The sequence below is a fragment of the Gopherus flavomarginatus genome, chromosome 4 (genome assembly GCF_025201925.1).
Source record: "Gopherus flavomarginatus isolate rGopFla2 chromosome 4, rGopFla2.mat.asm, whole genome shotgun sequence".
NCBI classification, from domain to species: Eukaryota; Metazoa; Chordata; order Testudines; family Testudinidae; genus Gopherus; species Gopherus flavomarginatus.
The window spans coordinates 10,921,607-11,065,785 of NC_066620.1; the positions used below are offsets into that span (position 1 = coordinate 10,921,607).

General features: G+C 43.5%; 1 protein-coding gene and 1 pseudogene across 2 annotated transcripts; one reads left to right on the forward strand and one right to left on the reverse strand.

Annotated features, from left to right (window-relative positions):
* Nucleotides 1-7,611: 7,611 nt before the first annotated feature.
* Nucleotides 7,612-107,497, forward strand: SNAP25 (synaptosome associated protein 25). Of its 2 annotated transcripts, none has more exons than XM_050952246.1 (8): nucleotides 7,612-7,661; nucleotides 68,009-68,144; nucleotides 70,582-70,623; nucleotides 82,667-82,715; nucleotides 93,124-93,241; nucleotides 97,577-97,702; nucleotides 100,249-100,393; nucleotides 106,193-107,497. In XM_050952246.1, exons 2-8 carry the CDS (start codon nucleotides 68,073-68,075, stop codon nucleotides 106,259-106,261), a joined length of 621 nt encoding a protein of 206 aa, XP_050808203.1. In that variant the 5' UTR covers nucleotides 7,612-7,661; nucleotides 68,009-68,072; the 3' UTR covers nucleotides 106,262-107,497. The 2 variants fall into 2 exon arrangements, with proteins under 2 accessions (XP_050808203.1, XP_050808202.1); XM_050952245.1 differs by lacking the exon at nucleotides 93,124-93,241 and adding an exon at nucleotides 93,380-93,497.
* Nucleotides 24,958-25,632, reverse strand: LOC127049479 (recombining binding protein suppressor of hairless-like; annotated as a pseudogene).
* Nucleotides 107,498-144,179: the final 36,682 nt, after the last annotated feature.

The following is a 144,179-nucleotide window of genomic DNA, read 5'->3' on the forward strand; positions in this document are numbered from 1 at the left end:
ACGTTCACTCAGATTCCTCTGTGAAAAGAAAACAGCAAGGAAAAGAAGCAGGAGCAAATGCAGCAACAGTAGCACTTTTTCATGCTACTAACTCATTTCTTGTGGTCAAAGATGGCAAATGGCAAGCACCACAGTGGAACAGGTTGCCTATCCCACTGGCTTGCTGCTTACCAGCATGCATGAGGCGATGAGGGCAGACCGCAGGCCTGGGTGCACAATGCAGCTGAATACCAAGGCAGAGGTGGGTAAAAATGAGGGCCAGATCCTCAGCTGGGGTAATTGGGTACAGATCTATTGAAGTCAGTGGCTTTAAGCCAGTTTTTACCAGCAGAGGGCCTGTTTCTCTGCCATTTTAGTGGAAGCCTCTGAGGGCTTCTGCTCCTTCTGTCCCGTAATCTCACAATGAGGAGCAAAGAGAAGATAATGCTTTTTCTAGGCTGCCTGTGGTCAACTTGTGGAATTCACTGCTGGGAGATGTTACTGAGGCTAAGAACTTGGCAGGCTGTCCAAACAGTTCAATATTTCCATCAACAACAACTATACCAGCTCAGTCCAGAGGTATTTAGGAGGAGCCAGGGCAGTTCCTCAGTTGTTGTTTAGCTCCATTCTGATCTCAGTTAGAGTAGTGCAGATGCAAAATAACTCTACTGAAGTCAATTGAGTCAGAATCTGACCTTCTATGTGAATGAATGTCATCATCAGCTTTTTAAAAATTAGTACTCCCAAGGGGAAATGAGTCTAGAGGTATGGAAAATGATTATTTACTTTGGATAAGCCAATCAGAAAGTAAGGATTTGCATATTCAGTCAGATTAATCACAGAATAAATCCAAGGGACAGTTTTATCTGCTGCTGAGGCATGAATCAGGATACAGTCATTGGACAAGTAGTCTCATTAGTTAGCATTGTGCTAGAATACATATTTAACTATTTTCAAACCAGCATGAGGCAAGATTTTATTTTCACCTATGTAAAAATGCAAGTTGGCAGACTCTATGACATCAGCTCTAGGAATATCTTTTTATTCGGTCATGTTAAACATCTGCTGCCTCCAGAAATTCACCTTTCCTGTAGATACATGAGATCAAATTCAGATATGACCTCAGGTGATACAAGTTCCACTGAAGTCAATAGGACTTGCATTCACTTATTCCATAGATAAATTTGACCCATCTTATTTTGAGTGAGTACCCAAAGACACTCCAAGAGCTAGCAGTTATAGTGAGATGAAAAGTTCTATATAGGAGCTGGGTGGTTTTGTTATTTATTCGTGCATGAGAGGTACAATTCCCATTGAAGTCAACGGAAGTCAAGTCAACACAGAATGCTTTTGTTAATCCCAGTTTAAGGGGCTATCACAATCCAGAAATGTTCAGGTCTTGCACACTTCCATATTGTTTTACAAATCACAGCTGGTTTTAATTGGTATTTATATTAAAGTTGCTTCCTCTGGGATACAGCACTGTCTCTTATGGAAAGCACTAAAATATTACGGTTCTGCAGTAGAAGTAGATTATTATTTATTACTAAGTTAATTTATGATGCCTTTGAAAAAGCATGGAAGGACGTGGCCTCTTTCCCAGGCAGCTCACAATCTACTTTCTAGTTCTGACACAGCCAGCCAGGGTGACTGTTACTGGAGTGCTGTATGTTTGTATATATGTAAATAGTTAATTTAGAGAGAACATTCCAGTAGATGGCAGCCAAGAATACGTAATATAGTTCCTGGGGCTTGTAAGGCCAGTAAACATTATTGTCCAAATGCAAATGGCTCCCTTTGTGCAACCTTTTCATTAGTTCTTAACAGTGACAAATGGTAAAGAAGCGGTGTGAGGACAGGCAAGGTTTACCGTCACATGGCCACGTGATTATTCAGTTTAGGCATGTGAAATAAGATTTTTGTTTCATTGCCCGTTTTATATTCCCTAGGAAACCCATGATGAAATTGATTCACAATAATAGCCCACTACACCACTCTAGGTTTTTGCTTATCGGAATTTCCAGCCTTTGAAAGTCTGTTTGTTAAGCTTGGGGCCTTCCTGCTCCATCACCGAAAGTTGAAAACTGATTATGGGTAAGCATTTTTAAAGCACCTATGGACTTAGGAGCCTAAATCTTGTTGACTGTCAATGGGACTTAAGTGCCTAAGTCACTTGAGTGTTTTGGAAAATGTTGTTCCATGTTAAATCCCCATACATAAAAGGAGAAGAATTTATAACAAAAATATTATTTCTTTTATCGTAAATGGTAGATTTTTAAACCTCTCTCTCACACACACACATACCCGCACACACACACCTCTTTCCACAACTTCTTAAATAAAACAGAGAGAAATAGAGAGCAATGTTGCCTTTCCTCATCTATCAGTGTATATCATTCCCTTAATAGCTAGTGGGATTTGTCACAAGCCCACTTTTGATGTTAGTAATGAATGGTTTATTATTTGTCTTGATGGTGTGCCGGCATTGCTTTGATTGCATTAGGGTCATTTCTCCTTTATGTGTTTATTTGCATTTAAGAAATATTGAATAACCAGTGCTGAAGTTTAACATCATTGGAAAGCTCTAAGTTAGATCTACCACTATGCACTAATTTCGTTGGTAAATATTCGACCAGCAATCCTTCATTACAAAGGTTTACTGTCTGAGTGAAAGTCACTCCAGTCTGCACTGAGCCCATGTATCCAGACCCTGTGCAGGGTAAGTTCAGAGTAATTGGGGGCATGAAATCCATTCCCAACCCAGGGCTGCCACACAGCACCCTCCCACCCCCCACAGCTGCTATTCATGCTAGTTGGACAGGTTACTTGGGCCATGGGCTCGGTGTAATTGCCCCTGCCAAGGGAACCCCCATGGAGCAGCTTTGTGAGGCCTGGGAGCTGAGGAGTTTGTGCTGACCTTCCCTCCACACCACAAGCAAATTTTGCCATTTATGAACTAATACTACTCTCGCTTATAATAAAAGATACTGCTTCACCCACCTTGTCACTCTTGTCTATAGTCTTCCATATTGAAATTATCTTAGCAATGATATGGTAGGTAAGGTCCTCATCCTACAGTTCATTTGAGCACATATCTCCCATGGAAGTCTTTGGAAGCTTTGCCTGAGTAGGGATAGCGAGACTAGGGACCAGAACCAGCTGTCTATTTTAGGGATTCATGTAGTCCTCATTACCATAGTATCTGAACTGCTCACAATCTTTAATGTACTTTCACAACACCCCTGGGAAGGAGGACAGTGCATTTTACAGATTGTGGTCTGAGGCACCAAGAGGCTAAGTAACTTGCCCAAGGTCACACAAGAAGTCCATGGTAGAGCAGGGACTTGAATCAGGGTCTCCCAAGTCCTAAGCTAGTGCCCTAGTTACTAGAGTGCCCTTCCTCTCTCTAGCTAGCGTCTAGCGAAGTCAATGGAAATCTCTTCACTGATTTCATTGGGCATTAGATCACACCGTACATTAGAATTTTCATTTTAAATCTCTTTCATTTTAAATCTTCACCAAATAAAGTTGAATTGGATCTTGGGTATGCAAATAAGCTGGGTAGAATTACAGATTCACTCTTTAAAAATATGGTTTTACTATGTTGGTCTATATCTGTAAATCCTGAAGGTGTGAAAACAATGCAGCTCAGATCTAGTCAGGGCTGAAAATTTAATCAAATGCAGCCTGTTATAGGTAGTTGCTGCTCTCATTTATGTCTCTCTGACAAATTCAGTGTAAGATACAAAGCGGCTATAAATTGGACGTAAAGGTCTTGATCCTGAGATGTCCTGATCACTCACATCTCCCATGGTAATGCTCAGCTCCTCTAATAATCAGGCACAAATCAAATGTAAGTGGTTCATCATATTGACGAGACAGTTAAAAATAAGGGGAGTTGAATGGCTATTCTTTCACAGACATTACTCGCTATAGGCAAAATGTTCAAATTTGGATGTATAAAGTTAAACACCTAAGGCAGTATCTGAGTACCTTAATAAAAATAGCGCAGTTTTCAGAGCACTGACAGCTCCTATTGCTTAGCAGCTCTGAAAAGTCAGCCACTTCCATCTAGGTGCCAAAATATGTATTTAGATGCATAATTTTATGCACCCAGGTTTGGAAACTGGTAGCCCATGTGTCTTCAAACATTCAAATCCTCTGTGAAAATTCACATTCCAAAGGAGAAAAACTGTCTCTCTATTTTGGCAAGTAAGTCAGGAGAATCTATTACCAGCCTATATATTTTCAAGCACAAATCAATCAATCAATCAATCAACAGGATATTTGTTTAAGGCATTTCAAAAATTCCTAGGCTTGGAAAATGTGGGCATATATCAGTGGGCTCTGGATCAGGTCTTAAGGGCACTGGTGTGTGTGTGTGTGTGTGTGTGTGTGTGTGTGTGTGTGTGTGTGTGTGTGTGTGTGTGTGTATCACAAAATATATATATCACAAAATATAAAACCTCCTTGTTAAAAATTCTACCCAGCATACCCTTGCAGCACACAGGCATTTTTGGAGGCTGCAGATGAAGAGAGAGATTATTTGTTTTGAGTTTTTTTAACCAGCTGGATAACTTCCACTATTTAAACCCAGAAATCTTTCTGATTTCTTGAGTGATGTATGAAAGCTTTGTGTCATGTATGAAACAAAAGTGGTTTTCACACTATCAATTTGCTACAGGTTCTACATTCAATATCCTCAGTAGACTCGCTGACAATAACGTAGGAATCCTATTAATATAATGTACATTTGCATCCAGCAAAGCATGTTCATTTTCTCATTACTCATGGATTGTGCCTGCATGTTCTAGCTGTTCAGCTTGTTGAATATTTTCCTGAATAACAATGAGGGAGCTGAATCATTCTTCGACCAAATTTCGGTTCTTATCTTCTGTCTCTCCTGCTACCTTGTTTTTAGGCTTTGTTTCTATCCATTCTCATACTTACTATGAAATGAATGTTTAAGTATTATCATAAAGAGGTGATAAACTGGCATGCATCCCACTTGTTCATTTTTTTGAAAACCAAGTATCAGACGAGTGCTCCTGAATCAGCTAAAATTTGCTTAGTAGCATTTCTTTCAATAGAATTCTTAGTGCTTGGCTGCAAAAGGCTGCCTCCTTGTATCTCTCAGAACAGATTATTCCACCTTTGAGAACAACATATAATGTATCCCTTACCCATATAACTTTAGACATAAACACAAGACAGTTACTCTCATTAGGACCACTGGTCATTGCTCATGGTCTAGTTAATTATTTGGTCTCACTTTGTTTTATTAAAATATGTGTGTGGTTCAGTGGGTCTTGAAAGCTCATTTTATATCCCAATCCAATGTTCTTACAGTTGACCTTGTAGTAACGCTTTTGTCTGCATAATGATACTCCCCATCTGTGACATCTCACTTTTTGCACATTTTGTATGGATTTCCCCTTCCTTTCCCCTGGGTCACAAAGGCTGCTGTTGGACATTTTTAGTTTTTCTAAAACTGAATTTTATGTTGCTATCAGCACTGTTTCCATGTCCCCTCCCCCTACTTTTGTTATAATAGACCAAATTCATCCAGGGTTTAATTCTAATGGACTGTAATGCTCCTCAAAGGCATTCTTTGGAATGAATCCAAAACCAACCAGGATTTTGCAGTGCTACTGACCTAAGCAAAGCAGCAGTTTATAATTTGCCTTTTGTTCCACCTCTTTAATCTTAATTATTGCATATTATTCATAATGATTAGCATTGCTCTATTGGAAATCAAATTTCATTTCAAAAAGCCTAATAGACTGTTTAATTTTTTTTTTACTTTAGATTTGTATTGATAATTTACAAACCATAATAAATGTATCTGCAGACTCTGGATTTTTGACATTCTGGATTTTATCTAGACATCTGGAATCTTTACCTACTCAAAACAATAGATAATGTTAATACAAACACAAACTGGATGGAAAATGGCTTGCTTTTCAAAATTGGCATTGATGTTAATAAATCTTCTTATTAATTAGTTTTAAAGGGGATATTTGTCAAAATGTCTTCACTGGATTCATGAGATCTACACAGTCATAATATATTTATATGATAGTCTTACAAACCTTAAACCTGACCGGTTGTTTTTCGTGTGCATAGACTACTGGATACTGTCATGTATTAGAGAGCCCTTCTTGGCTGAGAAATTATTTGTGGTATAATTAGCAAACTTTTGATGTCTTATTTAAACGAGGACATATTTTTGTGGGAGGGGGTATGAGCTGCTGTGATTGCCAGGCACGATCGATAATCACGCTTTTCTGTGCGGCACAACAGAGCATGGGAGGAGAAATCACCCGCATTTCTCTGTTCTCTCCCACTCACTCCAGCAGACAACCATAACAGGAGATGCAAATACAGCTGCATAGCATTTAATCTCTCTCCGGGTTTTCCCTGCCATGCCAGATGAATTTGATTAGGCTAGAATTATCCCTAATCTGGGAATTGCATTTTGACTCAATATTATCCACACTTTATTAAAAAAGCCTGTGAATTGAGTGTCAGGATTTAATGTGTGCACTGAGCAGTTACCAAATGGTTTCTGGTTACAAGAATGTCTGAGACTGGGAAATTAATGAAGCCTCTTGTCTTATATTTGTTTTAATTTTAGGTCTGTCTGGTTCCATAAGAAATCATATAAATCTGTATAGAATAAGATGGGTGCTATAGTCGATGGCAAGAGGGAGACCCTACTACTTTATTTAAAAACAGCCAGAATTTTGTATGAAACCAAAGGACTCTTCTCTGCATTTTGTTTTCCACTTTTAAAATTCATATTAAATAAGAGAGTTGTTCCAAATAGGATGTGCTCTGAAATGATCGTTCCATTAATTAATAATAAATAATACCTTGTTTCTCTTGGAAGGGATTAACCATTTTTATCCCTGCTGGGGGTGGGTTTGTTTTAACTGATGATGCTTTCCCCCAAATGATCAACTATGTCGTGTGTCTTTAAATCTAGTTATTTGGTTGGTTTTGCTTTCAGGGGGGAAATGATCAGATTAATACATAGAGACCCCCCTGACATGATGCTCTGAAAAAAAAAGAAGAAGAAGAAATCACATACAAAAATAGCAGCCCACGTAGACTGGCCATATATGGAGTACCAGAGACTTCACAGGGATACCCTCTTCGGACCTCCCCTTTGGCGAAAACAAACCACTACTGCATTCTCTCTCTGCCCTCCCCCTCCAAACAAATGATTAAAGCAAAGCTTCGCTCAGCAGCCCCCCCTTCCCCCTGGCACACACAAACACACACACCCCAGAACAGCAGCGGCTGCCTGCTGCACATGGATGATCACCGCCCATCACATGGCTGCGGAGCTAATTCTGGGGCCAGTTTTCTCTGTTATGAACCGGAGGGGCAATGCAAAGGATTGCAGTGCAAGCAGCAGCCTCCGACGACTCAGGCTCCCACAGACCACTCTCACCCCTCCTCCCCCTGCTTTCTCTCCTCCCCCCACCCCCTGATAGATGTCTATTAAAAGCTGCTGACGTGGGAAGGGACGGCCATCTTTGATGAGGGCACAGCTCCGGTTCCATTGAAGAAGGAGGCTTGGGGAGGTCAGGAGCGACTGTCCTTCCCTCCCAGCCGCAGCCGGAGCGGAGAACCCGCCGCCGGGCTGCGTGCCGCCGGACTCCGCAGAAGCCAAGGTAAGGGAGCGCCCCCGGACAGAGCCCTTTGTCTCCTGCCTAGAGCCCCGGGCACGGGGCAGGCAAGGCTGCTGCAGGCTGGGAGGAGAGCGGTAACCTCCGCATCTGGTTATTTCTGCCCGCGGAAGGGGGCGAAGCTATTTATAAAGCCCTATTTTCCTGGGATTGATTGTGGCGCCTTTCCACCCATGGAGCTGGCTCTTCTGCACTGGGGGGACAGGAGAACAGAGAGAGGTTGCATTAGCCTCCCTCCTCCCATTTGGGAATAAGGAGGAGGTTGCGCCTCTGTTTCCCTGGGGTCAGCAGCCTCCATCCCCGGTCAGCCGCCCTGTGCCCATTGCAGCGGCGGCTGGGTGAGCAGCTTGGACAGCGGCGCTCGGCCGCAGAGGCAGAGCCCCGGTTCAGCACCTCGGAGAGCGGCAGAGTCCGGTCTGTGCAGCTCAGCACCTGGGACAGCGACGCTGGCGGGGACCACCGGTGCAGAGCGGGGGGGTGCAAAGGGGGCAGCGTCCCTGTGACATGCGCTGCAAAGTGCTGGGGGCGTCCCCCTGCCTCGCTCGCCCTTCCACACCCACCTCTACAGCAGCAGGCTTGCAAGGGGGGGGGGGGAGGCGCCGGGGGATGCGCCCGCCCTGGTCTTATTTATACCTTCCTCTGCCGCCGGCATCCCGGCAACTGAGCCGTTTGCCCAAATCAAATTGCTCGCCAGTTCCCTTCCTCCACCCCCTTCGCCACCCCACGCCCCTTTTCTGAGTCCAGCAGTACCTGCCTTCCTCCCCACACAGGGGCATGCACGCCGAGCCGTGCTGGGGGGCCCCATAACACGAGTGTGCGCGCCCACGCGTGTGACCCCGGGCTGCTCGTTTGTCCTTGGTGCAATCTCGCACCGAACTGCGTTAATTGCTAATCCGGGGCTCGAACCAGGGACCGGGAAGTAGTTGTGGTTCGCGGATGTGTCCTGGGCCCCCTGTGTGTCCTGAGGCAGAGCCCTTGTCTTGTTCGAAACACAACCCAGGCGAGGGCGCCCTTTGAAATATGAATTAACCCCCCCCCGCAGGAGGGGGAAGGGGGAGTCCAAGCCTGCAGCCTGTGCCCCGGTGCCTGTGCACTGCAGAGCTCTGCTAGCAGAGCGTGCCAGCTTATGTAACCTATCCGCTGGACTGCCCGGGCTGCAGCCCAAGCCCTGCCATTTCCTGGGAGCAGAGCCCCAGGCCCGTTGCAAGGGAAGTGGGTAACTTTGCGGTGGGGGGGTCAGCAAGGGGGCGTCCCCGCAGGCTAGGAGAAGGGACCGGGCGTGCAGCGCCGGTTCGGCTTCCTAGGGCGGCTCTCCCGCGGCACGTCCCGCCCGCTCTCTCGCGTGGCTGCGTCCCAGGAGCGCTGCTGGCGCGCGGCTGCCCCGGTTCCGGGCCGCTTCCCGGGGCTGGAGCGCAGCGCGTGGGCGGGGGGCGAGCGGGCTCTGCAGTGCGCCCGAGGCAGGGGGCGGGGGCGGTCACGGTTTTAAGGGCTCGTTCCCGGGAACGTCTCTCTCTGGGCTGCTCGGAAACCCCGGGCGAGTTGATTCACGTCACGTTGCCTTGACTCCTGCAGAGGTGGAGGCAATCTCCTGGGGGGGGGGGCTGGAGGAGCGCCAGAGACTGGCTGAGAGGGGGGAGGGCCCCCAGGGGAACGCCACCAGCCCATGCACAGGTGCTGGAACTAGGGGAGCTGCCGCACCCCCTGGCTTGAAGGGGTTTCCATCATAGACAGGGTTTGCAGTTTGGTTCAATGGCTCTCAGCACCCACCCCCCCATCCCATGTTCACTCTGCATCACCCTGACCAACCCCTTTAGGGTCAGTTGCATCTGCCAGGCAGGCTCAGGGCCGGATTAACCTTTTGTGGGCCTGGCACGGAACATATTTGTGAGCCCCCCTGGGGGCAATGGAGCATGGCATGGGGGGTTGGTCCCCGGAGTGAGGGGCTGGCCGGGGGCATGGCATGGCAGGGGTGGCCCTGCTCTTCCAAGCCCAGTGCAAGGGCACTATTTACAAACCAGCAGTTGCCAGATGCACAATGGCCTGCCTGGCTCTGTGCTGCCAGCATGTCCCTTCCCCTCTCGGGTGGGCCAATGTTGCCCAACACCGGAACACCCCCGCCCCCAATTCCCTAGGACCAGAGCCCCCATAGACTCACTATGCCCAGCGCCCCCCCCGACTGTGCCACAAATGCACAGCGCCCTGCCCATCACCACTGCTGCCCAACACCCCACACAGAGCCCCCACTAACAGAGATCTTTCCCATCCCCTCACAGCCCAGCACACAGAGACCCACTCTGCATGCCCTGTCTCCCGGCCGGCAGACCAACCAGGGCTGGACCAAGGGCGGGGAATCGCTCTGGCCCCTCAGGACTGGTGTGATCAGCCAGGCCAGGGCTGCCTCAGCTGGGCTTTTTCAGAACCCAGTTGCCGTTAGGGGTCCAGCCAAGCCCTCCACACTGCCCTTCCCCAATTGGTTGAGACTGCCTAGGCTTCTGCACCAGTTCCAGGCAGCTCAGCTCCAGGAAGACAGGTGGGGCCCCCCAGGTGGTGGAAAGTGGAGACTGCCTGGAGTTGGAGGGGCACTGAGGTCCGGCTGGGAGGCAGAGAGAAGCCGGCAGGTGGGGCCAGGGGGTGAAGATGAGCCCTTGGCCAGTGGACAGGCCAAGAGGAGCAATTGGAGGGGGACCCAGTAGGCTGGTGGGGTCTTGGGGTGTAGTGGAAGCAGAGAAGGCCAGGGCCTCTTCTGAGCATGGGCCTGGCTCCATGGTGTCACTGTCGCTATTGTAAACCCAGCACTGGGCAGCTACGCTGGAGATGTGGGAGATCAAAGAGCGCTGCTAGGAGGCAGGGAGAGCCCCCTGCCCCTCTTACCTTGGGTTTGCTCCAGCCTTTGGACAAACCCAGGATCTGGCAGGAAATTGCCCATGTCCTGGCTGGGTTCTGTCTGCTGCCTGCACTGGGTGGGTGACACTGGCATTGACAGAACGGGTTTGCTGTCCCTTCCAGGCTGGAGATGCTCCAGCTTGGTTTTACGCAGAGCAGGCAGGGCTTGGAAATGTACCTACCAAAGGGGTAGGGGGAGAGCTCTGCTTTGCCAGTGCCTTGCAGGGAAGGTAATTTTCCAGGGTTTAATTTGTGCTAGCAGGGCTGAGCCCTGGCACCTCTGGGCTTGGCAGTTCATAGCTCCCCTCCACCCCTAGCACCTCTGGGTGGCAGTTCATAGCCCCTCCATCACTGAGCTTGCCAGCTCAGTTATAAAAGTGAAAACATTGCTTGAGCCCCTGAACCTAATTGAGCCTGGGCACCTCTTTCGTTACAAATTAAGCACTGTAATTTTTCCCTGCTGGCCAGTGCCAGAGGCAAAAAATGTGGCTCAAACTTCAGTGCTGACGTGAGGGCAGTTTCATCCTTCACTGGCACTGTGACTCTGGCCGGGAGCTGTGGTTGGCAGGGTAGAATGATATGACTGAAGCCCCTTCCTGGCAAGAGCTGGGAGTCCAGCAAGTCTGTTCAGGGGCCATGAGATATGTGTGACTGCCAAGGAGGGGAGGATGAGACCGCAGTGTGCTTAGCAGGGAACACACCACTCCAGGGAGAGAAACGGAGTGAAAACGAGCAAAAGAAGAACAGGAAAGGCAAAAGGAGTTAGGAGAGAGAGGAAAAGGGGAAGGGAGAAACGAAAGTGTTGCCTCTCTGAAGAGAGTCAGGAATCTGGTCTCGGGCTGAGTTATTTTTGAAGTCCACAAACATTCTGACACCCTTTCTCAGTCTCCCACCAGCTGCTTTTACTGTCTTTTGGTGCCCGAATCGTATTTGAAAATACTTTGCCAGATGCTAGAAAAACATGGCTGGGAAATCTTTCAGGAGCACTGCGTGGCTTTAAAGAAACCCCAGACTCCTAAGTTCAATTGCATTAGCTGAGAAGGAAGAAGATGCTGCAGTAGAAGTGTGCGTGGCCAGGGGGAAATCTCGCCCCCTGCCTGCCTGGTCCCAAATATTTGGCAACCTCTTTGTAACATTAGGGGAAGGAATTTCTTCAGAACACAAAACACCAGCATCAATGCAAATCTAAACCAAATGATGGGGGGAGGATAAAATATGAGAGTAACTATGCAGACAGATGGTCTTATTATTTATTCAGAGACAAGGGAGCATCATTTCTGGAGTTTCAAGGGACTCTTGTATTCCACCTTTAAAACACACAGCTGCCAAAATAGAGTTCCACAATGTCCCATCCCATTGCCAAGAGATGCAGGCTGTGAAAACTAGAATGAAGCATTTTTTTAAAAAAAAATGTGTTGGTACTTCTGCATAGTGCAGACAGAGGTCAGCCAGGAGGACAGTCCGTGCGTGTTCAATGACTGAGATGACTCAGGAGACTCAGTTTGTAAAGGGATGACGGACACACATCCAAAAAAAAAAAGAAAGAAAGAAAGAAAGAAAAGGAAAAAAAATAGATGGCCAGATTTTTCAAAGGTGCTGAACTCTGTTTGCAGCTCCCTTCGAACTCAATGAGAACTATAGGGGCCTAGCACCTTGAAGAAATCAGATCAATATTATTTAACTTACTGTGTCAGTTGGAGCGAATAGAAGGGTAGGTTTTTCAAAAGTGCTTAGTATTAGCCTAGGGCTGTTGCCACTGAACTCCTTGGGAGTTTTACCATTAATTTCAGTGGGGGCAAAGCTAGTCTGATGCTGAGTCCTCTCGAAAATATCACCCTGAGGACTTTCTCTTTAGTGAGAAAAAGAACTGATTTTTTTTTTCAGAGCGGCTTCCCTAAAACTGAGAGTAAACATGCAGCTGTAGGTTTAAGCAGTAAGGACTTGATCCAAAGCTTTTCGAAGTCAATGGAAAATCTCCCACTGACTTAAATTAGCTTTGGATCCAGCCGTAACACTGTATTGTTAAGGCAAATTAAGCCTGGTCTGCATGCAGCTTTTGTGCTGCTTTAACTATATCTAAATTTAGGGGAATTCGCTATGTCAATATAAGCACCTTTATACTAGTATAACTGCATACACACTAAGGGGTTGTACCTCTTTAAGTGTTTCTTCACCAATATAGGTAAAGTGACACAAAAGCTGTGCATAGACCAGCCTTTAGAAAATAAAATCTCTCTCTATTAAAAAAAAAGACAATTTTTAATAGACTCTTTTATTTGTACTGATAAGGTGCAGCCAATGCATAGTAACTAGTACTGTGGCTCCTTTTTAATTAAAACATCATTTAGGGTCGGATCTTGCGCCATGGAGGTCCATGGGAAGTTTGCCATTCATTTCAGTGGGAGCAGGGTCAGATTCTTATACAACCAAATTCGAACTGGGAATTTGTTTTTACAATTTGTTAGTCGTTTCTTTTGCAGTTGAGCCCAGGAACATAAGGTATTTCAGAGAAAGAAGAAGCTGTGCAGCTAATTAGTTTAGCCACATCTCTTATTTAGCAATGGTACCCCACTAAATATTATCTGTTGAATTTCTCCCTTGCTTCTCTGTAATATTATTTGAAATAGTTGCGCCTTGATCATTTAATCTCAGATTTAGCAAAACACTTAAGCTCCTTATTAACTTCAAGCATGTCTTTAAATTCTGTGAGCTAAGAGTATGCTAAAATTAAGCCTGTGCTTAAGTGCTTTGCTGTGCTGGGGCCTTATTTCTGTATTTTGTAACTGATTCCCTTTGGGCCCAATGCTGCAGTATTTGCCTGGGCACAAGTCCCATTCAGATCAGTGAACTGTTGGCCACACAGGAGTGTACGACTAGATGCTTCATTCGCTAGAGAGATCACCAACATTCTTTTAGTGTCTGTCTCTATTTTATCTTAAACAAAAACTTTTTTAAAGGAACACCTTACCAGCAGTGTAACACAAGTGATGATACCAATATTACTTTCATAAAACATCTTTCATCTTAAAGATTTATGAGCTGCTCTAAAGACAGTGGACTAGACACCTCCCACTCAGTCCCTCCAGTTTCTCATTGGTGTAACTCCACAGTTGTCAATAGAGTGACTCTGGATCTACGCTAAGAATAGAACTTTATGTACAAGACTCATTGCTTCACCATGGCTGAAATGCAAACCCCGCTGGGGACACTAGAGCTGGCAGACCTACTCTTGAGCAAAGTCAGATGTGAGCTTCCCTGGCCATAAATTGTCAAAAATGTAGCTCAGCAAAGCACTCGCCCATCTAGCCACCAACCTTTCATCCCTAACTATCGCCCCAAAGCACCCCCAAGTTTGATAACCATCTGTTTCTTACTTACTGGCCTTGCAGATGAGGCTGCTGCATTGCACTGCAGTAAGAGTTTTCCTGAAGTCCACATACATTATATTCATAGTGTTATCCTGTCAACTCCTGCTTGTTCCTTCATTCCAAAGTATTTACTCATGTTCTTCTTTTTGTGAAGTCTATACTTAATTGGACCACAACTTTCCATACCTTGCCCTGTCCTGTCTCATTGTTGTTTCTAACATTTTCCTCCATAGTTGAAGGCAGATTTATAGGACTGGAAGTTACTGGCCCTCTCCTGATCTTGGATGATGATAGTCATTCTCCATAGCTAAAATGGCAGGGCCCCTTGCATTATCAGTGCTATTTTTGTCTCCTTTCTTATCCTAAAGCATTTTTAAATGTCTGTTTTTTAGGTTTTCCTTTGTCTTTTGCCACTTTTCTTTAGCATTTTGGAATGGAACTCCATTTTGACCTGAAGAATGTAATTATATTAATTTCCTAATCACCTTTTCAGTCATGAGCATGGCTGTCTGCAACCATAATCAAATAGGAATCAGCGGACGTTATAATGAAATGTCAACTATGAGGTCAAATGTCACGGGAGTGTTAAGTCGATGGTCTAAAGAGAGAAATGCTTTTGCAGTGTACTAGGGGCCTGATCCAAGGGCACCTCCCATTGACTTCAGTAGACTTTGGATGAGGTCCTAAATGATAAGGCCATCAATATTTTAACTTCTTAATGATGAGAGTAGGGGATGGACAGGTAACGAAAAGATACCATTCCCCAGTGCAACATTTACTGATTGAATACATTACCCGAATGGAAACTGTGCACACTATTCATCTTTACAACAGGGCTTTGTTGCACATTTTAGCAATTTAAATTTTAAAAGGGCCAACAGAATGATCTGTGTATGCCTCATCTGAAATGTATTGTTATGCTGTAGTCCTAAAAAGAATAGCATTTATTAAAGTTTTATAGCTTTTCTTCAGTGCTAATGATAGATATGGTATCTCATCTTCTGCAAGAAAGGAGGTCGGATTCTAATCCAAATGAAAAAAAGAGGGACAAAGTAATTAAGGGAGAGGGAGAGCTCAGTGGCTTGAGCATTGGCCTGTTAAACCCAGGGTTGTGAGTTCAATCCTTGAGGGGGCCACTTAGGGATCTGGGGCAAAAATTGGTCCTGCTAGTGAAGGCAGGGGGCTGGACTCAATGACCTGGTCCCTTCCACTTCTAGGAGGTTGGTATATCTTCAATTATTACCTATAATTAATCATGGATGTTTCACTGTTCCTTTGGAAGCTGAATGCTCTTCTGGCATTGACCAAACTGACTATTCTGGCTGTGTACTTGGGGAACACTTAGGTTTTCAGTTATTCTTTTATTATTGTTTCAAGCGATGGTTAGTTATTGGGCCAGATCCTCAGCTAGTGTAACTTAACAGAGCTCAAATTGATCAACAGTCTGGCCACAACATTCTTTTTCAGTCAATAGCTGCTCAAGAGTTTTAAATGCATTGGTAGTTTAGTCATAGGCTCGGAGGCCCAGACTTTTCAAGGTATTTCCTTGGGAGTTGGACCCCTAAATACCTTTAAAAATCTGGTCCTAAAATCCTACTCTTTTTGCATTAACATTTTCGTGAAGTTGAAGTTTCAAATATTATTCTTTAACAGAAAGGTTTGGAAAAGTTTATATTTCTTATAAATGGTGGTGATGATGATGATGGTAGGAAGAAAATGACGGTGAAGAAATATACACACCTGTACCGATTAATAAGATTATAATTCAGTTTGGGGTTCTACTGCAGTCTTGTGGTATATGATATCAGCCGAATGTTTTTAATGAGGTTAATGGCGATGAGCCAGATTCAGTTCTCAGTTACTGATGTGAATCCATCTGAGTTTCAGCTGATGCCGCTGGATTTACCCAAGTGTTCAGAAGGTCAAATCAGAGAGAAGAATCTGACCCTAGGACTCTATAAATACATGCATACACAAGTAAATCTGTTCCTCTAGAAAGGGTAATGCATTTTGATTCCTTGTGTTGACTTTCCATGTCAGTTTTAGTCCTGTCTAATTCTTCAGTTTTGCCATTTTTCGTTATCAAGGAGATTTGACAAATATCTTCTAAATGACCATCTGTATCACTGCCACATTACCAGATCTTAAAAAAAAAAATACATTTAACCCTTTAACTCCCACCATTTCTCATTATACCAGCAGCGTGAGTCAGCTGTCGGAGGGCTGAAGTAGAAAAAATGTATCATTGAATACATTTCTAACAGGAAGCAAGGGAACTGATATTTTATATGTATTTTTTTATAATTATAGTTTTCCTTCTGTTTTTAATATGGCAAAATTATGGTGCCCTAAATATACTAGTAGAGGCAATATTATAATTATCATAGTTGTGTGTAATTGCTAATAACAAAAATGTGTTTGCTGGCCCATGATTACAGAAGGATGTTTCACATATGTGATTTTTGACATTAATGCACGATTTGCCATTTCTTGCTCCAAAACCTACCAATTAACAGGGAGGTGCATATTACCGCTAAAAACACTACAGAAGCACTGCATATATTTTACCAGTATGCTACAGAGCATTTGCTAGGGCATATTTGTAATTCTATGCTGATTGCTTTAACCTAATACCATAATAGCCTGATTCTGCAAAGTGTGGAGTGTTTCGTGAGGGATGGTGTACATCTTCAGTTCTCGCAGAGTCTGATCCAAAGCCTACAGAAGTCAACAGAAACACACCCATGGGCTTCAGTGGGCTTTGGATCAGGCACATAGATATCAGAGTGGGGTGTATTCTAAAGGCTCTCAGTACTATATAGCTTAAGCTGCCGCCGTTCTTTATAATGTTTGTGGATCTGAAATACTTTTAAATTAGAAGAAATTCTGGGGAATGTTTCTCTGGGTTGTGATATGAGTGCAGCCCAAACAGGTCATTTCATTTGTTCTCATACAAATAAATCAATCATTTGTAAAATAGGTGAATTGCTTGTATTAATTTTTTCCCCCAAGGAAATCACATTTTATAATGACACCAGTACACATGCCAATTTATCACTCTGCTTATGAGTTTGCTTGACCTACAGTAGAAAGCTATTTGAACAACAGAACTGATCTGTCAAAAGGGGAATGACTATTCATAGATGGATGTTTTAAAACAAAAACAAATGAACATTATGGATTTCTACTGTAAATTAAACAAATACATGCCTTTTTACTTGCTATATACCATGTGTATCCCAACAGACTCAAGGGTTAAGATACATCATATGCAAATGTTGCTCATATACTTAACCTTTTTTAAAGGAAAGCTATTGCAAACTGATTCCTGAAAAAAATGTTTTAGTTTCATCTACAGGATTAATTTGCACTCTGCTTTGCCTTGTTTTTTGTCAGTATTAATATTTTAGGTCCAATCCTGCCTTCATTCCTATCGGTAGGAATTTTGCCCATTATTTCAAAGGCAAATAGGAGAAGTTCCTTTCTTCAGAAAGCAGGGAATTGCTATTGATCAGCTGCTTAGAGTGCTTCAGAAATATACCCTACATCTCTCAAAGCTCAGAGTTTGGTTCTTGGACTATCCAATATATTACAAATCATGTGAACAGTGAAATTTTATTCTTAATTTATAAGACACAAACATCTCTGTTTGCAATAGTTTGTCCTTGAAGGAAATGCAAGCAACAAAATTGCTGTTAAAATAAATTTGGGCCCGTGTGTACCAACTATTTTGTTATAGGAACTCTAGTCTAGTAATTAAAGCATAAGACTGGCAATCAGGAAATCTAAATTCAGATCTGGGTCTGTCACATGCTAATTGTGTGTGACCTTGGACAAGTTACTTTGACTCTCTGAGCCTCATTTCCTTCATCTGTAAAAATGAGAATAATGGCCTACATCGGGGTCGGAAACCTTTCAGAAGCAATGTGCCGAGGCTTGATTTATTCTCTCTAATTTAAGGTTTCGCGTGCTAATAATACATTTTAATGTTTTTTAGCAGGTCTCTCTCTATAAGTCTATATATTATATAACTAAACTAGTGTTGTATTGTAAAATAAACAGGGTTTTCAAAATGTTTAAGAAGCTTCATTTAAAATGAAATCAAAATGTTGATCTTACGCTGCCGGCCCACTCAGCCCGCTGCTGGTCTGGGGTTCTGTTCACCTAGGCCAGCACCCAGACCCCCGGGACTGCCATGCCTATCCAACCACTCCCTGCCCCTTGACAGGACCCCCAGAACTCCCGATCCATCCAACCTCCCCAACTCCCTGCCTGCCCCAACCCCTTGCCACACCCCTGCCTCCTGACAGGACCCCCAGAACTCCCAACTCATACAACCCCCCCACTTCTTGTCCCCTGACCACCCCCTTCAGAGACCCCCCCACCCTAACTTCCCCCCCAGGACCCTCCTTGCTGCCGGTCCCCTGACTGCCCTGACCCCTATTCACCCCCTGCCCCATCACAAACCCTGGGACTCCCATGCCCCATCCAACCCCCCCACCTCTAACTCCCCCCTCATCAAACCCACCCTGCTCCCTGTCCCCTAACTGCCCCCACCGCTTATCCGACCCCCCCAGCCCTGGGCCCCTTACCATGAGGCTCCACACAGAGCTAGATACGCTGCTCTGCGGGAGCACACAGCCCCGCCCCTCCGGTTGAGTGGGGAGCGTGTCTGCCTCCCTGCGGAGCCAAACGCTGCCCGCGGGAGCACGCAGCCCCGACCCCCAGAGTGCTGCACGCGGCGGCAGGACTCCGGGGGGGGGAGAAGGCGGGGAAGGGGCCAGTAGCTTTCTGTGCTCAGCCCCGCGCTCCAGCCTGGGAGCGCGGACCCAGCGGCTTGCCGTGCTGGGAGAGTGGGGCCATTTGCCCACCCCGTGCACATGGCTATGCTTCTGCTCCCTGCCCCCGCAGGGGAAGTGGAGGGCAGAGGAGAGCGCGCCGGGCTTGGCAGGATTTTTAGTGGCACGCTGGAGTCCTGGAAGGCTCCAGCGTGCCATTAAAAATTGGCTCACTTGCCGTCTTTGGCACGTGTGCCATAGGTTGCCGACCCCTGGCCTACATGTTCAAAAAGTGATTTTGTTTTCTCTGCCTCACTTTTTGGCACCCTGAGACATTTTAAAGGGGATGGATTTTCAGAAAGTGCAGCATACATGTGCTCTTAAAATCTGGCCCCTTTAAATTGTCTCAAGTTGGGCACCCAAAAGTTGAGACACCCAGAATATTTAGCCACTTTTGAAAATGTCAGAAGGAAGGTGCAATAGCAAGACAAAGTACTTCTTTAAACATTGCTAGGAATGTATTATATTCATGGTTGCATAAGGAAAAACTAATGGGGGAAGGGAAAAATAGGATGAAACATGTATAGGTCTGATTCTGATCTCACTCTGGTATATTTCAGGAGTTAATGCCACAATTTAAATGGAGTTACAGTGGTGTTAAACCCATTTGTATAAGAAAGAATCAGGACCTACGGATCCAGCCCTGACTAACTGACACAGTGCAAATTCCAAATTGAGAACACTGCAGTTGAATATACAAGTTGAAATTTTCTTTCTGTGAGCATTTGAGCTTAACATTTGCTTTTTGCAAGTATTCATACACGTGACACGCCAATGCTTGAAGGCTCTCAGAAAGCAAACCTAAAAGGTGTGTGAACACAAATCAAAATCCACTGTTGAATTGCAGCAGATATCCACCAGAAAACATTCCCAGTATTTGCTCATTTGTATGAAAATGAGTGAAATATACACATTGTCTCTGCACAGCCTTTTCATGGATTTCTTTAAAATCTTTAGCATTAAGATGTAGGTCTGATGAAAGATATCACCTCACCCATCTTGCCTCTTTAGCATTAAGAAATGTTTTCTTGGGTTCTGCCACCCTCTTCTGCCCTGGCTGAAAAACATTTCTGTCTCCTACCATAAGAGGGTGTTTTAAAGCCAGATTGGATGGTTCTCAGATGTGGTAGCTTTTGTTGTGGAGGCCTGTCAGTTTAGTACATTTTTGAGATGAGTACATCACGGAAAAGACAGTGTGAAAAAAATCTCTTAAGGCTTTGAGAATGTGCTGAGTATAATTTAAAATGCTATATAGACAACTTCATTAATGTAACACAGTAGGGACAGCTCGGTGCCTCTTTAAAGTTATTTTCTTTATTAGCAGGGGATTTTGCAGTCATCAGATCTTCTAGTCATTCGTTTCTCAATGATTGACTGTTCTTAATACTATGAGGCTGTTGTTCTGGGAGCAGGTAGCTAACTTTCACAGGTCGTGTTCTAAGAATCATTTGCTGAATGTGATAATGCTACTATTTAACAGGTTAATGACTAAGAATGAAAAAGGACTGCATGGACAGTGAAGTGGATGTTCATTACTGTAGTGTCCAAATGGCCAGATTAGCCCCTGCGGCATTTAATGCTGGTATATCAAGCAGTCTGGCAGATGGTTATAGAACAGGCTAGTGGCACTTCAGATTCTCAGAGGGCATCAGCTGTGTAGCCTTTTTGTTTCTCGAAAATGTAAGGCAAAAAGTGACCCTCTCTTCCACAGTGCTTTACCCCTATTGATGTCAGTGAGGGAGCCACACACGTAAGAAGAGAAGGACTCATGGATCCAAGGGGAGAAATTTAAATAATAATACACTGTGTTTTTATATGATCAAAGCACTGTACAGACATTAACCAACTAATCCTTCCAGCAGCCCTGTGAGGTGGGTAAGTTACTAGGATTGCCTCTATTTTACAGATAGGGAAACTGAGACAGAGAGGTGAAGTAACTTGCCAAGGCCATACGGTGTTTAAGTGGCAGAACCAGTAGTACAACTCAGGACTGCCTGAATCTCAATCCTGTTCTCATTTCTCCAGACCACATCACTGTGATAGTAGTAAACACTGATGTTGTGTTAGCACCCCACAGTTTACCATGTATTGGTATTCAGAGATGCTGTACCCAAGACAGGCTCTTTCAAAATTTTCTAAGAAAGCCTCAGTGTCATTACCTGCCTTGTAGGTGGGAAATTTCTTGGGATGTGGAACCATAATTGGCGAAGGGTTGTTAGGATTGGCTGGAGCATGCTGCCCAGCCTGCGCTAACTCCAGTTCATGTTTTCTCTGTTTTTCCCTCTCTTCACTTTCTTTTTGTTGTTTTTCCATTTCTCGGCAGTAGGCTGCTTCTTCTTCTGCTAGTTTTATTTTGTGGGCCACCTCTTCTTCTTGTAGTTTTCTGTGGTGGGCTGCATTTTTGGCGTCTTGTTCTCTTTTATGGGCTGCCTGTTTGATCTGTTCTTGTCTTTCTTTCAGCTCCACCTCTTTTCTCTTTTTTCCATTTGTCGCCTGTGGTCTGCTCCTTTGATTTGTGCCTCCGCCTCCCTTTTTGCCTTGGAAGGCATGGTTCTTGTTTTCTTGTGTTGGGGTGCCCTCCGGTGTTTATTCTCTGAACTGCAGGCTCTCTGTTGTCTCCTGGGGTTTGCCTGGCAACAGTGCCTTTTTTTCTTGCTCTAGCTAATCTTTTAAATGTAAATTAAACCAGAAATACCACTTTATTTGCATGTGTGTTTTGCTGGGTACTTGACTCACAATCGGAGTGCTATTGTTTACAAAAGACCCTTTGTCACAGCTTGATAGTTCCTTGCTTAATATGCAAGCTACTGCCAGGAGAGAACAGAAAAAAAATTTTCTCTCTGGTTCGTTTTAAAACCAAACCCTCTCTGCTTTAAAGCCCCTAGCAGAGAAAAGAAAAATATAATATTCCTACTGGCTTCTGGATTCTATCTTTCCCACAACGCTGCACACCATGTCATAACATTTCTTCCCAGATCTGGACCTTAGCGTCCAAAATGTGGGTGTTAGCATGAAAACCTCCAAGCTTAATTACCAGCTTAGATCTGATATCACTGCCACCAGCCAGGAATTATACAGTGCCTAGCTCACTGTGGTCTCCCCAAAACCTTCCCTGGGGGACCCCCAGACTCAGATTCCTTGAGTCTCACAACAAAGGGGAATAAACCACTTCCCTTCTCCCTCTTCCCCTCCAGGTGTTCCCTCCCTGGGTTCCTGGAGAGATATACAGATTCAAGCTCTGTGAATCTAAACAAAGGGATTCCACCCTCCCTGCTTCAAGTCCTTGAAACACAAGTACCGAGAGATCTAACCTCTCTCCCCCCTCACCCAGAGGGTATGCAAAGTCAGGCTTAGTAAATCTAACACAAAGAGACTTTCCCCTTCCCTTCGTTTCTTAGCCTTAACCAGTGAAAAACACTCAAACAGGTCTTAAAAAGAAAGCTTTATATAAAAAGAAAGAAAAAGGACATAAAATGGTCTCTGTATTAAGGTGACAATATACAGGATCAATTGCTTAAAGAAAAAAAAATGAATAAACAGCCTTATCCAAAAAGAATACAATTTAACACATTCCAGCAACTACACACATGTAAATACAAAAAAAAAAACAATATAAACCTATTGTCTTACTATCCTTGTACTTACAACTTGGAAACAGAAGATTAGACAGCCTGGAGATAGAAAAATCACTCTCAGAGCTGAGAGGGTCACCGAACCAAGACAAAGAACAAAGAACTCACACCTAAAACTTCCCTCCACCCAGATTTGAAAAAGTCTTGTTTCCTGATTGGTCCTCTGGTCAGGTGTTTCAGGTTACTGTTTGTTAACCCTTTTATAGGTGAAAGAGACGTTAACCCTTAGCTATCTGTTTATGACAGGGCCCCATTGTGTTTGGTGCGTTCTAGAAAAGACAATCCCTACCTTGAGGGCCTTACAGTGTAAAGACACAAGCAGATGAAGGGTAGCAAATGGGGGGACACTGTACAACCAAATGAGTTGGTGACAAATTGACTCAACTTTGTGAGTTCTATGAATTGCAGTCATTTTTGGGGTTGGTTTGGTTTGATTGGCTATGACCCCTGCCTTCCTGTTTTATCCATAGATTTAAAAGTCCATAAAAATGTCATCATGGCTTACGGTTAGTTGTGTTACATTATACATGCCATGATATTACTTGTAATTTTAATAAACTTGTTACCTATGTTGGAGGATCTTGCATCTTGGACATTGACTGTGGGAGGTGGAAATGGTGTTTGGTAGTCTAGATTTTTTTAAAAAAAAAATTACCTCTGGAGGAGGAAATGAAGCTGGTTTTTTGATGCTGCTCCTTTTCAGATGGTTAGAAAAAGTATTCTCCTGATCTTTTCAAAATACACTCCTTATGCCAAGTCACACCTTCCACCTCAACTGGTAGATGGTAGACTTGCATGTCCTGTTTGAGAGCCAGCTACTGGACTTTCCTTCTCTCTTGGCTAGATATTTGAAGTACTAGCTTTCTCCTCTAACTTACTGGACCTCAGCAATTCATTCCCCCTTCTGTCTTGATTACTCTATTTCTCTCTGACATCCTCTCTGCTCATTTCTCACATACAGAAGATCCTTTTGTCCTGGTACCTTTGTTCCATGGATTAGGCACTGACCTCTGTGGCTGCACCAGGATTCATTCTTCCATGTTACCTTCCATTTCTGCTTCAGATCCACTCCTATGCTCTACTGAACCCCACTGCTCTTCTCTGCACCCTCCATTAACTTGATCATTACATTCTTCCTTATCAAGTTGATTCTAGAGTCCTATTATTCTTTGCTGTTTCTCAAAATGTCCTCCTGAGGCTTTTCTTGTATTGCACAGTTCTCCTACAAAAAAAAGTAGCTCTCAGAAGCTATCTTTTTAACCGAGAGAAACAGCCAGAAGACATCTCACTGCACAGCACCATGGGACTGAGAGAAAGAACATGGGCAGAATGTTTCTGCTATAGTGATTAAAGGCAAGATTTTCAAAGCACTCAGTATTGGTCTAACTCCACTTCCATTACAATCAAATTCCCATTGGCTTTAACAGGAGCAGTTAGGCCAGCACTTCTTAGGGTATGCACAATGTGTCTCAAGTGGCATGTGACCAGGATTCATCACCAAATTTGGTCTGCTGGCTGGATCATTAGCTTCTCCACCCCAGACAGTGTACTGATGGTGAGTACGATGTCAATGCTGATCCATACCACCCAGGCTAGTACTGAGAAATTCTGAAAATCCCACCTCAAAATCTTATTGTACATCTCCCAATTATCTAGCAAGGCATCCAGATTGTAAACAGCAAGAGACAAGGACAAAGAAATCTTCTTGTGTTGACTGTATCTTTACATGCTGATTGCTCCCACTACATACAATGCATGTGCAATGACAATTACTAGTTGTGTGTTATTTATATCGTTTCTAAATGGTTAGTGTTTCATTTGTTGCTAGCAACCTGGTTTTGTTGTGGCTAAACTACTCTTGGACCTATGTTTAAATAAGGAGTAGTGTTTGGGTTACAAACTTCCTAGATTACTGTGGTTAAATTGTGTACATTGTTTTGCTCAGTAGGTTTTATTATTATTCATTCTGGCCTCTTTCCCTTCTAGACTAATTTACCATATATCCCGAGTAAAAAAATGGAGTCAAAATTTTAGGCAACACCAACCCACCTCTGAATGGGTTTGCCCATTGCTTTGCATGCAGAATTAGACATGCATCTGATTTGGAGCCACAACAGCTGGATCTGGACATGCAGAATGAGCAGCTGGAAGCCCACCTATCTAGTTTGCTTTTGCATGTGACTATGTGCAGACTCAAATTGGCGCATGCCCATTTTGGCAGATGCAATCAGTTGGATCCACACATTTGGAGGCTGGGGCTATCCTGCTGTTTGGTGTGTGCATGTTCCATTTGTAGCAAAAATATTCCAGGGACATTTTCCTAAACCTCCTTTTTTGGACCTAAGTATGTAATCTGTCTGCCACTCAGACCTTTCATGGACTTCACAGGGAGTTCTGTAAGGAGGATGTTTGCAGGAATCGATACTTAATGTCTGATAAGGTAGATATATAAACTGTTGATTTTTATAGGCAACCCCTGCTTGCTTGGAGAGGCACTCTGTCACCCCCTAGAAACTGATTAGCCTGCTACAGCTTGGCTAAGAGAGATGTGCCATTTAGATCAGAGGTCCCAGGTTTGATCCCCATTCCCAAAGTCACTGTGAAACTGGATTATTCTCTCCTGGGAAAGGCACAAGTACATTCTTGCTGTATCTTTAAGGTAGAATACACATTTATGGAGTTGCGATGCTGGATCATTTGCCTCCAGTAATGCTGTCTCTTTATCCATTTTTCAAATAATCAGTCTTGAGAATGCCATGCCAGTATCTGAACACTCAAGTTTGACAGTCTGTCCATAATGAATGGAGCCATCACTCCCTGCAAATTCCTCTCCCTCTATGTGCAAGTATCTGGTGCTACCTGTTTGGGATTGAAGTCTATTAAATAGTGCCACTTTTGTCCCTGATGCAATACATAAATCTGCATTTTTCAGTTATTGTTTCTTTTTAGAAGGTTTGGAGATCACTTTGATCCATTCACTGAGGAACACACTGATGTCACTATTGCCAGAGAATGTTTTTACTGATAACATGAAGTGCTTTCTCTTGTCTGAGTCAGAGATGTCCAATGTTTTAGCCATGCACTCGTTCTTTCCTTCCAAATTCAGCTGTTGCATTCCTTGGTCATGGTGTCCTATTCCAATGAACGCAGATGGTTGTGACTCTTGTTCAGCGCAACCATCACATTCCCTTTGTTCTTTTTTTTTTTTTTTCTGCTTCTTCCATCCACTGCCCATACAATCATCTCCTCGTTTCCTGGTTTTGGTACATGTCCTGAGTGCCTTGTTCAGGGAGATTCCAGGGCACTAGATTACCATAATCCAGCCTGTTCACTGATGTTGCAACACTATACCCTACAGTTAATATTATTCTAATAGGGCCCAGGATAATTTGCTTTAGGAAACTGATATTGTTCCAAAAAATTAGGTGCTATGTATGCTTAGTAAAAATCTTTAGTACTTGAATTTCTGGCAATGGAGCCTCTAAAGGGTATTCATCTATTAGGGTATACAGGGCTCTCTCCCATTGGGTCTGATTTTAGCTTCAATTCTGGCTTAATCAGAGTCCTCTACTTTAGCTCAGCATCATAATCTGGGGTCACCATTATTCAGCCAGATTCCTAGAAATATCTGTTCTCTCATCACAGGGGTGTGGGCCAACTCCCACTGATGTCAACAGAAGGATTCCCGCTGAGTTCACTGAGTATTGTTTTGGGCATTAGGCAATTAGCTCTGCAAAACATTTTTATGGCCTGGTAGGATGAAGCTGACATCCCTTGAGACTGCTTCCTAAACTGGCCAGTGCATTGACCAACAAAGAGACCTAACTGGACAGATGCTTGTAAACGTCCAGAATTTCTCTTCCTTAGCCCTAAACTGTACAGAACCTACAAGGCAGAGTCCCAAGGCCTTTCTGCTAAACATGATCTCCACAGAGCTATGCATCCTGTCAACACAAAGATTCCCCGCTGCTCTGCTAGTGATGGTAATATAGCATTTGGGCCTGTATATTTGCCTGAAGTAGAATTTGGGGTTTTGCTTGCCTGTTTGACTTTTGATATTCTTATAACACTATGTGTTGCTCCTACCCAACCAGATGGGTTTGTTAGTATAATGAGAAGACTCTGATGGGTGTCTACAAAGCACTATGCAGTGTGTAGATCACCCCTTGCTCAGGACTATGCCTACAGGCATAAACTACAGCATAGTTGGCAGATTTAAACAAAATCCAGCTACATGTCTGCATGACATCAAGTTTCCCATCTGTGAATTAGTCCCTTGTGCCATTAGTTTTTGGCACAGCTGGAACCAACTTACATATACATGGATGTCTGCAGGAAGCCAATGTTTGCAGAGTACAACCTTTGTATAATAGCAGTGTAGTTGTTTCTTAAACAGAGAGAGAGACCAGTGAGTGAAGTGGTAAATATTGCCATCTACTCCTTGGAAATGCACATTTCCTATACAACTCTCAGTCAGGAAATCAAAGCAAGTCACCATGTGTAAGTGTCACAAGGGAAAAATTGGACTTTTTCTTTAACTGAAAAAGCAAATGAGATGGAAAAAGAATTATATTTCAAAGGCTGCAAACATAGATATCTGTACAGAATCCTGGATGTGTTTTGGGAAAAGGCTTTGAATTAAAGTGTTGCTTCAGTGGAAACCATGATACAAAATGAAAAAGAGACTAAAAAGTGCATATAATAGAGGTGATCACATAAAGCTGCTCTGGTAAGCAGTCACTCACAGTGTAGTTCCATTAGAGAAGATGATAGCTATTTGGAAGATTATGTTTAGTAGCGACCTTGTGACTCTGACTTCCAGGCTGTTAAAAACTATTTGTGTGACTAACTGCACAGCAGTGTTCCTCCCCGCCACCCCTACCTCCTCTGTAACCCAAACCACGAACCTCCCTGGAACACCCATACCACAAACCAGCCCCACACCTAGTGCCCCAGTGCCACATGGCTGAAGTAAGCAAGGCAGCGACCCGCAAGCAAAAGGAAAAATCAAACCCAAAGCAGGCTTTTAAGCTTTTTATTGGCAGTGTGCTCTTGCGCAGAGAAGAGGATTGCACAGCCGAGAGCCAATCCACTCTCCGGAGGGAAATTAAAAAAAAAAAGCGGAAGACCCTCCCCTCCCCGGGAAATGCCCTCCAAAAATCAACAAGCAAATATATGCACAATAAAGCAATTACACAAAGAAAGAAGCCAAAATCCGCTTACTGTGAGCGGGCTTTGCAACATTCCAAGTCGGAAGGGATTGACAGTATGGTCCTTAATCTCTAGCTGTAAACAATCTTCCAGTGCAGGTGTCTTTGCAGCCTTTAAGTTCCAGTGAGCTGTGATAAAGAAGATGGGCCTGGGATGCTTGCAGTTTGTTCCAAACCTGTTAGTAAGTTGTCTCATTAAGAATTAATCTCACAGCAGCGCAGAGAATCAAGAGCAATTGATTAGCAGTAATTAGAGTTGACTGGAAAAAGGTAAATATTTCATGACAAATTTAAAACAAAATTCATTCAGTTTTTTTTCATGAAATTGTTCATTTTCCAATGCAAAATGCAAAAAGATTTTTTCTTTTTTTTCCTCAAAAATTCCAAAACATTTCATTTCAGCAGGAAAAACAATATTTTCTCTCTCCTTTTTTACTTGTTTGTCTTGTTTTCAGTGGAAAAAAATAAATAAAAGTGAGAGAAAGTGGGGAAATGGGAGAACTGTTATTTATTTTGCACTGAAAAAAGTGGAAACAAAAATACTTTTTTTTTCATTTTGTATTTTTATCAAAATGGAAACATTTTGAAGAAACAAATAGTTTGGCAAAACATTTTGATTGTTGTCAAGGCAATATTTTCAATAATTTAGTTGAATTTTAAAATGTTGACCTGCTCTAATAGTAACTAGATGGCTCACCATAATCATTATGGGTCAGATTATGATGACTTTATTCACATTGCATAGTATCTCCATTGAGTAGTGTGACAGACCCAGGCCAGTGGGGTACAGGAGTCTGGAAAAGGGCAAATATACTGGTCACTGGATGAGTAGTTTTCTGTTCCCTGAGTGACCAGAGCAGGGGCTGCACTAGAGTAATCAGGAACCTGCTAGAACCAATTAAGGCAGACAGGCTGATTAAAACACCTGCAGCCAATCAAGGCAGGCTCATCAGGGCACCTGGGTTTAAAAAGGAGCTCACTCCAGTTTGTGGTGAGTGTGTGAGGAGCTGGGAGCAAGAGGTGCACGGAGCTGAAAGTGAGAGGTTGTGCTGCTGGAGGACTAAGGAGTACAAGCGTTATTAGACACCAGGAGGTCCTGTGGTGAGGATAAAGAAGGAGGTTGGAGGAGGCCATGGGGAAGTAGCCCAGGGAGTTGTAGCTGTCATGCAGCTGTTACAGGAGGCACTATAGACAGCTGCAATCCATAGGGCCCTGGGCTGGAACCCGGAGTAGAGGGCGGGCCTGGGTTCCCCCCAAACCTCCCAACTCCTGATCAGATACAGGAGGAGTTGACCCAGACTGTGGGTTCCACCAGAGAGGAAGATCACTAAGGTGTGCAAATCTGCCAATAAGCAGAGGACCCACCAAGGTAGAGGAGGAATTTTGTCACAGTAGTTAATGAGTGGTGTTACCTTGGAGTTAAATGCCACCTAATATGAGTAAGGGAATTAGAATTAGTAACAACCAGGATTGAAGTACTATATTTTACTTCTAATGAAATGGATGATATTTGTATAATAGGTTTACTCCTATCTATAAGAGATAATGGATGTTTTGTTCCCCCTCCATGGTGACACCCAGCATCATATACCTTGTCTCAGTCCAAAATATCTATGCACATGTGCCAAGAGCACTTGCATTTTGCTCAAGCATTGGGCTTTGATGGTTGGAAGACTAGGAACAAATTGTACCCATTTCCCATCAGCCAGAGGTATATTTCCAAGTCTGATCTCGCAGCCAGGTGACCTCCTCCAAATATTAGTGAGATATGTTGCTGGGCTGTCAGAACACACACACACAATTTAAAAAAGTGGTAGATATTTTGTCATTATGACTAGGTATTTAGGGCCAGCTCCTCAGGTGGTGTAATTCAGTGTAGTTATATTGCAGTCAAAGAAGCTATGTCAATTTATACCAGATGAGGATCTGGCCCATTTAGTTTACAAAAAACCTGACAGAAGAAAAGGAAAAATGTGCAGTTTTAGCTCAAGATGCAAGAACAAAAAACGGGCTGTGGAATTGCTCTTCCTTTTTAAAGAAAGCTCAGTATGTACCTGGGATGTGTACTGTAAAAGGAGTAATTACAAGTGCATGGAGAATAATTCTACACATATACTCACAATCACCAGCAAAGGGCCAGATCCTCAGTATCAGCACACATCAGTGCAAAACCACTGAGGTCAATGGAGCTATCCTGGTTAACACCAGCTGAGGAGCTGGCCCCTCTAAAATGCATAAATATGTACATATATTGGCCTGAAGGAGGCAGAAAAAAAAGTTTGATTACACACTTCAGGTGAAACCCTGACTCTGTTGCAATCAATTGGGGGGAGGTTGCCATTGACTTCAGTGAAGCCAGGATTCCTGCCTTCATGTCAGTGAGAATTTGCTCAGGATATCATTCTGAAATGGCTGAATATGAATGAATCACTCCTGATTAATAGCTGTTAAGAAGAAGTATTAAGCAGGGGCTGGGTTAGCCAATTTGCTTATCAGCAACACAGTAATCACATGACCATCTGAAGAGAGATACTTAAAGCATGACTCAGCTGTTGAAGTGGGAGAGTGATTAGCGCTGAAACATTTATGTGGTGAGTTTTCCCCTCTATTCTGGTTCATGAATTGCCTGCCACTGGATCATGATTTTCTCAGGTTTACTTGTTAGTCAAAGTTATTTGCTGAGTAATTTCTGCAAATAATTTTAGGTCCTCAGATTGTTCATTGCACATATTCAAAATTCGAGCTGCGTTGCCTACTTTTAATAGTACATGAAAGTCACATGACATGTTTCAGTTCCCTGATTGGATGATAGTAACTCTTAGAATCAGATTGTTGGTGCAAAAGCTCCTTGTTACTGTGACAGAGTGGCCTGCCCCTTTTAGGGGCCAGGGGCCTGGGGCTACCCTAGCACAGTTCAATTAGCCCCACTGGTACCATAATTAACTGTATCCTTGCCTGATGAGGAGGGACAAAGGAGGTCAGGTGTTAGTATGGTGAGCACCTGGGCCTCTTAAGAAAAAGGGTTTATGAGAACACAGAAGAAAGCCGAGGAGGAACCACAGGGAGGTGCCTGGATTCCTGTGGACAAACCTGGAGTAGGATGTGGAAGTGGGGCTGAGACAGTGACGGACTCCAGGGAAGGAGCCTAGAAGTCAGGGTCTATCCCAAAGCCCAGAAGGGGCTGGGAACTGAGCCCATAGAGCGGGCTGAAGAGGAGCCCAAGGCGGTGAAAGACCCTTTTATTTGTGTGAACTTTTGGTTGGACTTCTGTTACCTGGAAGGGGGTTAGAACTAGACATAACTTAGCTGAAGGGCTAACTCATGGACAGAAATAGGCCATCAGAGGCCAAAGAAGCAATCAGCAGGGAGTGTTAGGGGCAACCCCCCCCTGCAATGCCATGCACTAATGCCAGGGGGCATTAAGATCATGACTGGAATTGTTTACCATTACAAATTCCAAATTTGCTTTCCAGGAATATCCTCCAATGGTCACTTATAATTTGCTGTTTCTACAAACATACCTGCCAGCAAACTTATTCACTAGAACTTTCATTGGAAGCAAAAAAAACACAAGGCATGTGAATCTAGCATTATTTAGAGTCATCTGATGATGCCATTAAAAATAATATTGCAATTTCAGGAAGGTATTTTGGTCACATTCTCCCATATGAGGATACCAAGTCCTATTCTGCAAAAATAGCAATAGACACTTGAGATGCAGTCACCAGAGTACCATCCAGAGCAAGAAAAGATATTGAGGGTGATGATTTCCCTGTTGAGATTATACCATGTCTTGCAGGAGTTTTAGCATCACTAAGATCTCTGAAAGGAAGATCACAGCACACCAAGGTCTGGTCTGCACTTAAAATTTAGGTTGATTGGAATAATATCTGATTAAAATTTGCTAATAGCTCAGAAACCACCTGGCTAACCAAGGGCATGTTAAACATTAAAGATATTATTGAACAGTTTTAGCCTCCTTCACATATCTTCATGATAAATACCAGCTGCCAACAGATCAAGGTCCTTTCTACAATAAGCTTTGACTCAAAATTATGAAGGAGCTGAGGAATTGTTGGCAGGCCACAAATAACACCCAACGTGAAATGCAACTTAAAATGTATGCTAGCCAGAAACATTTTGTGGGTAACGTATACAAATGGCTGAACTCCTTGATTTAGCTTATTGACTATCCCATAAAATAAAAATGGGAGAAGAAGCTAACCATCTCCATTTCCTCTGATGGGTGGGACAATGTCTGACGCAATGTATACAGGTTTCAGAGGGGTAGCCGTGTTAGTCTGTGGCACCTGAGAGACTAACACATTTATTTGGGCATATGCTTTCATGGGCTATAACCCACTTCATCAGATGCATAGAGTGAATTAGGCCTGAATAAAGACTGGGAGTGGCTAGGTCACTACAATTTTTTTTCACTCTATTGATATTCACTCCTTATTGTCAACTGTTGGGAATAGGCCACATCCACTCTGATTGAATTGGCCTCGTTAGCACTGACCCCCAACTTGGTAAGGCAATGCCCATCTTTTCATGAGCTATATATTTGTACCTGCCTACTGTATTTTTCACTCCATGCATCTGATGAAGTGTGTTAGCCCATGAAAGCTTATGCCCAAATACATTTATTAGTCTCTAAGGTGCCACAAGGACTCCTCATCATTTTTACAATATCTACAGAAAATCCTGTTCTGTTTTTGCGTTTCTTTCAGAACAAAATTCTAAATAGATATTACTGGACCCCTGAGTGTTCACATACAGCTGGACTCACCCGGCATAGAAACTGTTAGAGATATGACAGCCCCAGTGCAAACCTGTCTCATATAATCTTTGAATGTCAAAGTATATCCACATTTGGGAAGGAAGTATTTGATGCTTTATCTAAGGAGACTGGGGTCAGGATTTCCCCAATGTTTGTGTTTTGGGCATTCTAAAATTTACCCTGTTTGAGTCATGCCAGGAAATGGATTGCTGCAGGACTTATAGTGGCCAAAAGAGTCATTTTATGAAAACGGTAATCTGCTATCCCTCCTCCCTCCCTCCCTCGCCCTCCACACACACACGTTGTTTGATTGGCTAACTGTGCTGACCAACACCGCTTTCATGGAAAAACTGACGTTAATCTGTAGAAGCACAAGATCCAGCGACGAAGACACTTGGTCTTTCATGAAAGCATTACAAACTGACTCCAGGTAGACTGGGCTTCTGATGTGTCTCTCCTTTTTCTTTTGGTGGGCATTGGTAGGGAATTACTTTTCATAATGTGCAGGAGTATTTATATATGAATATTTGGTACTGTGTTATTCTAACAGCTGTACTCCTGTTGTGTTTTCTTTGTCATTATATTTGAATCTGTTGGTATGGATATGTTAAAACTTCTGAAAAATAAAATGTAAAATCTTTGTCACCATAGCTATGTCATTCACAGGTGGGAAAAATCCACACCCCCACGCAATGGAAGACTGCTTCCTCACTTGGTGTTTCTACAGCCGCAGAACTACCCTTTCTGTCAGTGTAGGCTCCTTCTATGCTATAGAGTCATGTTGGCATAGCTATGGTGCAGGTCCATTGCTATAGAGGTTGAACCTCTCTACTCTGGCACCCTCAGCACCTGATCAGTGCCAAACCAGAGAATTTGCCGAACCATGGAAGGTCAATATGTATCGAGCAAGTCTCTTTATTTTTATCTCGCTGAGGCAAATAAATGAAACAATGCTTGCAACTCCACCTAGCCAAGGCTTACCAGCTCTCTTCATAACAAAGTATTAGTATTGTTACACAATTTTACTGTATTGGCACAAGGAAATAAGTAGATAAAGTATAAAAAACATAAAATAAAATCATGCTGGACCATAGATGTTGCCGGACCAGAGCATTTCAACCTGTACTACGATGTAAACAGAGCTGGACAAAAATTGAAAAACCAATGAAAAAAATTAAAATTCTGAAGTTCTTTTTATTTTGGAAGGTTCATAGAAGATATTTATGAATCTTTTTTTAGCATTTTTTCAATATCTTTTCATAATTTTAATTGACAACATTGGAATTTAGAATAAGTGGTGTGGGAGCGAGGATTTTTGGCAAACAAAGTCAAATGCTATATAGCATTTTTTAATTTACAAAATTATGAAAAAATATTGGGTAAAAAACAAGTATATTTTGTTAAAAATAATTGATAATGCTGATTTTGGGCTCTCATTTTGGAAAATGAGGCCATTTTTCAATGATCAAACTTTTTGATTGAAAAATTTCTACCAGTTCAGATGGATGCATCCCATCTAGGACTTAGGGTGGGAGGTGCACTGCAAAAAGAGAAGCCAGTGGTTCATGTGTCCAAGTCACTATGCATAAATCGCAAAAGAGATGTCCAGCTGTGCATACTTTTCTCAATATGTGGGGAGGGGGGCTTACACAGGAGTCTGACCATATTATCTTTGGTGGCAATCATGCGAAAATAAATTGTGGCAGTTCCCACAAAGCTAAAAAGAGTGATGGAGAAATGCAATGCTGTAATTAAACACAGACCAGGAAAGGATTATCAGTTGCTGATATCTTAAGTAGATTGTCTCGAGCAGGGCAGGACAATATGGAGGACTCATTTGAGGAACTAATTAATTTGTCTAACAGGATACTTGTGTTGGACCAGAAACTGACAGAACTACGGGGTGCCACTAAGCAAGACCCCGTTTGTCCACATTGCTGGAAAATATCCTGGTTGGTCAAAAGGAAAACATTAATAAATGCCATGGCTTTTGAACCTGGTGGTTGTAGGCAAGTTCAGGGGGGTTACCACCACCTTTCATATCTCTGAGGCTAAATATGGGGGGAACCTCAAAGCTTGTTTCTTTTGTAACATGAAAAGGGGATAGTATGGAAAAGGCTGAGAACTGTTATGATTTCCACGGTAACATCCTATAGGTAGAAAATTGTTATGGAGGATTTGATTTTTAAAGGTCCAAAGTTCGTGGGTTCGTGATCACCGAGACTGAACATGACAGAGAGACATGTGGGATTAGAAAAGTACACGTAGAGGGCCAGAGATGTGTTGATAGCGGCAGTGTGAATGCAGGAATTAAAGATGAGATCCACCAATTCAAGCACTGTAATAGGAATGCTGCTGGGCCTTCTCTCTCCCCCGAGAAGGAGAGAGAGGGTATGCATGCAGAATGCTAATAGTCACTGACACTGTTGCAGCCAAATTACGTATGCTGAATTCCTATCTGGTACAGATGGACACTGGGGGAATGTTCAGATGGAACTGTGGACATTTGCTCACCTCACAGGAACTCAATCCTTTTCCTTTGTGATTATAACTCAAGAAGCTGTGTTTCCAGAACCAGATGTCAGTTTTCTTAACCATTTTACAAACACCTTGGACCATGCCTGAAGTTTTGCAGCCCAAAATTCACAAAGAAACCAAAGGACACACAAGCATGGTTGTGTGCTACCTGAGATGATTGTATTGTAAAAGCACAGGAGAGCTTCAGTCTATGAACATTTTGTAATGAGATTAATAATCGAATAATATAAGATGTTAAATGGTGATGTTCTGAAATACTCAATAGAGAGAAATATCAAGTCTATGGAAACTAGATATACAACATGTTTCCTTGTTCTTTCTCTGAGAAAAGGGAGTAATATTATTCTCACCAGATGGCGTTATTACAAATCGTTTTGCTAGTTCTGTTTGTGTGCCGGAGTAAGAGCTAGCTCTTGGAGGAATGTTTATTCCCAAGCAAGTGAACAAAATGAGGTGAACTCTCTGCTCATCTTAATTTCTGTCTTGCTTCTGCTTGACCTGGGATTTCTTCGGTAAAGGAGATTCTAATCTCATTGGCCCCTCCAAGCACAAGAAATTCTTAGTGGTTTGATTTTAAAGAACCATAATGACACCAGAAACCTCATATACATTTTTGGAGGGGTTGGGGGGATTCTCAATGGATGTCCATAAAACCAGGGAAGTGTGTGCTGTGTTTTCAGGACACTTCTATTTAGGGAGATTGAAGGCTTCATCTCGTAAAGGGGACTGATAGGCTGCATAGCATTTTTAAAGGAGATTTAAAAAAAAAAATCCTTGTATAGTTTGTCATCAGTCTGTAATAAAATAAAACAGGGCTGCTTGCTTTCACGGCAGCAAATTATAGACAGGTCTCTGTATCCTTTAGTACCTTACGCCACAAAAAGTCAGGCTTACAGCGGGTTCTGGGATCAGTGGGAACGACTTGCAGAGTAAAGTACTGATCAGTGTGAGTATGTGGGGTGGAATTCCACCCTCCTTCAGTTGTACAACAGGACGGTCTGTGCAGTTATTTTGCATTACACTACCTTCCTCTGCTGCTCTCAATCTACATGCGGCTCTTCGCTCCTAAGGAAAGCTTGCCAGTCCAGCATGTTTGTATCTCTGGAGTGGTAACAGCAAGGGGCAGTATTTAGAGCACAATGGACTAGATGGGAAGGATGGCCTTGTGGCTATGGCCCTGGATTGATGCTCAGGAGCTGTGGATTCAATCCCTCGCTTTGTTACTGAGCTCCTGGGGTGAGTCAAAAGATCAAAAGCAAAGTCACCACGAGAGAGAGTATGGTGTATGTGTCTCATCTGCAACCTGCTATATCACACCGCCGCACAAAATGGCAGTCCTAGAAATGCGTCATGTATGGGAATAGAGTAGTATCCCTTTAAAGCATTTGTGAATTACCTAGTAGTAGCACTCACTGTGTTCTATCTTTTAGAAGCTGCCAGAAACTAGTCACAGCCGGAGGATGGATGCAGTTAGGCCTGGCATGTTTGTGTATATTTGGTAAACATAGTGATTTGGGTGCCAGCTGGACCATTGTGGTTTCTTCATTTTGCTTCTGGTATATAAAGAGCAAAAACACAACCCAGTGTAACGATGCAGTGTGCAGAAAAGTAATTGCTAACAGCTATGCAGCTTCACACTCCCTAATGGGAAGGGCAAGAGTGAGTAGATTGTACCGCTTCCCCCATAAGGAGCCCAATCTGCATCCCTTTCCCTCCCAGCTGCCACACGCTCCCAGACTGTCCCCAGGAGTGTGAAGCAAGGCACTCGAATTTCTCCAGCACTCAATCCTGCAGCAAACTACAAATTCTGCTGTAGCTAAGAACAAAGTCCAGAGCAAAATGTTTTGCTGCATTAAATATCTAATGGCTACCACTATATGCCCTGTATGGCTATGCTTATCAGATTTAATACAACAGACACCTCTCCTTCTGCATCTGTTCCCTGCCGCCACAGAAATTACAGTCACTACCGCAGAAGTTAGCATGGGCGCCCTAACAGTGGGTCATAACTGCAGAATTTAGACCCAGACTGACACCCACAAATCAGTCCTTGAATATTTAACTAGCAATTATACTCATGGGTTCGTAGCCGCTCAGACCCAGCCCATCTTCTCCAATGACAAAAACCCCTTAGAGGCTGTTCTGGGGAAGGAAATCTCCTTGAGGATTGACTGAAGCCAGGTTGACAGAACTCCACCTCACAGCAGCTGCCCCCTGAGCCCTACAGGAGGGTTCCAATGAAATATCCATAGAGAAGGGGTTGTTTCCCCGACAAGCCTCTCTCACTTCCTCCACAGCTCCTTTAAGTCTCTGCCCCCTCCCCGGCGCAGCACCCAGACTCACAGAGGGACCTCCCGGGAATCTGCAGGAGGCTGGAGAAGATGTTTTGAAGGCAGCTGCCCCTCCTCCCACTCCATTTTCCAGGTCAGGTAGGAGGTCATGCTGGGCGGATAGTCTCTGTGTTGGAACTGACAGAGGAGCTGATTGCAAGCGAGAATCAGGGAAGGCAGCAGGAGAGAGAGGCAATATATTGTATTCAGTACTGTGTATTGAATCTGACCTGACACTGAGGAGAGATACTGCTGAGTTCTCAGGCTCCTCTGAGAGGAGGGCTGAGAGGAACGATGATGGTTTGCAATAAACTTATATTTACAGGAAGGAGATGTGCCATTTTCCCTGGCAAATACTCTAGTTCCCTCACTGCAATAAATTCACGAACAGGATTATTTTATTTAAAAGTCGAGCATTCACTCCCACCTTCATCCCCTCTGATTCCTTACGATAAATCACACGCCTCTACTCTGTTCCGCTCGAGGTCATCTGGCAGTGCCGCTTCTTCGTCTCCAGATATTTCATGATCCCATTGGACAAGACTCGAGAGGCCTATAATTACAAGCACACTTGTTTTGTTTGCATTATTGCATAAAGTGACTGGTTTAGGCTGGGATGTTCCAGAATATGGTCCTGCCTTCATACTTGTAGTGGGCTGTGAAAATACATGTCAAGCCACTGACCCTTGGCTGTGTGAAGCCTGTAATGACTTTAATTGACATAAATATTTTTATTTTTCCAGCAATGACAATTTGTATATGCTTAAAACGAGAGGTTTGTAATCTACCAGATGCTCCCTAGGTCAAATGTCCTTGAGAATGCCCTATAGATGTATTTGTAAAGCTTAAGAGAGTAGCATCCCTTAAAGCTGCAGTCCTCAATTCACCATACGGTCAAGTGTGGAGGAGGCTGCTGTACTGAAAGATCTTTAACATCGCTTGGATTTTCTGCAGCATGCCACCAGGGACTCTGATCTCAAAGGGGGGAGGTAATCATTGCTTTTTTTTCCTAGTAAAAAATAGATGTCATCATTATGAAAACAGTCCAGCCTAAAACATCTGAACTAAACAATACTATGTGGCGAGAGCATGTTCTATCTGAAGTATGGAATTGTTCTTGTCATTCAGATTGTTCTATTGAAGAACCAGAGACTCTCTGATTCTTTCCACAGGAATCTAGATTATGTAACATATGAGGAAAAGGGATGTCTGCTTTAGATTTCCATTGCTGCAATAGAAGTTTAGGGTCTGATTCTGCTACTTTGCACATGTGAGTTCAACAGAAGTCAGTAGCACAGCTGATCAATATTGTTTGGTCAGAAATTTTTTTAATCAAACAGGGCTTTGTTTGTGGGAAAAATTGTTATTTCTTCTAAAATTTTCCAGTTTTTTGACCAAAACCAAAACCCTCAAATATTTTTTGGTTTTCAAAAACCGAAAACAAAGGAAAATTAAAGTATTTCTTGCTATTGTTGAAAAGCCTGAAAATTTTTGCTAAAAGTACTGAAAACACTTACAGTTTTTTACTAGCTCTAGTCAATTGGCAGTCAATCAGATTTTTTGTGTAAATAAGGATTATGGTGTTAAGTGCTAAGGAGTCATGGGTTTGGGTCTGTACGCTGGAATTTTCAAGGAGTATAAGGGAGTTTGCTACCCAGATCCCATTGATTTCCCTTTGAAAATCCCAGCTATTATTTGTAAGCCTTGCACAGTGCTTGTATAACTTCACCAGACAATGTATCAACATGCTGCATTTCATCTATGCACAATTCCTAATGCATTGCCATTATCTTTGCAACCCAACAAAATATGTATCTATCTATTACTTAGAGACAATAGTGTGGATTTACATGGAGAGTTGCAAAAAGGAAGACAAAAGAAAATAATATGCAAAATATGAAATAAATGAAGTTTGAGATTTTAATCCCACAAAAGTAAGGAAATTCAGAGGGAAGGTCCCCACTGCTATCTTTTATCTCTGCCCCTTTGTGTGCATGGATTACAAACAAGGTCTTTCATCGCATGACATATGTTCAGCAACATGCTACACAGAACATATGTGCAGCCGTTCATCTTATCCCTACCCACACCAGCTTATGAATGTCAAAATTAAATTAAGTAATTGCATTCAAAAAACTAAAATCAAAGCAATATCAAGGGTAAAGAGTGAAGAGACTTGGCACTTAGCCATGTTGCAAGATTGGGCACTAAGATTGCTGAGTCAATGTTAATTTGGCTGCATTGCACATTCTGTATATTTCAGTGGTTCTCAGACTTCTGTACTGGTGACCCATTTATAGACTCAGACTCAGACTCTAGGACTGGAAGGGACCTCGAGAGGTCATCGAGTCCAGTCCCCTGCCCTCATGGCAGGACCAAATACTGTCTAGACCATCCCTGATAGACATTTATCTAACCTACTCTTAAATATCTCCAGAGATGGAGATTCCACAACTTCCCTAGGCAATCTATTCCAGTGTTTAACTACCCTGACAGTTAGGAACTTTTTCCTAATGTCCAACCTAAATCTCCCTTGCTGCAGTTTAAGCCCATTGCTTCTTGTTCTATCATTGGAGGCTAAGGTGAACAAGTTTTCTCCCTCCTCCTGATGACACCCTTTTAGATACCTGAAAACTGCTATCATGTCCCCTCTCAGTCTTCTCTTTTCCAAACTAAACAAACCCAATTCCTTCAGCCTTCCTTCATAGGTCATGTTCTCAAGACCTTTAATCATTCTTGTTGCTCTTCTCTGGACCCTCTCCAATTTCTCCACATCTTTCTTGAAATGCGGTGCCCAGAACTGGACACAATACTCCAGTTGAGGCCTAACCAGCACAGAGTAAAGCGGAAGAATGACTTCTCGTGTCTTGTTTACAACACACCTGTTAATGCATCCCAGAATCACGTTTGCTTTTTTTGCAACAGTATCACACTGTTGACTCATATTAAGCTTGTGGTCCACTATGACCCCTAGATCTCTTTCTGCCATACTCCTTCCTAGACAGTCTCTTCCCATTCTGTATGTGTGAAACTGATTGTTCCTTCCTAAGTGGAGCACTTTGCATTTATCTTTATTGAACTTCATCCTGTTTACCTCAGACCATTTCTCCAACTTGTCCAGATCATTTTGAATTTTGACCCTGTCCTCCAAAGCAGTTGCAATCCCTCCCAGTTTGGTATCGTCCGCAAACTTAATAAGCGTACTTTCTATGCCAACATCTAAATCGTTGATGAAGATATTGAACAGAACCGGTCCCAAAACAGAACCCTGCGGAACCCCACTTGTTATACCTTTCCAGCAGGATTGGGAGCCATTAACAACTACTCTCTGAGTACGGTTATCCAGCCAGTTATGCACCCACCTTATAGTAGCCCCATCTAAATTGTACTTTCCTAGCTTATCTATAAGAATATCATGCGAGACTGTATCAAATGCCTTACTGAAGTCTAGATATATCACATCCACCGCTTCTCCCTTATCCACAAGGCTCGTTATCCTATCAAAGAATGTTATCAGATTAGTTTGACACGATTTGTTCTTTACAAATCCATGCTGGCTATTCCCTATCACCTTACCACCTTCCAAGTGTTTGCAGATGATTTCTTTGATTACCTGCTCCATTATCTTCCCTGGCACAGAAGTTAAACTAACTGGTCTGTAGTTTCCTGGGTTGTTTTTATTTCCCTTTTTATAGATGGGCACTATATTTGCCCCCTTCCAGTCTTCTGGAATCTCCCTCGTCTCCCATGATTTCCCAAAGATAATAGCTAGAGGCTCAGATACCTCCTCTATTAACTCCTTGAGTATTCTAGGATGCATTTCATCAGGCCCTGGTGACTTGCAGGCATCTAACTTTTCTAAGTGATTTTTTACTTGCTCTTTCCTTATTTTCTCTTCTAAATCTACCCTCTTCCCGTAAGCATTCACTATACTAGACATTCCTTCAGACTTCTCAGTGAAGACCGAAACAAAGAAGTCATTAAGCATCTCTGCCATTTCCAAGTCTCCCGTTACTGTTACCCCCTCCTCATTGAGCAGTGGGCCTACCCTGTCCTTAGTCTTCCTCTTGCTTCTAATGTATTGATAAAAAGTCTTCTTGTTTCCCTTTATTCCCATAGCTAGTTTGAGCTCATTTTGTGCCTTTGCTTTTCTAATCTTGCCTCTGCATTCCTGTGTTATTTGCCTATATTCATCCTTCGTGATCTGACCTAGTTTCCATTTTTTATATGATGCCTTTTTATTTTGTAGGTCACGCAAGATCTCAAGGGTAAGCCAAGGTGGTCTTTTGCCACATTTTCTGTCTTTCCTAACCATTGGAATAACTTGCTTTTGGGCCCTTAATAGCGTCCCTTTGAAAAACTGCCAACTTTCCTCAGTTGTTTTTCCCCTCAGTCTTAATTCCCATGGGACCTTGCCTATCAGCTCTCTGAGCTTACCAAAATCCGCCTTCCTGAAATCCATTGTCTCTATTCTGCTGTACTCCCTTCTACCCTTCCTTAGAATTGCAAATTCTATGATTTCATGATCACTTTCACCCAAGCTTCCTTCTACTTTCAAATTCTCAACAAGTTCCTCCCTATTTGTTAAAATCAAGTCTAGAACAGCTTCCCCCCTAGTAGCTTTTTCAACTTTCTGAAATAAAAAGTTGTCTGCAATGCAGTCTAGGAAGTTATTGGATAGTCTGTGCCCCGCGGTGTTATTGTCCCAACATATATCTGGATAGTTGAAGTCCCCCATCACCACCAAATCTTGGGCTTTGGATGATTTTGTTAGTTGTTTGAAAAAAGCCTCATCCACCTCTTCCGCCTGATTAGGTGGCCTGTAGTAGACTCCCAGCACGACATCACCTGTGTTTTTCACCCCTTTTAGCCTAACCCAGAGACTCTCCACCCTTCCGTCTCCTATGTCCATCTCCACCTCAGTCCAAGTGTGTACATTTTTAATATATAAGGCAACACCTCCTCCCTTTTTCCCCTGTCTATCCTTCCTGAGCAAACTATACCCATCCACACCAACATTCCAGTCGTGTGTATTATCCCACCAAGTTTCAGTAATGCCAATAATGTCATAGTTGTATTTATTTATTAGCACTTCCAGTTCTTCCTGCTTATTACCCATACTTCTTGCATTTGTATAAAGGCATCTAAGATACTGGTTTGATTTTGCCTCCCAGCTTTGCCCTGACCCTCCTTCCTCTCTGCCATTATAGCCCGTGCTCCCTCCTGTTTCCAACCCATCTCCCAGGTCTTGTTCCCCACTTACCTGTGGGCTTTGCTCACCTGTCCCCGTCGAACCTAGTTTAAAGCCCTCCTTACCAGGTTAGCCAGTCTGTGCGCAAATAAGGCCTTTCCCCTCTTCGAAAGGTGAACGCCATCTGTTCCTAGCAGTCCTTCCTCAAGTAGCATCCCGTGGTCGAGGAAGCCAAAGCCCTCCTGGCGACACCATCTTCGCAGCCAGGCATTCACCTCCACGATGCATCTGTCTCTGCCCGGATCCCTACCTTCAACAGGAAGAATCGAAGAGAATACCACCTGCGCTCCAAACTCCTTAACCCGTACTCCCAGAGCCCTGTAGTCACTCTTGATCTGCTCAGCGTCACACCTCGCAGTATCATTTGTGCCCACATGGATGAGTAGCATGGGATAGTAGTCAGAAGGCCGGATAATCCTCGACAAAGCCTCTGTAACATCTCGGATACGGGCCCCTGGCAGGCAGCATACCTCCCAGGATGACCTAGAAAGTCTTGAGTGTGACCCCTGCTTATAAATTAAAACACTTTTTATATATTTAACACCATTGTTAAATGGTGGAGACTGACAGTTTGCGACCCCCCCATGTAAGAACCTTCTGACTCCCTGGGGGGGTCCCAACCCCCAGTTTGAGAACCCCTGGAATATTTTATGATACTGTATTCATTGATAGCCTAACACTAGTCTGTTCCGCAACGCTGGTTGCCAGGAGAACATCACCTCATTGCTCCACTTTCTGCACTGGTTCCCTAATGAATACAGAGTCCAATTCAAAGTCTCTTTCCTGATATTCAAAACCTTCGATGGGACTGGCCTTAGCCACATTAGAGGTTGCTCTTCCTCAGCAACCGTAACTTCCCACAACAATTATGCTCCACTGGAACAATGAAACTATTAGCCAACTGGGAGAGACTTGGGAGCATAGGAGACAAAACTTTCCCAGGAACAGGACCTACGCTATGGATCTCACTCCCACAAGAGATAAGAACCTCCCCAGTTTTGGAACATTTCTTTGACTCAGCTTTCCATGCTCACCTACACCCAATATAAAACAGCCAATCAAAGAGAAAGGAACCTCTTAACTACTTCTTCAGTGTGAGGAGAGAGAGAAAGAGTTATTGTAATGACTAATATTAGTTACTTGTTAGGAACTCAAACTTCTGTGGTAATGGGGGCTGATGAGGCTATTTACATAGCTAACTAGCTAGCTAACTAGATCAAAGAGTAATATGCTAGGGTTTAAGTTTTGCAAATGAAGGAGGATTGAAAAATACCATATATGTGCTACTTAGCCAGTTTACTGGTACTGGAGCAAGCTTACCTTTTAGAACTTCCTTTCTATTGAGTGCTTGAAGTCACAGCTTTAACATTACACTGATTCTCTTTCTTTCATTAATACATAAAATGTGTGCTTGATAGCAATATCTCCTATTGCTTTTCTGTTCCCACCCTATTTATTGATTGGCACATGTATCCATTATCATTCCTATACCTACACATTTGCAGTCAGTGGTGTCGTCATATTGTTTTCCTGGCCAGACATGCTGTATGATAGAAGCTGGGCACGCTCAGCTCTGCTTTGTCATGGAGTTTGCCCTGTGGTCTCTATCTGTAGCTTTGTAAGCAAGGATGCCTGTTAATCCCAGTAGAGGACTCATGTTTTATGCCACTCTGGAGACAGTTTTATTGATAGCCTTCTGTCCTTGGGCCAAATTCTGCTCTCATTTATACTTAGGCTACATTTTTATCGGTAAATGTCAGTAAACATCAATTTCACCGAACATACAAACCGATGCAAAAATATTTCCGTTGATAATCAAAATTTACAGATAGGCAAAATAAGAAAAATGTTAGTTGAGAACTTATTGGAGTTTAATTTAAGAATATTTACTTTGTATATTTTGAAAATAGACTGTATATTGTTGACAATTTGTGTTTTGGTTATGAAGTTTTATATTTTTAAATCTCGGTGTCTATTGTCATTAAATAATTATTGTCTGATCATCCATAATTTCGCACAACTGTGAAAATTTAAATCGATGAACATTTTAAAATGCTTATAATTAAACATCAGTTTTGTCCATCAAAAATATTTTTTTAAATCTAATTCTGCGAAGTCTATTTATACTTTTGTAAATCCAGAATAACTCCATTGAAATCCAGACTGACTCTGGATTTACATCAGTGGAAAGAGAACAAATTTGGCATAATAAGTATGAATCTGGATGTCTTTTAGGGGTCTATGGGCTTGTAAAACAAGCACTGTTCCATAGCTTAAAAAAGTCAAAACAGCTGTTACTATTAATCTAACGTAAGAAATGCTTTATTCCTTCATGTTAGCATCACTCCTTATAATGCCTCTGGTCTTAAAGGCCCAAATTCTGACACTGCTTACATCCATGTAGCTCCCACTGACATCAGTGAGATTTTTAAGGGTTTAAATGAGTGAAGAATTTGATCTTTCTTTTATAGTCAGTGAAGCAAACTTTCTTTGCCCTCAGATATACAATGCACATTTTGCTCCCCAGGCTGAAAACACTAGCACTGACACAGTCTCTTCATTGGCTAACTTATAGGGACAGCTAAGCAAAGAGTTCACTGGTATTCATTTACTTGACGGATTTCAGCATTTTTTGCAAATTGTCCAGAGCTGGTCAAATTTTTTTCAGACTTAACTGAAACTCTTTGCTGAATTAGTTCTTGGAATAATTCTGTAGATTGTTCATGAGCCACTTCACTGCTGTCATTCACCATCCAACATCTGAGGTGAGTTGGTTAGTTTTGATTGGACAAATGCTGTAAGTCACATGGTATTTTATCTGTTCTCTGACTGGGCAAGTGTATTGCTTACAATGAAGTTTCCTGCCATTTTCACATCCCCACCTTTTCTTCTCAGCCAGAGGAGACATTTGGTCATACCATGGCCATTCCTTTCTGCATGTCCTCTTCTGAGTAACTCCCTTGCTTGGGGATGCTTCTCTCTGCACCACTTAGACATGGTGAGTATTGTTTTTTGTGAAACTCCTCATTTTCTTTGGTTGATAAGAAAGCTTGGTGCTCTATAAAAATGAATTAAACGAAGATCCCCTTTGGATGTCAACAACAGTTGTACCTGCATTTCTCAGGGCAGACTTAGGCACTGAGCGTTTATCAGGTTTTATGGGGATTCCTGCTTCATCTTTTCCCTTTGAAGTACTTTGCCATCTGCTTTTGTCACACTGCTGAGACATTGGACTCGTCTACACTTACATGGGGATCAACGAGTGGCAATCGATGCATTGGCTGCTGATTCAGCAAGTCTAGTGAAGACCCGCAAAATTGACCACAGGTCGTTCTCCCACCGACTCCTGTACTCCACTTGATCGAGAAGAGGGCATCTCTCATTGACATCGCGTAGTGTGGAGCCCACAGTAAGTAGGTCTAAGCTATGTCGATTTGAGTTACGCTATTCACCTAACTCAAATTGCATTGCTTAGATTGACTTTCTCCTGTAATGTAGAAGAGGCATAAGAGTCAGTTCTTATTTACTGTATTTACATGATCTAAATTAATCCCATAGCCAACTGTTAAACTGAACCTGATAGAGCATGAGCAGCCCTTCTCAGTACAGTCCATGTGCGCCTGGGTTTTCCACTGAAGATTGCATCATTGCCTCGTTTAATCTTTTCATCTCAGTAATTAATGAATATAGACTTTGTCAGGGAAAGAAAAGCAGCTGCAGTAACTTTTACTCTTTTTCTTTCAGGGCAACTTCTGCGGTTTGATTAGGCCTCAGTGCAAGGTATCACTTGTAATGCAATCACAAAGGTTAACAAAGGGGCAAAATTCCCAGGAAAAATTTGGCAAACATTAAACTAACAAATAAACCCATTAGGCTGCTTTACTGAGAGAGGATAGCACCGTTCTGGATCATTGTGCATGCCTTTGAGGGTCTTAATTCCCACAAGAACATGTGCAAAATGGAATGAAAGCAACTAAATAAAATCTTACATGCAAAAGGAAAGATTTTGATCCTCTGTTAAAACAATTTGAGCAGAAATGAATCTGCAGCCTCTCAGTTAATCTGCCGATCACGTGATTGAAAGTGATGGCCTTGAGGCACAATCCAGCCTGTTGTTATTTAGCTGATTAGTTTTCTGAAAAATGCCACCGACAAACACCCCAAACCCCAGAGTAGATGTTGTGCTTTTATATTAATACAGCATAAATCTTCTCATGCAAGGCAGAGGAATCTTTGGCATACTAAAGCTTGTGCATGGGACTCTCCATCAGCCTATGAAGGCTGAAAATGTAGTTCAGTGGAAGAGGAGGTTTCTAAATCAACCTCAGAAGCAGTAATAAAAAATGACAAGTTCTCCTATGCTGCAGCAGGGAAAACCAGTGTGCGTGTGTTTGGCCTATTCATATTTATACTACTGAGTGCTGAGAAGTGAGAGGCAGCTAGGTATTCGTCACAAGTATGAATCAGAGAGCAGCAGTGTGCCTTGGAAATGATTTGAGTAAGTATCACAAGGCTGTGAGGCACTATTAAATATTCCTGTGGCTAATATAATTTTTTACTCAGCCTGGAAATGCCAGATGCTTTCAGTATTCGACTTATGTATGTATATGGAAATCTACGTTTTTAAACAGTCATCAACCTGGGGTCTAATGATCCAAAAGCAATACTTATCCCCACAATTAACTGTGCTTCTGTATTTACACCTGAAATTAAGTGTGAGGGTAAGTGCTAGGAGGCAGCCATCTAATAACCAGATCATGTCCCCCCAGTGAGACAGCTGGGCAGCTAAAGCCTGTCCCTTGCTCCTATAATCAACTGAGCTAAAATCAGAGGCTATATTTCAGAATGAGCTCCAGCATGCTCAGGGGCCAGATTGTGAACCTCTCACTCACAGTGGTAAACAATGACTCACATGTGTAGTGCCACTGACTTCGATGGAGCTAAGTTGATTGACAGCAGCTGGAGATCTGACCTGGAATTTTTTGTGCTTTGTGGCTCTGTAGTGAGGTTTGAAATAAACAAAGTCAGAGCTGAAAAACTATTAGAATAAGGAAGGGGTGCTCAAACTTCTTAACAGGATAGGCCACACTTTAATACAGAGATTTTCTTGCGTGCTTTCTCCCTTCTAATATGTCTGTCTGTCTGTCATCTGTCTGTGCAAACAAATGAATATATAGAGAGACAGAATCCCTGGAGGTCTGACTGATGAAGGCAGCAGATCATCTCAAATGCACAAATAATGGTCAATTAATCCTTTATATCTTTACACCTCTGTGTAGCCTATATAGACCCATCCACAGCCCGATGAAATCAAGGGGAAGCTTGCCATTAATTTCAGTGGGCTTTGGATTAGGCCCGGTAAAAAGCTATTTCAGAAATGCTGGAGATATTTTTCCAGGGTTTTTTTTAGTTTTGTTTTTGAAGGAGAGGGCCTGTTTGTCATTTCCCAAAGCCTCCCTGCAGCTTTAACGTGCATTTCTGATGTAAGTTCCCTGAGCAACCGTAGGCCACTGGAGAATCAGGCATAGCAGAATCCAGCTCTGTCATGTCCCCCATATTCCTTTCCCTTGACAGGCCCCTTCCCTCCCTTCATGCCAGTGGGAAGGGTTCCATGGCAGGAGGCAGCAGAACCGGTTGCTTAGTTGGTCCATAGGTAGCACAAAGTGACTTTCAGATGGGAGAAGCCAGACCTAAAGTCTTCTAACAGGAAAGACATTTAATGGGGCACATTGGAATGTTCTGGAGTGGAGCCTCTTAGATTGCCCCACTGTTGTTTGCTTTTCTATCAACACACATTCGCCATCTTGGGAGAAACTAGTGGGCAGCACCAGGGATGTGCCCCTAGACTGGAGACAAAGTCAGGTGCTTCTGTTTGGGCCTGCTTAGGGACATGAACCTCTTGTGGATACATTTAGAAAGGGCTTATGTTGGCTTAAATGGGCTTCATCTCTTGTGCCCATTCTCTTTCCTGTGTTGCACTCCATTACCGCAAGATGGTGCACTGCACCATCAGCTTGGCTAACCCTACACTGCCCCTGGGAGGTGTAACTCCCAGCTCAGGTCGATGTACATAGATTCATAGATTCTAGGACTGGAAGGAACCTCGAGAGGTCATTGAGTCCAGTCCCCTGCCCCATGTCCTAGGTCTAATTGAGTGAGCACCTAAAAATAGTGGCGTGGCCATAGCAACATGGGTGGCAACCTGGGCTAGCCTACCATGTACGATCCCATCTGACATCCTAGGGCAGTGATTCAGCCACCATCCACACTGCCACCGTATTGTAGTATGTTCACTTCAGCAGAGCAACCGCATGTCTATATACCTGAGCTGGGAATTACGCCTCCCAGCTGCAGTGTAGACAGGGGCGGCTCCAGGCTCCAGCACGCCAAGCGCGTGCTTGGGGCGGCATGCCGCTTGGGGCGCTCTGCCGGTTGCCAGGAGGGCGGCAGGTGGCTCCAGTGGACCTCCCGCAGGCGTGCCGTGGGACCAGGCTCCGGTGGATCTACCGCAGGCGTGTAGTTTTCTTTTTAGGAGAAAAGCCTGAGCACAGAGATGTCTTTGCCTTGTGACCTAAAAGTGATCTTATTTGTGGTGGTAGAAGGGACCGCCACAGTGGTCACTTCTGACATAACTGTTGGAGCAGAGGCCCTATGGAAAGGGGAAATAAGGGAGTGGGGTGGAGGCAGTCTGGCCTAGCAGTCACAGCCGGGCTGAGGTCCACACAGTGGGGGTGGCAGTCACTGAACAGGAGTTGGAGGAATTGCAAGAGCCAGGTCCCGTAAGCAAGAGGTAGGGTCAGGTTGAAGTCAGAGACCGGAGTTCAGAGATAGAACCAGGAGGCAGGGATCAGGGGCAGAATTAGGCTGGAGTCAGAAGCTGGAGATCAAGGAAAGTCTGGCACTGCAGCAGTCCAAAGTCTGTGTGGTTTCCCAGGCAACTTCCTTGGCCAATCAGAGGGCTGCAGGGTACTGTCACTCTGGGCCTTTTGGGCGGCACTTCCTGTGGTGCCTACTCTCTATAGTGCTCCCTGGTTCTGCGTCTCTAGCCTCCTGGCGGCACTGTAAGAACACCAGCCATCCCAGGCTCTGGAAACTTGGCTTCTAATGCCCAGATCCTCACAGGAGATCTCTGAGATACCCTGTGCATAGCCCATAAAGAGAGTTGAAGACTGGGGCCCCCACCTTGGAAGAGATCCAGATCTGGTTAGGAACCCAGTGAAGTGCCCATAGCATTGTTCTGTCTTTGGTCCATCTCATTAAGGAATGTGGGATGTTGTCTATTGTATGGACAGTTTCAGTCACTGTCAAACCCCATGGAGAGCATCTTTCAATACGGCAGCGGGCTGTGCTGGAAGCATGGATCATTGTGGCTGTGACTTCACCCAACAGGATAGAGAGAGAAAAGGAATTTCGGGCCACTGTTGCTTATTTAGGTGTTCAGGGTCAGAAAATCCCTGAGGAGTCACACAGGTGACCATCAGAAGCAGATATCTGCAGTAAAAGGTGAGATCCTAGCTCACACCAATTCACCAAAATAGTTTCTCTTCCTATTAACATCACCTCCATCTTTCCTAGAGTTAGACTGAGCCTAGATTCCTTTCACCAGCTTCCAATTTCCCTCAGACACTGTGACAGCTGGGAATTACCATTATGTCTGCTGAATAGAAAAACATGATTTGCTTGGGATTGTCAGCATATTGACAGTGCATCTCATGATCTCCCCTGCCAATTTAACATAAATGCTGGGCAAGAGAGGTGAAAGGACCGGGCTTATTAATCACTTATTCCAACAAATACATGGTTATCAAATTGTGACCGCGCCTCTGTAGATCACAATGAGAATACTAAATTCAGGACAAGCTGCTAAGGAAAAGGGCAGACACACCCCAAAGCTGGTGGTTATTCTCCTGTGAAATATACCAAACCAGCAACAAAAGTAAACTTCTGTCTCACCACACTGGCTAACAAGAAGTCAAAAATGCAGTCTCCTTAGGTGTTCCAGTCCTGGATCACCACCAAAAACACTGAACTTAATGATGAGTGGTTATATAAAACCAATTTAATTAAACAAAAGGGTTATTCTGATCCCAAAGGACCAGCCACATACCCAGGTCAATATATAACTCTGATTTTACCCAATAATCACACTGTTTCCAATCCTCTAGTATCTAATATCTAAATATTTAAAAGAAAGAAAGAAAGAAAGAAGAGAGTTAAAACAGGTTAAAGGAATCAAATACATAAAGTAATTGCAAAGTTCTCGGTTCAGGCTTATAGCAATGATGGAATAAACTGCTGGCTTAAGTCAAGTCTCTGGTTGCTTCCAAATCATTGGAAGGTGCTCAGTCCCTTGGTTAGAATGCTCCATTAGTATAAGTTCATAGTCCAGAGGTTTGAGCAGGAAAGAGACAAATGGAGATGTTTCCAGGGCCTTTTATAGCTTCTACCAAGGGACAGGAAACCCATTGTTCTTACTGTGGAAAATTACAGGTAACAAGATGGTGTTTGGAATCACATGAGCAAGTCACATGTCCATGCATGATTCGTTTAGTCATAGCAGAAGCCATTACCCATACTCCAGTTAGAACATTCACAAGAAAGTTCATTAAGTGTAGATAGGCATCTTCCATTGTGAGTTAAGTGTTCTTTGATGGGCCATTCCACTTGAATAGATCCTTCACAGCGTGCTGGCTAAACACCTTGTTGGCGTTTCCACATGAGCAAAGATTTGTTGCAGTTATACAATAGTGGTAGCAACAATGCTCTACATGGTCACATTTTAGTCAGATAATGATACACAACATTCCAAACATGCATAGCCAGGCTCTTAGAAGTGTCTATTTGTGCCATACTGCTGAGTGTGTGTTTTGAGCCCTTTTTGTTGCAAAGAAAACATTGTAAATGTGAACCAAGTATAAACCAATGCATTTTTGTCTTCCTGACGCCATAAAGAGTCTGAAACAATGTCTTGGAGAGGTGTGGTTTGCCATATTTACCTCCGTGACCCTGAAATCTAAGACATGATCAATTAAATGTCAGCATAGTTAACCATCTTACTGCCAATCATTTTAGCACAAATATCTAGCTATTATGTGATACGCACAACTCCAAACGTCTTCCAATGCTTCCCTATATACCAAAATCCCCAGCTACCCCTTAGCCAGCTCCCGACAACACTAGATTCATCCTGACAGCTTCTCTGATGCAATAATGCATCATCAGGATAGAAAATGAAGGGACAGAACAAAATTAAGTGACTTTAATATCAAAATACAGAACACAGGGCTACTTTACTGACTGTATTACTGTGACATTACCCAGGGTACAATCTGGACTGTTGAACACCTGTGTCCCCTCAGTTCTCCAACTTGGGGTGACTTTTACACTGCTTTGCTGAGAGAGCAACCACTCCTGGTCTGTTCACACACAGCCACCAGCATGGAAATTATTCCCAGCTATACTGTATGAGGACAGTGGCCAGCCCCTCTTGAATTACACTACAAAGCAACACCAGCAAACTCCCAGTCCCAGAGTTTCCCCCAGAAATGTATGTCTTGTTTGGCCCAGCCCTTTCCTGTGCAACACAAACTCATATAAAGTCTGTCATTTTATCAATAGAAATCTTGCACAAATCCTGTTATCTCAAACGGAGTTTCCCAAACACTTCAGTCCAAGCACACTGGTTTAGAGAAAACAATAAAACAAGTTTATTAACAACAGAAAGATAGAGTTTAAATGATTACAAGTAAGGAGGCATAAAAGTCAGAATTGCTTACAAGAAAATAAAAGTAAATGCAATTAATACCTAACTTAACAAGCTAAGTGAATTCAAAGCAAAAGTCTCTCTCACCACATGTTCTAGCAGTCTGACTGGCTGAATTCCTTTCCCTAATCCAGTGAGGATTATTTTGTCCTTCAAGTTTGTTGTTGTCATGAGTAGCGATGAAGGGAGAGTTGATTTGGGGTGCCTGTTCCCCATTCTTTCTACTTTTTCTTCTTCTTTGAGAATTGTCTCCAGCTGGGCTTCAGAAGACAGAAAGTCAGTGGGGACAGGAACCTATAGCTGTTTCTTTGCCAAAATGTAAATTTCTCACTCGTACCCTTTTACCTGCCAGAGAATGGCCGCTTAACCAGGTGATAGTCTATTTGATTTCATTGACACCTGGCTGAGGCATCAGTTTGCCTTTTGTCTCTGAGGAACTGGTTTGTTGTTGTGTCCCCAGATTTAGAATATGTCTTGGTAACATCATAATCATATAACTTTAAATAAAATGTTGCCCCACACATTTTACCTGGGCAGTAATGATCAGCAAATGTTTTGCAAATGATACCTCACACAAGGCATGCTTTGTACAAAATTTATCATAGTCCTGTAAAAGGGGTGGACATAGGGATACAGAGTGTCACAATTACTCATTTTCCTATTTAATTAATTAAAAACCTTACCTGTTAATTAAAATGGAACTGCCACAGAATGTCCATTTGGACTCATCAAAGGATTCTAGAACACAGAAACTGCAGTAATTAGGTCTAGCCTGCCACAGAGTTTAATGCAAACAAATGCTCTGGCTTCCCTGTAACATTGTTTGGTTTCTCTTTATATCGGCCATACTGTTGGCTGATGTCGTACAGAATCTTACTCTACTTTCATGCATGTCTTGGACCCCACTAAAAGATTTGGGGTTTGATTGGTCATTGCCTGGCATTTGGTATCATTGTTTACAGCTGGCAGAGATAAAATGCTACCTTTCTGCTCTGATAGTGTTTTGCACCAACTTTGCACAAGCATGATGACTGTGCAAGGGTAGGGCAATGGAGACTCAGGCTCCTGGATTTCCTTTGAACAACTGCTGCTATCTAATGTCTTTCTGTCGAAGCACAATTTTCTTCTGACTCATCAGTTGCCAGTGGACCTTCTCTTCTTGTTTTACGAAGATCCAGAACGGGGACCTTAACCTGAGAGGGTAGAGTAACATCAGCAACTCTGGCTCTTAGGGCACTGGGCTTCAAGGCATCCAGACTGGCAGCATTAAGAGCAAAAGAATGAGCCGACTTTGTTGAGATACTGCAGTTCTCTCATCTGATGTTATATGATATGTATCCAAAGTGCTCTTGACTCAGAGACACTGCCAGAAGTGCCTTTGGGGATCTGAGTAGTCATTGGCACCGTTAATGTGGGGTATTATACAATTATCTTCTGAGGTCAAATCAAGGAATTCCTTCTGCTTGCATTTGAGAAATCTGCCTCAATAGGCTGTTGGGTGTATTCTACCTGCTCCTCCATTACCTGACTTTCTTGTTGACTGCCACCGTGCATATCACACTGAGTGCCTTAAACAGTGAAGATAACATGACATAGCTTAACCAGTTATAAAAAGAGCATGGTCTGATGCTAACAGGTGCTGAGCCCTTTCTGGGCTGGGACAGGTCCCTCAGCACCTTGCAGAATAGTCTTTTTCTGTTCAAGTTGCATGACATAAATGAAGACTGTCAGACTCTTTGAGGTGCGCTGTCCTTCACATGGGACTGGCTCAGACATGTGTACAGTGCACTGACTGGAAACAATACCACTCTCTCATTCGTCTTCCTCACCCGTTGTTTACATTCTGCTCTGTCATTTATTTTCATTTTCTCACAACCAGAAGAGATCCGTTGCATTATGCAAAAGAAAGGTGATCCAAATGTTTTGCATAATGATTAATAAAGATGTAGAAGACATGAGAATATTTGGATTTCAGCACATCTCCTCCATGCAGGAGCCAGCTAGGAGAACTCACAGATGAACTCCAGAACCACATCAGCCACAGGAACAGTTGTGTATAAAGGACTTGACTGGGCCTGTTTGAGCACAGTCCCATGTTGGGGTGCAGAAGACAGATGCATTGCCCTAGTGGGCACTCCAGGAGATTTTATGTCTTCTGGAACTTCCAGAAATTTGATGGAACTTGGCTGCTGCTTCATCTTCTGGCAGAATGCAGAGTTTGCTCCCATTTGCACCCAGCCAGAGCTGGGTCACCTCCACTGACCAACGTGGAGGTGGTCAGTCACATGATCTTTGGAGCATCAGGCAGATACTTTTGAGGCCCTTTGAAGGAGGCAAGGTCATGACTTTTGCCTCATGGACCACAGTCCTACCAGTGGCACCCAGTGAGGGTAAGAACCTCCATTCACACACACACACACACACACACACACACACACTCATGACTGTCCTGCATATATTGGCACCAGAATGTTGCCATCCAACAACTAGAGTGAAATCCTTGCCCCCTGACATCATAAGAATGGCCATACTGGGTCAGAACAAAGGTCCGTCTAGCCCAGTATCTTGTCTTCTGACAGTGGCCAATGACAGGTGCCCCAGAGGGAAGAAACAGAACAGGTAATCATCAAGTAATCCATTCCGTGTCACCCATTCCCAGCTTCTGGCAAACAAAGACTAGGGACACCATCTCTGCCCATCCTGGCTAATAGCCATTGATGGACCTATCCTCCATGAAGTTATCTAGTTCTTTTTCTAACCCTGTTATTGTTTTGACCTTCACAACGTCCTCTGGCAAGGAGTTCCACAGGTTGATTGTGCATTGTGTGAATAAATACTTCCTTTTGTTTGTTTTAAACCTGCTGCCTATTAATTTCATTTGGTGACCCCTAGTTCTTGTGTTATGAGAAGGAGTAAATAATACTACTTTATTTACTTTCTCCACACCCATCATGATTTTATAGACCTCAATCATATCCCCCCTTAGTCGTCTCTTTTCCAAGCTGAAAAGTTCCAGTTTTATTAATCTCTCCAGTGACTTCCAGACTTGAACTCCCAGTGACTTCAATGTAGCATGGATTTTATCCCTTGTTACTAGTGCTCTCTATAATAAGGTTTAATGACTCAGCAGTAGAAGTGTGACTAAGCCATGACTTCTCCTAGAGGAAATATAATCAAAAGGAGAGAAAGAGTCTTCCTGAGGCCAGACATGTTTCCTTTTGTTTGCTCTAGCAGTTAGGGGGAAGAGTTTTTCAAAAGCACCTATGTGATTTAGGAACACAAATCCCATACGTCAAGGGGACTTGTATTTCTACATCACTTAAGGCACTTTTGAAAATCTCATCCTCTAGCTGAGGAAATTTCATTTGCTTCCAGGTTAAATTCTGGGTAAGGAAAGCAAACAAACTTTGTTCATTGGAAGGATGGGTCAAGACATTTTCTTTAATTTTATCCGCTGTCTGGAAATAAACTGCACCTATGACCATTTGAATGCCCCACACCCTGTGGTGGTTCTTTTGTTTACCTTCCACCACTGTGGTAGGTCTGTCACTTTCAGCACATGTTTCATTTGTGATATTGTTTTGTTGCTGACAGAAAAAAAATGAGTGGGTAAACAGTTGTGAGAAATGACTGTGAAGAGGTAAAATGTTGAAAGGTTTATTTTCAAAAGATTTTGATTAACAGAAAAATGTACAGAAAGCAAATCAATTCTTTGAGGTGAAAGAATGACAAAATGGCTGCCCTCAGCTTTCTTATCTTCCACATAGAAGCCAGCTAAAGAAAACTAGTGTGTGAATTGCAGCACATCACCCACCTGCACTGTTGTTTAATCCTTATAAAACACAAGTGTTATCAGCCCACTGGCAGAACAACAATGAATTGCTTTGTCATGTGGGGGACATGGCTCTGGGTGTACATTTTAGGTCCTATTGTTAAGCTCCGAGATGTCAAAAGCAACTTTTTTTCAGCTGTCACTTCTATCCTATTTCAGTGCCTGGGGGAAAAAGCCGTGGGATGTGTTATTCATTGGCCCCTCTATTTGCAAGTCCCAGGAGCTAAGAGCATTTGTGTCAACACTACTTGCATATTCCGCAGCAACCACGCATTTATAAAATAGTGATCTGGGGTAGGTGATGATCCTTCTTATGCCTTGCATATCTCAAGTTTCAGCTTCACGGAGGGTTTCAGTCTGAGGTAATACTGAGTGATCATGACATATCATCTATTATATTTAGCTCCAGAGAACCCCTAGACAGGCCTAACTTCACTACAGGTTACAGCACCTTCATGATTTTGGAGACTTCCAGTGCCAATGACATCCCTTTCCCCTCTCTCTTGCTCCCTGCAGAACCCAATATAAAAAGTCTCTCTTTTGGTGTGGGGAAGTATTTGTTGTTGTTATATATTATTTGTGTTACTGTAGCACCTAGGAGCCCTAATCATGGATCAGGACCTCATTGTGCTAGGACCTGTACAAACAATGGAATAAAAAGACGGTCTGTGCTCAAAAGTGCTTAGAATCTAAGTATAAAGCAAGAGGCATAGATGGATACAGAGGGTCTGGGAAGTATAAGGAAACATCAGCATGATAGAAAAGTGGTCGCGGCACCACAGCAGCCTAACCATTGTCAGTTTTTTGTAGGTATCATGTTGTTCTTTCCCTTAGATTTTGGGAGAACTCTTGCCACAATATTTGGTGCTACATTTTCACAGAGGGCTGCACATTTTTTTGTATAACTGTCAGATAGTTAAAGTGGTACAACCCTCTACTGCAGATGCAGTTATACCAGTACAAAGGTGCATACCTGTATGAGAATAAGCTATACCAATAGACGTACATTTATACCAGTATAAGTATGTCTACACTAGGGTTGGACCACTTTAACTTTATCTGTTTTGATATAGTTATGGCATTAACTGCACAAAAACTGTGTAGACACCAACCCCATAGGAAAATTCATTTTGAATTTATTTTTCCAACATATTGGGTACGGTGTCATTATTCCATCTATTTATGCTTCAGCAAACATCTTTGTTTTGGCCTTTGAAGGAAGAGTGCTCTTTCCAGTTAGGTTTGTGCTCCCTTGTGCTCCTCTGGCAATAACTGGGGGAAAGATGCAGCATGGGGGTCATATCACACCCAAGCTATTATTTAAAATGTCTATTACAGTAGCATCTAGATGCCTCAACTGAGATTAGGCCCACCTTGTGCTAGGTTCAGTGCTTACACCTAGGCAGAGATCGACTCTGAGCCAAAGCGCTTCCCAGTTAAATAGACAAGACAGATGAAGGATGAGAGAAAAGGAGTATTATTATCCCCATGTTACAGAGGGGGTACTGAGGCACAAAGAGATCGAGTGACTTACTCAAGGCTACACAGGACGATTGTGGCCAAACTGGGAATTACACCCAGGTCTCCTGAATTCCTGTCTGCGAGATCATTCTTCCAATCTTTTCTAATATGCTCCTTTTCGAGGCTTTCCTCATAGTGGTTGTTACTTTTTACTATTTTCTAAGGCAGACGGAGATTAATTAGTCACATACTTTGTTGACCTGTGCAGGTCCAGACAGGGTCCCAAGTGTTTACATTAGCACAAATTTGCTAAAATGTAGATGCTGCAGCTTTGAATTAAGCAGAAATGTATCCATGGCAAACGCACTTTCTTTGGAATTGCTGGATAATAGCAATTTCCCTAAAAAAACTGCAGGATCCTAGACAATCCAGGCAATGAGCATGGCACAGTTTTTATATAACACAATTTTTACTCAAAATCTTGAATCACATATTATATCTATTTATTTAAATATAATATCTAAACAGCCTGTCTGTTAATAATGCTTCATAGCAAAAGCATAAATCTTTAGATAGGATTTTTCATTACAGAACAGACTGGATAGTTTTTAAAAGTGCTTTCAGAGCAGTTAAAACACATCAAGGGCCTATCTGGTCAATGGTTTTCCTGATGTGTTACAGAATCTAAATTCCTGTGGAAAGAATCAGAGAGTCTCTGGCTCTTCAGTAGAACAATCTGAATAGCAAGAACAATTCCATACCTCAGATAGAACATGCTCTCGCCACATAGTATTGTTTAGTTCAGATGTTTTAGGCTGGACTGTTTTCATGATGATGACATTTATTTTTTACTAGGAAAAAAAAGCAATGATTACCTCCACCTTTGAGATCAGAGTCCCTAGTGGCACGCTGCAGAAAATCCAAGCTATGTTAAAGATCTTTCAGTACAGCAGCCTCCTCCACATTTGACCGTGCGGTGAATTGAGGACTGCAGCTTTAAGGGATGCTACTCTCTTAAGCTTTACAAATACATCTAAAGGGCGTTCTCAAGGACATTTGACCTGAGGAGCATCTGGTAGATTACAAACCTCTCGTTTTAAGCATATGCAAATTGTAATTGCCAGAAAAATAAAAACATTTATGTCGATTAAAGTCATTACAGGCTTCACACAGCCAAGGGTCAGTGGCTTGACACGTATTTCACAGCCTGCTACCAGTATGAAGGCAGGACTATATTCTGGAACATCCCAGCCTAAACCAGTCACTTTATGCAATAAAACAAACAAAACAAGAGTGCTTCTAATTATAAGCCTCTCAAGTCTTGTCCAATGGGATCATGAAATATCTGGACACAAAGAGGTTAAAGGACAGAAAGGGGCCCAGGTAGCTCTGCCCTTCCAGGCGTGCAAAGCATGCTCCAGCTGGAGAGGAAGCTTAAAAGGAAGCCACTCAGCTCAGAGCAAGGAAGATCGACCAACCTATCTACCTATCCTGAGGGCTCCTGAACAAGGACACCAAAGAAGCCTCTCTGTGAGGTTGAACCCATTTGGGGATGAAGGTGTAACTGTTTTTCTTTCCTTTTGGTATCTTATATTGGACTGGGAGACGTTGGGGGAGATGGATGGTAGGAAGTGACCCAGGGAGGCAGCTCTGGGGTACACTGTTGTATCTCAAAGGACCCTGGGCTGGAGCTCAATGGAGTGGGAAGGCCTGGCTCCCCTACCAACTTCGCTGTTGTGGGAGGGCATAAATCTCTAGTAAGGGGTGGGTAAGGGATGTTGAAAACTCTGAGGAAAGGATAAGCCACATACAAGGGATAGGATTTGGACTAAAGGCCCTGCCTGTTGGGAGGTGAGAGACTGGAAACCAGGTGCACTAACCACTAGGCACCCTGGCCTTCTGAGGACTCTTCTACAAGTAGACAGATGTTAAAACCTGGTGAAGAATTATAAACTGTGGGGAGAATTTCAAGAGCACCCACTAGTTGTAATAGCACGTGTTTTCATGGCATGTGTTTTCAGGCATAACGTTCTCAAGACACTATCTGAGCTGGAATTCAGATGGGCAGGGCTCTGAGGACAAGGAATGGCAGGTCTACAAGGTGAAGCCTGATGCAGTAGCATTATTCTTCCTTAACTCAATGGGGTCTCCTTGACATAAGAAAAGGTGGGTTGGGGAATGCTCATTCTCAGCAGCTACTGGAGTCCAAAGGACTTTTCCCAACAGCTTCATATTCCTGAAGTCTCAAAACAGTCTTTCACTGCAAGGGATTGGTGGACAGTCTCTGGGCTAGATTTTAGTCCCAAGTTTATGCTGGCTTCTTCTAGTATAACCCAGCACTCACAGTAGAAAGTCTGCCTTGAGAGGGATGGCAGTGGTACAAAGTATTCCCCACCTGCCAGCCAGCAGAGCTCCAAAAGTAGGCAGCGCTAGCTGAAGAGGAGACAATAATTGCATAGTAGGTAGGTGGATGTGCTAATTCCACATGTCACTGGAGCAGCCCCCACAGATGAGGCTCCTGTGAAGCAACATACAGTGGCCTTGTTCCAAGGATAGAAACCCTTCATGTGCAGTTATGCGGGAATGGGAGAGGAAAAAATCCCTCTGATTTATAGTTTCACTTCTCTACAGTTTCTCTTTCTTATCTGGCATTCTTCAATCAGCCTGTGTGTCGCCCTGTGACTGAGTGCAGAGAGCAAAAGGGTGTGCCTGCACTCTGATCACCCAGATGTTTATCAGTTCCCCTGGAGGAAGCTGACAGAGGTCATTAGGCAACTAAGCTGGCCGGCTGAATGGAATAAGGAGCCAATTAGCCCATCAGCCCAAGGCAGATAAAGAGGCAGGAAGGAAGTCCCAAAAGGGGAGAGAGGGGTTTAGGGCTAGTTAAGCCCTGTAACACAGAGGTCTCATGGAAGAGAGATGTCTGTTCCCCTCAGGTACTGGGGGAGAGGGCCAGAAAGCACTGTTGGTGCTGTAAATAGACTGTTGCATAGAGGTTGTTGTGGAAATGGAGGAGGGAATTTAAAATAAAAGGATACGGTGAAGGTACAACCATAGGAGTCTGTGTAATTTCTGCGGGGAGAAGGCAGGAGAGGAGCCATGCCCCGTGACATGCTGAGGCTTGTCCGGCAGCTGGACTGCTCTGGTGGTGGCCTCAGAGAGTACTGGGTGCCCGGATGATGGAGCAGACTCTGCAGCGGTTGGTGGGCCAGCAGAAGGAGCTGCAAGAGAGCATGCAATCTTTCCAACAGTCACACCAGCTGGAGAGAGACTCCCTGCTGGCCCAGCAAACAGCGCAAGAGAGGAGCTTGCAGGAATTTATCAGGGAGCAAGCACAAGTGCAGCAATTACCTCTGGTGAGTCCCAGTATGGGAAATGGTAATCGGAACCCTGTGTAAAATGGGGCCTGCTGATGACTCTGATGCTTTTCTAGTGACATTTGAAAAGGTAGCAATGAGAGCTGGCTGGGACGGAGAAATATGAGCGCTCTGGTTTGAACCCTATTTTTGCAACGGTTCTATTCTGGGCTTCTCCATTGGCTTGCTCTGTAACTTTGGACAAGTCAGTCAATCTCTTTGTCCTTCAGTTTTCCTCTCTGTAAAATAGGCATAATAATGCTTGGCCACCTTTGCAAGACTCTTCCAACACTACAGAAGAAAAGTCTCTATATAAAGAATTGTTATTGGCAGTCTTCCCTTTTTTTAATATATATATAGAAGTGTGTGTTCTTTGTAGAGTATGCCAATGCAGTCATCTTCTAGCTAAGAATATCCAGGGGAAAAAATAGATCTACACTTTAATGCAGTGAGCGTGCTTGAAAAGAAACAGTTGCTTTATTGCGATGTTGACTTTGCCATGGTAAATTGCTGCATTTTCATTTTCCTATATTTATTGTGTTGAAGAGTTTACATCCCAGTAAAGTAAATATTTCCTTTTAAAGGTCACCCATTGTATTTCTCCCGCTTCAGGGATATATAATGGTTCCCTTAGAGCTTCAGAATAACCCCACATAGATAAAACATTCTAGCTACCTGATTCTATATGGCATCTGAACTTTACCTGTAATATAATAAATGCAGCGTTCAAACTGAAGTAGACAATGTGTTCGCCTCAGTCAGTTTCTTCATTACTTTCTCTTTAACCCTCGGTTTCCTACTGTTTTATATCGGAAATACAGCATCTGGTATCAAGGGGGAAAATATTAATCTAAATTGTAGGAGAATAATTGCTTCCATAAATCAAATCTGCAATGTCTAATGAAGCTGAAGGGATTTTACCTGGCATCAGTGTTTAGTTTAGCTTAAACTGGGATAAGCACCCGACTCCCTTTGAATTTCAGTGGGTGTTGGGTATCTAACTAAAGAATCCCATCCCCAATGTATAGTATCCCTTGTGCTTAAGGAAGATTATTGCAAAGATATGGCCAGTAACCAGTATCAGCTTCAAAATCTACACAATTTCAGCCTGCATCTAGACAAATTACGTACCATATTGTGTGGCTTTGAGTAACCTGTATTGATTACTGGGCATGGTTTTCTGTAAATGAAGTTGAATCAGCACCGCAGTAGGGCACTCATGTTTATGACTAAAACATGATGTAAAATGGCTTGTCTGTAAGAGGGCTTTGTGGTGTTTCTCAATCCATTCTAAGTGCTTTCCAAAAAACCACCCAGTTTCAATCAACCTGTCAAGTTTCATCATTTGCAACAAAACACCTCTGAAGTTATAACCTCTGACATTTTCTAGGCTGATGTAAAATGGGATGAATCTATTCCTAAATGTAAACATGGTGGGATTTATTAATCAGAAACTATCATTCTAAGGGTAAGTCACAAGGGCTCCATATCTTTCTACTTCTCATCACCGTCCAAACTTACTGCTCATTCGTGATCATTAAGTGCTGTAATCAAAAGCCAGGTTGGGGGGAGAGATGTCTGCTGGAGAACTAATTTACCTGTGCAATGTTTAGAAATTATGGTGATTCATAAATAGAATAATTATTTTTTATTAATTGCCCAAGAACTCAGCTCAGCATCAGTCTGCTCAGGCTTCCTTTACCACCTAGTTTACACTGGGTATGCTCAGAGGTTTAAAACTGGTCCCATATTAGCATTGCAGCATCTTATTTATCTAGCATCTCCCATGCTAGGAACACAATGCCAATCATAGCAATGTAGCACTGGAAGGGATCTCGATAGGTCATTTAGTCCACTCCCCCCATGCTGAGACAGGACTAAGTATTACCTAGACCGTCCCTTATCTCCTTGCACCAAATAGGTTGAAAGCAGATTCTAGTTTCTTCTTCACCACTCATATGAATGTTTAAATCATATCACTTCCTAGGCTGTGTCCAGATTAACCTTTCCCCCCTTAAAATTCACTCTTGCAACTCCACCAATGCTAGTGTAGACCAAGGTGCAGGCAGCTGCGAGAATTTTAAGCACTGGATCACTTAAGAGCAGGTATAGACAACATGGTGGCTAGAATTCTCAGCTCCTTGTCTCCACTAGTGCTCCCCCCAGGGCTAACACTGTTAGCAATGATGAGAAATTCTAGAGGAGAAATCCTAGAGTAAGCAAAGCTCTGAGATCCAGTGCCCTTCACTGAAAAAGCACAGGAGCCCACTGATGTTCACATATCATGGGATAACGATTCCCCAAAGCTGATTGGCAGCAAGCCAGCTGGAGACAAGCCACAAAGAGCTGTAAAGAACAGTATATGTCTCGAAAGTAATATGCATTGAGGGTGCACTGCCCTTACTCAGAAGGGAAGGCTCTCCCTGCATTACCTAACTTCTTGCTCCAACAGGGTGAGGTATTTGAAAATGCTGAAACAAACCGTGGGGCAGATAGTCAGCTAATGTAAATTTGCATAGCTCCACTGAAATCAATGGAACTAGGGCTGATGGGATCAGTGGGGGGGGGGGAAGGAGTAGGATACAGTTCTACTAAGGGACCCTAAAACATCTGTGTAAATAAAGTAAAATGGGAGGAGCGGGGCGCCAGGACCATGACATACCAAGGCCCCACATTTTTCCTCACCAAGCACAGAACCAAGCCAGCTTACACCAGCTGAGGACCTGGCCCCAAGTTTGTAAAGAATGTTACACAGCTGTATAGCAGCTGAGTAAATCAGGCAGAAAAAATAATGAGAGGCAGTAAGTGAGAACTGATTCTTCCCCAAGTTCTCCTATTGCATCGACCCAGACTGAGACCCTCACATAATGGAGAGAGAAGCTTCCAGTCCATGTTCAGATCATTACTAGGGCCAACAGGTCAGGCAGAGAAACCCTATCCCAAGCCCTTTATGGCACTGAAAATCCAGAAACACTTTCTGGCTTTTGCACCCTTGACTGTTTTACATGTGTTTGGGCCTGATCTCATGGTCCATTGACTTCAGTGGCTTTAGGTCAGATCTTTGGTGTTAAGTAGAGGTTGTTGGAAATTTTTGACGGAAGAGTTTTCCACTAGAAAATGCAGTTTCATCACAATCTAAATATTTAGCAGGAACCTTGATTTCAATGAAACTGTCTATGGGAAGACTACAAATGAATCACTCTAACTTTCTCATTTCATTCCTGTAATGCTGAAACATTTCATTTTGTCTGTCATTTTGATTCATTTTTTTTATATCATATAATACAGTTGTAAAATTAATATTTTATATTTGAATATATTGAATATGTATAGCATTTAATATTTTACATTATATTACAGCGTTTCCATGTGATGTGTTCACCATTTCAAAACACAACAAATTAAATTGTTCTGAATTGGAATGTTCATTCCATGGAAAATTTCAGAATTTTGGCTGCTTTTTCTGATTTGGGACAAAAACAAATTTTGATATGTTGGAATTTCCCTTGGAACGGAAGTTTCATTCTCTGACCAGCTTTCATGCCAAGCCAAACAGTGAGCTGTGCCCCAGGTACATGGTGAGAAAGGAGTCAAGGGGCAGGTCTATACTACAGCCGGGATCAACGCTCTGAGATTGAGCCACCAGCGGTGAATTTAGCGGGTCTAGTAAAGATCCGCCAAATCGACCGCAGATTGCTCTCCAGTCGACCCCTGTACTCTATCCCTGACAAGAAGAGTAAGGTAACTTGATAGGAGAGTTTTTCCTGTCGACCCCCTGCTGTGCAGACCCCGCGGTAAGTCAACCTAAGATACGTCGACCCCAGCTATATTATTCATGTAGCTGGAGTTGCGTAGCATAGGTTGACTTACCGTGATACTGTAGACATAGACAAGGAGTCCTCTACTTGGGCTACAGAGCAGATGTTTTATGGAGGATACTTCAACTTCCTCTGACCACTTGCCTGTCTTCCTCACTCCCGCATAACGCCTGGGCAGGAAGTGACTCCTCAGGGCACTGCACTGTAGGCACACAGCCCATCTAAATCCAGTGCAGTGGAACCACAGTGGTTCTGCCTCCAGGAGAACCTGTGTGGGCTGGAGCCTGATTGGCCCCAACAAGAACACCAGGATTGCTTTAATCACTCTCACAGAGTTCTTCTTTGGAAGCAGAAGGATCCCCGATGTGTCTCTGCCATGGAGCTCCTAATCCCTAATGTGCTCCCTATTTTTTTTGATGAAACCTGTTTACTGCTGACAATGAGCATCCCAAAAGTGTCTGCTGTCAAACTGAATATTCACCATGCCATTAAGCCAGGCATTTGCATCTGCTGGGCCCATGGATGAATTTCTTGCAGTCGACCCTTAATGCTGGTGAAAATTGCCCAGTCATCCAAAACGCCAAGTGGCACTGCTCACCCAGCCGCTACTCCGGGATATATTGGAAATGTCTAAATTTTATGTGACCCATTGCAGGATGTTAGCCTCCCTCAGGCAGGGATGTTGCGATGTGTTCACTGTTTGAGATTGATGTAAACAGAATGCTGTGCCAGTTGCTTGGGGGCTGGCTTTTCAGTTTCCTCTTTGAGATGGATTTCTTCCTGCCTTAGAATGAAAAAAAGCAAGAGAACCTCAAGTGAGAGCATAGCTAATGTAAAAGCATGAAGGTCATATGTTTCCCCCCTTATATAACAACAATCCTTTGTAGAAGCTGCAGAGGATACATAAGCAGCTGGCTGATTTTCTTACATATTCGTAAGCAGATAGAGCTTGATTCAGCAGCAAATATCCTTAGCCTTCTGATCCCTGGAAGCAGGGGCAACTCTAGCTTTTTTGCCGCCCCAAGCACGGCAGGCAGGCTGCCTTCGGTGGCTTGCCTGCAGGAGGTCGCCGGTCCCGCAGATTTGGTGGCACTCCTGTGGGAGGTCCACCGGTCCCACGGCTTCAGCGTTCACCCTCCAAATTGCCACCAGATCCGCAGGACCGGCAACCTCCTGCAGGCGTGCCACTGAAGGCTGCCTGACTGCCGCCCTCCTAAGGACTGGCAGACCGTCCCCTGTAGCTTGCCGCCCCAGGCACACGCTTGGAGTGCTGGTGCCTGGAGCCGCCGCTGCCTGGAAAGCTATGGCTTCTGGCTCAGTAGAAGTTGATTTATGCAGAGGAAAAGTTGTCTCATTGCAGAAGTGTCGCTGGGAAAGAAGCAGGAGGGAGAGGGAATGACTAGATAGATTAACATGAAAGGACGTCTAATCCAAACCAGAGTTTAACTCACTGCCATATATTGGCTGATTGCTACTTAAACAGTTTTGGGTGGTTGGTTTGTTGCCTTCTGCTGAAATGGGAGCCAGCAGTTGTGTCGGCATCCAGCCAATGGCCTTTCATTCGGCTTTCATTAATTGACATGTGTTAGCAAAGCAAACACCAGCCTTGCCATCCGTGGGGCACTGCTATTGTTGTGCAGAGCTCCCTCCACCCAATGCTAGTTCGTACACCTGCCTGGCTGTTGTCTCTGATAGATAAAGCAAATGCTGGCCCTCTCCATTCAGTGCAGAGGAAGTGGTGTGGTTCTTCTGAGTGGGGGGCAGCAGGCAGGGAGCCCCCAAGGGGAGGCTTTTGTGCCCCTATGTGCACTGCAGAGGCTCAGTCTGTGTGAGCTTGGAGGAGTTTACACTGGGGGACCTACCAATGACTCTGTGAATCAAGCAGGCACGTTTCCTTTCCTCAGCAGCTTTAAAGGTGCATTTATAGCACGGGCTCATGGCCTGAGAGGGGGGTGAGTATCCCATCCGCTCCTGCCTCTCTGGAGCATCCCTGTTTGCAGATATTGTGATCTGGGGCCTTATGGCCCTCTCCTGCTGTCCTTAGTCCGTACCCCTATTGGCTTCAGTGAGAGTATTGTCTGAGCGAGGACTGAGCCCATCATAAATATATAATGGCTAGTTTTTATAGACAGATGCTATCGTTTATTGGCTGTCAAACTCTTAGGGCCAAAGGCTGCCCTGACTCATCTTTTCCATTTGAGTGGCACAGGGTATAAAACCAGGGCAGAAATTGGTCCCCACGGTGATTCTTGCTTGACACGGTTTACTTAAAGGAGCTGTTCTGAAAGGAGCAGAGGAACAGCAAACAAGGGGTTGGCCAGGGAGTTCTGCAGGTGAAGGTGTGAAGGTCTGACCTTTGGGGTGAGTTTGTGGTCTGCTGTTGTGTGCTTGTTGCTTGCCATGTGCCTGCTTGATTGAAGTTTGGAGTGTGGGCTGCTTGCTGTATGTTGAGCCTAGCGGAGCCTTCCTAACCAGGCTCCAGCCTTCAATCCTTTGATCCCGGATCCCTTGACAAGGGGATGGGGCTTACTCAGGAGAACAGAGTTGGAAAAGCCAGCTTGCAAGCCGGTGAACTTTACAAGGGAGCGAGAGAGCAGGACACACCTAATAATGGTCCCGAGGCTTCGGTGGCTTGCCTGCAGGAGGTCTGCCGGTCCCGCGGCTTTGGCAGCTTGCCTGTGGGAGGTCCGCCGGTCCAGCGGCTTCGGCATACCTGCCACCAAATTGCCGCTGAATCCGTGGGACTGGAGGACCTCCCACAGGCATGCCACCGAAGGCTGCCTGACTGCCTCCCTCACAGGGACTAGCAGGCCACCCCCTGCAGCTTGCCACACCAGGCACACGCTTGGAGCGCTGGTGCCTGGAGCCACCACTGGCTAAACCCTTTCAACTTCAGAGAAGTTTGAATGCAGCTTGAGCCCATGTCTAGTTACAAATCATCCCTTCTGATTCTGCATTTTATAAGTGTTTGGTGCTTAATGGCTGCTGAAGTGTGCCAGGTAGAAAATACAAATGAATTCATTTCTCTGTAGGGAATGCTGCGAGGATCCACCTGTGCTCCTATACAAGAGAGTGACTAATAGCCTAGGAATAGAACATCACCTTGAACAATCCACGAGCACTCTTTTGTTTGTAAGACTCATCAGCCCTGATGAAAGATTGCTGGCAAGAGCACTAATATAAAGCATTTGAGGGGATGGACATTTAAGCACAAATCTGCAGAGAGCAGCAAGTTTAACCCCAGTATTTGTTCCCTATTTGCTGTCTTGCAGGCTCACGGGCAGAACAAACACAAATTCTTGATCTGAAGCCTCGACAGACACACTCGCAGCTAAAATGGCAGAAGAACTTGATATGCGCAATGAGTTGGAAGAAATGCAGCGGCGTGCTGACCAGCTGGCGGATGAGGTAAAACTAATGGCAAACAAGGAGGGAGGAAACACTTGAGGTTCTTCTTTCTGTCCACAGGCTACATCCAGAAATGTGCACAGCTGTAGCAAAGTGCTTCAGCAGCTGATTCTGCTTTACACGCGTGTAATTTGACTGGACTGAATTCTGCTGTCACCAATACTAGTATCAATACACTGAAATCAATGGAATTACTGTGGATTTACTCTGTGTCAGTGACAGCAGAATTAGGTCCATTTTCTTAGACATTTTGGGCTGAGACCTCTGTGGAAAGGAGAGGAAAGGGCTAACTTGGAATAAAAAATGAGTCATGGTGATTCTGGAGTAGATAGGTACAAGGACCATGGGCCTTGGTATCAAACTCCCACCCTATCTGTCCAAGAGTCATTTAGACCATTAGATATCATTAGAGGCCAGTTGTGGCAGATGTGTGTTGATCTGTGTGAGTCTTTGCCCATCATAATGATCATCTTTGGATGAGTTTGTCTCTGATATTAGGATCAATATCAGATAAAAGGATCCTAGGGAGACAAGTTGCCATTTAATTTCTCTGGAGGCTCATCTAATTTGCCAAACCTAAGTGTAAGCAAAAACTATCAAATCAGGTAGTTTGGACATTTTAATTGGAAACCACAGAAGTGATTTTTATAATAGTGTAGCAGTGAATGGAACCAGTGGAGAGGACTATGTGGAAGGTCCATAACTGAGTGTTGAGGATGTCCCAGGCCCATTGCACCGGGGATGAATTTGAGGAGGAGCAGATACTGAAACAGCGTTAACCTGAATGGCTCTGTTAACTTCAGGGTTTGCACTTCCACCTTTAACTCTTTTCTGTGGAATCTGCCATATTGTTGAGGAGGAGAAAAAAGATTGATTGGGGGGAAGGGGAACTCAATGAAAACCAAAAATATTAAGGGTGAGGTTTCTAAAGCGCTTTAAGTTGACCTATCTCTTCTCCCGCTGATGTCAGCGGAAAAGCTCTCACCAACTTCAGAGGGAGCAGAGTTAAGCTAGGTCTACACCACAGCCTATGTCAGCATAACCGACGTAAGCGTTCTTGTGCGCAGCACTATCTCGGCAGGAGAGCTTCTCCCACTGACACAGCTTCTGCCACTGCCGGAGGTCGTTTTATTAGGCTGACATTGGCATGCAGCATCATCACCAGACGCGCTGCATTGGTGCTGCTGCAGCGCCGTACGTACAGACATGGCCTTAGACTAGTGCTGAGCCACTGATGTCAGTGGGTTTTGGATTAGACTCTTAGGGGAGCCCAGTTCTGCACTTGCTTATTTCTGTTTTTATTTATTTAGACTGATCAAAATGCAATGAAATAACAAAATCCACCCCCCTACCCGGGCTAAGAACTCTGCCCACTCCAGCCTAAGCCTTTTTCAGATGCTTGGGGAAACATACGTCTAGCACCATACCTTGTAGGTCAACAGGCTCAGAATACTGGAATACAAAAAAAATCCCAGCATCAAGGTTCCCTCTTTGAAAATGCCCTGCCACCAATCTGCCCTTGTTTAAACCAAGAGTCGGTTAGCTCAAGTGCTCCAGCTGATCTCAACTGCCAGGGTATTGGTGGTGGAAAAAATGGGAGCGATACTTGAGTGAGTTAAGGAGGAGTTAGGATTGAAGGGTATGGCTACACTGAAAAGAAAAACCTGCAGGACCGGACTCAGGGCCCAGGTCAACTGACTCAGACTTGCAGAGCTAAAAATAGCATTGTAGACCAGGGTTTCTCAAACAGGGGTCGCCGGATGTGTAGGGAAAGCCCCTGGTGGGCCGGGCCGGTGAGTTTACCTGCCCCGTCTGCAGGTTCGGCCGATCACGGCTCCCACTGGCTGCAGATCGCTGCTGTGGACCAATGGAAGCTGCTGGAAGTAGTGCGGGCTGAGGAACTTACTGGCCGCCGCTTCCAGCAGCCCCCATTGGCCTGCAGCAGTGAACCGCAGCCAGTGGGAGCCACAATCGGCTGGACCTGTGGACGGGGCAGGTAAACGTATCGGCCTGGCCCGCCAAGGGCTTTCCCCACATAAACAGCGATCCCTGTTTGAGAAACCCTGGTGTAGACGTTAGGCCTTGGGCTGAAGCCCAAGCTTTGAAACCTGGCAAGGGCGGAAGGTTTCAGAGCTCAGGCCCCACCTTTAGATGGAGAAGGAGGGCAAAGCTAGGACTATACTCTTCTGGGAGCATTCATCACTGTTAGCAGTGCTACTGCTAGAGAGTGCTAGCTGCAGAATTCCGGCTACCTCCCAGGCCCTAGAGAAACGCCGTCTTCCTGCCTAGCACTCCCATGCTGGGATAGCTGTAATCTGCCTATTAGAGGGTGGGGAAAGAAGCACTGAAAGACTTCTGTATGAGGCTGTTCATGGCGTTTATACATTAGTGACGGAAATGGTATTTGCCAAATCTAACTTGCTCTTTTTTTTTCCAGTCACTTGAAAGCACCCGTCGTATGCTGCAGCTTGTTGAAGAGGTAAGGACTTGCACTTTACCCTTCTTTCCTTTGTAGATAGAGGTATGGGAAAGCCCAACACAAGCAAATGCCTGAGCCACCTGCCAATACTTCACACACCAAGGGTATCTCCATAGGTTTTTGTGACCATCTAAAATGGGGCACTTTTGAAAGGTGAGAAAACATCCAATTGCTTTCCCAGTGTTCCTGGGAATTAGTCCAGACAAGATGTGGTGCAGCCATTGATAAAGCTGATCAGGCAGTCAAAAGACTCAACTGAACTGCAGGCTAGCTACTGTAGTTAATGGGAACTGTATTCGGTCCATATTTTAATTTTGGTTGAATTTAAATATTCTAGATAAAGCAATGAAACACCCTTTGTACATGACCTCTGGTCGGTCATCATGGGCCCGTTATACACACACTGGCATAAAGCTGCAGGGAGCCAATAAACTCCACAGAAGTCAACGGGGAGAAATACGGTGTTGCAATTGGCTCCTTATCTATCTGTTCGTCCATTTCAGGTCTTTATAGAGCCCCAGTCACTGCAGAATCTAGGCGATGCTTCTTTATCTTCTCTTAGAATGTTGTTAATAGGGGATGTTAGGGTTCATGAAAGATGGCAGATTGAAAGCCCTGGAGACAGAAGGCCTCTGATCATCCACAGCACTGGGAGTGGTAGTGGAAGCTTACTCATTCTACCCTGCTAATATGCCTCAATCCTCACCAGGTGGGGCCCTTCTGGGAGGGAGAAGGTAGTTCAGTCGGGTGCCGATTCATCCTAATCGTGGTGGAGGTTTCTGTAATTTGGGACACTGGATTAATGCCATCAATCAGCTGTCAGGTCCCCTGGTCAACTGACCTATGATTTCAAACAAGGCTGTTAGACTTTGTTTATGGCCCTCAGACATTTAATTAGTCATCAACCTTGACGAGCTTAGTATTGCAGGGCACCTTTGACCCTCTTGCCTGATTTGCATCAACAACAAAAATGGGAATCCCAAGCAAACACAAAGGGAGGGAAATAGCCTTGAGTTACACGTTTATAAACTGGCATAAGCCCCAACCTTCATTTCCTACCCTCATTGAAATCAGTGGTGGTTTGCCTTTGACTCCAGCTCAAATGGAGTTGGGCCTTGTATTGTGAAGTCCTACACCTACTGATCAGTAATCACAACAACTATAATTCTCCTCCTACCTACTTCATCTCTCTCTTTCTCTCGGCTTGTTCCCTTACAATTCAAGAATGCTTTTCTCTCCCCTATTCTGAAACAACCCCACCATAACCCACCAACCTGTCCGTCTACCACCGCCTCCCTCCGCCACTTCACTCAGCGAACATGCCTTATGCAGTCAATCCCTCGCTATCCTCGTTTCTAGTTCTACCCCTGAGCCTTTCCAGTCTCATTTCCAACCTTTCTACTCCACTGAAATGGAGTAGACACAAACAAACTCGCAAACACAGAAGAACCGACAGGGCCTGCCCCAAAAAGTTTAAATAGCCGAGGCAGACAAAGGCCGCAGGGATAGCAAATGCTTTGTCCCAGTCAGTCAGTATCATACCTGTGTGTCTTGAGTCTCAATCCAGTGACCTATCCACTGACTGTATCTTCCTGCATGGATGGACTAGCCTATTGTGAATGCCACTGGAATGAAAATATTAAATAATAGCAATCGATCTTCATGAGAAGAAGACTGGAATTATTGAGTTTGCTGATCAGACCATATAGGAGCCCAGCACTTCCTGGGAAGAGCTCAGCAGATCACAGGATCTGTCTTTTATTCATCTTTATACAGGAGCTTCCCATTCAGTCAAAGAATTTTCTAAATATAGCACTGGTTAGTCTGAGACATCAGGAGAAATCTCTCACAGTGATCCGAGCATCATTTCCATTAAGGTGACTACAGAAGGCCTTTCAGATTTCCTACCACAGTCTAACAGCTGGTTGGTTACTCTGACCCCATTTCCAGATATTTTTAAAATATTGCAGTGTTTTAGCAAGCTAAGTTGAATAGATGTAGGGCATGTGCACTTGAACTCAAACTTGCACTAGTCTGATTTAATAAGAGACAAAAATCCAATTATAATTGAATTCAACTTGCTTCATTGAACTTGTCTAGTGTTTAGGAAGGAAAAACAAAGATTCTTGATTATATTCTCTTGATATGATAAATCTGATATTCTTATTTAGGAAAATAAATCCACCTATATTTTTGTAGCAGTGGTAATATACTTTATTTGTGTCATGGTAGCACCTGAGGGCCCCACTCATGGCCCCACTGTGCTAGGCATTGTATAAACATGTAACAAGAAGACACTACTTGCCCTAGAGAACTTATTGTCTTAGTAATTCTAAGTAGTATTCCAGATACCTAGGACTGAGACTTTCCCTTCTGATACCCTGTAGGGGTGCAGAACATTCCCTTACTGCTTTGCGTGGGCTATCCACATTGCAGCATGGGACATAGATAACAACCTCTGTTTGGATGCCACTCCCATCCACTCCCTGTGTAGATGGGCAAGGAGTGGCAAGCACAGAATGCACCTGTCAGGGGAGATGCACCAAGGCGAAACAGAAAGAAGGGCGTTACTGGTCTATATTTTATAACGCTCTTTGCCAGGAGCAGATTGCTACCCACCCTGGAGCAATGGCAGAAGCAAGAAGGGGACTGTGAGTGAGACACCATTCATCCCCGTGTCTGCTTCTGGGGCGGCGCAGCTACCCAGATTATACAGTCTCGTCCATGATATGAACTGGAGACTGACAAGACCCACAGAACTTGTAGTATATCTAACAACCAGCGATTATTCAAGCTAAGTTTGAGACACTCCGTTGTTGTAATAATGTGCTGTAGATTTATATATTTTATAGTGCTTCTGTGCAGGGTTTATGTCCCAAAAAAGCAATTAATGGAGGCAGAAGGACTGGAACTAAGCTATAGTCATGCACAATTTGGAGCCAACAATCCTTCATGTTTTCCAGTTCCCACTTTTCACCCCTGGGCTGATTAAATAATTAAATACAGAATAACCCAGTAGGGAAAAGGCAATGTTTCTTCCATGGTTTCCAAATGAAACCAGCTTGGCCTTTCGAGAAAATCAATTATTATTATAGGGGATGGAGGGAGATGGTTTCTAGCAATAAAATAGAGGAAGAAAATAAATCAACAAGATCAGTACTGCAGAAATCCCAGGAAGAAATTGCTTAGCAGCTTATCATAGAAGATTAGGGTTGGAAGAGATCTCAGGAGGTCATCCAGTCCAACCCCCTGCTCAAAGCAGGACCAACTCCAACTAAATCATTCCAGTGCTTCACCTCCTAGTGAAATAGTGTTTCCTAATATCCAACCTAGACCTCTCTCGCTGCAACTTGAGACCATTGCTCATTCTTCTGCCATCTGCCACCAGTCAGAACAGCTGAGCCCCATCCTCTTTGGAACTCCCCCTTTTCAGGTAGTTGCAAGCAGCTATCAAATCCCCCCTCACTCTTCCATTTTGCAAACTAAATAACCCCAGTTCCCTCAGCCTCTCCTTGTGTCATGTGCCCCAGCCCCCTGATAATTTTCTCTGTCCTCCGCTGGACTTTCCAATTTGTCCCCATCCTTTCTGTACTGGGGGGCCCAAAACTGGATGCAATACTCCAGATGTGGCCTCACCAGTGCCAAATAGAGGGGAATAATCACTTCCCTCTATCCTGCTGGCAATGCTCCTATTAATGCAGCCCAATATGCCGTTAGCCTTCTTACAACAAGGGCAAACTGTTGACTTATATCCAGCTTCTTGTCCACCGTAATCCCCAGGTCCTTTTCTGCTTAGCCAATCGGTTCCCAGCCTGTAGCAGTGCATGGGATTCTTCCATCCTAAGTGCAGGACTCTTGTCCTTGTTGAACCTCATCAGATTTCTTTTAGCCCAATCCTCCAATTTGTCTAGGTCACTCTGAACCCTATCCCTACCCTCCAGCATATCTACTTCTCATCCCAGTTCAGTGTCATCTGCAAACTTGCAGAGGGTGCAATCCATCCCATCCTCCAGATCATTAATGAAGATGTTGAACAAAACCAGCCCTAGGACCGACGCCTGGGGCACTTCTCTTGATACCGGCTGCCAACTAGACACTGAGCCCTTGATCACCACTCTTTGAGCCTGACGATCTAGCCAGCTTTCTATCCACCTTATAGTCCATTCATCCAATCCATACTTTTTTATCTTGATGGCAAGAATACTGTGGGAGACCATATCGAAAGCTTTGCTAAAGTCCACCACTTTCCCTATATCCATAGAGCCAGTTATCTCATCATAGAAGGCAATCAGGTTGGTCAGGCATGACTTGCCCTTGATGAATCCATGTTGACTGTTCCTAATCACCTTCTTCTCATCCAAGTGCTTCAAAGTGGATTCCTTGAGGACCTGCTCCATGATTTTTCTGAGGACAGAGATGAGGCTGACTGGTCTGTAGTTCCATGGATTCTCCTTCTTCCCTTTTTTAAAGATGGGCACTATATTTGCTTTTTTTCAGTTGTCCAGGACCTCTCCCAGTTGCCATGAGTTTTCAAAGTTAATGGTCAATGGGTCTTCAATCACATAAGCCAACTCCCTCATCACCCTCGGATGCATTGCACCGGTTCCATGGACTTGTGAATGTCTAGGTTTTCACCCCATACTGTGCTGCCCAGTGCAGCAGTTGGGGAGCTCACCTTGTCTGTGAAGACTGAGGCAAAAAAAAACATTGAGTACTTCAGCTTTTTCCACATCATCTGTCATTAGGTTGCCTCCCCCATTCAGTAAGGGTCCCACTTTTCCCTGACCTTCTTCTTGTTGCTAACGTACTTGTAGAAACTCTTCTTGTTACCCTTCACATCCCTTGCTAGCTGCAATTCCAAGTGTGATTTGGCCTTCCTGATTATACCCCTGCATGCTTGAGCAATATTTTTATACTCCTCCCTAGTCATCTGTCCAAGTTTCCACTTCTTGTAAACTTCCTTTTTGTGTCTAAGCTCACTGAAGATTTCTCTGTTAAGCCAAGCTGGTCGCCTGCCATATTTGTTATTCTTTCTGCACATTGGGATGGTTTATTCCTGTGCCCTCAATAAAGCTTCTTTAAAATACAGCCAGCTCTCATGGACTCCTTTCCTTCTCATATTAGCCTCCAAGGGAGGCTTCCCTGAAGAAGTCAAAGTCTGCTTTTCTATAGTCCAGGGTCTATATTCTGCTGCTCTCCTTTCTTCCTTTTGCCGTGATCATGTCATGGTCACTGCTGCCCAGATTCCACCCACTTCTACTTTCCCTACCAATTCTTCTGTGTTTGTGAGCAGCAGGTCAAGAGGAGCATGGTCCTAGTTGGTTCCTCCAGCACATGCACCAAGAAGTTGTCCACAGCACTCTCCAAAAACTTCCTGGATTGTCTGTGCACTGCTGTATTGCTCTCCCAGCAGATGTCCAGGTGATTGAAGTCCTCCATGAGAACCAGGGCCTGTGATCTGGAAACTTTTGTTAGTTGTCCGAAGAAAGCCTCATTTACTTCATCCTCCTGGTCTGGTGGTCTACAGCAGACTCCCACTACAACTCCACCCTTGTTGCTCTCGCCTCTAAACTTAAACCAAGGACACTCACTTTTCTTATGCAGACATTAGAGCTGCTTTGTAAACCCCAAACCAAATGAAGCCATTTTCTCATGTTGTTATAAGATTTGGTTTTACATTTAAGCTCATTGACATTTCAGAATGGAAACTGTAGGGTATAAATGTTTCATTGAATAATCCTATGATGCCATTTCAAGCTGGATGTTTAATGTAGGGTCACTATTTTAACTGATTTTCATATACATTAACATGCCTTCATCTGTAATAGGGAAATGTTTCCCCATGATATCGCTCTTTCATTCTGAATGTTCCTCAATGGTATCCTAACAAGCACCACATAAAATAATGTTTTGGACAATGTAGGGCCTGGTCCAAAGGCCTTTGAAGTCCACTGCAATAATCCCTTTGATGTCACTGGGCTTTGGACTGGGCTCCTAGTCAAGAAAGAGTATTGTTTAGTTAATATATCTCTGTGGAAGCAAGTTATCTGCCAAAAAATGAAGCTGGATCCTAAAAGAAGATATTGCATGCCTTGTAGCAATAGACTCAAGGAGCGCAATCTATTTAGCTTAACAAAGAGAAGGTTAAAGGAAGTGACTTGATTACAAGTAGCCTAGAAGTACCTACATGGGGAACAAATATTGAATAATTGGCTCCTCAGTCTATCAAGAAAAGGTCTAACGTGATCCAGTGGCTGGACGCTGAAGCTAGACAAATCCAGACTAGAAATAAGGTGTAAATTTTTGATGATGAGTAATTAACCACTGGAGCAACTTACCAAGGATCATTGTGGATTCTCCTTCACTGACTATTTTTAACTCAAAATTGGACATTTTTCTAAAAGATCTGCTCTAGCAGTTATTTTGGAGAAATTGTCTGGCCTGTGTTACACTGGAGGTCAAACTCGATGAACACAATGGTCCCTCTGGCCTTGGAATAGGTGAATTTTGGTGTCAATTGTAAGTATGCAGGGCCAAATCCTTCAGTGGTGTAATCTGGCATTGCTGCCTTGAATTCACTGGAGCTATATCTGTTTCTGCCCACTGAGGATCCAGCCCACAGACTTCAGTAGAACTACATTGATTTACACCAGCTGATGTTCTGGACTATCAGGTGAATTCCTGTAGTGAGAGAATGGATTAATTCCTTTACTCAGACCTAGAGAGACAACACTGCACTGCACAGAGCTACTGCTAACTCAAAAAAGGGGCTGAGGAAATATACTATAATGCTACAAAATGCTTTGTTAGCCAGACTTTTGTCTTTAGGGTATTGACACTTTTCTTTAGCGTCTTTGTGAACTGCTAGTAATGTCAGCCTGTCCTGGTAGATAATTGTCTGCATTAATTTATTCAGAACAAAGTCTATAAGCCATATTGATTGAAACAGAATTCTTTATTTAACTGGGTGTTTACATCTGCTATAGGTTTGGTCATGATCAAGCATATATTTATTTTTCAATGTATCTACTGAAACATATGGAAAACATTTGCTGTATTTCTGATTCACTAGTTGATATATTTTCTGGGCTAGATTTCCTCAGTGCCTGGCACCTTATGTTATCCTTTGCACCCGTGCAAAGGAGAAGTGTGTAGACCTCCACTACATCAGAAAAGGTGCATTTTGCAGCCACTTAGCACAGGTGTTCATGTCTGCACAAGGGGCAAAGCAAGGAAGAATCAGGGCCATTCTGTTTCTGAAATGATTGATGGGGCTTTTGAATAGTTTTACATTGTCCTTCCCAGTATCATTCCCTCCTTGGGAAATTAAGCCATATAATGATAATACTTAGCAGTTATATACCAATGCATTTCACCTTCAAAGTGCTGTGGAAACGTCAATGAGAGTCTTTCCATTGACTTCAATGGGCTTTGAATCTGACTGTAATAAGACTCATAGACTTTAGGGTCAGAAGGGATCAATGTGATCATCTAGTCTGACCTCCTGCACAAAGCAGGCCACAGAACCCTACCCATCCACTTCTATAACAAACCCTAACCTATGTCTGAGTTATTGAAGTCCTCAAATTGTGGTTTGAAGACCTCAAGCTGCAGAGAATCCACCAGCAAGTGACCCGTGCCCCATGCTGCAGAGGAAGGCGAAAAACCTCCAGGGCCCCTGCCAATCTGCCCCGGAGGAAAATTCCTTCCCGACCCCAAATATGGCGATCAGCTAAACCCTGAGCATGTGGGCTAAACCCTCCAAGACTCACCAGCCAGCACTTCAGGAAAGAATTCTCTGCAGTAACTCAGATCCCATCCCATCCAACATCCCATCACCGACCACTGGGCATATTTATCAGCAGATAATAAAAAACTATTGTTAACATTACAAAAGATTGAGGATAGTGTATGTCATTGTCACAGACAGGGTCAAATTCTGCTCTTGGTTACACTGATTACATTGAAGTTATGCCAGATTTATAATGATATATCCAAGAGCAGAAATTGACCCATAGATTTTAAACTCATACACCACTCCAGATTGTACTTTTCTAATCAGGAAATCAAACCAGCAAAGCATTTAAGCATGCGTCTCACTTTAAGCAATGGGTTGACTCACATGCTTAAAGTTAAGCATGTGTTTAAAATCTTTGCTGAACGAATGCCTTCATGAAAACGCTACTTTATGAGTACTTAGAATGCTGGAGCTTAGCAGTACCGAATAATGGAAGAATAAGAACTTACTGCTCTTATACATTTTTTGTTTTCTATTCTATTAATGCAATTAATTTCTAACTAATCAGTCATCAGTTCAAATGCAGCTCAAGTGCTTGACGACGTAGTTTTTCCATTCAAAAATCTCTAATTGGCCTCCACGGAAGTTCCATTTGTGAAAGAGACTTTGGTCAATACCATCTGATGGCTGTTTGGTGGCTTATGTGAAATGTGTTGGTGGTGTCAGGCCACTCTTTAGTGGATATATGTCCACATTGCAAAAAATACTATGGCAATTTGCACTAATTGGCATCTTGGCATTCCCAGCAGAGACCCAAGACTGTGTGGTCATGGAGACTGAACTAATCATTCCTAGAGTCAGGGTTGAGAAATGTACTGAGGAGATTGCCCTTCTGCTGCGCATGATGTACCTGTCCTGTGGATAAACAAAGGACTGCAGCCTCTAGAACCACCAGTTCAATACCTTAGAAAAGCCCTAGAGTTGATGATTTATTTTTCTGAAGACCAGACATATAAAATGTTCAAGTATTAATAATGCTATGGCAAAGCATGTTGGTCCAAATGCTTTTCTCAAGTACAATGGGAAAACAAAGGTAGTCTAAGTATCACTGAGAAGAGACAGTTGCATATTTTAATTAGTTAGCAAGACTTGGAAAACCTGCTTTTATGCTACTTCAACAAAAGGAGACCCATGTCCTGTGTATAGGCTATATCTCTCTGGTCTGAGATACTTCAAGAATCTGATCCTGCATTTATCAAGAAACTAAATCTCCTGTTGCCTTGAATGTGAGCTCCATTGTGCAAGAAATATAGAATTGTGCCTGGAGTCTTTATAAATGCATCTATTACACAAGTACAAATTTCATGACCTTAAGCCCAGGATAATTTCACCACTAGCATAAATGGATGCAACTCAATGGATGTTGTCAGAGTTTCACCCTACCTCTACAGTGAATTTTGGCTCATGTGTGGAATTCTCGTGGTTGTTTTTTGTGGGCTTGGAGAGCATTTTTGGGTTCTGAATCATAACTGGAATTACAGGGGTATCGCTATCCCACTCTAGTGTCAGCAGCACTTCCAATTCTAAAAACCTGTTTCCAAGGTTTATGACCCACTTGCTATAATAGTCTTCTGGGCTGAAACCTGGGAAAGTCAGACTTACCCTAGAAGCATGTGGTTTAGTTTGTCACCTCCTTACACAAACTTTCTAACGACCAAAATCCCATTTGCCCTTTATTTTTTAGGATGGGATTTCCAACAGCACTCCACACTGCCCTCTGCTCCCATTAACGTGAATGCGAGTGTTCATTCTTCTAAATCAAGGATGGTTTCACGTTTTCAGATGAATCCTCAGTTTGCTGATATTGAGGATTTTCGAAGACACTCATCTGTGTTTTGGCACCAAAATCAATGAGGAGGTCTCCAAAAAAAAGCTCATCCCATCTTGGACGTTGAGCTGTTTAGAAAATCTGGCCAGAGATGTCTGTAACAAACTGACACTGTCATTTGGTTTGCCTATCTGTGCTGTAAACCGGAATGTGAGCGCAGCACCTGGAAACCTATCCAAGCTTGCTTTAATCTAGCTAGCTCGTGTACCGCAGCAGCACAGGCTGTATCCAGGACCTTGGGTAATTACTGAAGTGACTAGCCCACACTGAAGCCTGTGTTGCTATTGGTTCGTGAACTAACTAGATTAAAAGGAGCTCATTTATGATGACATATGCTGCAATCACATCCTGTGGTGTAGATACACCCACAGCATCATGCTGTGAGGTGCTGGGTGAAAATCTGGCTCTTCTTTAAGTCCCTGTAAGGGAGCTGAGCTTGTTTGAAACTGTGGGCCATTTAGTTGTGTGTGGAGGAAAAACAGCTGAAAACAAATGATAAAAGAATATTGGGATATGAGTAGATTATCACCTAGCACCTGATCCAGCTCCCATGTAAACCTGCGGGAACCTTCCTCTTAGTTTCAGTGGCTTTTGCATCAGGCCTGGAATGCACACAAATATATCCGCTGTGCACTCATTTAATACATTCTTGGATGATTGCTTCTATATTAACCCTGTGGCAGCCTGTGGAACAGGCCTCCTTGCTAATAAACGTAGATATTTTTGATCAACAGAAACAGCAGCTATGGTCAGGTAGGCAGAAGAAAGTTGCACTCATTTTCCTCAGTGCAAGGATTTGAACAGATGGACTTGCCACCAAATGTGAATCATGGAGTATTTCTTCAGGCACAACTCCCATGCACGCTACCAGTCTCACCTGAGTAGGGGCTACAGGGTCAGCCTAGGCAGCCCAGTATTTGGCAAGGATGTTTTTCACTGCATTTGGCATTTTTAAGCCTGGCAGTGGCTGGCTTTGCTGAAAACTGACACCATTCGTCATGCTACAAAACAGCAAGGATCCTGGGCAAGGAATTCAATCTCCTTATACTGCTGCACAATGGAGGTAATAATCCTTATCTCCCTCACCAGCGTATTGTGATACTCAGTTAATAGATACCAAGTAGGCAGTTAAACTGTGCAGAAAATAGTTTCATGGGGCCCCTTGCTGGCAGCCCTTATTTCCCGGCAATGTGTCAATATTACAGTGTAGGACCATAAAGAACTTGTTTCCCCTGCTCTTGAAATGCAACAGCCATGAGCATTTTCAGACCCTCAGTTATATGCAATGACTATTATTGCACTGAGCAGGAAGAATCTAGCTTATCCTTAGTAATTAAAAAAATGCCGTTCTGGTCTATGGTATAGTTTAGGGTTGAAAAACCAACAATATAATTTACCTCCTTCCAAATCGATGACAATAGTGGCAAAAGCCGTGTTTGTAAAGGGCACTATGCCATTTGTACACTTAGGTGGGATTTTTAGAAGGGCTTAGCATTGGCCTAACTGTTCCCTTGGAAGTCAATGGTAAAATTCCCATTGACTTCAGTTGGGAGCAAAGTTAGGCCAGCACTGAGTTGTTTTGAAAATCCCTCTCCAAACTAGACCCAAAGCCCACTGAGGTTAACAGGAGACTTTCCATTGGCTCCAATAAGGTTTGGATCAGCCCTTACATCTGTTAAACCTTTGTGCCAAAAAATGATGCATACAGGCAGTCCTTGACTTTACGACGTTCGAGTTACGACGAATGGCACTTACGATGTTTATAAATTGTGATCGTGTTTCGACTTTATAACGTCAGTTTCGATTTTATGACACTCAAGCCGACATTATTCCTTTGGGAAATTCAAGTTACAATGTTTTTGACTTAAAATGCCATTTTCAGGAACCAACTGTGTCACAAATCCAAGGACTGCTTGTTTTCATCCGGAGTATTAGCCAGCTTTCTGAAAGGTTTCCTAACACATAGTGAGGGAGAGTAATATGTCTTGATGGTTTCATACAGTTGGTTCCAGTCCTCATACTTTACCAGTTTCTCCTGGGGAATTAATGCACATTTGCAACATGTACATGGCCTCCTGTGGAGCCTGAAGATTAAACCTTCTGTTAAGATAATGACTGTTGTCTAAAATGTTAATTTCCAAATGCATCCTTGGTATTTTCCATTTTTTTGTAGTAGCTCTGTACTCGAAAGTGTACTAAGTGGCTTATGGCGCCATGGAGAATTCTCAGTTTCCATGACAGTATTCATTCATATGAAGGCTTCCAATTATTCAACTAGCCCCTTATGACCTTACCATACTTTTCACTGTTTTTCCTTTGTCTTCCTAAATCCCAAATCTAGGGCTAATTGTTCCCTCACTGATCTCTCTCTTTCTCTCTCTCTCTTTTCTCATCTTGCTTCCATTACTGGAATGTAGAGTAAAGATGCTGGTATCAGGACTTTGGTTATGTTGGATGAGCAAGGAGGTAAGTTCAAATTGCTTCAGTCAAAAAATAAAAACACTCTCGAAGTGTATTAATTATGGGCAATTATAAATAATCACTAGTGCTCTTAAAACACACTTGTGTGTATTTGTGTATGAGATTAGATCTGTCATAGTGTCACTGTTCTAACCTCTTTGTGTAATAGAGTGACCTACAATAAGCATATGGGGAGCTATTTTGCCTTTGATCTGTGTGTATATGGCACCCATTCATGTAAAGGGACTGTTCCAACACCCATAGAAGTCAATGAAAATATTTCAGGGGGCTTTGGATCATGCCGTAGCAACGCACAAATGCGAGAGAATGTGTCCCTGAATACTTTGTTTCAAATACAGTATAATTGACACAGGCGCTGTATGATTTTTCTCTTTTTAGCTGTGATTCAAGAGCAGGCAGCAATTCCAAACCACAGTGAAAAATCAAACAAGCGCATCAGATGAAGTCAATGAGAGTTCTGCATGAAAAGTGATGGCAAAATATAGCTCATTAGGATGTACAGAACAGAAGCTTATAGGATTAGAAGGGAGCTCAATGTATGGATCTGATATGGGCAAAACCAGAGTTGGATGTGTTTAATGACACTCTTTGCCCATTGTATTCTTGATGACCAGTAAATGGAATGTTTTCAATAAAATTAAGAAGCATCCATTTTGCTGCAGTTCCGCAGCAGCAACAAAATGGTATCTCCAAAAAAAATTCCCCAATGTTAATTCCTGCTGCCCTATCTCATACCAGCCTCCAACCTGAGGCTTCGGTACATCTTTGAATAGAACAGAACATGAAACATTAGTGGAGAATGTTTTCTAGACACTTAACAACACTATACTACAGAAAAAAGCATCCAGAACAGTCTTGTATTACTAAGGAACTGAGTAAATAACGTAACAGCCCTTTTCTTCTGTATTTTGTTTTTGGGTTTTTTTGCTTTTATGATGAATGCAACATTATAGTGGAATCTAAATAGAAAATATTTTTCCCTCCTTGCTTTTTTTTAAAGAGCAAAATCTCATATATTTGATCAGTGAGTCACCATGAAATTACTGTCTTATTAAGTCTAAAAAGGGAATTTTCAGATCTGGGTCCCAGTGTGTACAGCGCCACATCTGTGTAATATTTGCAGCTCCTGGTAATAAGACAGTTGTTTCACTGTGGAATTCTGATGCCTGGGTAAGCTGCTCTGTATCACAAATGAATGAAAGGAGGGGCTTCTTCACCGAGGTGTTGCCAGTATTTCTCTTTAAAGGGAAAAGTGGGAATGTGCTTATAATATTATGCCAAAGAGCACAAGGAAGGTTTGGGACCAGATCCTATTGGAGCTGGGCTAATTTACACCAATGTTGTAGTTGTTGTCTTGTGTCTCACTTTGCTAAAAGTCTTACAAAGGCTTTAAGCCCATAATATAAACATCGTTTATGATCCTCAGTTAATAACAGACTACTTCTGATCATGCCTCCCTTGGGCATCCAAAACTCTCAATTGACGTCAAAGGGGCTACAGGTGTGACTGCAGCAGGCAGGAGTTGGCACTGCAAGTTGAAGTCTAGAGGCCGATACCACATTCCTTGGGCACTGAAATCTCCCACTGACACTATCTGATAAGTAAAACAAGCAGGATTTGCCCCGTAACCATTACGTATACCTGCTTGAGTTCAGGCCTCTCATGTTTGCCCTGCGATCGTTAAGTGGAGCAGTGTGAAATATCTGAAACCAAAGTGAAAGCTCCTGTTTTGTGTTTCATTCCAAACTCCAAACTAACTGTACTGGAAAGTGTGCTAAGGTTCATGGCCTTTTAGAATGAACCTGCGCCTGGTTTTCTAGCTTTTTGCATCGAAAGCAGACAAAACTCTGCTTTGGAGTTTCATTAAGTTCTACTTTAGACACCAGTAAAATCCAGAATAATAAAGTACAGAATCATATCTTAGGAAAAACACATTTCAAAATAAGGGATACGTTCTCCTCTCCCACCACGCACAGAGCTCCTGCCAACATTTGTAATGGGAGTCTCAGGAATGGATCAAAGAGAGAATACTTCCTAAGCCTGTTTTCTTTTAGTACAGAATTCACCCCCCTGTACTGGGCAGCACAAAATCTATGCACCATTTAAGTCCAACTTCAGCCCAATTTTGAGGGTTGAGTGGAATTTAAGTGGTTCATAAGCCATATGTAGACTTTCTGCACAGGAGTGAGTCTCACCCTTAAAGCATTAGATAAATCATTTTTTCACATACGATTTTTATTGGAATCAAGTTTGCACAGCTCAAACTTTTCATGAATAATACCAGCCAAGAGACTCTGAGATCTCAGAAATCAAAGATTAGCTGTGTCAAAACAGATAGTGTCTGCATACATACATAACATGTCTCCTTTATGATGCATAGAAATGAACTGCACTTTTCAAATAAATCAATGAGCACAAATATTGTGAATGAAAACCTGTAAATAGCCAAATTAATCTATCCATGCAATTCTCATTCCAGTCAACAGAGACCTTAGTGCAGATGCGTAACATCCACGTACGAGTTAGGAAATTGACAGATGCTGTTTCTCCATGACTGGATCTTAAATGTCCAAATGCAGCTAATTAAAGTTGTGCCCACGCACAAGAACCCAGACTAGAATCAGACTGGGAATTTCAAAATAGTTTAAGGGAATCACGAGCCTACCTCGCATTACATTTCAATAGGATTCTGGTGTCTAACAACGTTCAGCTCCCTTGAAAACCCCAACCTATATCCACAAGACCTAAGCCGAAAAGGTCAGTGGGATTTTTCCACTGACTCGGCTAACTGCTAAAGTGGCACATTATCATCTAACTGCTATTTTCCATTCACCATATTTTTGTCTCTTGAATATTCTTTGTTTTCAGACCTCTGCCATTTAGGTCTGCTCCTGAAAAGCCTTATACATACAAGCAGTCCTGAATCATGTGTGTAGTCCCATTGACTGGTCACTTGAGCAAGGATTACATAGATAAGGGTTGCAGGATTGGGCCATTTGACACTTTATAATCCAGGAATCTCAGTACTAATTCCCGTTGAACGTACATGGACATTATATGATCAAGTACGCAGCCAGTCAATACAACCGGAAAGACTCAGACAACATAAAAGCTTCCTTAAAATGGTTATGGTCATGTTTTAAGTGCTTCAGTAAATTACTCTGGTAATTATAGATTACAGCTTTCTCAAGTAAAAGAGACTGATCATGTTGCAAACCAAATATTGTAATCATGGCACTATGTTAAATGCATTTTAATTATGTTTGTGTCATTTTTAGCAGCGTGTCGTTCTAATAATAATTGCTGCAACTTCTTTTTTTTGAATTGTGATATACTTCTTATGTGTAATTGGGCAAAATATACCTCTGATGGCTTTTAAAATCCTACAGTTACTCCAGTGTGTGTAGCTCACGGATGTCTCATCAAAAGCAGCAAAGAATCCTGTGGCACCTTATAGACTAACAGACGTTTTGGAGCATGAGCTTTCGTGGGTGAATACCCACTTCCTCAGATGCATGTGAGGATGTCTCATCAGATTATCAGATGAATGAAAGCAGTTGTTAACTCAGCTGTGTAATCTTTTTTCAGCTGACCTGACGGCACAAGTTATTTAAGATTATTAGGTACCATTTAGACAAAGAACATTACATTGATCTGTCCAATGAGTGGCTAACAGAATAGCTAATCTCTCCAACCACTCAACACCCCTTTGGATTTTTCTGTTTGTAGGTTTTCTAGACAATGTATTTGCTTTGATGTTGTAGACATCTTACTAGAGATATTCTTCTGAGACAGCTTCAGTTTCAATAGCACAGAGCAGAACTCACTTTCTGGCATCAGTAAGCAAATGTCTTTGAGATCATCACTGCAGAGGAAAGAGGCCAATGCGTCTTTTTAATAGTAGATATTTAGATGGTTTTCTGGGTAAAAAGCAGTTTGGCTAGCTCCTCTTGGCTGAAAGAGTTCAGTCTAGTCTGCAGACCAGTAGGCTGCATTGTATCCCTGCAGCCAGCTGCTGCAAGGTGGGCCATCGCCCTGCCCTTTGTTTTAATAGGTCCCCAGGGAATGTGACTGCCGTGAGAACTAGAGGCCTGGTCCAGTACCTACTGAAGTCAGCGAAATCTTTCCAATGATCTGAATGGCCTTTAGATCAGGCCCTAATAGATGCAGAAAGATACTTGGTACCTAAAACTCCCGAGGGACCAGATATTCCCTCCAAAGCCATTGAGAGTAGCCTCAGTAAGGAATAAGTAGAAACGGCCCGTCCCCAGGGGAAATCCACTGAAAGATGCGTAAAGGGAGAGAAGGTTCTCCTTCTGGAGATTTCATTCCAGTCATTCCTCCCCTCTATGGAATATGCTGCAAGCCCCATCCACGGGCTCCGAGGATCCTTAAAGTTCCCTCACCCATCCACCCAGCTGCCACATGGTTTAACTGCAGCTCTGGGTCTCCATCAGCCCACCAGTGACTCCAATGGAGCTGTTTGATAGAGCTCCCACCACCAGCAATTGTTTCTTCCACCCCTTAAAAGGACATGGTAGTGTCAGAGGAGAGGGGTGGGATATAACATGGCCTGAGATTACATCATCTTCTTCCCTGAGCTCTGAAGGGTTCCTGGGGAATGATGCACATTTTGCTCCTTCCCCCACCCTGCCCACTCTCCCCTCACAGGTCCTAGTGCATTCTGCAGGGCATGGGGGGACAGCGGACACTGCAGTAAAGGTGAATGGACCTCCTTTTGCTTATGCTGAGATCTCTGCATGTAGGGTTCCCTCTGCGCATAGGCCTAGGTGGCATGAGGACCTCAGAGTTTGACCCACTGATTTCAGTGAAGATTGCAGCCTCTCCATGCTTCCCGGGGTCAAGCCACCAGAAACTACATTGTTTTGCTCATGTTGTAGATCTCATCAAGGAAAAAGCGGAGGAAATGCACTCTTGTGTTCTCCATTTAGAGTGTGTGACAAGAGGGCTGATGTAGTATGGCGGGTCCTGCACTTTTCTTGGTGGAGGGGCTAAGATGCCACCCCTTGCCCCTGCTCTTGGGGCACCAAGGGCTGCACTAGTGGCCCAGGAAGGTAGTAAAGGAGGGAAGCGGGGGAGGAGTCTGGGTCTCCCTTACTGCGGTTTTCTGATCTTCCAAGTCTTACAGCACACCTCCAAGCTCCAGTCCTCCTCTCCTGACTTCCTGAAGCAGGGGGTTTTATTAGGTTGCTAACAGGGCCTTAATTGACTACAGGTGCTCCAATTAACCTGTAGCATCCCTCCCTAGTTTACAGGAAACCACGTCTTAATTAGCTGTGGGCTTATATACTTCCCTTCTACCACGCTCCCACTGCTCCCTGGCCCTCCTGTATCACAGGTGTTAGTTACATGCTTAAGGTGCTTCTTGAGATTTTGCTTTACAAACCAAACTTCATCTGAAAGTACCAAATTACATCTGCAATCAATGGGCATTAGGCACCTGAATACCACTGAGGGGATGGGCTGAAGTGACTAAGCAGCCTAAGACCTATTTTCAGAAATGGCTTAGGGCCAGGCATTTAGGCAGACAGGCAGCTAGTAAGATTTTCCAAAGCAACTAGGTACCTAAATCCTCTGGGTCATGACTCATGAGTAAGCTGCCACGGTGCTTTTGAAAATCCCTCTAGGCACTGTCTGAATCTATAGACACCCAAAATTCCTTTTAAAAACCTGGCCCTAAGTCAAGTGAAAATGGGACGTAGGCTATTAAGTCGCTTAAGTGCTTTTGAAAATGTTCCCCATACAGCCCAAGCCAGATCCCCCAGCCCACAAATGGAAGTTTCCTTATTTGTCAAATCATTCAAATATTGTATGTAAATCTTTAACTCCAAATGTGTGGTGCAATAATGGATTGTTTGTGCAATGACAACGTCTGTCATTCATTAACTATTTCTCCAACAGATGCTAACTTTAAAAATATGTTACAATGCAGCTGTAGCTATAGGGCGATTGTTCAAAAGTAGTTTGATATTACTCCTCGCAATTTAAGCTGACAGTGGGCGATGGGGCTATGAAGCGAAACCTGGCTCTCACCCATCAGCCTAATGGAATGACAACGTTCCCAGAGCTGTAGTTCTCACCTTCCAAGTGGAGAGAGTGCCCTTTCTCACCCAGGAGCACCATACTTGGATAGCATCCTCAGACAGGGCTATCTCAGCCCTACCATTCTTGACAATGGGTGCGGTGATTGATGGTATGCTGCAGAAGGAAATAACAGGCTTGGTTCTGCTTCTGCTGAAGCCAGGGAAAGTTTTCCCATTGACTTCAGTGAAAGCAGGATTTACCATTCAGGAGGAAGGCTTGGGTTTCACACACAATGGTTTCACCCAAGACAAGACAGATGAATGCCTACGCCTCTCATTTGTCAGCCACTAGGAATGCAGTGCCCCTGTAAAAGAAGCCAAACCTTCTCTGCCACTGCAGCCACAAATGCACAGCCAGCAGAGCCCTTGTACCAAGCAAACAGGGTTAATCAACTCAATTGCATAATGCAAAAGTCGGACACAAGCACTGGCCTCTGTGAAAAGCTCTCTTCCTGCTCCACAGATAACATCACCCAGATGAACTCCATGAAGCAAAAAAATCTACATCAGAGCAGATGGCTTTAGCTGCTCTACTATGCCTGACTGTGTTTGGCCCTATCAGACATGGTGAGAATATGTAAGCTACCACCACCTGGAAAACAGACCCTTGCCTCTCCTGCATGATGAAAGCTAGCAAAGAACAAATCTGCCCAGTAGCAAGCTGGACTCATCACCCCTTTAGAGACGAGAACCCATCAACCCCATTGAAAAATGCCATGGGCTGACCAGACCTCAAAAACCCAATCCTTGATGCAGACCATGTCTCCTTTCCCATTTCTAGGGAAAATTGCTGAGAAAGCAGTGACAACCAAGCTCCAATAACCTGTGACATCTGCCATTGCCTTGGCTACATCACAACTGGGCTTCAGACCAGGTCACAGCATGGAGACAGCCCTAGCAGCATTACTGGATGACCTCCACATGGCAACGAACAGAGATCATATTTCAGTGTTCCTACTACTTGCCCTCCTTGCAGTTTTTGACACAGCTGAGCAAAAGGAACTGCTGGCCCACTTTCAGGGCGGAGCTGGAGAAGGTGTTGGCATAACTACAAAGGCTCCAATCAGTCCTTTCCAAGAGGACAGAACAGTGACAACTCCGCCTGAGGAGTCTGACAGGGATCGACCTCGTCCCCATCCCCTTCAGTACCTACATGTGACTACTTGGAGTGAGAGTGAGATGCCAGAATTCTGCCGCCAACAGCCTTCCAGTCACAGCCAGCTGTAGCTCATTTTCCACAGATGGCTCCAGCGCTGTCACAGAGATGTCAACAGTTGGAAGAAGAACAACTGGCTCAAATTACCCCTTGGCAAGACACAATGATGCTGGCCAGGAGGGGGGAAGTGCTTTGAAGAACTAGCCAGGACACTGGCTTCCCTCTCATCTGTACCACATTGGTCACTGTGGGGCAAAACTTCGAGGATCCTGTGGATTCATCCATGACACTCACTGACCAGACAGTGCCAGTGTCGAGAGCTGCCTTCTCTTTCCACTTACTAGGAGATTGCACCCTTGTCTCTCTCCGATAAGGCTCTGGCCATGGTGATCTGTGTGGCCATCATCTCCAGACTGGAATGCTGGAATTCATATCATTTGTAGTCATTTGAGATGGAGAGTCTGTTACACTAAATCACTTGGGAGCAGACCCTTTGCTAGTTCAAATTGTCATAGCCTCTGTCCCAGCTGATTTAGTACAATAGAGAGAATGGTAGATTAGGGGAAACAGTTAAATATATCTGACATTCATCTTTTGTTAGCCATCAAATTCTGTATCAATAAAAAAAAAAAGTTTGGGCCAGATTCTGAGCTCTGTTATACCAACGTAATCCACAATAACCCCAGTTCACTTTTATTCTGCTGTAATGGAATAAAGATCCTGTTTATCCATCTTGCCTGGTGGCCAAACCTTCAGCTTGTGTAAACTGGCATTGCTACATTGAAGTCTCGGGAGTTAGGCTGATTTAATTTAGCTAAGAATCTGGCCTGTTGGGTTTAAATTAAACAAGCAGTTTTAGAAGGAGCAGTCAGACATCGAGACTGCTGGGCTACTAGTGCAATACAGGCTTTTTGGACTGATGAGGTTTCCCTTAATGGAAGATAGATTGTCTGTGTGGGAACCCAAACACCTGAGCATCCTGATAGAGGATGAGACCAAGAAAAGTGAAACCAACATACAGCCTGTTGACACACCTACTTTCACTTTCAAATTGAAAAGAAAATAGTGTAAATACTGAATGGTAAATTCAGTGTTTAGAATTCTTTCATCTTAAATAATTGGGGCTGAGATTATGGGTAAAATGCCCAACTCCTGTTAAAATTATTTAAAATATATTACATTAATTGTAATGGGATATGGGCATCTAAATACCCTAGGAGACTTTGAAACCCTTAATCTCAAAGTGTTATCAGAAACCCAAGGAAGAAATGAGGTCTTCTCCTCTACCCACTGAAGCCAATAGAAGATTTCCACTGACTTCAGTGGAGGCATGATGGGGCTCTCATTTCTAAAATATATTATTTTTATGTTGACATGGTCCATTTAACTTCAGGCATCGCATTGCACTTCTATTGCATTTTTGTGTTCTCTAGTCCTTTTTTTCCCTCAGATCTACCCAGGACCGGCGCTAGGGTTTCTCGCGCCCTAGGCGCACAGCCATTTCGCTGCCCCCCGCGCTGATCCCACGGCTCTGGTGGAGCTGCTGCAGTCATTGCTGTGGAGGGTCCGTTGGTGCCTGGTTCCGGTGGCGCTGCTGCAGTCATGCCTGCGGGAGGTCCACCGGAGCCGCGTGAACAGCCGATTATCTGCAGGCATGACTGCAGCAGCTCCACTGGAGCCGCCTGCCACCCCCCTGGCAAAATGCCGCCCCCCCGAAAATCCTGGCGCCCTAGGCGATTGCCTAGGCTGCCTAAACAGTAGCGCCGCCCTGGATCTACCACTCGGAAATGTCTGGATGTATTTTCTCGATCCAATGCAGGAAATGTGAATTCAACCTTTTTAACTATTGTTAATCATTCCTTATTTGTATATAGCCAGGATTGCTTCAATTGACTAAAAGTTCTGATGGATTAAAAAAGCAATTTTTGTCCAATACATGATACTTCTTTCCCTTTAAAAGAAAACTAAAGCCCAGAATCTCAGCTGGTGCAAAATGGTATCGCTCCGTTGAAGTCAAAGTTAAGATCCAGTATCTCATTGGAATTATGACTATTTGCAGCACCTAAGGACCTGGGCCTAGGATTTTACATTACTGCATATTGCTGATTTGGACCTTTTCTTTTCAGCTTTAGTTCGGTCAAGAAATTACTATGTGAAATTATTCTCAGCCACAGAGTCAGCCCTAGTGTAAACAAGAACTCCATTGATGTCAATGTCTGTATAAACCACATTATTGGGCTGGATACTTCACTCACTAGTTCTAATGCAAATCTGGAGTAACTCCGTTAAACTAAATGGAATTATAGTGGCATAACAAATTGTTGTGAACTTCATTGAGGGACCTAATACAAAGCCCATTGAAGTCAACTGGAATCTTTCCATTATCTTCAATGAGCATCTGTCCAGGTCTCTAGATTTGCATAACTCCCTTGACGCCAGCAGCGTTACTACTGACTTACAACAGAATCCCAGAGAGAAGAATTTTCTAATTAGAGATGGACCAGAACCAAGTTTCTGGATCTCAACTCCTCCAGTCTCTGAAAAAATGCATACCCGGATATAGGTTTTAACTTGACAGCTCATACCCATCCCTAACATCATTACTAACTGTTCCCTCACTTACTCACGCGCAAATCAAACCAGTTACATTGTCAGTCGTCTAATTCAAAGGCATTTGTAAGTGTAAGTAATTAAGGTACTGTCCATTGAATGAGACTCTCTCTTTTATTAATGGCCATAAATGCAAGATGATAACCCTATCTCTTTCTTTCTCTTGGATGTCATTGGTGTCTTAGTAAGTGGGTGTACTGTATTATGTTTCTGGACTTTCAGGATTATGATCGTGTTTTCTTTCTACGTCATTACATCTTGTTTAATATATTTCAAACATCTCTTTCTCTTTTTTTTTTTTTGCTTTGTTTTGCTTTACTCTACTCATGATAGTAAAAGGCATCATACTTCAGCATCTAGCTTGGCATACATCCCAGCAGCAATGCATCAGCCCAGATTAATGCATTGTAATATTGCTATTAATTCAGTTTCCCATGGTCATTTTTCATGTTCTGTTGAAGACAAACAAACAAGCAACAAAAATACAATTCATTCCATGCTGTCATCCCTTTGTCCTGACCAGAACAACTCGATCGTGTTGAAGAAGGCATGAACCATATCAACCAAGACATGAAGGAGGCTGAGAAAAATTTAAAAGATTTAGGGAAATGCTGTGGCCTTTTCATATGTCCTTGTAACAAGTAGGTACTGGGTACCGGCTCTGCTATGTGGTGTCCAGTTTTTTGTCACAGTGAATGTCTGAAGTTTTTTGTCTTTTTTTTCTTTGTCCTTTTCCATCTGCTTCATTCTGTGGGGATAAAATACTTGTGTTTAATCAGAACAACTGGAACGCATCGAAGAGGGAATGGACCAAATCAATAAGGACATGAAAGAAGCAGAAAAGAATTTGACGGACCTAGGAAAATTCTGTGGTCTTTGTGTCTGTCCATGTAACAAGTAGGTGCTGCCTGCCTGCCTGAATCTTTTTGAGCACTCAAGGCCGATCTTGAAAGCCTTGTGACACTCATCCTTGCTAGACACATGGACAGGATGAGCATGTGGCATGCAGATAGAACGATTCTGGTTCCAATGCATTCATCTCATAGTGTAGACAATTCAGTGGGAATTACTGTAGATGCATTAAAATCAGGCATACTGCAGTGAAAGCTTTACTGTAAACACCGTTTAATGATAAAAGTTTCAACATTTTACAGAAAGTGTACTCCGTGGGACTACTACCTAGCTGACAAATATCATGGTAACATCAGGGCTGTTTTTTTTCTGGAGACCTTAAATTTTAAAACACATTGTCATGATCAAGCTTAATAAAGTTTTTAAGACTCATAGCTCAAACATGCAGAAGAGGTCCTTTGGGACAAATATCTCTAACAATTATGGAAGAGAAATCACTATCTTCTCATTGCTCAGCAGCTATCTCCCTTGACATGATCTTGAAAGAGACATGTTGTTTTGCAATTTGATCTCAACCTACAGTATTTACTATCTTGTTGCAAAAAATCAAATTTTAGAACCACTAAACTGATCATGCAAAATTTCTCTCCGTTGGGTAGAGCGTACACTAAGCAGAAATGTTGAAATGTGTCTAGTTTGCTTGCATGCCGTCACACTCAAATGAAACTCTTATCCAAGTACAACGAAGTTTGATTCAAATGCAGCAGAAAATGTGATATGTGGTTGGGTGGATGAGGAAGCGAGGAGATACACTGGGAAGATCAGATTTCTCAATGATAAAAGACCAAGCATGCAGTCAGGCAATTTGAAGGATATTGAGAATAGAGGGTTATGGAGAATACATTTATAATTAACCAACCCAAAGGTTTCACTGAGGGTTGGGTGATTATACCATGTTACAGTCTTCTGAGGGGCTTGATTTAGTTCACAACTGGGGTCTTATCATGCTGCTATTCTTAGGCAAAACTGGTCAAATCTCCCCTAGAATTCCCTGGGAATTTTCCCTGAGTAAGAACAGCAGGATTGGCATTTTTCCCTTAGCAATCACCGAGTTTTTTTTAAAGTTAATTTCTTGAGAGGAAATGTAATCCTGGTATTTGTTTGGGAGAGGAGAACGGGACATAAATGCAGTGGTTGAACTTCAAAAGTCAATTTTCTTACTCTGATGTGCTGCACTAAGGTATAAATACCCACTCCAGTATATATGTTGCCCCAGAGCGTGTCTAACCTTGCCTGGGTGCACAAGGTGGTGTTGGGGGGAGAACTCAAGGAGACACATGTGCACCCATATGCCCTGTGAGGGGCTACCTGCCACCTGGACTCTAGCACTGGTGTGGAGTTTCGGTTCTAGCCCTGCCTCCCCTTTGCACAGGGGTGTGGAGCTGCAGGGAAGGAGCACATGCTGTTTCCTTTCACAGGGTAGATCAGTAGCCACATTTTTCCAGCTCTCGTGGAGTCATTGTACCTGAGATAGGTACAATCCCTCTGGGAGTTCCTGTTGGGGAGGGAATCCTCTGCAAACCCTATGCCACAAGTTAGCCCTTTAAGTACAGAAAATCCCATGGGCTACTGCAGTAAATCTTGACTTTTTGACGTATCATCTGTCAGGAAAGCCATTAAAAACTCAGGGCCAGATCGTCAGCTGGTGTGATTCAGCTTAGCTCCTTTGGCACCCACACAGCTGTGTCAGTTTACACTGCCTAAGAATTTGGCCCTCAAATATTTACCACTTCACGGTGATGGCAGTACCATGGACTCTCCTGAGTGCATACAGAAAGGATCCTGCAGGTTTTCGGGGTGGTACATATTAGTTTTTAAAGTCACTGCACTACTAATTGAGATTACTTTTTCGAAGTATCACATGGAGCCAGACACAAGTGGCTCAATAAGCAAGTGATACGACCATTCAGTGGGGGTACTCACGTCTTAAGGCTGCAGAATTGGGCTCGTATTGCTTTTAGCGGCAGTTCTCACAGACGTCAAGCCAGGAATCAACTGCTTTAGAAAGGGCGACTGTTATTAGAAGTGCCATTTGGCAGGAAGAAAAATCCATAAGGACCTAAATACCAACACCAGTACAACATGTTCCCACAATTCTTTTCCTGGGTAGCCATAAATGAGGAGACACTTTCACATATAATAATTCCCTGCTACATGTAAATAATATTGAATGAACCATGTGTTCTAATTTAGGGCCCATTCCTACTTTCCTTTAGCAGCCAAAATTCTCATTGGGTGAAAGCTTGGTCCCATTGAAGTCAATGATAAAACTTCCATTGGCAGCAATAGGGCCAGGATTTCACCCATTGATTTTGGATGGGAGGTTGGCATGCAAAAAAAGTGTAGGAGGAGGCACTGGGTGGGATATAAGAACTCACTGGAGATATCTTACTCTCTGCATGTGGCACAGGTCTAAAAGAAAATGCATAGCAATAACTCTTATGTGCAGCATTTGGGGTGATAATCACTAGCCCTGTTTAGAAACGTTTCCCTAATTCATTGCCAGAAATGAAGGTGTATCATACATTTCACCTAGCAAAAAAACCCTCAGTTTCTTTTGTCTTACTAAATTCTAAGAGGTAAAAACAGCAGAATTGATGACTCTCCGGGAAATCCCCTTCAATGCTGTTTTATCGATACCCTTTTGGTACGTAACTCATCTTAGCACGAAACAAATTCCTAGCAGCTCCAGGGAGTGTGGAATTATGTGATGGGAGTATCTAAAGCTTAGTTCAGTAACCTCCCCACTTCATCTTAAAGTCTGTTCACTCCCTGCACAAAAGTGCAAGCTGCAGGGCTGTTTCTCACGCACAGTCATAGGCGTGTGCAGGACGGGGAAATTGGAATTGGTCATTCTCAAGAGCTTGGCTGAAAACAGGCTCAGTTTCTGGAACAAAATAAAGTTCTTTGGTTACAGACCCAAAAAGCTCACAATCCTCTGATCACTTTAGTGTCAGAACAACCCAAAGTATGCTGCACATCTTAATATCTGCCACTGCTGGTATGCCTGGATTTTAATTTTTCTCATATGGCGACTCAGTCAAAAATGGCTCTTGGAAAGTTTGCATAAGCTAAAGAAATGACCCGTTGGAAGGCAAATTTTTTTAAGTTCTGAGGTTTCAGGTTCCTGAAGAAGGCCAAGATCTATTTTTGCCTGGGCGTTGCTCATTGTGAAGGCTGTTACTGCTGGTGCATTAAGAGTATGATGAACCCCTGGGGCAGTTGTGCTTAATGAGAATGTGTCACTTCTTATTCATGCCTGTAGCTGGTGCATGAAGACAGTGTAGAGGAATTTCCCTTTCTGATGCTAGTTTGCTTGTATTTCTTTTCGCCTGCACTCATCCCACTTCTGCCTATTTTACTTTTTGTCTCTGTGGACAAAGGTTTGTACATCAACTGTCGATGTATGGTTACTATTTTCAAGTACCGATATATTATTTAGAAATCGAATGAAATTACAGTCACTGACTCGAACGCTAAAAACAAGTCCTTCCTCCCACAATGCTATATATTTAAAAAAAAACATTGGAAAGGTTAGGGCCTGAGATGCCCACTGTGCCACAGATTTGTTTTGAAAAAAAGGACTCTTTTGCATGAAAATGTGTTAAAATCTAGCCTAATCTATTTTTCTCTAAGCCAGTGTGTTGCTGTGATGTGATGTACACACTATATTTGGCAGTTTTGTTTTTAAGTCTGTCTGCCAGTGTGTTCTCTGTGTTTTATGTCAAAGTACACACGTGTTGCTGTAATACAATTGAATGTTCTCCCCGTTATCGTTATTTTTATTTATTTATTTATTTATTGTTCCAAAACCCCATTGTGCAATGTTGCAGACTCGACAATTGCAATTCGCTCTATTGGAAACTAAATCTCGGAGCACTCTAGTTGTTGTGGCAGTGAAAAAAAAAAGTTTTGTTGAGGTTTATGATATATCGGTATACGATAAATGCCCCTCTAGCTTAAAACTCATTTGCTTGATGTAGCTCTTAGCTTGCAGAAGTAAAGATTTTTGCACTTGTCTCTTTGTACTTGGTGCTTTCTTGCTCACCCTCTTTTTTGCATAGGCTTAAATCAAGTGATGCTTACAAAAAAGCCTGGGGCAATAATCAAGATGGGGTTGTAGCCAGCCAGCCAGCACGTGTTGTGGATGAGCGGGAGCAGATGGCCATCAGTGGTGGCTTTATCCGCAGGTGAGCCTTGTTATCTAGTTTTCTTTCTATTTTCCCTGGTGCTGATATATTTAGATTTCTTCCATATGGTCTGAAATCCTGTATTCTTCATTAATTCACTCTGTGGCACTGGGGAAGTTACTTAGGCCAACATTTTCTACTGATGAGTTGGCACTCTGTGATTTTCAGAGGTGCTGAATACCAGCCGCTCCTGTTGACATCAGTTGGACTTGTGGGTGCTCGGCTGATCTGAAAATCAGGCCCTATGTACCCACACTGAGTGGCCATTAATCTATCTCCTTCAGTTTCCCCAGCTGTAAAATGGGACGAATGATAATAATTACTTGACCAAGGAATTGCTAGTACTCAGGCGCTGACCCTGCAAAGTGTAGCACATAGGTCGACTTCTCTGCCCACATGGTCCCCATTGACTTTAATTGGTTTCTGCATGGGCACAACACAACGGAAAAAAAACGAGGGGAGGGAGTCTAAGTAATTAATGATTGTAAAGTACTTTGAAGATGAAAAATGTCCTATAAATGCCAGTTTATTATTACAGTTCCAAGATACCTAGTGGTTATCATTGAGCATCAGCACTGGAGTGCACCACCAGATTTAAAACTCCTTATTTTCTATCTAAGGGTACGTCTACATCCAACCTCCCAGCCTGGGTGGACAGGGTTGGGCTAGCAGAGCTCACACTAGGTCTGCAAGAATGGCTGTGTAGACAGCACTGTGAAGTGGTGGCTTGGGCTAGAGGCTGGAGCACAGGCTCTGATGTCCACACCGCTCCCTAGGCTCCAGAGCCCATGGTGCAACACCTGCACCAGCTATCTTTAGGATGGGACCATGAGCCCCACCAGCCCCAGGCTGTCAGCCTGGGGTGGAAGGCTCATGCTGCATGCTATGGAGATGTTCTCTAAAGGAATAGCGGTGCAGACTCCCACTCAACAAGGCCCTCAAGCGAGTGCATAATTTACAGCACGTGAGTGGTGCCGTTGTCTTCAGTGGAACTACTCAAAGCTTAAAATTACGTACAGCCTGATGCCCCTTGCTGAACTGGGGCCAAAGTGCAGTATCTGGGATGCTGTGGTGCACTAACTGCAGTTTATTGTTGCCATGTAATGGCCACCTCTGGGTATGTGGTGCTGAAATGAAATCTACTGGTAACAGAAAAATGTGCTGACTTGACTTCCCACCTGCTAATCTTCTCTTTTAGCTAAGGGGACAGTGGTAGGTAAATATTGATTACAGTGTCTATAAAACAGATATGTAGGTGGCAATGCTATCAGTTAAGTTCATAATGACAGCTGCTCCCCAGAAAGGCCTACTAGTATGCAAAGCTTTGCTCTATGAAGACTGAGGTAACTGGATTAATAGGTAAATATTCTTTTGTCAGCTACTAACTATTCTCTTTTTGGATGCTGTGATGAAGGGAGATGTGTGTACTGTGATGGGACAGGAAGATGTGGGACTGGTGGAATCTCCATCGTTAGAGGTTTTTAAGCCCAGATTGACAAAGCCTTGGCTGGGATGATTTAGTTAGGGTTGGTCCCGCTTTGATCAGGGGGTTGGATTAGATGACCACCTGAGGTCCCTTCCAAGCCTGATAGTCTATGATTCTATGATGTGGGGACCCAGCTGCCACTGAAGTACACTGAGACTGCCATTTACCTTTTCACCCCTAGAAGGCGTCCCCTCCCAGTCAGGTATGTGACACAGAGGTGGACTATCACAGGGGAAGCTTACGTTGCCATTGCCTGTGCCATATTTGTTCTGTGGCTAAACGGAAGACATCTGCCTTGAGGGTTATCCATCTGCCACCTTTTGTGATCCATTAAGAAACACAAGAGATGGTGAAAAGCAGTGACTTTTCAAGCAGGCCAAGCTTTTTCCAGTGTTTGAATCACTGACCAGTGACTCCCTGCATAAGTGGCCAACTATTAGAGCTGATGCATAATTCAAGACTCAACAGCTGAGTTCTTTTGCAGGGTCTGCTTACCACCAGCTAGCATTTTCTCTTTAAGCTGTAAAAATCAGATGGGTTGAATGGGGGCAATGGGAAATTTATACTGACACTGATGAATCCAAGAGAAATTTGATGCACTTGTTTATTTTTTTAATTACTTAAAAAGTCATCATTTAAGCCAAAAGCTCCTCCATAGTGCTTTGATTAGGCTCAAATCTGCCAGATGAGCACTGTCATCATGAGTTAGGCATAGGTAACAGGTGGATGGGATCTCTTTGCTCAGCACCCCACAGGTAGCTCCCAAATATTCTGTTCACTCATAGGCAAAACCTCAAGTCCAAGAGTGGCAATGCTCAGAAGAACCATCACTAAAGGCAGCACTGCTGGTAGTGACAGCCCAGTACTTTGGCAGTGGCAGGCTTAGAGTTGTTGATGATGAACGGCCCAGAGGAAGGTTGAACAGCTCCAGAGCAAAGAGAGATGTCGGGATGGGTGGTAGCTGGCAGGGCTGAATGGACGAGGGCTGCTGGATAGCTGCATAGGTACCCAGACTGGTTGAGTCCATGTCCACTCAAAAGAATTGTGTACTCCCTCACAGGGTAACAAATGACGACCGAGAAGGCGAAATGGACGAAAACCTTGAACAGGTCAGCGGCATCATTGGAAATCTCCGTCACATGGCCCTGGATATGGGCAACGAGATTGACACACAGAACCGCCAAATTGACAGGATCATGGAGAAGGTGAGGGCTGACTTGTCTCTTGGACTAAGAATTCCATACTAATCCTAACAAGTCACGTTGCCCAGTAGTGCCAGACAGAATGCCCCTGCCGCACACACGCCTTTCAGCAAGCCTTCACCTGCAGCATCCTGCCAATTCCCCACCTCCAACCCCACAGAGACCCTTCAGCAATTACTCTGCAGAGTCCCATTTTTTTGGCTCTGGGAAGAGGGAGCTGGGCCCAGGAGCTGGCAGATCTCTGCCAGATTCTACACCCCTGCCCCAAAATCCTTCTGGGTGCTACTACAATACAAATAATCAATATTACATTTGAAATCACTATTAAAACCATGCCTGCTAAAAAGTCAGGGCCACCATTTCAACACCAGACCCCTACTGCAGATCTTTAGAGTTTGGGTCTCTTTTTCCATTCAAAGAGCTGACAACAACGTCCGTGCTTAACTAAGAATCCATTAGCAGCCTCACATCCGAAGATCCACATAGTTCCTGCCTTTGTATTGGCAGATCTCCCGAAGGGAACTGAAAGGAAAATAAGGGGGCAGAACCTCAGTGGCGTAAATCACTGTGGCTGTATTGACTTCAGTGGAGATTTACACTATCTGAGGATCTGGCCCAAGAAGTTAATGCTGACCTAAGCCAGAATAACTTGTGTTACTGAGCCTCCTATCTGGGGGGCCAATAGGGAGTGAAGTGGCTGCATGTGCTTTTCCACTGACTAAATCAGAGAGCCAAGTGCAAGACATATGCGCACGCAGCCATAGGTGCTGGAACTAGGGGTGCTGCTGCACCTCTTGGCTTGAAGTGGTTTCCATTAAATACAGGGTTGACAGTTTGGTTCAGTGGCTCTCAGCACCCCCACTATAAAAACTGTTCCTGCACCCTGACACTCGGGGACATGTAGCACTTTGTGACGTTCCTTGTCAGACTGCAAGCCCATGAAGCAATGAATGAAGGACCTCATGATTTGATGACAGTGACTGCACCTGTGATGGACATCAGGGTGGGTCAGGTTATGTAAAAGACATGTTTTCTTCAGACGAGCAAGCTAAACTTTATAAAGAAAGGGAACTGGGATACATTGAGAAACACACGACCGTCCTCACGGCACCACCTGTAAAACTTCACACTTCTGGAGTGAGGAAAACTGACATGGGGCATTATGTGATTGCTAATATTCAGCTCAGTGCTGAATGAAAATTGCGTATCTGTGATAGGAGAAGGGATCACAGTGTTGCATGGCATGTGTCATATCTGTCTTGGAAATGGGAGGCATAGTACACACGTGCTTTTTAGATGAAGTGCAGGAGCGCTTGCTCTGGCATGCTAGCAGCCAACAGTAGCACGACACTCACACAACCTTACCAGCAGGTGATTTAACACAGATGACATTTTGGTGTGTGGCATTTGTGCCTATGGGGTGTGCGATGCACTGAATACTGGCTAGGAATATCCCGTTGCTGGGCTGAATCCAGTTCTTGCTTAGAAAACATCCTGGCTGATGTTGAAAACATAGGCTAGGCACTTTGTGTAGGTAAAGCCTGGGGGCGAGATCTTTAGCTGGTATAAATGGATGTAGTTCAGGCGTTATTTCACCTGCACTGATTTAGACCAGCTGGGGATCTGGCCCTCTGTGCAAACCTCTTACACAGCTAGGTACACAACAGGCTACCATCTGGCTTCTTAAACTAACACAGATATTTAAATCCAGCCGGAGGTGCAGCACTGACTTGGCAGGATTCTTGGTTTCTCAGCTTTTGGCTGAGAACGCTGACCCATGTGCTTCTGAATAGTGGATCTGCACACCATGCTCACGGAGCAAGCTTTGTTTCTTTGAAAAGGTAAAATGAGGCAGTGTTCACTGTGTGCCGAGCTCTGCGTAAATTCCCAACATCCTTCCTTAAAGCTTATTGTCAATGAAGACCATTTCTCATCCATAGCATGTTCCTTCATTCTAACCAAACACCTGCAATACAGACCAACACAGCAAAATAGGTTACCACCCAGCTCACCAGGGTAAGTGCATCACACAAATATAGCATGTTAACCCCCTACTCTGGATCAAGAGAAAATAATGGATCCTTAAGTTGACCAAGTCCTTGGCTCATGAAAACAACCAAGGAATAGTACCAATACCATTCCCTCTAACCCTACTTCAGGCAATGAGATTTAAGACCAGCAAAGCTGGATCAGGTCAACTTCGAGGGAAAACCCAGGTGCTCCTGGAAGTGGTGATGGTAATTCAGTAGGAAGGACTCTTTCCTATGGGTCAGTAATGGACTAATGATCTGTCCTAGTGGTATGGGGCACTGTGCTGCTGAAGGGCTGTTATTCAGAGGAGATGGGAAACTGCAGCCTTGCTCACTTGGAGTCATTAAAAATCCCCTTGCTGCCACTCTCTGTAAAAGCAGAGGTTCACAGCAATGCCGGCTCTGGGCGCTTATATGGCACTGGACTTAAGCTGGATCTGTGAGCAACCTGAAGCTACCTCAGAGGACAGAGCTCTTGACTGACCTATCCAATTACGGAGGGTGGTAAATAAAAGCCTTTGCTGTTTCCCTCTCTTAACTCAGAGATCCAGATATAAAAACTCAGGAACGTCCTGGAGATTTGACACATTCTCCAGAGGACTTTGGGTTACAATGAGCCATAAATATGGTGTGGGGTTTTCAAAAGGGCTCTGCTTCAGCCTACCTCTGCCCTCCTTGAGATCAATTGTAAGACTCCCACTGACTTCAATGGCTACCCATGGCCTTTACCATTTTCAAGGAGACTGTCATGCCTTCGTCTTTGATGAACTATAACCTTGCCCCAGCATTGTTCCTGTTCCTTCCTGGAAAACTGTTCATGGTCTTCTAACATTTCAAAAGAAGCACCATTTGCCATGAACAAACGCAGATATCCAGAGATACCTGGGGCCAAATCCACATCCACTACAAACGCTCCAGTGATGTCAAAGGACCTGTGCAGATTTACACTTGCTGAGGGACTGGCCCACAGATAAACCAAAGTAGCACTGCATTCATTACGGTACTAAAAATATCTTTCTGCTTAGCATTTATCAAATCAATTATGGGACACAAGGCAGCAGACTCTAAAGAAAAGATTATCGGCATGTCCATTTTGCCACTTATAAAAAGAACTTGAAAGGCCCATGTCTGAAGAAGTCACTGTGCTGCTCTGTGCCTCAGTTTCCCCACCTGTAACTAGGGATAACTGTACATATCTCTCAAATTCAGTAAAACATATTTTATATGCCATAGAAAATTGGAGACTGCAGCAGATGCTAACAAACAAAGGCAAACCACAGAAATACTAATGCATTTTCCAAAAGTTAGGTACAGAGTTCTCCATTAAAATCTTCACAAGTGCCTGAGCAAGGCATTAATATTATCGGAGTATTCATGGCATTCTGTAACCTATAGCACAGAAAGAATACTACCATGTCATTGTCAGCTTACAAAGGCTAAAACATGGTGATGAGTCTAATATTAATGGCTCAACTTTATCAAAGGTGAAGAAACATAAACAATGCCTAGTGCTGAGCTAACGCTTTACAGAGGTGGTAAAATAACACAACCTCACTCTTAGCCAGTGCCTTTTCATCTAGCTCGCTGGATTATCTGTATCCCCATTTTGCAGCTCTGAAAACTGAGCACAGAGAAAGGAAGTGACTTGCCCAAGAACACCCAACTAGAGCCAGGCCTAGAACCCATTGCTCTAGCTTCTGCTCAGGAGAATCATAACAGGAGGGGTGGTTGGTTTGTTCAGGAGAGGTAAAAGTTCTCTTCCCCAGCGTGTTTGTACCTGCGAATGAGCCAGAAAGAGGCTCCAGAAAGACCCATGATTTCAGACTGCAGCACCAATTTTTCCACCAGGTTTTGTTCTATACAGAAATCTTTATAAACCCAGGTCCTGCGTCTCCGGCCACACAAATGACGGACAAAACTCCCGTCAAAACCAGTCGGAGCAGGACCAGACCTTGAAATGACAGAACTGTGTCACCGTAGTGCTACCTGGATAGTCATCATGAAAAGCAACATTCAGACAATACTGAGCTAATAAAATGAAATGGACACTTGCGCATTTGAAATGAATGCTAACAGAGCAGTAATGCCATTCTCACCCTTCCCAGAGGGTTGCCAGCCTCCCAGGACTGTCCTGGAGGCTCCAGGAATTAAAGATTAATCTTGAATTAAAGATTATGTCATGCAGTGAAACCCTCCAGGAATACACACAGCCCCAGCTGGCAACCCTGCATCCCATACCTATATACATTGGGCTATCAACACTGAAGAACATTTGGGACTAGATCCTCAGCTGCTGTTGACGTAGCAACATCCACTTGGATACAGCTGCACCGCTCGACTTCCGTTTCGATAATGCTCTTCTATCTCCAAAGCTAACTTTGGGCAGTTACCACAACCCACAATCAAAGGGGGATCCAATTAAAAAAAGAGTCTTAGTGCCTTAAAAAAGGGGAATTGTCTAATTTTCAAAATTACTGGGCGACAATGATGTTATACGAAAGATGAATTTAACCCACTGTATTCAGTAAGATCCAGTCTGATTATTTCAAATGATATTTACATTTCTCAAAAGGAATTGCCATCCTGTTTTTATAATGATATTCCAGTGAGCTCCAAGATGGTGAAACCTGTATTCCTGGACTCTTTCCTTCCACATAGAGCGCTGTACAAAGTGTTGCAGGGAGTGTGCTGAGTGTCTCTTTTAGAACCAGTGTCTGAGGAGGCTCCAGAAATCTTATCTCTTTGCTTCTTTTTGTGGACCTAATCCTGCCTGACATTCCCATTAACTTCAATGGGATTTTGAGGTGCAACCACATATGAGGAGTAAAGGATTGGGAGCATTGTAAGTCCTGGTATACATCTGACACCAGAGCATGCAGTGGAACTGATGGTCCAGATCCTTGGTCTCTCTCAATTCCCCTTTGTGCTATTATCTGCTGGTGAAAATTAGAGTAGCCTTGAGGCTGCTCTAATTTGCACCAGTGCCAGTTGATCTTGTGGGAAGGGTGAAAGGGTGGCATAATGCCTTCTATTCCCTTCCCACCACAGGTGCAGCAAGTACTGCTCTGGCCTGAGGATTCAGTCTGATATATTTTCAAAAGAAACTTGTCTCTTCTCAATGGCTTTATATGAGAGCACAATCTAGCTCTCTGTCCTGATGGGTTCTCTGCTGCTTTGGCAATGCAACAAAAACAAAAGTGTTAGGCAGCCTGGAGAAGTTTTAGATCAGCATGCAGCCAGGGCAGAGCCAGATCCATGACATCCCATATGCTTATATAATATCAAAGCTGAACGCAGCCTTGCGTCAGTAAAAACAGCACATCTGTTACAACTGTTGATGGATGAATTTCATGCTGGGTCAGATTCCTAGCATTAACTTCAATGGTGCTATGTCAGCTCACACCTGCTAGGGATGTGGCCTAGCATTTGGCAGCTCAGAGAAAAACCTGAAATGTGAGATGCTTTTCCTGAATCTCTTGGGCTTGCAAATTTGGGTGGGACTTCCATGCAAACAGGTGATTTCTATTAGTTGCAGAATCACAGTTTAAGGTCAAAAGGGGCCCAATCTTCCTGCTGGGCCCCCAAAAATACAAGAACAGCCAATTTCATGGTATTTCTGACCTTCTCCTTCCTGAGTTGGCCAGGATCAGGAAGCAGAGAGGTAGGTAGCAGAGAGGGCCCGGATGGGTGACATACTCCACTACATATTTAGCAAAGCAGATGTTCTCTCTCTGCTATGTAATCAGTTGTTTCTTTCCTTCCTTCCCCCTAGGCTGACTCCAACAAAACCAGGATTGATGACGCCAACCAACGTGCAACAAAGATGCTGGGCAGTGGTTAAATGCCATGTAGTGCATTTCCCTCCTAGCACTGTCCCGGACGGCAGTTTCTTCATGCTTTTCTCATGGTATTTACCTACTAGGTTTGCACACATGCACATATCAGCCCCCATTGTAAATGTTGTCCTGTGTAGTTTGTCAGCTTTCCAAAAATGATACTTGTAATTATTTTTTTCTAGATATCTTTCTTTCCAAAGGTTGTACATAGTGCTGATCTGATGGCTGGAGCTCACTTTGAAGTTTGGGGGGGATTGTTTGGTTGGGGTTTTTTTTGTTTGTTTGTTTAGATTCTCTCTCTTTTGGGTTGCTTTCTTTTTCTTTTATCATGTTTGCTGAATGACAACAATGTTGGAATGCTAACTGTGCTGTTAACCTTTAAATATACAGTATTGTTCTTGTAAAACTGTGACATTCCACAGAGCTACTGCCACACTCCTGTCTTTGGGCATCACTTAATCTTACTGTCTTCTGTTCTCCATTGCTGTCATCTGTTGTTATAATTTCATGATAAGACAATGTGGAATTATATAACTATAACAAGCATTGCACTAAAAAGTGATGTGATTTATGCATTTATGCATGAGAAATAACTAGACTTCTAGACTCCTACTTGAACAAGACTTTTCCCATGGCAGTAGCACATCAACAAACGACAACAAAAGCATGCTCGGTATTGGGACTGTGTTATACCAGCAAGTATGCAGTAGTGCCACTTTTTTCTTGTTGATCTATATACAGTTTTTAACCATGATCATTTTTTTTTAATTATGGAAAAAAAGATGGATTGGGCACTCACCATTTCATCATTGCCAGTAAAATTGAACCTTTGGCTGAAAATATGTCAAAGGCAAAAAGAAATAGGTGTAATATATTGGGTTTGTCTGTTGCTTTTGAAGATTATCTTTTGGAGGAAACGACTACCATAGGAATTGATGCAAAGAGATGTAATTTTTTATAAGGCTCTATCTTACTAGTCGCTATCCTCGTGTGGTTTGTTATCAGTACAGTTCTCTGTTGCTTACCTAGGGCTATGCACACCAAATCGCTAAGATGTTTAGTAGCTGACTTAATGAAAAATAATAATAAAAAATAACCTACATGAATGAAATCTAGATAAACTGTGAGATAAATATCATTGCCGCATGTAATATGAAATTCTTTCTGTCTCCTGTCAGTTTGTGATGTGATTGACATTTTGTAGCTAGTTTAAAAATTATTAAAAATTATAGACCTCGGAATCTGTGCTTCCATTATCCATTTGTCGGCCTGTGTGTCAGTGATCCCTTGTTATTTTCCACCCGCGTGTGAAAAGGGAGATAGGGATGTGGTCCAAGGGCTTTTTGCAAATCACTGGTATGTAAGGGCTGGCAAGAAAAGATTTCCATTGGGGATGCTAATTAAAGTGACAGGGAACTATTCTGAACAAAAGCGGTTTGCACCGAGCAAACTGTGATGTGATTATTGTTTTAAATGACCTGGTTTTGGGGAGCTCGCTGAATGCTGAGATGAAACCATCTCCCTGTTCTGGGGGAGAAAATAGAATCAATGTGCCAGATCCCCAGCTAGTATAAACCGGTGTAGCTTCACTGATGTCAATGGAGTGTTCTTGATAGATACCAGCTGAGGATCAGGCCTCGTGTTATTAAGATAGCAGTATTCATAGAACCCTAGTAACTGTAAAATTTGTATAGCCTGGTAGGAATGCCTTTAACAAAGGATTAAATATTTACTGACAATGAATATGGTTAAAAATAGGTTTGGTGTATATTTTCCAGGTATTTTTCTTATGGGGAATCCAATTATTGTTAGCTCTACGTGAATGAACAATTCATTCACATGGCCCTCTGTCAAAACATATAAGAAAGCAAATGCCTGACTCTGTTCATTCTTGCAGTTCTTTATTTTTAGTATCTGTTATCATTCCATTTGTGCAGATAATTTCCCCCACTTTCTCTCACTAAAGGGTAAACTTCTGGCAAACATTATTATGGATCAGACGATGCTAAAATTAAAGAGCTACGTCAGACTCAGGAAATGCGCAAAACCGTAGGCTTAGATTTCCAAGAATGGGTGTCTACGTTGAGAGTCCTAAAGCCACATTCACATGATTTATACCCCCTGAAGATCTGGCCCCATGTTCTGATGTTATTAACAACCTTCTAAATAAGTGAGCAAATTGTCAAAACATAAAAGCATCACTGATAAAGTTGGCAGATGACGCAAAAATTGGCGGCGTGGTAAATAATGAAGAGGACAGGTCACTCATGCCCCGCGATCTGGATTGCTTGGTAAGCTGGGCAAGCAAGCAATGTGTGTTTTAATATGGGCCAAGGAACAAAGAATGCAGGTCATACTTACATGTTGGCGGGGCTCTATCTTGGAAAGCAGTGACTCTGAACAGTTCATGATGGATAAAAAGCTGAACATGAGCTCCCAGTGCAACACGGTGGCCAAAAGGACTTACTGCAATCCTTGGAGGCATAAATGAAGGAATCTCAAACAGAAATAGAGAGGTAGTTTTACCTCTGTATTTGGCACTGGTGCAACCACTGCTGGACTAGTGTGTCCAGGTCTGGTGCCCACAATTCAAGAAGGATGTTGATAATCTGGAAGGGTTAGGAAAAGAGCCACCCAAGTGATTAAAGGATTGGAAAACATCTATTTATCTTAACAAAGAGATGGTTAAGGGATGACTTGCTCACACTCTGTAAGTACCTACATGGGGAACAAATATTTAACAATGGGCACTTCAGCCTACCAAACAAAAGTATAACAAGATCCAATGGCTGGAAGTTGAATCTAGACCTGTGGTTTTCAACCTGTTTTCGTTTGTGGACCCCTAAAGATTTTCAAATAGAAGGGCAGACCCCTTTGGAAATCTTAGATATAGTCTAAGGTACCCCAAGGGTCAGCAAACCACAGGTTGAAAACCACCAATCTAAACAAATCAGACTGGAAAGAAGGTGTAAATATTTAACAGTGAGAGTAATAATAACTTACCAAAATGATGAATTCTCCATCACAGGCGATTTTAAAATCAAGATTAACTGTCTTTTCTAAAATATCTGCCGTAGTTCAAACGGGAATTATTTTGGAGACTTTCACTAGCCTGTGCTATGAAGGAGGCTGGACCAGATGATCACAGTGGTTCCTTCTGGCCTTGGAATTTGTGATGCACGTGTAAATGCCGTGATGCACACTCCAGTCACTAATCCCTAAATGTAAATCTTCACACAGAGCCCAAGTCCTACCTCAGCTGAAATTCACACCAGGTGGGGAGGTCAATACAAGGCCTTACAAAGGGACATATAAGGGGAATGTTAGCTGAGTAAGCAGCCAGGCAGAGTTTGTATGGGGCTGGTGTGGGGCCCACCAGAGCTTTGCTGGGTTCAACAGATGACTAGGTTGTCCAGATGCCCAGCCTCATCGTCTGAAATCTTGCCTCCAAACTCAGATCTAACCAAACATTGGTTGATCTCTGTAGAAGCACGGCTGACATCTAAAATAATGTGTTGTTTGTAAGCCGCATATTACAGGTCCCCCTCTGTACTGAGCCCTGGAGGATATGAGCTGGGACAGCCCCCAGTTACAGAGACTTGGCTTGTTAGCTCAAGCTGTAGCAGCTTGTGCTTTTAGCCCTGGAGATCATTGATTCGGTCCCCAGTGTGTAGACCAAGATGGAGGCCGTCACACATCCTGGTCACTTCCTACTGTCAGAAGGAAATGGAAATACCAAATTACCATAACAGAGGCTAATCTTGGGGGATCTCTGACCAGGAGGAAATTCCGAAGAGGTTAGCTCATGAGAAAGTCAAATTTTCATGAGATATCCTGCCTGATTTCTTCAGCCGGAAAAGTGAGGAGAATGCTGAATCAGCTTTGTATGAATTATGTAGGCTTCTCTGAACCAGACCTTGAAGTTTCTGGAACTTTGACGCTCATTAGCATTACAGAGCTTCAACTATTTTAATCCCCAATGACAATCTTCTAGTCTGACCTCCTGCATAACACAGTTCCAGTGAATTTTACTCAGCGATTCTTGCGTCAATCCCGCATCATTTATGATTGAAGTGGAGCATAAGTGTGTGTGTGGGGGGAATATCCAGTCTTGCTGGAGAATTGGTCACACCTCTTGGTCAACATATTTGCTTTTAATTATTATTATTTAGAAAGGGGAAAGGTAACAATTAAAACACAATAAAGAGCACAAACTTTCAGAGACAAAATTAAAACTCTCAATTTTCATGCACTAAATGTGACGCATCCTTCAATGCTGTCACTAGGTAGCTGGCCCCTCTGAACGAAGAAGGTCCAACTTCCCTGTGCCAAAGCAGGTGCTCCTAGTTTGGCCAGTTAAGAAGGCAGGGTAGCACCTGGGGCTATAAATGATCAGGGGAACTCAATGCTGCAGGAAGTCTTTGAAGGGAGCCGTAGGAGGTTCCTGGGGGAGAAAACTGACTTCCAAGCTGGAGCTGAGAGCCAGAAAAGACTGAAAGGAGGGGCGGGGTTTAGATCGTGGGCTAAAGGCAAGGGGAATAGCAGAAGAAGTTGCCTGCTGACTTCCTAGCTGGAGCACCAACACCAAAGGCTGGAAAGGGCTGAAGACAGGGCAAGAACGGAGCAGCTACCTGCTGGTATCTCGAAGCTTGAGACTGGACCCAGAGGGCTGAAGTTCAGGGAGCAGTGGTGGGGCTGACCTGTTGGCCTGTCTGGGATATGAGAGGCTCATGGAACAGGGGGAGTGATGGACACGTCCCTTGTGAGGATGAACTGCTGGCTGAGAGGCTGGGAAGAGCAGGTGCACTCCACCTAGAAGGACTGGGGTAGCTGTCCTGGCAGAAGATGGGAGAGGACTGAAGCAGAGCCTGGGTGTGGTGGAAGATGCTGGCGTGTGCTATGTCAAAGGACTAGATGCTGTGGGACTTTAGGGACTATATGCATTAGGGAAGAGAGAGAGAGATGGGCTATGATTTGGGATTCTTTCAATGGATTATTTGTTCTAGGTTTCTGTAACAAATTGGCCCCATGGGTGGCGGGGGATTATTATTGAGACAAGAGAGTCTGTTGTGGAGAATCTAGGGGCCTGGGAGGGGAAGTGGAAGGATAACCCCAGTGTTAGGGTACCCAGCTTCAAGGGAGCATTCAGGAATGAGCTGGAATCATTCATGCGAACCAAAACCAAAGGTGCCATAATTAATGTGAATTACTATGACAACAGGCTGCATTGCACCTGCTTAAAGACACAGGCACTTCATATTTGTCACAGAACTTTTTATTATTTTCTGCAGCTACAGACCATGTGGATATTCCTTAGACAGTTCTGCATGCAGAGCTGTGTCCCCATGGATTTGGGCAGGCTTTGGAGGGGACCTTTTTGTGTCTGTGTGATTATTTTTTCCTCCTTTCCTTCTTTTTAAGCTCTTTGGCTAGAAGGGAAGAATTGAGCATTCGTAATGAGGGGAATTATGTGTGTCAGCGACACCTGAAATATACAGGCTGGATGCTGTCTCTAACCAGGGGGGTAGGTGTGTGCCATGTGACTGCTGGCTTTGGTGGCATTTTGTTGCCTTTCCAGAAGAGACATGGGACCAGCTTGTTTGGAAGCTAATGGGCAAGCAAAAACCGTGTACTGTAGAACTGCAAAAGCCTTTGTGAAGCACAGGCACCGGGGATCTTTTCCGCAGACAGCCTATGGCATCGGGATCCTTGCCTTGCAAGGCACTGAGTCCTTGCCAAAGAGCCCTGAGTACCGTCCACTACAGTCTTCAGTGGGAGCTGATGGTGCACTGCAGGTGGTCAATATGGCCCTGGCTCAACAAGGTACTTAAGAATATGCCTAACCACATGCATGTGTGTAGACCCATAGGAGTCAACAGCACTAGACACATACTTAAAGTTAAGCACATGCTTAGGTCCTGGTTCAGCATGGTACTTGTATCATAGAATCAGGCCCTCCAAACTCAGGAGGAATTGGGGGTATCCAGCATGCCAAAGGATCAGGTCTGTTTAGAGTTAAGAACTGTTGATCACTGACCATCATAAAAGTCTGCTTTCTCTTTCCAAGTGGTGCTCCGTCAGTAATGTTTAAGGACCACTGGCCAGGCCAGCCTGGTCAGCTATAGGCATGTCCCTAGTCCTCTACATATTCTTCTCTTTCATCATCCCTACTTCAGGTTGTGGTAGAAAGATTAAAAGCCCTGGTGAACTCTTAGGGGGAGAAGAAGAAATGAGGTGTCCCGTGGGTTTCAACTGCGGAAGTGAGACATTTTACAGCAAGTAGTGCAGGGGAGCAGTGGCCACAGGAAGTAAAGTAGTTGTGGGAAGCAGCTGGAGGAAAATCTGAAGTCGTATGGGGAAACCCCATTTAGGACTATGAAAGGTGCTAAGTCAGGGATTATCTGACATTTTCATAGCATAGGCCATATGTTACTAGAGAGATTCTCTTTGTGGACACCTCCCCTTATATGGTAGCCTCCCTTGAAAAGAGCAAATTCTCCTGGATACGTAAAAGGATCAGCCCAAAACAACGGAGGGATATATGGATAAACTTAACACTTCACCTGCATGTTGAATATATTTTTGGACAAATTGTTCACTAACTCATAACTATGAGCAGTTCCTCAACAGGACTAATCCCAGCGAACTTCCCACTGACATACATGACAATGGTTACTTTCAACTGCTATAGGAAGACATTATTTTAGTGCGTGATTGCCCGTGCAGTTTCAGCTACGTTGTTTACCATGATCACCAGTAAACATTTACACGTGCTCAGTTACAAACATCATAGATTCCAAGGCCGGAAAAGACCGTTGCGATCATCTAGTCTGACCTTGTGTATACCACAGGTCATAGAACTTCCCCCGCAAATACTTCCTAGAGCAGATCTTTAGAAAAACAGCCAATGAAGCATGTGAGCAGTTCCATTGACATCCATGGCATGTGAGTAAAGTAAATCATGTTAGCAAGTGTTTTCAAGTTCAGGGCCTAAAACACTATCACTTTCTATGTTATTACATCCAGCAAAACTATGTGAAAAGAGCATTAAGGTTGCAAAGCCAAATGCTCAAAAGTTAGGAAATGCCACAAGTAAGGTAGCCCTTGAAAAAATAGGATATGATCATGCACAAAGACTATCATGATGCACACTCACAAGCAGCCCAAATGAAGGTTGCATGGGCAACTTTCATCTTAGCATTTTCTAACTTCTGAGTGCCTGGCTTGGCAACTTTAACAGTCGTTTAAAATAGCTTGTTTTGGAGGTAATTTCCTAATCTTAAAAAAAAAAGGGGCAGGAGGGAAAAATTCCATCCTGTGGCACCTCCACATGAGTTATCAGCAGGCTTTAGAGCTTTAGCTTCACAGCACAAACCTCTGCCACTTGAACAAAGTAAATAGTAGCAGCAGTAGGCTGTTATCTTCCAGGTGGACCCATCTCCAGAGGAGAGATGGGGCACATGTTTTTCTGGGTGGGCTTTTGTCAAGGTTTTTTCTCCCACTTTGAACTTTAGGGTACAAAAAGTGGGGACCTGCATGAACACTTTTAAGCTGAATTACTAGCTTAAATCTGGTACGCTGCCACCAGCCAGAATTTAGTGTCTGGCACACTTTCTGTTCCCCCAAAACCTTCCCTGGGGAACCCAGACCCAAACTCCTTGGGTCTTAAAACAAGGAGAAATTAACCATCCTCCTCCTTTTCCCCCCAGACTTTCCCCTCCCTGGGTTGCCTTGAGAGGCTTCACACAAATCCAAACTCCTTGGATCTTAAAACAAAGAGGAATTAACCATCCCCCTCCTTTTCCCCCACCAATCCCCTGGTGAGTTCAGACCCAATCCCTTGGATCTTAAAACAAGGAAAAATCAATTAGGTTCATAAAAAGAAAACTTTTAATTAAAGAAAGAAAAAAAGTAAAAGTTATCTCTGTAAAATCAGGATGGAAAATGCTTTACAGGGTATTCAGATTCATATAGACCAGAGGGAATTCCCACCTCTAGCCTTAGATTCAAATTACAGCAAACAGAGGTAAAAATCCTTCCAACAAAAAGACACATTTACAAGTTAAGAAAACAAACATAAGACTAATCTGCCTTGCCTGGCTATTACTTACAATTTTGAAACATGAAAGACTGATTCAGAAAGATTGGGAAAGCCTGGGTGTACGTCTGGTCCCTCTTAGCCCCAAGAGCGAACAACGAACAAAACAAACAGCACAAACAAAGACTTCCTTCCACTAAGATTTGAAAGTATCTTGTCCCCTGATTGGTCCTCTGGTCAGGTGTCAGCCAGGTTTATTGAGCTTCTTAACCCTTTACAGGTAAAAGAGACATTAACCCTTAACTATCTGTTTATGACAGCTTTACAGCTATTTGCAGACAGCAGAGGAAAGTGGAGACTTGGAACGCCTGGATTCAAGTCCAGAATCTGAAGGAGAGTGTTCTGTGATGAGTAAAACAGCACGTTTCTCAAATTTCATCCTCTAAAAGGGCTGAACTGTCTGTGCTGAAACTTGCAACTAAATAAATACATTCAGTCTGAGGCAGACACCCAGCATTGGTTCTTTCAGCCCAAATGGTTAAAGTTTGGCAAAATTGTAAGCAACTAAAACTGGAGTCTTATAATAGGAAGTGTCAGGCACCCGTATCTGCAGGAAAGATAATACAATTGTTTTTCATCCAAGACCTGATCCCAAATCCCCTGGAGTCAGTGGAAAGGTTCCTATTAACTTTAGTGTGTTTTGGATTAAGCCCTGATAGCACAAAAATGTAGTTTGCATTTGACTAAGATTTCTGGGTGTAGAAAACAGCAACATGCAAACGTGAACAAAACATTTCTTTTTAAAAACCTACTCGGATTTGCTCTATTGACACTAATAAGATCGTGTTTCTGGCCATATGTCATGAAGTATTTTTAATGCTTGGTAGAAAACCATGAAAGACTAGATGTTCTTTCAGCCAGCATATTCAGTCTATATAGACTATAAAAGCATGTGCAGAAAAGTTAATTTGTATGAAATTAGCAACTGTGCATGTGATTCAGCCTTAAACCTTTGTTTTAAATCACATTTGCAGGCTCTACTGTATATTCTTGTCTCCTAGATCAAATTAGAATATCAGGAAATAAACCAGAAACATAAAATTTAATGAATTGCTGCTCTTCTCAGACTGTACTTATAACATGCCCACAAAAATCAAGCCACATTTGCTGACCCTTGCCATGCCTAGAGGTGAAAATATCCCTGTCTCTAAAATAAAATGTAATTAGATTAAAATAAAAATGCAGTAATTGAGGTTGGTGGTTAGTCAGAGAGCTGGAAAGAAAGAAGGAGGATGAGGGAGAACAAGATGTAGAGGATAAGAAGCCAAACAGAAAATTAACATACTCTTGGCATGAACTGAAAAGCACAATGATTTGAGTATGTCTGAGGGCACAGAAAGAACTGATCCCAGAGCCTCATGACAGGGTTCTTCTGAGAGGTGACCTGATTCGAAGAGATCTCAGGTGAAAGGTCACTGAAGGCTGGAATCTGCAAACCCTTACTTACATGTAGGATTAGTTGTGTGAGTAAGGGTTTAACAGATCAAGCCCCAAGGTACTCTGAAGTTGGAGAGCTGTATGCCATAGATGATGAAATATTACTAAACCAATGGAAAAAGGCTGTTACGTTTAGTATGATACATCTCTTAGTGTCACAGTTGGAAAAAATTCCCACTAAATGAGCCAAATCAGTGGTCGTGACCAGAAAAGGGTCTCTTCAGAAATGTCACATCTTGGTGATCCTTTTAAAAATGTTTGTCATTGATGATATGTGAGAAATTGGACAGCAATACTCTATACAGGCTGCAGACTGAAGAGCTAGAAATTGGAGAAGCCGTTGAGAAGCCAATTACAATAGTTAAGGAGATGAAGGCATAATCTTCTAATGCTGCACAATAGTGTACTGCCACGAATGACAAACACAATATGCCTGCCTATTTAGACCATAAACTCTTACTACATTTCTACAGCACCTAAGAGAATGGAGATCAAAGCTCAGTGGGGGCCTCATAAAGTGATCAGACAGCAAATGTGAAAAATCGGGACAGGGAGTGGGAGGTAATAGGAGCCTATATAAGAAAAAGACCCAAAAATCGGGACTGTCCCTATAAAATCGGGACATCTGGTCACCCTAGGGTCTCAAAGCGCTGTTAATAAAACAAATTAAGAAGTCTGGTTTCCTTTATGGAAAACAGTCATTTGCTACATTGCCTTATATCACTTCCCGCTTTAGTTCTCTGCACTACCATTGGTTTGCGTTCATTCTAGTGGCCTAAACAAGAGAGCACATTATTAATCACTTGCCACTTAAGGACCCAACCCTGCAAAGTGCTGAGCTCATCCTGGGAGACAATGATTGTTCTCAGCCACCACTGAAATTTTGAGAAGCCCTTTTGCATCTTGCAGGATCACATTCTAACTGCACTCAACTAGTGCTCAGTGCAAATATTTTCAGTTAAGGCAAACCACCAAGCCTTGCAGGAAGGGAGGGGATTAATGAATACCATTTCAGACTGATTTCTCTAGGCTTTGAAATATCGAAAGAGTTCTGAATACATGTTAAGGGAAAGCCACGGTAAGTGCTACTGGACTAGAGATTTTATGGTTTACCTGCCTTCATAACAGGTACTTTAAGCAGAACATTTGTTCTGCATTATTCTCAGGTTTTTTTCTACTCTGTTCTTTTGAGTTAATATGACAAATTAGCCAGTTTCAATAAATAAAAGTCAGAACTGAGCTGCTCAATTCCCCTCTCACTTATATGAGAACGAATTCCATCCCAACGCTCTGAAGTCAATGATGTTACACTGGTGTAACACAGTAACAGGAGACACGGGCCCACAGGGTATGTCTACACTGCATTTTGAAATGAGCTCCCAGCCCAGATCGACAGACTTGAGCCAGCAGGGCTCATGCTAGCATAGGGATGGCCAACCTGAGCTTGAGAAGGAGCCAGAATTCACCAATGTACATTGCCAAAGAGCCACGGTAATACCTCAGCAGCTTCCCATCAGCTCCACCTCCCCCTGCTCCCACGGCCTCCCACCCACTGGCAGTTCCACTGATCAGCACCTCCCCCTCACTCCCCACACCTCCCGACCAGATGTTTAGTGGTGTGCAGAAGGCACTGGGGGAGGGATGGGGAGGAGCAAGGGTACAGCAGGCTTAGGGAAGGGGGTGGGAAGGGGTGGAATGGGGGCAGGGCCTGTGGCAGAGCCAGGGGTTGAGCAGGGAACATCTCCCTGCACACTGGAAAGTTGGCACCTGTAGCTCCAGCCCCAGAGTTGGTGCCTATACAAGGAGTCGAATGTTAACTTCTGAAGAGCCACATGTGGCTCCGAAGCCACAGGTTGGCCACCCCTGTGCTAGCACTTTAAAAATAGCCACATACACAGCCCTGTGAAGTTGCAGCTTGGGCTGGAGCTGGGGCTTTGAAGCAGAAGGAGAGGGGTGGGCTTTAGAGCCCAAGCTCCAGCCCATAATGCCACTCTAAAAGGCACAATATCTCCTACATGTGAAACCTTCATTGATTTTAATAGCCTCATTAATACTCCCTTGGCTAAAAATGAATCTAATGTATCATATGGGGTTGGGAATCACTATATAATAGCTAATTATGTCAAAGCACTTGCACATCATAACATGGCCCTTGTAAGCTGCAAGCATTAAAAATTGCAGGGATACATATGAGCCACTTAAATACAGATCAAAGAACCACACTGCGTGATGTACACAGATACTGTTGACTCAGAGTGTGGGCAATTCTTACCAACATGGGAAAGGTTAATACCAGAAGCGAAGAGAAAAGTCAAAGGAAGTGAAAGGTTTCTGTTTAAACAAACTCCCACTGTTCCCTTGTAAGGAAAGAGGGGAGCAAACTTTGGTCGGATTTGTAAGGTAATATGTCTCATTGTATATTATGTCAAAGTCAAAGCAAGCCAGTGTGCCTAAGAACCATCAATGTATGGAATATTTTAAGACCAATATAATATTGGCAATTCCAGACCCATAAGTTTTGGGGTGAGGTATATTCCCAGGTTTGACCTCTCTCTTGTGGAACGAGCTGCAGCCCTGCATAAGGCCTTGCCTGAGACTTCTTTGCAATGTGTTAAAAGAGGAGATATCTTTCAAAGGTGCTCTGATTAACCTTCCAAATCTCTTCTATTTTTGCTAAGGACTAGATAGATGGAAGGGAAGCTGCTTCTGCTGCTTTAGGGAAATAATAAAAACAAATATTAGTGACAAATGATCATTTTCTTGCAATCTGCTTACATATCATACAGGTAATGTCTTCTAGTTTGCTTAGATGTCTGAATAACATGTGTTGAGTGCAGAGCTGGTCAAAAAATTCCATAGAAACTGTTTTTCAGTGGGAAAATTGGGGTTTTGAGTAAATAAAAGTCATCATCAGCAATGTCTGCTTTCCATGGAAAAGTTTTTACTGAAAAAACAAAGACCCAGATGTCACCACACCACTTCATGAAGTTGCAGTTTGACTGCCTCAGAGCCCTATTCCCTTTTATGGGGCTGAACTCCCCACTGGACTTTATCTTCCATGAAGGACCATGCCATGGGACTCGCAGGGGGCACCACCCATATCACAAAGTGGGAAGACTGTGGTGCATCATGGGAGATGAATGACTCAGAAGTCTGGCGGCCTATCATGGAGAATGGGGGCCGGAGGCACCCAAACTACAACCCCCAGGAAGAACCATGGTGGCATTTCCGAATCAAACAACTTTGGGTTTTAGCCCAACATTTACAGGTTTCAAGTGAACTGTTTTGATTTTCAGCTAGAACACTTAGGTTTTCCATTTTTGGCTGGAGTCAAAATTTTCGTTCGAAAACTTCAGTAAAAACTTTTTTTTTCTGTTTTCTTCAAAATTTTCTGTAGGGAAAAGTCCCCATTTCCCAACCAGCTCTTGCTGTGTCAAGTAACCACTTAATAGCTGCGAAGATGCATACTGTACTGTATAACAGGATTGTATTTTTGCAATGAACAGTGCCTTTGGTGGAGGGCATATTTTACTTTGCAGCTTTGAAAGCAGAGAGAATATGCAGCTGAGGCAAACTACAGCTGTTTAACTCATTCCTCAGTGAAACGATTCTCCCATCAGGAGAAGTCAGAGTGGTGTATTTTTACATCTTGAAATGCCTTTGCTGTTCTTCTGCCCAGCTCAGTGTGTGAAAGACAGAGAAGATGAAGCTAGACTTCCACCACTCTTTTAAGTAAAGAAGGAAGATATAAGGCTAAATTTGACACTGACTAGAATAGGACTGCATAGGCGTTACCGAAATGTGTATTTAATCCACATGCTCTCTTTTACTGTTAAACTACTAGCAGTGTGCTAGACACATTGCAGATATGATCTATGGCAACATTACAAAACCCTCTCAGAACTAATCAGTATTAAAATATATCTGCCTACAGGGACGTATGGCTCTGCTGTGCCTTTAAGCCACAGGCCTGTGCTGGAAGTTGTGGGAGATCCCTGAGGCACTGGGCCTGATTATAATATTACCTCCACCAGTTTTACGTTGAAATTGTTCCTGATTTACACCAGTGGATGAGGAAACAGAATCAGGCCCAGTGTACTGGAAGCACAGCTCTGCTCTCTACCGACGTGAATCCAGAACAACTCCACTAGCTTCAACAAGGTTATGCCACATTGACACTAGCACAACGGTGTGTGGAATGTGGCTCACTGTGCCCACAGGTCTGGAGAGCATATGGGGCTTGCCAGCCTCGGCCCCACTCACTCCCCATCCCTTCTGGACAGGCTGGCCCGGATGGCAGCATTAGCAGCCAGATTTTCAGTTACTCCATTTCTGCACTTGAGGTAGGGAGAGTGGCGGGGGGACAAATGTAACTTGTGCTCCCTGCATTCTGCAGAGCCCTGTATGGCACTCTGTGTAAAATGAAGCAGCCTCAGAGTAGACAAGACCTAAAGACCACAGACTGAAGTCCTGTGGTTTCTGTGAGAGCAAAGCTCTCTTCATGAGTGTTAGACACAGATACAACCGGCATTAGTCGGCTCTGGCTGACTTTCTGAGTCAGGTTCTGTGAGGAGCAGAGGTTCAGATGTTCACTGCTGTTCAAATAAGCCTCCAAAAAGTCTGCTCTGGCCTCAGACACCAGAGGGAAGCATTTCCAGACCACAGGGGAGAGAGGTGGACCTCCCCACCTCACAGAGAGACACTACCATGTGCCTGAACTGGCACCCATTAAAGCCAACAACAGCTGTATCACTGATTTCAATAAGTGTCGCATTAGAGGCCCTGTCTCTGAATTCAGGGACACATCCCATACTGGAGCTTCACCCAGCCCCAAAGAGGCACTCCTGGTTTGTCCTGACACGTGTAAATTCTATGGCATAATGCAGCATGACCGCCTAACAATCCCAGACAGTACGATCATTTGCCTAGACACAGCCTCTGTGGAAAGCAGGCAGCTGAGAAGCGAGCACGGTGACACACCAGCCCTGTCATCCCCTCAGCAGTCAAACTCCACCCTGATCCGAAGACTCTGCTTTCCTCAAGGATGAGCGGAGATTCGTTCTCCCTGACCGTATTTCCCTGACCTCTTTTTAATCACAGGCTGAAAATGCATTGAGCTCTGCACGCTGCCTGTGTGAGGTGGGCCTGAGCTGAAAATACCAAAGCAAGGGTTTGTTAATGCAGCTCTTCAAAGAAGTGCTGGATTGGAGGGGATTAGCAGCTGATGGCACAGAATGAATAATGTAAAATGATTGTTGTGCTATATCTGTTCTGCAACTGCAGACCTGGGTGGGAACAAAACGGGTGCTGATACAGTATCACTTCACAGCATGAGCTTCCTCCAGAGAGACCAAAGGGCACTGGAAATGTCAGCACCTCTCTGTCTTTATTTTAGAAAACACTTTGTTACTCTTTGGCCAGATTCTCCTCTCATTTACATCAGCGTAAACCAGCAGCAACTCCACTCAAGTCGGGGGAGTTACACGAGTGTGAAACTGATAGGAGAGAAAAAGCAGCCCTGTATTTTTCTATTGATCACAGCAGTGAAATTGATCAGCATGGATAATGGAATCTGGCAAGGAAGAGATGAGAAGTTCCTTCCGCCCTCGGTCATTAAAGCTCCAACTGCACTTGACTCAAGAGTAGGGTTGCTACCTCAGGGTCTTGGATAAATTCCAAGGTGGCTAATTACATTCTGTCTATATTTCCCTGTGGTTGCAGTTAGAAAAAAATGGTTCCTTTTTCCTTCTAAAATCTGTTCAGTGATGTTGCTCATTCCAAATGGCCACTCTGTTTCACTCCAGAGGCTGCTGCATTTTTCTATATATGATCCCTCTATTTGCAGTTTGAGAACCGTCTGATGGAAAGACATGCTATAAGCATAAGCTAAAATGATTAGGGGACTAGCATAGCCTAGAGAGGAAGATTACTTGAGAAGAAGACTAGCCTTGTATGGGAGGCAGTGTGGTCTAGTGGATAGAACACTTGACTGGAGACCTGGAGGCCTCTTGGGTAAGTTGCTTCCCAGCTCAGTGCCTCAATTTCCCTATTGGTAAAATGGGGATGATGAAACTGCTTTCAGATCTCTGGATGAAAAGTGCTCTCTAAGAGCTAAGTATTAATATTACTGTAGTCAGGTCATTTGCTGGGAATGCAGGAGATGTGGGTTAAAGTCCTAGTTCTCCTACAGAACTTCTCTGTGACTTGGGCAGGCCTCTTAATTGGTTTGCAGCTCAGTACCCCCTCTGTAGAACAGGAGTAATGATACTTCCGTGCCCCTCGCTCTTTGTATGTCTTACCAAGAATGGGCAAAGACGTGTGTCTCTTCCTATGTGTCTGCCAAACACCAATAGGACCCTGCTCTTGTGTGGGGGCTCTAAGTTGGATAATGGAAACAATAAAATAACTTTTAAAAAAATCACACTTTGTTGTGATCAATTGAATTTTATAAATACCTTTGAAGTTCATAGAGATTTCAAACATCTTAAATACAAAGGACCAATTTCACCTTTGATGGAAAGGCACTGAAGTCACTGGAATAACATCAGATATGCATTTGACCCCAAAATATTTGTTGTAAATCTTTATTGTGGCCCCAAGTAGCCATGAGTCAGATAAGCAGCAAACAGAAAATTGCCCTAGAGTTTTATAAGTGCCATTTTGTAACAAAATATTTAATATTCCTAATATTTGTTCAAATAAATTATATTGGAAATACATGGGGCCAAATTCTCTGCTGGCGTAAATTGGTGTCTGTGGCTCTGCACCAAAATGACTGTTTGCCTCTCTTGCCTTCTGCTATGCCTGCCGCAGCTGTTTTGGTTTTTACACGGCGCTGCTGCGTGTCCCTATCACAGTCTTTCTCCTCCATGCCCCAAGCAAGTTCCTGCAGCTGGAGCAGAGTTGTGTCTGCAGATCCTCCTCTCCCCACAGACCCAGAAGATCCACCACCTCCCGTGAACTCCAGGCAAGAGCGTGTTTGCTGTGCGGAGCCAGCATGCTCAGCTGGGAAGATGTGATGTGAGCTGTCCACATTGAGCAAACAAGAAGAGCAATTTCAAAACTTCCTGTGGCTTTAAAAGGGGAGAGACACATGCCTGTGTACCTGGCTGCAGGGCAACGGAGTTCAAAATAGTGAGCAGAGCGGTCAAGGAGGGCATTGTGGGACTCCTCCTGGAGGCTACTGAAGGAGACATAAGCAACGCAGCAGTGTCTATGCTGGTGGTTCTCAAACTTTTGTGCTGGTGACCCCTTTCACATAGCAAGCCTCTGAGTGCAACCTCCCCTTATACATTAAAAACACCTTAAAGATATATAAACACCATTATAAATGCTGGAGGCAAAGCAGGGTTTGGGGTGGAGGCTGACAGCTCGCGACCCCCCATGTAATAACCTCGTGACCCTCTGAGGGTCCCGACCCCCAGTTTGAGAATTCCTGGTCTATGCTGACACTGCGTCACTCCAAGTATGTTGCCCTAAGTGCTACGCCTCTTGTCGAGGTGGTTTTATTATGTTGGTGTAGCTAGAGAGTTAAACAGTGGGAGGCGCATTGCAGTGTGTTAGGCTGAACCTAAACTTCCTTATGTCAAGTTAAATGTGTAGTGTAGTCAAGCCCTAACTTGGCACTGCAGAGAGCAGGGGCAAAGGCATGACTGAGAGGCATGAGGAGGCAGGAGATTCCAACGGTGGGGGTCTGCAGAGGCCATTCATGACAAAGGGAGACGAGAGAGCCTGATAATTTTTTTTCCCATTTAAACAAAAATAACCAATGTGTACAGACTAACTTTAGGCACCCACCTTTGGAAAATTGCCCTAGAGTCGTTTAAATGAACTCAGCCATCAATCAGAGCTGGCCAGCGACAAGAACAAATGTAGAGGATTCATGGGTGGCGAGGAAGGGTTAGTGATCCTGACTGTTTTCATGTGTGAAATAAACATATGTGAGCTTGATTTAGTCTGAGGAGCAGTTTACATCACTCACAAAAGTGCTGACATCTTGAGAACATGACACCCAGAGCCATGGTATCGGATGCCTCCGACTGTTGGCAAAATGTCACCCCAGCCTGTGTTAACTGATGGTTTTAAAAAAGGGAGAAATGAGGAATAATTTGAAGTAATTTTATCTGGTTAGTCCCTCTTGGCAAAAGGGCCAAATGCTCAACTTCTGTTTGTCAGTATATCTCCAACAAAGTCAATGAAAGATAATGTGGCTTAGTGGCCTCCTTCAGGGAAGGAATTTTCCCTTCCCTTCCTGTGGAACAAACTCTCTCAGTGGAAGGCACACTTCTCCAATCTGCCTTCTCACACATAAACACATAGCAGAGTGTACATTAAAACAAACCCGAACCCTGCGAAGCACACTCGACTCCCCTGGGGAGAAGGTGAGAACAAACCACACATGACAGAGTAAGTCACGGGGCTTAATGTGCTACTAGAAGGCATCCAGAGACTACGGGGGATGAGGGATGGTGTACATGCTTAGATGAACCAGGCAGCGCATTGGCCTGGGACTCAAGAGACCTGAGTGTTATTCCCAGATTTGCCCCTAGCCTGCTGTGTGGTCTTTGACACATCATTACACAGCTCCATGCCTCAGTTTCCCCTGTTGTAAAATGGTGATAATGATACTGACCTCCTTTGTAAAGCCCTTTGAGATCTATGAATGAAAAATGCTACTTGTGAACTAGGCATTACTAGACTGAAACTAAACCACATTATGTCAGCTAAGGCTCTGGCTCAGCAGTATATTATGTATTGGAGTCTTGAGCCACGCATCACTATCCTGGTGTGTCTGTCCTGTCAGAGATTTACGGCCTGATCTGGCAAGTAAGTACTATTATCTACTATCTAGAGACCCCAAGCTGAGCTCAGGACCCCATTGTGCAAGGCTCTGTACAGACTCCTAGTAGGAGAGATTCCTTGCTCTAAAGAGTTATAATCTAAGTAGACAAGCCAGCCAAAGAAAGCGAAGGGAAATAGAAGCAAAGAGCGTGATGCGGCTGGCAAAAGTCACACCGCAGATAAGTGACAGAACTAAGAATAGCCATTGAACAACAGCCTGTGAAGCCATAACAAGAATGCTCAGCAGTTTTCAGAACAAAGTCCCCATTTGTGTTTGTATATGTTACAATAGGTTTCTTCAATTTCTATTCTAGGCTTTTTTTACTTAGAAATCTCTGGGTTGTGTCTCTGTGGGATTTTTTTTTTAATTGTATCTGTTAATTTTCAGAAGAACAGATTTAGATTTCCATGCCAGCATGCTCTCTGTAAAATTGGATAGGAGACAGAGCCTCTCATTGTAGCTGCTTGATGAAGAATGTTTCAAAAATAAACATATTGTTTTAAACAGCCTAGAGATCCGCTTTCGGTAACTTTGCAGCAAACAAATCAAATGGTAAGTCAACAGCCCAGAAATTTGTATTGCAGCACTATATATATTGCAGCATTCTGAGCTGGCTGTGAGCTTTGTAGTTGTGAATAATTTTCATTAGAATTCAGCACACTGCACTGCAGATAGGGAAACCTGCCAAGTATTTTATTTTTAAGAAGGAACTACATGACCCATTTATGCCTTCAGCACTAGCAACTTCTCACATAAAAATCAATGCAGATTTCAAGTACCTGTCCTATGCTTTGCTCTGCTTTATTCCTGAGAAACCTACATCAGATGGATGACTAGGGTAAGTGGCAAAGATTGATAGAGGGGAAGCATTGAGCTCTGGGTGTTTTCCTGCTTTTGCTACTCAGTTTTTGTCACCTCATATCCAGAAGAAAAGCAACAGGCCTAGGAAACTGCAACTGATTTTTTGATGGCCAAGTAATTGACTGAGATATTATTTGATAAGCCCCTTATATAAAGTGGACATCTTATGTGCTCTGCCCCAATGTTACAAATCCAATGGATGTTTTTATAAAGGCAGAGCTCTCCCCAGCCTCATTTCCTGCTAACTATGTATTTGCTCTGTGTGAGTCAATTGGGCTGGTCCCCACAAGAGACAACTGAATTCTCATGGTGCTGTATTTATACAAAGCCAGAGTGAACGCATGTGCTACCCCATAAGGGTCAGCCAGGAGCTCATAATCAGAACCCTTTGAGTATAATCAAGGAAACTCCCTGCTCCACCCTAAGACTGACCTATTTAAACAGGGAGACAAAGCAGCTGAGGTAATATCTTTTATTGAATTGACTTCTGTTGGTGAAAGGGCAAGCTTCATAGGACTCTTCTTCAGGTTTAGGAACAGCAAGAGAGCTAGGACTCAAAGCTAGCTTGCTGTGGTGGGAAATCTCTACTCCAGGTTCCTGAAGACAAGCCTGAACAGGCTCAGAGTCTTCTTGAGCTGTTAATACAACTATTCCTTCTATGATCCCTTATTAAAGAGGCCATACTTATTTTTGATTAGGTGTTTTTGGTTTTTGGTTTTTTTTCTCCTCCCTTGGCCCAGATCCCTTTACAGGAGATGTCTAATGCCCCAACTTGAGAGCAGTAAGGTAAGAGAAGACTAAGGGGGGGATATGATAGAGGTATATAAAATCAAGAGTGATGTGGAGAAAGTAAATAAGGGAAAGTTATTTGTATTATAGGAATGAGTAAGAACTAAGGGCCACTAAATGAAATTAATGGGTAGCAGGCTTAAAACAAATAAAAGGAAGTTCTTCTTCTTCACACAGCACACAGTCAATGTGTGAAACTCCTTGCCTGTCCCAGGTTCAGAGGGCAATGGGATGAAAGGAGAGTTCTGAAGGGATCTGGGAGAAGGCCAACCAGCAAGGCCATCCAGAGGATTCAGGGGGCCTAGGGCAAAGCAATTTTGGGGGCCCCTTCCATAAAAAAAGAAGTTGCTATACTAGAGAATACTATATTCTCATGGGAGCCCCTGCAAGGCCTGAGGCAAATTGCCCCACTTGCCCCCTCCTCTGGGTGGCCCTCGCAGGCAGATGGCCTTGGGATTAGATGGAAGCAGAGCAGCCAGGTAGAGGAAGACTCCAGGGAGGTAACTCTTGTGAATTGGGGTCCTGCAGAAGAACAGAGAGTAAGGGAAGACCCAGACTTTGTTAAAAAGTCAAGCCTGGAGAGATGGTAGAAGTTGCTATTGATGTAGCTTGTGTTTTGCTTCTGAGTCTGATTCAAAGACTTCTGAGAGAAGCCCTGGAATTGCTTCCATTCCGCTATTCTGTCAAGAGTAGATGAGGCCTAAAAGGGCAGAAGACATTGTGACATTACACCTCATATTCTTCCTAGAAATATGGTTATGATATAAATATGGCATGACTAAGGTATGTTTTATGCAAGAGGGGTCATGTGAGGTATCACTGAAAAGGTTAAGATCTACTGCATGGGTGGGCATCCGGCCCTTCAGATGTCTTATTTTGGCCCTCAAGCTTTCTGGGTCATGAGCTTGTCCTGCTCTGCATGCGCCATGGCTCCCGGAAGCAGAAGTATGTTTCTCCTCTTCCCCCCCCTGCATCCCTTTCCTATGCATAGGGGAAGCCAGAGGTCTCAATCTGCTGCTTCCTGCCCCAAGTGTCACCCCTGCAGCTCCCATTGAATGAGAACTGTGGCCAATTGGAGCTGCAGGGGTGACACCTGCGGACAGGGAAGTGTGCAAAGCCATCTTGCTGCACCTTTGCATAGGAGCCGGAGAGGGGATATGCTGCTTCTGGGAGCTGCTTGAGGTAAGCGCTGCCCAGAGCCTGCACCCTGACCCCTCCCGCACCCCAACCCCCTGACCCAGTCCTGATCCCTCCCAACTTGCCCTCCAAACCTCTCAGTCCCAGCTCAGAGTACTCTCATGCACCCCCAACCCTCATCGCAGAACCCCCATCCCCAGCTGGAGTCCTCATAGACTCTAGGACTGGAAGAGACCTCAAGAGGTCATCGAGTCCAGTCCCCTGCCCTCATGGCAGGACCAAATACTGTCTAGACCATCCCTATTAGACATTTATCTAACCTACTCTTAAATATCTCCAGAGATGGAGATTCCACAACCTCCCTAGGCAATCTATTCCAGTGTTTAACTACCCTGACAGTTAGGAACTTTTTCCTAATGTCCAACCTAAATCTCCCTTGCTGCAGTTTAAGCCCATTGCTCAACCCCCTGTTCCAGCCCGGAGCCCCCTCCCACATCCTGAACACATTTCTGGCCCCATCCCAGAGCCCTCACCCCCTCCTGCACCCCAACCCCCAATTTTGTGAGCATTCATGGCCCACCATACAATTTCTGTACCCAGATGTGGCCCTCAGGCCAAAAAGTTTGCCCACTCCTAATCTACCGAATGTGTTTATCCAATTTGTATGTATGTATCATTTTTGTATCTGAAGTTAGGAATATTGACCATGTATCTGTTTCAAATGTGCTATTTTGGGTGACATCCACAACTAGCCCTTCAGGTACAACAATGAAGAAGCCAGACGGGGCGGATGCTCCATCAGCAGAGAAAATGGACTGTGCAAGAGCTTAGCCTTCCTGTGGATGCTCCAGACAGCCTGTGAGTAATGGCTGCCACAGCCCTGCAGAGACATGTGACTGAGTCACCTGGTAGTGGACCCCTCCTTGGGATGCCAGTGTTTTGTCTTCCAGTGGAAAAGGGTTCCTGCCATACACAAGCTACATAAGGCAGGGGAATGACATCATCGAGGTTCTCCTCTGCCTCCCTGACCAACGAGACACTGGGAAACACCTGGAAACAAGAACTGATCTGAGGGGAGAAGAGTTGAGCCTAGGCTGGACAGCTGTCTAGCCTGTGAGCAATAATACCTGAAGTTTCAAGCTGCAGGCCAATGCAGCTGGCTTTCAAGAACCTTTGCAATCCACCTGAAACAACATTTAGGGTGAAAAAATTAGGGTGTATTTGTAGCCAGTTTCATAAGTGAATCAAGCTTAGTTTGTGTTTTGTTTGATTTGCTTAGTAATCTGCTTTGTTCTGTTTGCTATCCCTTATAATCACTTAAAATCTGCCTTTTATAGTTAGTAAATTTGTTTTGTTTATTATTAAACCCAGTGTGTGAAACTTCTAACTGGGGGGTGGGGGGCAAGAAGTTGTGTGTATCTTTCCACATAGAGGGAGAGGTTTTTATGAGCATGTGCCATGCAGATTTTTCTATACAGCACAAGACAATATACCTTTGGATCAGCACTCTAAGGGAAGTGGGCACCTGAGTGCTGGGACAAGTCCCTTAAGCTGAGTCTTCCCAGAGCTGATCTCAGTGTCTGAGTCTTTCCGCAGCTGGGTGTGGCCCTGCCTGTGTGCATGCTAGAGGAGGCTTAAGAGCCTGGCTCAGCCATACAGGTTAAAGAGGGCCCAGGCTGGCAGAACAGGCAGGCTGAGTAGTATCTTATTACATCAGATGGTACCTTCAAGGAGGTCAACCCATCACAGACATCACTGATGACCAGCAGTGTGGGTTGATTAAAATCAAGACTATTTAAATCACCAACTAAAAAGCCTTGATTAACAATCATTTATTTTAGGCAACTTTACCAATTGTGTTCATTACCTTCCAAAGAAAGGTACATTCTCTCATGGGTTGATATACCCATTAAAACACACTAATTTACAACTAAATAGAGCCTTTACGCTAGATTGTTACATCCTTTCGGTACCTCGGAGGATACAGTATAACCATATACATTTATTTAAGCAATTATATAGCTTAGTAATTTCAGTAGTATTTTAGAAAATGCTGAAGGACATATTGCTTAGTTAACAGACGATTAACTTTTTGCTCCTGTTGTGTCAAGGTGCATTTGGATGGTAACTGAAATTTAATTAAACAAACCACAGCATATAAAATTTGTTTTTATTAAACTAAACAAGCCCTTAGTACATGATCTATTGTGCCATGTTTACAAAGCTTAACCACAAAAGTTAGATGTTTTTCTCTGATTCTCTGTTTTTATATGGAAAAGCAGCTTTTAACTCCATTTTTAATAGTGATTCATAGATTCAACATTTTTTTATTTATATTTTTAGGAAATTATAATTTTTGGCCTTAATTTATTTTGTATTAAAGTCCTATTTGCTTTTAAATAGGCTCACTTCAAAAAAAAAAAAGTTAAATAATAAAAGCCCAAGATTTAAAAAAAAAAAAAAAAACTCCTCAGTTTTTATCCCCCCCCAGATGGCTAGTGTTGTGAGGGACACTGTCTGTGTGGAACAGTGATATCCTGAAAGGAAGCGAATTTAAAGTGACCTGGCCAGAGGGCTGAGTCACAGGAAGAGACAATGCTGTTGGAAGAGGTTGCACGATGAAGAACGAGCTGCTATCCCCAGCCAAGAGGGGGTGCTCTAGCAGTGATTCCATTGTGTAGAGGCAGATAATATTGAAGTAAAGGAGTACACATCCATAAAAGTTCTCTCAGACTCTTTCAAGTGTGGAGGGATAAGTTATTGAGTGAGGAAGAAACTGTAGATTATTTGATGGGCTTTGGGAAATGTATTTTTTCCAGGATGTGCTCTAGTAACTGAATAATACAAATGCCTATTGTATGCTACATATCACTCCAGAAATCCATGTAGTTCTGTTCCAGTGATTATATTGGTCTTCAAAGGGGAGATGATCCAAGAAGCTGTATGTATTAATCTTCTATGGGTGATGACAACGGTGCATTTCTGGTTGACTCAAATGTCAATAATAAGTTAAGGATACAAACCAGATGCTTCCTGATATGACAAACCACATCTGTTTAATAAGGTGGCTCTTTGGGGTGAATTCCTGCTTCCCCACAGAGTATAGAAAGGAACCAAGTGGGTTAACAAGAAGAAAGGTGTCTAAGATGCTCTTCCCTGCAAGATCAGTACATCGGTGAAGATTGATGGCTCTCCATAGTTGATTCCACAATATGTATTTGAGAGTAAAGTGGCTGGGGCATTTTCAGGCATGGTACAGTACGTGGCTGCCTTGATAAAGTGAGCAAGTATAAGGTTTTAATCTTACATAGATTAATAGTAGCTCTGGGAATCAATCATGGCCAGATGAGGAGTCTGATGGTCTAGGTATACAGTGCTTTATTTGCTGCATGGGAAAATTCTGCCATCAATTAGATAGATATAAAATTTATCATGTAGACCAAGTGAGATTGTATCTGAAATGCACAAACTGGGGGCCAGCTCAGCTGATGGAAAAAGGCTATATGAAAATACAAGTAACTACTTGCATGATGTCCCAAGCTCTACTTTTGGGATGCTTGGTGCTGATTTTTCCTATCCTCTGTCATCCTGTGTGGGTTCTTTAGAACTATAAATACTTGTCCCTGGGGGAAGGTGAGTGAGTGGAGGAGTAGCCCAGTGACAAAGGCACTAGCCTAAGACTTGGGAAAACTTTGCTGTGCCACAGACTTCCTGTGGTGACCTTGGGCAAGTCATAATCTCTCTTGCTTCTCTTTCTCCCTTTTATTGATGGGGAATAATAGTACTTCTCTGCCTAACAGGGATGAGGATAAATATATATTATAATATACCTAATATAATAATTATATTTAAGTAATATATTTATTATATATTAGAGATTGTGAGGCACTCAGTTACTATGGTAATGGGGGACAGATGATACCATAGATACAGGTATTGCTATGATAATTATAAAATGTTTTATGCAGCCCTACTTCACACTGGGTACACCCTGAGTGTGCTTTGGGCCAACATTATTTAAGGCCAAACTTATCTGTCTAGGTTCTTATATGATCCTCTTCACCATAATACTTCAACACCCCACAATCTGGGAACAGTGGTATACTCTGAGATAAACTGATGACCCAATCTGGTCAGTGCAAAGCCCCCACTTTGGATGCTCAGGGGTGGAGGATGGAAGAGGTGGGTGAGTACTTGATGGTCCCTCACTTCTCCCCTGTCTATGGCTGCCAGAAGTGAGCGAGGAGACTGCAGTGAACTGTGGCAGAGTTCTGCCTTTCTTTGCTCTGTTTGGCTGCTCCAGGCAGAAATCTTCTGACCCAGGCAGAGCAGTCAGAACACAGCATTTAAGTGTGGTTTTTATTTCCCTGGATGAGGCTTTTGTAACCCTAACACACACCATCACAAAAGCATCCTAGTGTGTGTTTGAAAGGACAGTCACATCCCTGGAGCTGAGGGTACTTGACATCTTGCAGGAGCTAACTTTTAATGCTGTTATCTGTGGACTGTACACTTGCGCACCAGTTCCCCACATGGTTATAGATTCGATTTTAGCTAAATGCAAAGGTATCTGATATAAACATGGCCAGAAAATAACGCCCCCCATGTTCATTTCAAATGAGTCCTTATTCTGCAAACCATAAAGATCCTCCAGATGTAAAGGGAAAATCTTCAGCTTTCTTAAGGGAAGAAAGATGCCCTTGCAGTTATGGCATGGGCACGGGACTCAGGCAACCAGAGTTCAATTCCTAACTCTGCTTCAGGTTCCTGTGTGACATACGGCACTTTAACCCTTGTGGCCTCTCTTCCTGGTCCTCTACCTATATGTTCTATCCATTTAGCTTGTAAGCACTTTGGGGTAGGGATTGTCTCCACTGTGTATGTACAGCACCTCACACAATGGGGAACTGATGTTGAGAGGGGCATCTCAGCCCTACAGTAATGCAAATAATTCTCTCAGTGCATTTGTGAGGGGATGTGAGATCACATCAGAAAACACTCCCAAGATCAGCTCCCTGGGCCTATTAAAAACAAGTTTAATTTAATAATATGGGAGCCTGCTGTTAGCAGCTGCAGTTACATTATGCATGATGCTTGGCTGCTTGTGATATGATCACACTGCATAGGACTTCATTAGCAATTCTTTCATCTGACATTATGCTTTGCAGTTGAGCTTTTGGGGCAGCGTGCTTCTGCTTCGCACATTTACAGTATCTTAATACAGCTGTCTATTCACAGAGATGCGACTGTTCAGGCATCAGCAATCTAAAACGTCTCTGCTATTTGGATCATTACAGAGCAGTGAGTCACATATGCAGCCCTCTGTAGTGGGTTTACTGTGAATATTCATTCCCAAGGCAACTTCACAGCCTCTCTGCATCTGCTGTTCTGTATTCAAATTCTGATAACTGGTAGTGACTGTTGGCCATCATGTATAAAGGAGCATAACCTGGGTAATGGTGGAGGATTCCTTATAGAATTAGGGATGTATTTGTAAAAAACTGCTTTATGGTTCTCTCTCCCTGCTACCATATGGAAATCCTTGGTTTGATTCCTAGGCTCAGTCTCCTCCTCAGCCCCTAAGGCAAGGGAGAGCTCATCTGATTCCAAGCTGCAATGAGCCCATGGCCAAACCAGTGGGTGAAAGTCTCTCTAGGGACTAGCACGTACAGGGGATGACCCAAGGCCTGGAGTGAAGGAAGTCACAATTTATATCTTGCTTTGCCTTATGAGTTATCCCTCTCATCATGGCTGTTCGGATGCCAGTGTGATCCAGAGTGGGTGCAATTGGGATTAAGCACTGGACTCATTCATCTGCACTGAACCATTTAATCATATGCTGTGCCACTTCCATTTTCTAGAGTGAGGGTGTCATGGTATAATTCCCCACTCTGAACCTTAGCGTCCAAAAGATGGGGTACCAGCATGAATTCCTCTAAGCTCAATTACCAGCTTAGTACTTGTAGCGCTGCCACCAACCAGGAATTCCAGTGCCTGATACACTCTGGTCCCCCCAAAACCTTGCCCGGGGACCCCCAAGACCCAGTCCCTCTGGATCTTAACACAAGGGAAGTAAATCCTTTCCCTCACTGTTGCCTCTCCCAGACTTCCCCTCCCTGGGTTACCCTGGAAGATCACTGTGATTCAAACTCCTTGAATCTTAAACAGAGAGGAAAATTCATCTTCCCCCTTCCTTATCTCTCCCCCTCCCAGACTCTCCCTGAGAGAGAAAGTAATCCTAACACAGAGAGAAAATAACCTCTCTCTCCCTCTTCCCTCCTTTCTCCCCACCAATTCCCTGGTGGATCCAGACCCAGTCCCCTGGGGTCTCACCGGAATAAAAAAACAATCAGGTTCTTAAAAAAGAAAAGCTTTTAATTAAAGAAAGGGAAAAGAAACAGTAAAAATTATCTTTGTAAATTTAAGATGGAATATGTTACAGGGTCTTTCAGCTATAGACACTGGGAATACCCTCCCAGCCTAAGTATACAAGTACAAATTAAAATCCTTTCAGCAAAATACAAATTTGAACTCCTTCCAGCCAAATACACATTTGAACTCCTCCCAGCCAAATACACATTTGCAAATAAAGAAAACAAACATAAGCCTAACTCACCTTATCACCTAGTACTTACTATTTTGAATCTATAAGAGCCTGTATCAGGGAGATTGGAGAGAAACCTGGTTGCACTTCTGGTCACTCTCAGAACCCAGAGTGAACAACAACCAAAAACTAACAGCACACTCAAAAACTTCCCTCCCTCAAGATTTGAAAGTATCCTGTCCCCTGATTGGTCCTCTGGTCAGGTGACAGCCAGGCTCACTGATTTTGTTAACCCTTTACAGGCAAAAGAGATATAAAGTACTTCTGTTCTATTAACTCCTACTATCTGTTTATGACAGCGGGTAAAAAGGGGGCAAGATATAAATGGGTGTGGTCTGAAGAGACACGAGTTGTGTGCGACTGTAAGTAAGAAAACTAGATGCTTCTCTCATTGGCCTTACTAGGCAACAGTAACTCGCTAGCCACACAATAGAATCAGGATCCCTTGAATTCAGTGTCCCGTTCATAAATATGTACATCCTGCTCTGCCTAGAACACAGTCCTCCTGCTCTGTGCAGGATCAAGCATCCCCTAGAGTCATGCTTGGTCCTTCTACCCGGTTGTGGTGATCCTAGTGGCATCCTTTGGGTCTCTGTTTCCCAAATGATGGGTGTAACATGCCTTGCATGAAAAAATGTGTATCCCCTCTGTCACTTTGTTTCTTAAAGATGGGTGACCTTAAAGGAGCTGAGGTATTAATGTCACCTTTCAGCAAACAGAAAACATTCCTTGTACTGTGGGAATGGCAACCTCGAGCGAAGGTCTTTTCTTCTGGCTTTGCATTGCATTGCATTTGAAGCAACCCCCAAACTGAGAATCTGATCACAGACTCTCCCACAGCCCCATTGAAGTCAATGGGGCTGTGCTCAGGCCCAGGGGTTTGCCCAGTTTCATCACATTGCAGAATTGGGGCCTGAATCTGCATAGCTTGGGTTAAATTCAACAGACTTGTATGTAGCTGGCTGGGATGTGCTTGAATTTCCACCCAGCTCTGTCTTCATCCAGTTCTTTTGTTACAACCAGCCAAAAGTTTGTATCTACTTGAGGGGAGGGGCATTTCCAAAGTGTGCAGATCCCTCAAAAATAATTCCTAGCCTTTATGCATAAGGACTTGCTATAGCCTGCCTCATGGACAGTCTTTCTTCTCCTCTCCCCATTTCTATTTACTCAGATACTCTAGTAATGATGACCGTGTAGCTCTCAGTCTGTAGTGCAGTGATCATACCACCACCCTACCCGCATAAGGTAGAGAAGTGCAGTTATCCCCGTTTCACAGATGGGTAACTGCAGCACCGAGACTAAGTGACTTGTCCAAGGTCACTCAGGAAGCCTGCTACAGAGCAAGGAATTGTACATCAGGCTAATGCCCTAGCTGCTAGACTATCCTTCCTGTCCAGCCATCGAGCACTGACCTCTAGATATTTTCATAAATTCTGCTGCTCTTGGTGCAAGGTCCTTTTCCTCTGCAGCATTTGAAGCAGCATTTCTGAATCTCTCTGCTATGCAGTCCAAAGTTGAAATCTTATGCCTTTGCTTGCCTACCTCGAACCAATTTTTTGTAATATTGTAAGAAAAACAGACAAAGGGCAACTTGTGACATTTAGTTAATGGCAAAGCTCTGCAGCCTTACTCTAGCCAGCCTATGGGGAGTTCATGGAAGCACACTTCCCCCCCAATGGCCCAGTGCATAGGGGACCATGAAGTTTGCATGTTTTTATCATATGGTTCAGCCTACTTATTCCCAGGCTATGGGTGTATGTTTTCCAGTGGGGGAAGGGTAGCTCTGTACTCACTATTTTGTGAGCCGTGGGACTGCAAACGCTCTCCGTTTAAAACACAGCTGCAAAAATTATTTTCCTAGATCCTCATTTTGATCATGTCCCTCCTCTCTTTGTATCCTCCACTGCATCAAACACAGACCACTTGCCTTCACTTTCATGACCTATCCCCACCTTATCTATCATCTCTTATATACTATCAAGATGTCAGCACCGGACTCCACTTTGCCAGTGATACCAGTCTTTGTCGCCCACTTGTCACACTTTCAAACAAGCACCTTGGTGCTTTCTCCCATGCTGTCTCTCATGCACGGGTAGATCTCCCCATAAACCTCCATAAAGCCACCTCAGCACCATGCCTAACCTTCTCAGTGCCTAGGAAATCACTGGTATTCACAAAGCCTGAGTTAGGGGCGTAGGTTCCCTATTCAATGAGAGATAGAAGCCTCAAAACAGGATTCACAAAACCCAGCATGCTCAGTGGCTCCTTGCCTAAACTAGCCAATGGAAGATTCCAAGATGAGGGATGTGGGCTAAACCCTGCCCCCTCTCAGAGATATATGCCTAAACTGGGCTGCTTGGGATTTTTGTCTCCCTTTCTTGGCATTAGGTACCAATGTTATTTTAGCAAGACTGTGGGGCTGGGGAGGAGGCCCTCCCTTGTAACTTTTAGCTCATCTGGGTACTCATCTGGGATGTGAGAGACCCCTGGCTCAAGTCCCCCACCTCCACCTGAAGGGAGAAGGAATTTGAATGTGCTGTCTCAGATCAGTGCCTGAGTTACTGGGCTGTTCTGATGTGGGACTCTGCAGTCTCCTTTTAAAGCTGTTGTACTTAGCATGAATAACTTTAAAAAGTCATTGGGGCAGGGAGACTGGATCCTAAGTCTCCCACCTTCCAGGTTAGTGCTCTAGCCAGCAGGCTATATAGTCATTCTCATGCTTGTCTGCTCTCTCTGGCCCAATGTTGAATCTCTCACTGTGGATAAATACAAAATCTTTTGGATTTGGCCCATGCAATTTAAGGCCAGAAGGGACCATTGTGGTCATCTAGTCTGACCTTGAGCATACACAACCCATAGAATTTCACCCTGTGATCCCAGCATCTAACCTGTATCTCTGGTTCAACAAAACCATCTCATCTAGAAAGACTTCCAGTCTTCATCGGAAGACTTCAAGTGATAGTGGATTCTCCATGTCCCTAGGTGAGTTTGTCACAGATAGGATCATTGGTCATACTCAGACAATACTCAACTGCTTAAAACTACTACTCATAACTCAGCTCATCAAGTGAGAACTTTTCTCTTTTGTGATAAAAGAAAGAGTTCCTCACCTTGTGAGGTAACGGTGAACCTTCGAGATGTGTCCCCCTATGGATGCTCCAATGTAGGTGTATCCACATCCCTGTGCCTCGGATCAGAGATTGTAGGTAGCAGTGCACCTGAACTTCCCCGTCTCATACCTGGCCCCAAGGCTATCTAGCACTGCATGGGTGAACTGCCCTCAATTCCTTCTCTACCACAGAGCCCCTTGTTAAGAACCCCAAAGTAGAGGGGAGGAGAGCGGGTTGTGGAGCACCCATAAGAACACACATCTTGAAGAGCCACAGTTACTGCACAAGGTGAGTAACCCTTTCTTCTTCTTCATCTTCGGGTAGCATCCCTATGGGTGCTCCACAGTCAGTGACTCTACAGTAGTTACCCCCAAGGCTTTGGAGTTGAGTGTAATATTGATGATGATATGGTGGAGCCAAACATGGCATCAGAAGCAGAGTCGTGGGTGATAGCATAATGTTCTGCAAAAGTAGGAACAGATGCCTAAGTTGCTGCTCTTCAGACTTCTGTGATGGGAACATTTTTGATGAAGGCTACAGAAGTGGAAATAGATCTCATGGAATGAAGATTGCCGGAGGCTGAAGATTGCAGATACAATAGCAAGAGGTAATGAGGTTCGATATCCATCTGGAAGTCTTTGTTTTGAGATTGAGGTTCCTTGAGTCTCTTTGCAATTGAAAGGAATAGTTTAGGAGATTTGCTGAAGCTTTTTGTTCTATCCAAATAGAACGCCAAAGCTCTTTTGACATCAAGTGTGTGTAATATTGCTTCGCTCTTGTTATGGTGAGGCTTTGGGGAAAAGATTGGATGGTGAATACGTTGGTTTAGATGGAAGGCAGAGGATATTTGCAGGAGGAACATTGGGTGTGGTCTCAGTATGACCTTATCCCTAAAGAGAATTGTGAAGGCTGGGTGTGCCATTAGAACCCCTATTTTGCTGATTCTTCAAGATGAGGTGATGCCTACTAAGAAGGCTATCTTCACAGACAGATGCATAAGCAAGCATGTGGCCATGGGTTCAAAATGAGGCTTTTTAAGGCACTTGAGGACCAGGTTAAGGTCCCATGTTGGTGTAGGACATGTGATCTGTGGGAAGAGGTTGCCCATACCCTTCAGGAATCTTTTTGTTGTAGGATGAGTGAAAACAGAGTAGCTATCTATCTTATGATGAAAGGTGGTTATGGATGTGAGATGTACCTTTACTGAATTTAGAGCTAATCCTAATCCGTAGAGTGGATGTGGGGGTAACGTATTTTGAGTCTCACCAGATTTGGAATCTTTTCCATTTCTGCATATATGTGTGCTGAGTTGTTGGTTTTTCTTCTGTGTAAGAGCACCTCTTTCACATCCTCTGAACAGGACATCTCTGCTTTTGAACCATCAAGGAGCCATGCCTTGAGTCAGAGGAGCTGTAAACTGAGATGGTGGCTCTGTCCAGCATTCTGAGCAAGGAGGTGAGGAAGGGACTGCAGAGTGATTGGCAGGCACATTGCTAACATGTTTGCCTTGGCCAGGTGGGAGCTAAGCGAATAACTTTTTTGTTCTTTCTTTTCTTGAGCAGGACCTTCAATGTGAAAGGAATTGGAGGAAAGGCATAAAGGAGACCTGTGTTCTAGTGACAGAGGAAGGTATCTCTTGGCAGATGATGCCCAAGTCTGGCTTTGGAGCAGTGCTGGGAGCATTTCTTGGTTTTGGTTGTGGCAAATAAGTCAATTTTGGGGACTCGCCAACGTCAAAATATGTTGTGAAGAACAACAGGGTCCATTTCCCATTCCGGTTCCTGTGAAAATGTCCTGCTGAGGGTGTCCGCTGTGGTATTCTGCACACCATGCTTCATTTGAATGGTTTGCTGTAGGTTACCCAACAGGTTTATCGGATCTTAAATTTAAAGCCATCAGAATAATGCAGAATCCCAAAGAGTAATGTCTGAATGTGTCAATTATTTCACAGATAACAACCCCCCTGCCTTTCTGCAGGAGGGGTGAATGTTATTCTGTTATGTCACCTGTTACTATTTCAAAAAAGGAAGGTCTCCTATTCCGTCCCCTGCCAGCCACCCTTCCCACCCCACACAAATGGAGGAAGTCCAGAAACAGAATTTTTTTCTGGAATACAAACCAATAAAAAATTGAACTCCTTACCCATTCTCCCCAATGCTTTATGTATTTCTCAACAAAGAGTATATTAATGGATATAATTTTTTTAAATAAATTTCATCTTGAGGATAAGCAAACATACTCCCTGCTACACTACTTTATCTACTGGAAGACTGGAGTGACATCTGCTGTTTACCATGCAGATCTAGGAACATTTTTTATTTTTCACTTAGCAGTCATTTTGATTGAACAGATCCTTATGGAACTGTAATTTTTTAACTCTTTTTATTCTGGAATCAAATGTTTCTGGTCCTCCTCCCAGAGTGCTGATGTGTGTGTGTGTGCACGTGTGCTCTGTTTTTTCCAATGTGAAGCTTTCATTGAAAAGACTTGGTTTCACTCTTGATTACAAAAAATGTGTGTGTAGTTTTTGGTAATGGAATTGTTGAATAGGATAAAAGATCTCAGTGCTGAAAGGAGCAGTTTGCATTCTACACGTCAGTGAGGAAAATGTAAAATACATTTTCTGCCATCAAGCTTTAGGCTTGAACAAATTCTTTTGGAAAGATAAAGCATGTAATCCTCAGAGCATGTCCACATTTATTCTTTTTAAATGTCTGTATTGGTCTGGGGTTTCAACAGCCCATTTGTTGGCATTTACTGTTCTTGGTGCTGGAAAATTTTTTAATAGGCTTACAAGTCATAGCATTCTAAAATTATTTACTGTGTAAAGATAAAGGTTATAGGAACATCCTGTATTTCTTTGGCTTTCCTCTGTGCTTTGATATCACCTTCAATTAGAGATGTCCTGCATCTAGCTGTTACTATATTCACTGCTATCAAACACAAACTAATAGGGGCAAATCCACCCCCTGCCTCTATGCTGGCAAAAGGTCCCCAGGCAGTGGAACCGCTTACTGTACTTTCCTGTAAGGGTGCAGGGCAGCATGTACTGTGGTAATCCCATTCAGGGATTACCACCCATTGTGCTAAGCATTCTATCCGAAGAGTTTACAACCTTAAATATATAGTGAGAGATAACAAACAGGGAGATTGTGATTAGTGTCCTGAACAGTGATGACAGCACACCAACTGCTGTTTATTAAATATTTATATTATTTATTATTATGATTGTACCTATAGGTTCCAATCAGGCCAGGAGCACCATTGTGCTGGTTCTTGTATGCACACAAAACAAGACCATCTCAATCCACAGAGGAAGATCAGGGGATGGGGATACACCATAAGAGCAAATGAATCTGATGAAAAATTGTCCCAGCTTTGTTACCTGCATTGTAGGTTTTGGGGTTTAGGGGTGTGTGTGAAGCAGGGGAAGGGGGAGGGAGGTAATAGAGGTGGAGAAGAAAGAACCATCATAGTTTGTCACCTACCTAGCCATGATCATCAGGTTAGATTTTGGTAGGCATTGTGGCAGAGTCTTAAGGAAGTGGCTATTTAGATTTTATCATCTTTTACCAGGGAGTTTCCCCACTCCTGCCTTTAGTAACTTTGCTTCTTCCTCTCCAGAAGAGTAAAAGACCTCTCAGGAAGAACTAGACTGTCACAGCTGATGACCCTCAGTGACTCCCATGGACAGATATTGAAAATGCATGAAATGTTCTTTTCATTGCCAAACAATGAAATAAACACTTCCGTTCCATATTAAACTGTTCAGAGCCAACAATCATGCACTGATTTGCGAGAAATGCCAATGCTAAATTAGAAACAGAGGGACAATAACACACAATGAAATTAAAGCAGTCAGCAAAGGCCTCAAACATGGGCAAGCTCTTGGGACTGACAGAGCTCATGGGCAGGGTGGGTGGAGAGAGAGCAAAGGCCGGATTTCACAGAGGTTTGGTAAGAAAATGCAGCACAATTTAGAAATAGCGCTCCAGATGCTCTGAACCTAGACTACTTATCACTAGGACCACTCTATGTGAGGCTATGTATTTAATCAAGTGGGGCGTGGTTTTGGTTTTAGCTCTTGGGTATGAGACCAGTGTGTCACTACCTATAAGGTTATTTCGATTTGCTGATGAGGAAACAGAAATAATTTGTGTAAGTGGTGGTAAAAGTCTTGAAATAAGTAAATCTACTTTAGAATTCAGCTGCTATTCCCTCTGAACAGACCTTATTTCTTGGTCTCAGTAGTAAAAGGAAATAAAAATTGTGTTTTTGTTTAAAGTGCTTCCTGTGACATTGTCTGACTTCCAGATGTGGATATTGATTTTTCTGAGATTGAAAAACAACAGTGAAGGGCTTCATGTAGCACTGTTTGCAATGTGGCAGAGGCTACACTCTGCCCTTCAGCACAGCAAATTAAGGGCACAAGCAATCCTTTAAAGTTGAATTTGGGCGTTTTCTGGTTTGCACACATTCCCCTGTGTTTGTAATTCACTTAGTCATGGTAATTTTAGCTCTATATCTATACAAACAGGAACATTTTCAAATTACTTTTTAGTTGAAAACCAAGAACAAAGCAAAGCAAAACCTTCTGAGTAACTATTGGCCTACTGACATATTTAGGCCAGATTCCCAGCTGGTACAAATCAGTGTAGCTGAATTGACTTCAAGGAGCTATGCCAGTTTACACCAGCTATGAATTTGGCCCATAACAGATTTATGCAGAGCATTGACTCGCTGAAAGTGACATGCAGTGCAGGCAGGATCAATGATATTCCACTTACCTTTTTAAAGCAAAGTCCAATCATGCACCCATAGGGCAGTTAGGATGTATGTTTCTAGATGTGCACTGAGCATCTAATGCACTGAAGTAAATGTTAGTAGTCCTGATCTGGGCAAAGTGTTCACTAATGAACTGTTGCTGCAGTGTTAACAGGGAAACAGAAAACATGAATATTTAGTAAACAAAAAAACCCATTGGCTTTAAAAATCAAGCATACCTGGTGAAAGATTAGTAAATTTAAAGAACAGTGACAACCTAATCTTCATGTTTTATCTGTAAGACCCTACAGATAAATTCATGGTCCATTTTGGCCAATTTCATGGTCATAGGATTTTAAAAATCATAAATTTCATGATTTCAACTATTTAAATCTGAAATTTCACAATGTTGTAATTGTAAGGGTCCTGACCTAAAAAGGAGTGGGGGGGGGGTGTCGCGGTACTACTACACTTACTTCTGCGCTGCTGCTGCTGGTGGTAGCACTGCCTTCAGAGCTGGGCAGCTGGAGAGCTGCAGCTGCTGGCTGGGAGCCCAGCTCTGAAGGCAAAGCCGCCGCCGCCACCAGCAGCAAGAGGTAAGGATGACATGGTATGGTATTGCCACCTTTACTTCTGCAGTGCTGCTGGTAGGACACTGCCTTCAGAAATGGGCACCTGGCCAACAGCCACCCCTTTCCGGCCACCCAGCTCTGAAGTCAGCACAGAAGTAAGGGTGGCAATACTGCAACTCCCTAAAATAATCTTGTGACCCCTCTGCAACTCCCTTTTGGGTCAAGACCCCCACTTTAAGAAATATTGGTCTCCCCCAGGAATTCTGTGTAGTAAAGGGTAAAAGACCAGATAACCAGATTTCAAATGGGGGAGACCAGATTTCAGGGTCCTTGAAGCATTTTATAGGGCCCTATCTGACTAGAAAACAATCTCTACTCTCAGATTAGATCAATTTGAGCCTACCTTAAACATGTAAATTCTGCCAAAATATCATTAGCCAAATTACCATTTTACTTCAAGAATCTTAATTTGCAATTTTTGTTGCAGTGGGCATAAAACGACAGCAAATGCTTTACACTTGATGTAGCGCTTTTCATCCACGATATATCAGTGTTTCTTAAAGAAGAGTATAATTAATCCAGTTTTACAGATGGACAATGAGGGGCAGAGAGACAAAATGACTTGCTTGAGGTCACACCACCTCAGTGGCAGAACCAGGTATAGAGATCAGGTAGCTTGAGTCCCAGTCCAAAGCTAAAAGAAACACTTTACTTACTGTAACTGTGGTTCTTTGAGTCTGTGCACATCCAGGGTGCTGAAGTCAGAGATTTTTGCTTCACAGTAACACAGGGAGATGGTGCTCATGCCTTGTGGCTGTAGTCCTTCCCTTGGCTATATGAATTGGTGCCACCCTGATCCCTCTCAATTCCATCACACCCAATGCCCATGACAAGCGACTCCTACACAGAGGGGACAAAGGGTGGGTTGTGGAATATATGTCTGCATCACATCTCAAAGAACCACAGTTACAGTAAGTAACTGTTTGTCTCAGTAAGCAGGTGTTTGTCCGAGGGATTGGAACAAATGTGATTGTATTTGGATTTCAACAATTCCCACCCCACCATCAACTTCAGCCTGGACCAGTCCACACAAGAAATCCGCTTCCTGAACACTACAGTGCAAATAAGTGATGGTCACATAAACACCAGCGTATAGCGGAAACCTATTGACCACTATACTTACCTACATGCCTCCAGCTTTCATTCAGACCACATCACACGATCCATTGTCTTCAGCCAAACCCTAAGATACAACCGCATTTGCTTCAATCCCTCAGACAGAGACAAACATCTATGAGATCTTTGTCAAACATTCTTAAAACTATATTACCCACCTGGGGAAGTGAGGAAACAGATTGACAGAGTGAGATGGGTACCTAGAAGTCACCTACTATAGAACAGGCCCAACAAGAAAAATAACAACACCACTGGCCATCACATTCAGCTCCCAACTAACCTCTCCAGCATATCATCCAAGATCTACAGCCTATCCTCAAAAGTGATCCTTCACTCTCTCAGACCTTGGGAGGCAGGCCAGTCCTTGGTTACAAACAGCCTCCCAACCTGAAGCAAATATTCATCAGCACCATACCACAGAAACATTAACCCAGGAACCAATCCCTGTAACAAATTCCGTTGCCTACTTTGTCCCCATATCTACTCCAGTGACACCATCAGAGTACCTAACCACATGAGCCACACCATCAGTG

What these genes read in the sequence shown, in the direction of transcription:
- SNAP25 (XM_050952246.1), top strand. Translation starts at nt 68,073, where the DNA reads ATGGCAGAAGAACTTGATATGCGCAATGAGTTGGAAGAAATGCAGCGG. An exon ending in TATGTTGGATGAGCAAGGAG is followed by an intron (nt 82,716 to 93,123) that starts GTAAGTTCAAAT and finishes TGTCCTGACCAG; the next exon opens with AACAACTCGATCGTGTTGAA. An exon ending in TTGACAGGATCATGGAGAAG is followed by an intron (nt 100,394 to 106,192) that starts GTGAGGGCTGAC and finishes CCTTCCCCCTAG; the next exon opens with GCTGACTCCAACAAAACCAG.